General features: G+C 42.6%; 6 protein-coding genes across 19 annotated transcripts; 4 read left to right on the forward strand and 2 right to left on the reverse strand.

Moving 5' to 3' along the window:
- Positions 1-12,412: 12,412 nt before the first annotated feature.
- Positions 12,413-16,790, forward strand: LOC121593498 (pupal cuticle protein Edg-78E-like). Its single transcript, XM_041915871.1, has 2 exons — positions 12,413-12,568; positions 15,738-16,790. Exons 1-2 carry the CDS (start codon positions 12,557-12,559, stop codon positions 16,134-16,136), a joined length of 411 nt encoding a protein of 136 aa, XP_041771805.1. The 5' UTR covers positions 12,413-12,556; the 3' UTR covers positions 16,137-16,790.
- A 6,207-nt stretch (positions 16,791-22,997) lies between these two features.
- LOC121593725 (bifunctional coenzyme A synthase) lies at positions 22,998-24,930 on the forward strand. The gene is made up of 2 exons (XM_041916372.1): positions 22,998-23,855; positions 23,930-24,930. Exons 1-2 carry the CDS (start codon positions 23,133-23,135, stop codon positions 24,770-24,772), a joined length of 1,566 nt encoding a protein of 521 aa, XP_041772306.1. The 5' UTR covers positions 22,998-23,132; the 3' UTR covers positions 24,773-24,930.
- On the reverse strand, positions 24,925-25,973 carry LOC121593726 (non-structural maintenance of chromosomes element 1 homolog). The gene is made up of 3 exons (XM_041916373.1): positions 25,676-25,973; positions 25,118-25,605; positions 24,925-25,038 (listed from the first exon to the last, which is right to left on the reverse strand). Exons 1-3 carry the CDS (start codon positions 25,791-25,793, stop codon positions 24,925-24,927), a joined length of 720 nt encoding a protein of 239 aa, XP_041772307.1. The 5' UTR covers positions 25,794-25,973.
- A 5,608-nt stretch (positions 25,974-31,581) lies between these two features.
- On the forward strand, positions 31,582-33,006 carry LOC121594025 (thioredoxin-like protein 1). The gene is made up of 3 exons (XM_041916886.1): positions 31,582-32,050; positions 32,138-32,248; positions 32,329-33,006. The coding sequence occupies exons 1-3, from the start codon at positions 31,799-31,801 to the stop codon at positions 32,824-32,826; spliced, it is 861 nt and encodes a 286-aa protein (XP_041772820.1). The 5' UTR covers positions 31,582-31,798; the 3' UTR covers positions 32,827-33,006.
- A 478-nt stretch (positions 33,007-33,484) lies between these two features.
- On the reverse strand, positions 33,485-37,552 carry LOC121594370 (potassium/sodium hyperpolarization-activated cyclic nucleotide-gated channel 2-like). Of its 4 annotated transcripts, none has more exons than XR_006004951.1 (11): positions 37,059-37,552; positions 36,778-36,927; positions 36,577-36,710; positions 36,342-36,508; positions 35,922-36,255; positions 35,654-35,847; positions 35,421-35,570; positions 35,048-35,341; positions 34,928-34,976; positions 34,118-34,466; positions 33,485-34,053 (listed from the first exon to the last, which is right to left on the reverse strand). XR_006004951.1 is itself a non-coding variant. In XM_041917546.1 (10 exons), the coding sequence occupies exons 1-10, from the start codon at positions 37,274-37,276 to the stop codon at positions 34,276-34,278; spliced, it is 1,881 nt and encodes a 626-aa protein (XP_041773480.1). In that variant the 5' UTR covers positions 37,277-37,552; the 3' UTR covers positions 33,485-34,275. The 4 variants fall into 4 exon arrangements, 1 of the variants encoding a protein (XP_041773480.1); XR_006004952.1 differs by having other exon boundaries at positions 33,486-33,940; XR_006004953.1 differs by having other exon boundaries at positions 33,487-33,901.
- A 5,696-nt stretch (positions 37,553-43,248) lies between these two features.
- On the forward strand, positions 43,249-73,436 carry LOC121593517 (diuretic hormone receptor-like). 11 transcript variants are annotated; one of them, XM_041915896.1, is made up of 12 exons: positions 43,249-43,708; positions 57,182-58,009; positions 63,791-63,989; positions 64,085-64,196; positions 64,438-64,531; positions 66,361-66,441; positions 67,989-68,071; positions 68,261-68,371; positions 68,570-68,755; positions 69,623-69,750; positions 70,194-70,244; positions 71,710-72,516. In XM_041915896.1, exons 2-12 carry the CDS (start codon positions 57,685-57,687, stop codon positions 71,762-71,764), a joined length of 1,425 nt encoding a protein of 474 aa, XP_041771830.1. In that variant the 5' UTR covers positions 43,249-43,708; positions 57,182-57,684; the 3' UTR covers positions 71,765-72,516. The 11 variants fall into 11 exon arrangements, 9 of the variants coding, with proteins under 9 accessions (XP_041771830.1, XP_041771833.1, XP_041771834.1 ...); XM_041915899.1 differs by having other exon boundaries at positions 57,279-58,009; XM_041915900.1 differs by having other exon boundaries at positions 57,302-58,009.
- The last annotated feature ends 40,375 nt before the right edge of the window (positions 73,437-113,811 follow it).

The following is a 113,811-nucleotide window of genomic DNA, read 5'->3' on the forward strand; positions in this document are numbered from 1 at the left end:
ATATTGGACCAACCACGGAACGTGGATTGTGCTCGCCGGGGTGGCCAAAGATTGATCGGATATCGGAGATCGTTAATGAGCTATGTTTATTGGGATAGGTAAGATGGGCTCGACAAACCAGCGGCCATGACGCATCACACTGTGTGTTTTGAGGAAAAAGGTTTTATGTTTTTTTATAAGTTTTAAAACAGATAAAGCTTCATTTTTTCTGAATTTTCGATTCATCTTTTTATTGGTTTTGTTGTTGTTGTCTAAGTGAAACTTTCAATAATCTTGAAACGAAAAACTTGTTTGTTAGTCTAAGCCTGCACTTCACGATCTTGATCTTTAGGGACTAAAGTGATCAGACAAGCATACTCTTCAACGGCACAACAACCGTTAGCAATCCAAGGTCTAAGGGCTGAGTGGCCTTTTGGATTGGTTGATTCCACTGCAGGATAGTTAGACTATTCGAAATGGTTCTTTCTCCAGCCAGTCAACCAAGAATTATGTCCTATGCCTCTTAAACTTCAACATGTCTTAATAAAGTTTTATTATGACTGAACTTATCCACACGGCTTTCTTATAGTTTTAGAAATGTACTAGCAAAAGAAGCATTATTTTTATTTTAAGACCTCAAAAAAATTGTCTGTTCAATATTAGGGCAAAAATTATGTTTTTAATACTTGTTTTGAAAAAACCCTCATAAAGGTATTCTTAAGTACGTAAAAATCATTTTTTTATAAGACATGCGCATTAAGATCAGCTGTTTTTATTTATTGAAGATCTTATCATACGCAAATTTAAGATTCAATAAGATTTATTGAAGACCTTATCATAGGCATTTCAATACTTGAATGAATGACACTCGGGGAAAAACTGTGCACATTTGTGTGAAATACAATAAATTTTAAAGCATAAGACTATAATGAAACAGACAGAAAGAAGTGTTTCCTTTTAGACTTATTAGGTTACAAATCTGCTATCAAAAGCTATGTGCTGTTTAACACGAATTCAGCCATACAGATTACATGACACAAAGTCTGAAGATAGTTTTGTTATAGCCTTACTAGGCCGTGGCGTATTCGTAACAACAACGTTAAAACATTAATAAAAAAATAGTAATTCGATTTTTCTGTCATCTGATCGTCAGATCGTCCCTTGAGATATTTAATTTAATTGTTACAGGATTTTTACTTAATAGGTAAAACTACAAGCTAGATGAGCGGTAGCACTAGTTGATCAGAACAAATGTGTGTTGGATGATTTATTTTTGAATTAAGCGTTAATAATTGCCACAACAAATCGGCTACTTTAGTCCTACAGACTTGTTTTTTAACCAAACATCACAGTTTATTTCCTTTTTTGCGAGCTCGATGCAGCTACAGCTTATGAAAAAAAGATCAAAGCTATCGTAAAAATTAGTTGCATTTTTGATAGCTTGCCAATGCATCTAACCATATGAAAAAATATTGTAAATTTTATTTGATTTTGATTTTGACAAACCGTGAATAATTGTCCTAAAACAAAACAAAAAAAACATCTCACTCGATCATGCTCACTCTCCTGCTGCCGGTAATAGCTCTTACGCCATCCGTCATGCTTTTTGTCCACAACAATCAAGAAAGTGCATATAAAATGCACATTTTATTCAACAATCCTCCTTCCAAACCAAACCATCACCTCTGCAGACAACTTCCAACGACACGAGCACGGTGGCGCATCGCAAGCGAGACATTTGACGCTCTTAAGCAAACATCAGCCGTAACAGCCGCCAACGCGTTCCAATTTTTTTCTCCCCTTCCCGCCCGTCCGTCATTTGTCGGTTCACTTTACCCAGTACAAGCGGGCGGCAACAACGCGACACATGTTTATTGGTGGCCGTTGATGGAACCCCCAAGACAGCAAACCCTCCGGGGGCTTCTATCTCACAACCCACAGTCTTCACTCTCTCAGTCCCACAGTGCTTGTAATAAAAGCTTCCCCGGGCCAAAGCTTCACCTTCGATGGAAAAAGGGTTTTTATTAATGATTTGCAAAAGACACTTTGCACTTTTAGAACTGCAACGGTGCTGGGATAGAAAAAGACCGCAACAGCTGGTAGATCGACGGTTGGAGTGTGCATGAGGGAATGGAAAGTTCTTTTACTCGCTTACCGTACCCGTGGCTGGTGGTGGGTGTGCAGATAACCGAGTGATCGAGTGCTGAATGCTAGACAGCCACTCGAAGATGGAAACTGGGAGAAGGTGGTAAAACGGAGGTGCTATTTCGTCTGCGAGTTGCTGGCAAGAATCGCAGTACACCGTGAAGCATAATTGGTAAGGTCGTCTGGTAGTTGAGCTCGCGTTGCATTTCCCGCTTGCTGCGACGGAGTTGTGGGACGCCCACGAAGGGTGAAGGTTTTGTTCCGCCCACGACCATTTGTATCGTCGATCTTCATCGGCACGTATTGTTGATGATGATGCTGTTGCTGCTGCTGCGCTTGGTGCTGCTTCAGTTGCCTAAAGTGTCAAAGATGTTATCGTTCAAAGTGATGCGAATCTGGGGGTGGACTGTAAGTAGTCGTTTGAGCCAACTTCCTCATGATTTATGACTACTCTACCGCAAGCTTAGCTTAGAAAACCAATTGTCTTGCTGGCGGTTTCAATTCCTATTAGTACTCTGCCAAAATAAATACAGCACAAAAGTGATCTTGGACAACACCTTTAGCGCTTCCCGTCATTCACAATCGCTCATCATTTTGCTCGCCGCCAGATGGGGTACATGGCGCTAGCATGCGATGTCGAATATAAAATGCAGCAATGGCCATCACCCACCGATGCTGATGGTCAGCTTATGGTGATTGCGAGGAGATTTTCCCTGTTTCGCCCAAGTTGCTCAAGTTTTCGGGCGAGCGAAGAAAACGATCAACAATCCCAGTAAAGTGGCAGGCGAATTGCTAATAGTTGTTACCGCTTTACCAAACGTTGCCTAAGCAGCAGTGTTGCCGGTGCTGTTGGTGGCTTCTTTTGTTGTGCTGCTGCTGTTTTACGTGTTCCGTGCCTTATTTTTGTGGGCGAATGTTTTTGGTGTTGCAACTTTTTCCGTTTTTCCTCTGGGGAGGTTGGCTAAATAATGAAGTGCATATTGTTTTGTTACTGAATGCGAGATGTGTTGAGGTAGCAGTCATGGGTAAAGGGAGTACTTTTTGGATAGCATATTAAGGCCGGGGACATTGTCCGTACTCGCTAGTCTAATTTCGATTTTCACTAGCGCATCAGGCGGCGACCGACCGAAGCATTTTGCCAAACAATTTGAAGTCGTTTCTGAAAATATGTTATTCTTCTATGTTTTTTACTTAGCTGAAAAAGGACTGAAAAAGCTTTTTAATTGATAGATAAATATGTTGTGCAAGTAATTCAGCCATTTTCGCATCAAAAATGGTGGAAAAACTACTTAAATTTGAGATCCAGCACGACCATTCCCTCGATGATCAAAAAAAGCTTCCACCAGCCGCCGCCAAATGCGCTAGTGAAAATCAAAATTACACTAGCGAGTACGGACAATGTACCACGGCCTTTACATGCTTATTTTTTACCTTATTTAAACATCATGCAGTAGTGATGAGAATAGTTCCGATAATTGAGGAACGGAACGAACCTACCTATCTGGAGAAAAAGAACGGAACGCGGAACGGAGGTTCAAGAGGACCTGCCATGGTTACGCTTTTTTCACTTGCTCACTTTATGTATGGATAACTTGAAAGCATTTATTGAACATTGTGTAATACATTTTTTGCGTAATAATCACACAGTTTCAATTAAAACAAAGCTAAATAATAGTTTACTGAATGTGTAAAACTATTCTTCTACTAAAAGAAAAACGCTTAACTTAAGTAACACGCTATACAATTCCTTTTTCATTAAGAGGTTAAGGCATTTTGTTGTTTTTATTTTTACAAAAAATAATCATTATTCCCTTTTTATACTTCTAAATAAAATTATCAAATATGAAATTTTGCAAGTGTCCCGGGGTGCAAGTGTCCGGTAGTGCACTTTAATTGTCCATAAGAATAGCGCTATTTCACGGAGCGATAAACGGCGTTAAAAAAATTGTTTTAGAAGGCTAAACGTGTCATGCACCCTAAATATTTAGTTGCACAAAGAAGATAACAGGTAAAAATTCAAACGAGCTTAGTACCCAACACATAGCAATTCATTGACTACCACAATCCAGTCCAAATAACGCACCTATACTGATAACATCCATATGGCAGAAGAGAAACATTTCATTCATTGCTTTTATCGCTAGTGCAGGATTGTCTCTTTAAATTTTGGCGATTATCTTCCCACCAATCACAAATCTCTATCCTTCTCTGTATCCATACTAGAAAGAAGCAAAATAGAAGAGAACACCGGAACGAAAAGAACGCTGAGAGAGAAAGATTCAAATATTACTTGCTTCCTTTGTACGTACCAAATTGGCTCATCGTATAAAAGAGAGCAGATCATCGAGCGTTCCAGACCGGATCGAAAAGAACACTGAGAGAAACAGGTTTAAATTGAACCTGGATGATTTGTTCACAGCAAACCGGCTCATCAATACAAAGAGAGTATAATGTCGTGCTTTCACTTGCTTTCAATAAGCACTGAGAGCAACCGGCCCAGCACAGATCACAAAGAACGCTGAGAGCAGCCGGTTCAGATCGGACCGATAAGATCGTTGATAACACCCGGTTCAGGTCGGATCGCAAAGAACGGTGGAAGCAACTGGTTCAATTTGAACCTGCTTGGGTTAAAAATAAGGATCGCGGTCCGGATGCTTGCATGCTGGAACGGATCGCACCTGGCAGGTTCGGAATGCGACGCGCATCACTATTATGCAGTGAATGCTGACTATGCAAAATCGTCACTTATCTCACGACGGAAAATAATTAATAAAGTCAAACAAATTGCATTGAAACTGGTGATTATATCAACGATGATACTTCATAGATAATCCAATCGTTTAACTCTTTCTTTTGCTTGCCCAAAACCATAACCATCACTCAAACAACTCATCTTTCTCAGCTCTCTTATCTAAATGACAACAGCTTAACCGATCCATTCCACCCGCTGACACTATCTGTATCTGTAGCAACTAAAGACCGCCAAACTCCGCCGTTTGCACGCCTTTCGCATTAAACAAAACACGAAAATCGCTCGCAGTTAATTCGCCTACATCTGATAGCGTATCATCAGCATCACTCAACTCACATTTTATCTTTCTCAACCGCACGAAAACAAACCATTCCAACAAAACATCCACCATGCCGGTCCATTATTCACACCCTTCTTTGCTGTTTTTTTTAATGCTTCTGCTCCACTCTCAACTTCACGGTCATCGCCGGAGCAGCACCGTTTACATTACATGTGCGATTTGTCAAGTAGCATGCGATTCCACCTAGCAATGTCTCACCGCGAAATGCAAGGGGTGCGCAAAGCCCATTCATTCCGCAGTGGCCACAAGCACTGAAAACCGTTGTCTGTGTGCGAACACACATTAAGCCCAACAAACGGTCACAGTAAACTCAGCCTTTCAGCCGGTGACAATGCGCCCGGCACCGACTGGCCACTTTTCGTCCGCTGCGCTGTGGGAAAATAAAGGTTTTTTGTTTTGTTTAGGGGGTTACCTAAAGTGCATTAATTTCGGGTTTGGCGTTTCCGAAAAGTGTGCTGGAAAATGCTAGAAAATGCGTCATGAAACAATAAAACGATACGATGCATTCTTTCGGTGTGCGCGCATACACAGACACAGAGGGTTTTAATCTGAGCGGGTGTGTTTTTGGTTGGACGTGTGAATGCGTTTCTTAGCTGCGACAGAATGGATCGCATACCAATCAAGGACGTTGCTGGCGACCCAAATGATGGAATGTACATCAAATTCTTTCAAGAAAGAGAATCAGAGCGAAAGAGCAAGATGGAAAGCGAGACAGACCAATGAATGCAATTTGGATGTTCAGCCCTTGTTCAATGCGCCATTTAACAAGCAATCATTTTATAACGACAGCATTCGTTTCTCATTCCCTCCCTCTCTCTCTGTTCTTGTTGCTGGCGCGTGAAATACTGTCACAACCTGGCCGGCTAGATCAGGATGGCGGGACAGTGGGAATTAAAAATGCATCTTATGCAAATATTGATCTTTACGACGTGCGAATGAGTGGCTTGGGCGCGCTTGCAGCCTCGTGCATTGTACGGTTGATGATGACGATCGTACAGCCGGTTTCAAGTAGCCGTACCCCTTTATTTAGCTTCCCTTGCAGTGTCCTCACCATTTCAGCATCTTTCTATCGTACAAACAACTGGTATTTAATCAAACAATATTTTAGTTTTATCACAAACTCAATTTTAACACCTTTTGAGCGTACTCTGTCCCGCTCACACATAGCAAATTTGCAACCAACCGGTTCACCTCAACACCCAACGCTTAGCTTCTACTAATCTGATGACGATAAATTAAATACAAGCGAGATTTGGCGTACTGTGTGCTACGAGCGATGAGGATTGAAGATGAAAAATTGTTGGCTTTACTTTTTGCCTTGGTTATTATGATCATGCTACGGGGCCAAGCGATGAAAGTGAGCTGCTTTCTTGGCGTATTTGCAGACGCGTGTATTTGCGGTTTAAATTGGTCAGCGTATTGGCACATACAAAGACGATTCGATGCGTTACCTTGCGCTTAAAGTGATAGATTAAAAAATGAGGCTCATCGCTTTATGTTTCATTCAAATCTCTTGCACTGCAAAGGCTCAGCAATCGCTCTTACACAACGTTTTAAATGATTTATCACTTTTAGTTATTTAATTTGTTAAACTCCAACACCACGGCATGTCTTATCGAATGTACTAGATCAAACACGATCAATGGGTTTAACATTCCAACCGATCCAACCACCACGAAGCCAAACAAAAAAGGTTGCTCCTCTCTTCAAACCGCCTCGGGCAAGGATGCAAATTTGACACTCGTGGCCCTCCCGGGGGAAAGGGGTGCTAATGGCGAGTTTATGGATACTTTCAAACGGTTTCCAGCCGTGAATCGTGCGCGAAACCGGACCGATTGTGCTGTGAATGAGGATCGCTGCTGCAAGAACGGCCTCCCTGCAGGAGGTTTACAGTTCAATAAAAATCAGATCAAATGCGAGAATTTATAACCCCCGAAAGGAATGAGTGTGTGAGTGTGTTTTGCACAGTAATTAAATTTCAATTTTCAGACACACCAACAGCACCACCAACTGAGTTGACCTAGAAACAGTCAAAGGAATGATTGACAACTGTATTATTGTTGCCGCTTAAAAAGGAACTACTTCACAAGTGGCCAGTCGCTCGTTCTGCTGTTTGGCGTGTGTTAATGTCAATATTATCAACAAAAAAAAATCCAAACACTCGTACGCATTGTTTACCTCTCACCTTAACGGCAAAGTGGCACTTGTTGTTTCCCTTTTTTGTTGCTGGAACTCATATTTGAAGAACAAAAAACCCATAAGCTTGACACCAGAAATGTCAGGTGCCGAAAATCAACACACTCGTTAGCCGTTGCCGTGGCCGGTGTTAATTAGTTAAATTACCCTGCCAAGAAGTCAATATTTGTATTGCAACTGCTCACTGGGAGCTCGTTGGTGCACTTTAATCTCGTGCCGAGTTGCAGCCGATCGTTCGTGCTTGCCTGTAAGCACCTAAAATGGATCATTAATTTATGAAAAACTGCACCGCAGACTCATCTCGCGCACGATTAGCATTCGGTACCAGTTTGGCGAGTTTCCAGCGCCACAGGACCGTCATAGAGACTCATTAGAAGGGGGAGTTAATGTGTGTGTGTGTGTGTGTGTGTGTGTGTGTGTGTGTGTGTGTGTGTGTGTGTGTGTGTGTGTGTGTGTGTGTGTGTGTGTGTGTGTGTGTGTGTGTGTGTGTGTGTGTGTGTGTGTGTGTGTGTGTGTGTGTGTGTGTGTGTGTGTGTGTGTGTGTGTGTGTGTGTGTGTGTGTGTGTGTGTGTGTGTGTGTGTCTATGATTGGAGTAAATTGTTGGGGCCCGATCGAGACGTGTTTAGAATTATTGATGAGACTCCTTACTTTTCAAAGTGCAAATAAGATGGTTATTAGCAACGCATCACCCCTCAAACAGCAAGCATGACAAACACACGTGTAAGCGCCACATTCAGGTTCGTCGCCAGACGCCGGTGGCTATCGAAATTATCTTCCCCGTCGTGATCTACAGACGCAAAGTCCCATTTTTAGCACCAGCAACACCTGTGCGAGTGGTAGCTCGTGGCTGAACTTAATGACGGAAGCTGAACTGCAAGGCAAGTGGCACGCTGTTTGCAATTATTTAGTGGAAATACAATTCTTGACCTTTAATCAATCTGATGCGTTTGAATGGATGTTGTTAAAATAGGCATACATACAAAATAATAGACCACTCACTAGTCGGACGCATGTTAAATATCAAAAATATAAAAACTAATCGTATGAGTGCAGTATTTATAGCAGTTTTTTTTGCTACCAATTTTAAAGGTTATTTTGAACATTACTTCGTTTGGTGGACACACTTTTCGGTCGCTTTGGTTCGCCGGCAGCAGTAGTGTACCGGTTGATAATGCATTATTTACGTTCGCAGCCCATCTTCCGAGCATAACCTTTAGCGCGTTTCATTTTCACGATCACTCTTTTTTTTTGCATCATAAATTGTCGTCAATAGCATAGCGCCGCAGGTACCTTGAATTATCGCGCATAATAAAATGAAATGTGCTAAAGCCGAATGGTGCCGAAAATATTTCGACAATTTACTGCGACCGTGCACCTTGACACGAAGGGTTGAGAAAAAAGGAAAGGAAAAGTTTATCCATGGACATGGGTTGTCCGAAAGTTCATCAACGCTGGAGCTTGGATAAAGAATGCAGCTCAACTTTTCGGCGTTGACGGTTTGCCGCACAGGCGTTTTTATTTAAATTCTTTTTAATAAATAAATCGTAAACAAACACACAAAATGATTTATTTTTGTATTTAATTTGCACTTCAGTAATTCAGTAAAATAAACAATCATTTATACTCCGTATGCTGCAAACATTGTCGACCTGGAAAAACTTTCACGCATAAATATCATACTCGAATTGCCTAAATAAATAACCCTCTTTTTGGCAAATATCAATGCCATTTAGCTGCCCCGAGGACTGCCCTATAACTATGCAATAAAAAGCAAGAATTTGCAACCTCATCCACGTTGATCACCCACTGCCACAAACTTTCATCGTCCGAGGATCGTTTCATCCGGAAGAGAAAGAGAGAGAGACGGAAAGAACGTAACCGAATTGAATAATACCCGTCCGTCCAAAATCCAAAAGGTTACCATTCACCCGGCCATTGTTCGCAACTGGACCAATTGATGAATGAATTATCAGTTCCGCTGGGAAATGACTGCAACAAGCGCAAGCGCAAACAGGAAACCGATCCATGATGGTCGATTTTTTGGTGCGATAGTTATGTTGCACTTGGTTTTCTCCTCCTCTTCTCCTGTTCGTGTGGCATAAATCTGGCTAATAGTTTATAGGTCGAAATGTCCACCAGCACACCAAAGCATCGGAAGAAAACGCGAGCCGAGACCACACCAGGCATTACGCAAGAGGTCAAATGTGGCCGTGGTTGATTTATGATTACGATCGTGCCGGCACACCGTTCGGCAAACCGATTCTGCTTCCGTTTTGGTTGTGCGTTTGGTTGCGCCTTACATGAACGTTTACGTGGACCCGCATGCTCATTGACTTAATAATGTACTTAAGCGGCGAAGCGGGGCGAAGATTTATGTGACATTCCATGCGCCTGCCATGATCCCGCCCCGAGGTGAGACATCTTTTCTACTCACAAAATCATCGACACTCGATGATTAAGTGTTGCAAATCGCTGTCCCCGCTGCCTGTTGCTAGGAACGGTTTGGATGACCCCCCGAAAACCGATGAACCTTCCCGAAGAAGTGCTTTGACATTTGACTGCGTTGTCATCGTCGTCGTGGTCGTCCTTTTGCCAAAAATATGTTTTCCCATTACGCTTCGCTACCTTTCACGCCCCTATACAGGATGACCCGACGATAAAAAAGCACCAGCAACAACCGCCAAAAAAGAAGGCAAAAACCTCAAGGCTAGAGCCCAAAGACGAACCCAAAAGTATACCGTGCGCACACGGCCACACGTGAAGATGAGGAGCTATTTCGAGGACGAAATCAGCCCCAGGACATCGTTAAGAAAGATGCGCTGCCATAATTTTAGCTCACTTTCTCTCTCTCTCTGCTGCTGTCTCCCTTTCGTGCGCTGGGAGTCTGCACAGCTTTTTAGGTCACCTCACCTCGGATGCATGCGCGCATGCCGCTTGCTTGGTGCAGCTGATCTCAGGTTGCGGGGTTTGCAGGTCAAAAATGACCGATGTGTAAATCGGTTTCGGTTACGTTACGAGCAACTAGAGACCGTGACGCCCGGTCCCCAGCCCACTCGGTGCGGTACAACTAGCCCAAGTGCAACTATTATTTTTTTGTCTGTTTTGCAAAAAAAAGAAGACCCAAACCCCACCCAAAAAGCAAGCGCGGGACCTCCCGGGCATCATCAGCGGACGGAGAATTTGTCGGCGGTGTGAATTTCTGCTCCGTAGTAGTTTCTTTTGCAATGATAAACGAAAACCGAAACGAAAATAAAAAAACGGCGACGAAATAAATACACTGAGAAGCGGTCCGAACGCCATTCAAAAGACTTCAATGAGCGGAGTATGTACGAGCGAGCGACGAACCTTTCCGTGCATGTAATTCGACCGGCGGCCGAGTTGTATCGGTTTCATTCATCATTCTCTGCTCCCGACTGTGTTCGTGTGTGTGTGTGTGTTGGGTGTATGCAATTGGTCTTTCTTTTTTCTGCTGTTGGACCAATTGGACCATCATGTCTTCAAATCATTAAAATTCCTCAATTTCGCTCACCACAGAAGAGTTGCACCCCAAACATCACTCTTCGCCTTCCCTTTCTCCCAAACAAGACTTAATCTGACCAACTGAGGTTTTGTTTTGAAACGTACCTAAACAATAAAACACAAGCAGCAACAACATTTAACAACCAAAGCAGCAAAAAAAACACGTCATACTTTGCCGTTCAAACCGTACGGGTAGGAAATCTAATCGTCGCGGGTCTGTCTCGCTCACGCTCGCACTGAGGAGGACTGTTGCGCAGGCCTTCCACATCGGCATGATCTTCGGCATCATCACCACTCGTCCTGGGCCGCAAACCGTGCCAAAAAGGTCGAGATGTTAACGCCTGTAACTAAATGTGTACGTGTGTGTGTGTGTCGGTGCGCCGCGAGCAGCAGCAATGTGCGCGCGCGCGCCCGAACATTTACTCTTATGTTTGCGCCCTTCCCCTTGCAGTACCACCACTATGGATGCACTTTTTTGTATCACCCTCTTCAGGCTACTCCACCCTGTCCTCTTTCATTTGCGCCAGTACAGCACCTCGGGGGAGGCAGCCTCCAACGGCTAATGTTAGTCTCCGCCAAAGATGCTTGCCTCGCGTGTACACCTTCATTTACAACATATACACCTTTATCCCACCTACCCCCCAAACCTCCATGAAAGGTTTGAGTTGCTTCTTTTTCTTTTCTTTCCCCTCCCCTCCATCTCCGTTCGCAAAACTGTCCCAAAGCATCTATCTTTTTTGTTAAGGGTTTCCCGTCGTTTGCATTCGGCCGCGTCGTTTCGGTGGCGGATTCGATTTGCGATCATCGTTACTTCTGCTGCTGCTGCTCCTTCAGCTCCCACTTCTGCGCACAATGCACGCACAGACACACAGTTGCCGTCGTCATCCTCCTCCATGTATTTTTTTTTTTTGCTTAAATCCTTCCCATCATCAATGGGTGTCATGACGAGGATGACGACTCGGCGCGGCTCTGTCCCTGTCGTCGATCGTCTTCCCTCTCGACCAACGATCACGACCGTCGATGAGACACCAAGGCAGCCTTCAAGCCCAACCCCATTCCTCCCCAACCAGGCACCCGCTTACGCTCACCATCCTTCCATTCCTCCCCACACACGCGGCCCAAAACCGATCGGGCCCCGGGTGGTAAGATTCGGTTCCTTCTCCCTCCAAGCGCAGTAGGGTAGTTGCGCGTTCGGTAGTAGCGCGGCAGGCAGGCAGTAGTCGGTACCGTTTACTCGCCATCATCGTCGTCGTCATCGTTGCTGTTGTTGTTACTGTCGTTTTCGTTGCTGTGTTTCTCCTCCCTTTTAAATCCATCTTGTCGAGAGCTTCTTAACCGATCGCGCACGTACTAACACACATCTTTTTCTTTCGTTTTCATTTTTCTTCGCCCCATCCCGCTCATTCTTACCTCACGGCCCAGGGTGGTGGGTTCTTTTGCCGTGACTTTCTTCGCCGCACGCCGGCTTATAAAAACGTGGCCCCTGGGAACCAACGGATCAGTCACAGACGTACCCTCTCTGCCTACGGTGGTTAGTTTAGCGTAAAATCAGTTTTGGTCAGTTTTTCGCGGTTGAAACAACCGAGTTTCGCATACACAACAACAACAACAACAACGCAACAACATGTTCCGAGTGGTGAGTTTTCCGTTCCCGTTGGATCGCTGCTTTTATGGTTGGCTCAGGGGGGAAGAGTCATCATTCTGCGTCGGGATTCTGGTGGCGGTGTGCAAGCAACAAAAGGATATTCGCGCAAAAGGAGCATCTCGCTTTTGTTTCGTTTGGTTCAGTTAGATCTTGCTGTTGTGTGCTTGTTGTGTGCTAGTGGATTTGGACATTGGAGACTTTTGTGTGATTAGGAGCTGAACATAGCCATGAGTGAACTCTTCTTCAAAAGAGCTGTGTTGTGGAATAATTTTCGTTAAGCAATTAGTGATGGAGCTGATGTTTGCTTTATTGCAAATTGTTTATCTCAGTTATTGGATTATTTATACCTGATACATCTTGTGGTCAAGAAATCAATGTTTTAGAGAGTTTTAATTCAGTAACTAACATCGTAGATATTCAAACTGGAAGGACATTTATGCCTCTCAGTACATCAATTGTGCAATGAGCTAGTAAAGTGTTGAACTATTTAGTTTCATTGGGATCCTCTATTAAACAAATTAGAAATAATTCCTCCTATGTACTTTCAAGTCATTAGAATGATATCTTTTTCACCCAACACAAACATTATTTTGATTGCTAAACACAGGAGCAATATGTTTGCTTAACTACCATTGCACGGCTTCAAATCTCATAAAGTGCACGTTTGATGTAAATAAGAGCAATACTATTGAATTAGAAATAATAATCGTTGACCACTTTGATTTAAGTAGAAGTACATTAATACTTTGAAGAGAACATGACTCAATTTATGGTTCTGGTTGTTTGCATCTCCATGCATTTGACTAAAATGAACCGACGGCAAATGTCACATGTGTCCATGATGTTCATATCTTCAACAATATGCAAATAGATCCTTGAGAGTTAATCAAATAGTCTCGAATTTAATTCGGAGATGCAAGTAAAAGTCTGTAGAAACTCTTAAAATATTATTTTGCGAAATTAATGCAAAATAATAGTAATTTTTCAGGGTGTAAAAAAAGTTTGGAAAACATGAATTTCTTCAACATTTTTAGAGAAGCATCACTCATTTTAATACCAAAATTTGAAGTCATTAATTTTTTTTTAAATTTTCCTATGCGTTTGAATTCAAAATTTTTAATACAATGAAATCTGCACATTAATTCAAGCATAATGAAAACAGACGTCTCAGTTACACTAATCAAGATTGTTGATTAGACACGAACGCTAACTCCAAACGCTTCGTTTCTAACGTCTGGCCATAGTACAACGAAAAGCGCTGTACAATTTTCACGATCATAAGCAGCCTGACAATATCTCAGCATGCTATCGTTGTCATCGTTTCTAAGCGCAACTAAACTCAACATACATACAGCAACACAACAGCAACACAAAAAAAACATGCAATCTTTCTCTCCATCTATCGTCCCCATATGCCACACGGTAAACAAATCTTGTTCGGCGTACAGCAACAATGTTGTCGCGGGCAGTTACGGCGCCAACATCACCGTAAGTCATCACCTTGAACCAGACGCTCGCCCATTATCGCTGTCTTGTGCAATGGGTGGCGGTGGTGGGTTGGATGCCCATGTATTGCATCTGGGCACGGAAGCAAAACGATTTCCACGACGACGATTTCCCTCCTTCCTTTGGCTGCTTGTTTGGCAAAGCTTGCTTACATAAAATCAAACAAAACGTACATTAGCCCATGTGTGTGTGTGTGTGTGTGTGTGTGTGTGTGTAGGTGTACCCTTTGCCGCCCAATTAAGTGGCAGCACAACAGAGCACCATCACCAAAAAAAACACACACACCAGCGTGGGAGAAAAACTAGTGCAACTGCATATTTCTCTCAACACAAAAGAATCGAATTTCCTAAACAATGGCGACGATGAGAGTGGTAGCAGCAACCAGAAGTAGTTGCACACCTACCCATGCCACCCACCGGATCAAGCCGGGGAGATCTTGCTGTGAAACTGTGCCACGAATCTTCCCATGGCAGCGCAGTTGGCGTTAGAGCGTCACCGCGTTTGACCGTGCGCCGTGTACTGCCCAAAATGCAATCAAGCGCCATCGCACGATTCATTCGTCCGGGGATTGAAACGACCCTCCCTCTCTTTGCTTTGTTATTTGATAGTCAACGCGCACAGCAACATCGAATGCGCACGAAATTCTAGTCACCGTCCGATGCGAAAAAGCCCAATCTTGCCCAATCACACCAACCAGCCGATGAGGAACGATCAGTCAGATGTTGTTGTTTTTATGACACTTGTTTTTTCGATCGCATGTTCATTCCTTAAATTAACCTCGCGCTTAAAACGACCAGCGACCTTCCAATTCTGAGATGATGCTATTTTTAATGCCTTCTCCTCCTCGAAACTCCTCGAAAGCGCCATACATTCTATACGAGCCGAGGTTGTGTGTTGATGAATGGGCCAAACAAAACATCGATCAGTTGGATTTGTACAAAGGGGGGGGGGAGGCTACTTTACAGCCACTAAAAAAACTACCACTGAGATCGATGATGGTTGACTCATCGATGAGGGCTCATAAACGCACCTGTCTTGCGTTCGCGCCACCACGATAAGCAGTTGTCAATGAAACGTCGACACTAATGATGATCGGTGGATTCTGGAAGGGGAAGGGAAGTAATCGGCTTCAATTACCCGCTATCAAAGCGGATGGCCACCACCGATGTGTGTCGGATGTGTAGATGCAGGGCGATGATGATTGCGATGATGATGCCAGCAATTATGCATACGACCAGGAATAGAAGTCTAGCTAACACACAACATACGTCCACGACTCGATCGGCCCCGGTGGAATGATTGATCATCTTGAATCGGCTGGAAAAATGCATCACTTAAAAATGCATTCAAGTGATTGTTGAGTTTGCCGCGTGGAGATGTCTGTATGTCACGTGTATCGTGACGCCCTTGGCACATCAACAGGAAGGAAGATGTCTCGATCTTGATACGCGCACGATTTGTTTGTTTGTTTGCTGTCCAGCTCGGTCGTCCAAACCGTTGGAATACTCAAGGACAGGGTGTGTTTGGTGTTAGGATGTTGTGTCACGTTGTTTTGTCCAAAAACAGGAGTGTCCGATGAGTGGTACTCGCGTGAAGCAGGTGCAGGCAGACAGGCCCCAATCTAATGTGCCTTCTCTTCAACCCCGTTTTCCAGTTCGTCATTGCTGCCCTGGCCGCCGTTGCCGTCGCCCAGAACCCGGACGCCGATGCGCAGGTGCTGAGCTCCGACAGTGTCGTCAACCCGGACGGCTCGTACCAGTGGAACTACGAGACGAGCAACGGTATCCGCGCCCAGGAGCAGGGCGTCGGTGGCCAGTCGGCGCAGGGTTCCGCCTCGTGGACCGACCGTGACGGTACGCCCATCTCGCTGACGTACGTGGCCGACGAGAACGGCTACCAGCCGCAGGGTGACCATCTGCCGCGCGAGGGCCCCGTCCCGGCCCACGTGCTGAAGACGCTCGAGTTCATCCGCGCCAACCCGCCCAAGGACGACCCGAACTTCAACATCCAGGCGCTGGAGGCCGAAATCGCCAGACTGCAGGCTCTGCAGTAAGCAGCAGAACGGGCGAGCGGAGCAGTTGGGAAGTTGACGCAGCCGTCACTAAATCTGCATCAGTCATTGAGAGCAATAGGGAAGGGAAGAATGGTAGACAGTAAGCAAGCCAGCGTAGAGAAGAGAGCAAGTGCGACACGGTGCGTACACACCAGCGTGTGCGGAGTATGAGATTTTATGGTGAAAAGCCACGTTTTCACTGTGACCTGTGCACATACTCACATGCAGCCAGCCGCTGCACGATGCAACAACACAGCAAGAACACACCATCAAGCCTTCCCGAAGAGCGAGAGTATTGCCGAAAGAAAACGTTATCGACAAAAGGGGAAAAGGAGAGCAAAACGAGGTTAGAAGAAAGATTCTTACAAAAAAAAAACGTACACTTACTACACACACAGAGAAACACACTACACTAGAAAGTAGAGGAAGGGAAAAATGGCAACAGCATCCCCGGAAAAAGAATGATAAGAACAACCCACGTAAACGGAAGGCAAAGCCACTAACTAAGCGAACCATCAGACGTAGGACAGCAGGCAAGGCGTCCACCTCTTTTTTGTTTTCAATTCTCTTACACCACACTACACTTACTGCGAAGCTGTAATACTTTTGTACATAATTTTGACTAGTTCATTTACAAACGTCTGTGAAAAAATACGAACCATTTTGTTGTGTTTCTTTTACTACGGGGTACTGGGTTTATTTTTAAGAGAACGTTCACCTCTAGCGCTGAAGAAAGTAAATTCAAGCAATGTGTTTCCATAAAATAGCGCGCAAACGGTGCGCCGACTATGCTGCAAAATGCCACAACCCTTCACGATCACGATTGGTGTGGTCGTGGTAATGCCGTCTGGCTGCGTTGCTGTTGCTCAACATCTCCAGTTTAAGGCTAGAGGTCACTTTCCTCCTTCTTTTTCTTGGCGGCAACCCGAACAGAAGCAATCGAAACGTCTAACATACGAGAGCGTCAAACGCATCCCACCCAGCAGTGTCGTACGTGCAGTGTGAAGCAAACACGACCAACAGAAACGCAATGATCAAACCTTAACCCCCGTTCCCGTTGGCGGAATCTGCTGCAAACAGATCGAAACGAGTGAAAGAAAACGGAGCAAAAAGATCACATCATAAAATACAGCAACCACAACCACAACGCGACGACAAGGAAAACGGCGGGTCGTTTTGATAGAGAATGTTTTGCATGCCAAACACATCTCCGCCGACGGGCGATCGCGATCGTTTGATTAGCGGGTTTGAGTGGGTACAGAAGAAGGCAAACAAATACACGCGGAGCAGAGCAAAGATCAAATGCCCCGCAATCGTCGAGCGATCGTGGCAGACGATCCAAATGAAAGGGAAATGTAGAAGAAGAGGAAAAGCAATCACAGTGCGCGAAAGATAGCATCGAGATGACATAACTCATCCCCCTTCCTGCCCGTCACTAGGTCGTAGTTGAGAGACGATCATATTTCAGGGCACTGTCGGAATGGGTTGAAGGGAAAAGCTTTCCCGGCATTATGCATTCGTCATCGTCATCGGCCAAATGGGATGCGAGTGGACGCATGGGGCACACCCGGGGGCTGGCGTGGTTGATGAGAACGCCCTTTCGATTACTAATGGTCGCGGGAGGATCTAGTGGATTCATTAGTGGTTGTGCTGTATAAAAGCTTTAGAAAGGAAAAATGCTGTACCATGCGACAACTACATGAGAGATAGCTTTGTTTGCATGACATAATTTTGAATGATTCTGTGAAAGTTCTTATCAACGTTAATGGTAAGCACGTGCTTCATGTCCTAAGCGCTCGCTTAGTTTGCGGAATTATCGATCCTTATCTGAGGTTTGCATTGACTTACTTAAATACTTCATTACTTACTGGCTATAACTACTGTTTGTTTAACATATTGCTGAGTGGGTAATCTAGTTCTAAAAAACTTTGCAGATTTATAACGTCATCTGGATCTCCCTCCAGGACCAGGATCGCCTAGTACTCAGGACATACTATGCCATTGCTAGTTCAATAATAATTTAGTTTATTATTAGGCTTGGCAGGATAAAACCAACATTCTTTTAAGTGGTAGGCACTGGTTATCCGCAGTATCCAATTCCAGTTCCAATTGATATTCTAAAAGCGATTCCAATTTCAAACCAAACCTAGAACCAATACCGGAATTGAAAGTAGAATCGATCCCGACATCGATGTTGGGGCCGATGCCGGAATTGAGCCTGGGGACGATACCCGCATCCACCCTGAAACCGATTTTGGAATCGTATCTGTAGTAACATCTGCATTTGTCGAAATCAACCGAAACGCGCAACATAAGCAATGAAATCGTTACTGCAGCAAAGTAGACAAACAGAGAACGCATAGCAGCTTATCGCTAAAAGTGCAGCATAGGCAAAGATCGAGGAATGCACTCGTTCCTTGGCTAAAACAGTTGAAACGTTCCAGAACTTGCATAAAAACACCAAAAGCGCAGCATAGGCATATAGTGACCTCACTCCAATCAATGTATAAATTGCACCTTTAATTGGGACAAAAACATATTCCATAACATATGTTGGGTATAAATAAAGCCAACTCCGATCATGGAAAGTCAGATTTGTTCAGACTGTCAGCATAGGACTATGCCCTTCCTACATCAATCGACTTCTCATTTGAAAAGTTTAGTAATTTCCCCCTACCCAAGGTAAGGCTTCTAAACTCCAACGTTTCCAGTAATGATCACCTGGACGATCTACTGTCGAAAAGTCCGCTTCGAATATAGTGTTATTCTACCTCGAATTATGTCAGCGAAACACTGACATACCGCGATGTACAGTTGTACGATCATCACATTACATGGCGACCATATCCAAAATAAACGTACTACATGGCGACCGACATGGCTGTAGGCCGGTCTGGTGGTACAGTCATCAACTCGTACGACTTAACAACACGCCCGTCATTGGTTCAAGCCCCGAATAGACCGTGCTTCCATACGTCGCAAGACTGACTATTCTCCTATGGTAACAATAAGACACTGAAAGTCTAGCTCACTTCACTAGTGGTTACAGGCAGGCCTTGACAGCGGTTGTTGTGCCAAAGAAGAAGAAGACGAACCTGGCGACAGTAACTATCATCGAACATACTACAACTTTACAATGAAATGCGTACCACTGCGGTCGTCGCAGTAATAGAATGCAATGTTACTAAGACAATCCATTGGGAAGTTTTACCGTCCGTCCGTCCTTGATACCGAAATTCCATCTAGGGTTTAAACCTCATATGAACCGTCGCCCAAGCAATAACGGGCAAATCGGCTGCGAGGTACATAAAAAAGAACGCAATCCGTTTTAGATCAGCATAATTGCGAAGGATGTTAAGTAAACAAATAGAATCAAAGTATGCATATCACTCATTTGTAAAACGAATAAACAAAAAATCAATTTTCACGTTACATAACAAATGATAAACTCTCCCTCTGCAGCATGCACATGCCCCCAAATATGCTTTACATAATTTATGGATAACACCTAACATGACTATAACTACTATCAGAAGTTTTATTCGCTCCAAATAGATAATAGAGGAAAGATGACGACCGAAGTGTGTATCCTTCCTCTCACTCCTTCCGCTACCTTTGAGGGATGCTGCGACCAATCGAAACGCTACTAGCGTGGACTAAAATTCAAAGTATGGTACCAGGAGCTCATCTAAATCAGGAGGCAGTTCTATCGATCCTTCTAATCGATTCTGCCAATCCATTTGTCACGCTCTCACTAGTGTGAGACGATGTATAGCCCCTCTCTCCTATTAGGCGCTTATCACATGCTCTTATCATACGAGAGTAAAGATGACGACCGAAGTGTGTATCCTTTCTCTCACTCCTTCCGCTGCCTTTGAGGGATGCTGCAACCAATCGAAACGCTACTAGCGTGGACTAAAATTCAAAGTATGGTACCAGGAGCTCATCCAAATCAGGAGGCAGTTCTATCGATCCTTCTAATCGATTCTGCCAATCCATTTGTCACGCTCTCACTAGTGTGAGAAGATATATAGCCCCTCTCTCCTATTAGACGCGTATCACTTGCTCTTATCATACGGGAGGAAAGATGACGATCGAAGTGTGAATCCTTCCTCTCACTCCTTCCACTACCTTTGAGGGATGCTGCGACCGACCGAATCGCTACCATTGTGATTTCTGTCTTCCCATTTGTAGTCTTGGGTCAAACTTGTAAAGCAGATGAGAGATATGCATAGTATGCATTGTATGATAATGTTTACATTACCGTTGAAACCCCTACCAGCATTAAACGGCTTTGAAGGCATTCAGAAGGCATTTAAGGCCTTAGTCGCCTTAGAAGGCGAATTAAGATTTCAACCGAAACTTTCAAGGCTGTAACGGGTTCTTTTCGAAATATTTCAACTTTTTCATTCAACAAGAACAGATAGCTTGCCGCCATCTTCGCTTGTATATATACTGGTTTTGCACCCTTACTAATGTAACTGCCAAATAGAGCAGTGACAACGCTTTTGGTTCCGAACCGAGAAAGCGTGTGTTCAAATCCTGATTTTTTATGATCTTTTTTCTGTGCTTATTTCTTTTTATATTAATATTTTCTTGCTATAATGAATATAAACAAACTTTTTGTGAAGCAAAATGAAAATATTACCTTTTTAAAAAACATAATAATTACTCTATCTTTACCCATCATTATCAGGATGGGAGAAATATGCATCTCATTTCTCATTTTATTAGATTTATCGAAATGAGTTTGATATATTAACACCTTTCAACGGGTTGGTCTTTAACAACCGAATAATGCAGACCATCATTAATAAAGTGAAATAGCTCAGAGCTTAACGCAAGAGAACATAACACGTAAATCCCCAAGCGCCACAGATTAAGCTTAAACGACTGGAAAATTGAATATCCATAGAAAAAAAATGAAAGCTCCACAGCTTCATTGGTTTGATCAATAGATGGCGTATTACAACTCATCATTATATTGCTATCCTTTTCTTGCAATGTATTTCGACAAGTTGCATTTTATTATGACCTATATAGCCTTCTAACTTTCTAAGCAAAAATCTATATAAATGGTCGTGTGGTTAGATACGTGGGTATCAACACCAATGACCATTGCTCAAATCTCACTTGCTTCAGTGCTGGTGGTTTCCGTTGGAGTTTAGTATTTAAACAATCGTATCGCCGTTCTAGTTCTAGCGATGCATAACTTCAATGCGAAACCATACAACAGTACAGAGGAAATGAGAAAGCTCTCCTCCAAGCGATGAAGCTCAACTGGTTGGGGTATCCCACCAACAGATAGCGCCACCAGCTTTTTTGCTATTTTTAGAATGCATGAGTCGTTTGGCGTCTGCTAAACGAAGTCTTTCTATATTCCGTTTAGGTAGAGAACTTGAGTCGTTTAGAAGCCGTTTAGTGGTCGTTTAGTGGATTTGTGGCACTTGGGTCGTGCTATCGAATCTCACGCACATATCTGGAAACACTACAACAGTGCAGTGTTGAAGACACTTGTAAGGTTTTCTTTTGACAGTTGCAATTTCAAATTTCAAATTAAAAGCGAAACTTTTCATTGACATATTTCAAAGGCATTTAATTACTGCTAAATGCACTGCTGATCGCCTTCAATTCGCCGGCGATTACAAGGCGATTAGAAGGCATTTAACGGAAATTTGCGGGTAGGGACACTATGTTTTTCATCAACCTATTCTCTAGAAATGTATCTAGATCCCGAATAGACTCCAGACTAATTCGGAGCCAACCGGCATTACTGATCACTAATTACTTCAGCTGCGTTTGAAAATTAAAGCGTTGTTTGGGGTTTGTAGTGCTAACAAAACTAACGTCTTTAAATTTAGTTAGGTCGTCTTCCTATACCGAAGCACAAGTTAAGGTTTCCAAATGGCGTAGTGATATGCATGGTGGCAAGCCAGGCAAATCGGTAATGTCCCGATTCGTCTAAAATAAGTATTGAGTGACTGGGAGTTGCTGATAGGCGTAGCAATATACCCGCTGACCATTAAACATCCCAAGCGCCACAGATTAAGCTTAAACGACTGGAAAATTGAATATCCATAGAAAAAAATGAAAGCTCCACAGCTTCATTGGTTTGATCAATAGATGGCGTATTACAACTCATCATTATATTGCTATCCTTTTCTTGCAATGTGTTTCGACAAGTTGCATTTTATTATGACCTATATAGCCTTCTAACTTTCTGAGCAAAAATCTATATAAATGGTCGTGTGGTTAGATACGTGGGTATCAACACCAATGACCATTGCTCAAATCTCACTTGCTTCAGTGCTGGTGGTTTCCGTTGGAGTTTAGTATTTAAACAATCGTATCGCCGTTCTAGTTCTAGCGATGCATAACTTCAATGCGAAACCATACAACAGTACAGAGGAAATGAGAAAGCTCTCCTCCAAGCGATGAAGCTCAACTGGTTGGGGTATCCCACCAACAGATAGCGCCACCAGCTTTTTTGCTATTTTTAGAATGCATGAGTCGTTTGGCGTCTGCTAAACGAAGTCTTTCTATATTCCGTTTAGGTAGAGAGCTTGAGTCATTTAGAAGCCGTTTAGTGGTCTTTTAGGGGATTTGTGGCACTTGGGATCGACAAGACGAAAGCGGCTTCTAGTTTGATAAACAGGGGTTGATTTATAATCTTTCACTATGCTTTTGCTTAGGGTGAAAGAACATTGAATCGAGTAGAATTCCACTATCGAATGCACTATATTTCAAAAATGAGGAACCGTTCGTGTGGCGAAAAATAACGTTCAAATTCAAACCGAGTGTCATCCACGCGACCATCATCAGCCACAGGTACATCGCTCTAGTACTCCGCGTGTTGTTGTTTTCTCCGCTCTCTGTCACAACAATGTACCAAATCAGCTAATTTCGTGTCTGTTTGCCAAAAATCCTCTTATCGCATCGAGGATTAATGAGAGAAAAGTCCCCCGGAACGGATAGCACACCAGTGACGTCGGTAAAATGCCCTCCCGAACCGGTATCCTTACGGCGGTCCATCTGGCCAACATAGCGAAAACACTCTCCGCTACCCGGCCCTATGCCCTCAGCACGCTCTACCTGCAGTTCCATCCGCAGGTGGCCGCGAACGTAAGTTGTCCCCGGGCGCTCGGTCGCTTTGTGGCAAGTGTGTACCAATCGTCCGTAACGTGGCTCGGGTCCGAGGTGGACCTACGCATTGTGACCGGATCGCTGCGGCCGACCGGGGCCAGCTTCGAGTCGATTGCTAACCGTGCACGGCCCACGACGGCCGATTATCTCTTTTACGATTACGCACTGAGTTCGCCCGGGGCCGGTGGTGAACGATGTCTTGCCGAACGGTATCCGGGTGTGAAGGTGGTGGAGCTGGATACACTCCCCGTGGATCAGATTAGTCTCCCACCGGAACTGGACAAACAGCTGCAAACGTACCGGAATGTGGTACTCGGCGGTACGTTCGATCGGATTCACGCCGGTCATAAGGTGCTGCTCACGCAGGCGGTTTTGCTTGCGACGGAACGAGTGGTCGTAGGCGTTACGGACGGTGGAATGATTAAGAGTAAAAAGCTGCACGAACTCATACTGCCAGCCGCCCACCGGATAGAGCATGTGAAGGAGTTCCTGGAGGATGTTGATCCGTTTCTGCGGTACGAAGTGGTGCCCATACTTGATCCCTTTGGTCCAACGGCCACCGATCCGGACATGGATGTAAGTTGTTAAAGCAATTGGACTACAACAACCGTAACTGAACTATTTCTTCTCCTTCTTCCCCTCCCTCCCAGCTTATCGTTGTCAGCACTGAAACGGCTCGCGGTGGCGCCAAAGTGAACGAGCTGCGCGCCCAGAACGGACTGAATCAGCTCGAAGTGCACACCATCGAGCTGCTGGACGACGAGAGCACCGTCGAGGATAAGGAGGACAAAATCAGCTCCAGCAACCAGCGGATGGATCTGCTCGGGACGCGACTGCGACCACGGCGACCCGCCCCGGCTCACATTCCCCCGAAACCGTACATTATCGGCATGATCGGCGGCATTGCGGCCGGTAAGAGCAAAATGCTCGAACGGTTCCGTGAGCTTGGCGCCGGTGTGGTGGACTGCGATAAGATCGGCCACCAGCTGTACGAACCGGGCGAGGAGTGTTACGAGCAGGTGGTGGCCACCTTCGGTCGGGAAATTCTTGCCCCGGACGGGAAGATTAATCGCCGAGCGCTCGGTGCCATCGTGTTCGCCGACCGGGCCAAGCTGGACCGGCTGAACGAGATTATGTGGAAAGCGATCGCGAAGCGCGCGAACGAGGAAATTCGCACGCTACACGAACAGCACGGCAAGCAGGTGGTGGTGATGGAGGCCGCAGTAATGCTGCAAGCCGGATGGCACAAAAACTGCCACGAGGTGTGGTCGTGCATTGTGCCGCGGGAAGAAGCGATCCGGCGGTTGATGGAGCGCAATCAGTTCGAAGAGCGCGAAGCGGTACGGCGTGTCGATGCGCAACCATCGTCCAACGAGGAGATGGTGCAGCATTCGGACATCGTCTTCTGCACGTTGTGGAGCTACGAGTACTCGCAACAGCAGGCCGAGAGGGCCTGGTCCATTCTGCAGCAGGAAATGAAACTGAAGCTTTAAACGCGGTTTCAAGCACAAACTGATCGATCGACGTACGTAGCTTTAGTTAACACGTTTGCTTTATAGTATATACAGTTCAGGATTCGAAATTCTTTGTAAATGGGTTTTATGGGATAACAATGCGTTAATAAACTAAATTCCAGTGAGTACAGCTACAACGGGACGCTCCACAGTGTTTTGCATGCGGGACAGTTGGTCAGCCGCCGAAGGTACTTCTTCATGCAGTCCTTGTGCAGAATCTGGGGGCAGGAAGCACATTTGACACCCTTGGGTGGAGAAAAAAGAAAGAATGGAATGTAAAAAATAAAGGAGGATTTGAAAAAACAAGTGAATAATAAAACTTACATAGAATATTGTCACATTGCACAAGCAGCAGCGCGTTACAACGTCGGCATAGTTCCTGGTGATGTACTTTTCAAACTCCACCACCGCCTTCGGTCCCAGATAGCACTTATCGTCCAGCGTGAGAAAGTAGCCAAGCTGCTCCCACTCCTGGAGCAACTGTTCGGCACGCGTCTTTGCCAACGGTTTCATCCCTTCGCTCGCGGTATCGTTCGTCAGATTGAGGCACGCGATCAGGGCCAGCGTGTGATCCTCGCTAAGCGCTAGCTCGCGCAGCAGCACCCGGAAGAAGTGTAGCTCCGGTGCGGTGAACACGTTCTGCTGCAAATCGATCGGCGACTCCTGCAGACTGACGAACACGTAAAAGTCCATATCGGTGGGATCGTAGTGGACGAGCGCAATCTTCTGATCGAAGCGATAGATCCGCTCGTTGATGGCCTCTATCACGCTTGCCAGATCGGCTTCGCTTGGAATGCTGTGGCTGTCGTCGTCTGCAAAGTGAGATTATTGTGATGAAACATCGGTTCCAACGCGATCGAACCGGTACACGCCGGTACTTACGCTGGGCGCAGATGGCCACGTACATATTGAAGGCCTGACTCGTACTCAGCGTGCCATGGTTAGAGCACGCCTGCAGAAACGCTCGATGCACATTCGTGTAGGACATGTTTTCGGACATGGTTTAAATTGTTCTTCAAAAAAACAATTCCACAGGCGGACGCCAGCAACCAGCAGCGGGATTCGTCTTTGCCGCTCTTTCCGAAACTGAACTGCGCACAACCAGTGTGGCCAGATTATTTTGGCGGTTTTCGGTAGGCGCACCAACATTTTATCGGTAGTTTTCGGTACGTTAAAACTCGAAACTTAAAAGAAGTAAAAGCTAAAGAAGTGTTAAGCGGGATGCGGGGGGGGGTGCTAATGCGCAAAATAAAAGTTCCATCTCACGAGAATATGCATCCTTTATCTAGGATATGGATATGGATGATTTGGTTCAGCGGTTACACAAATAAAGATTTGTCTGAAGTGTCGATCTTAAAATTGGAATTCTAAGCCAAAGAAGGACTCAGATGCACATTTTTTTTCTCAGTGGTGATAAGTTCTTTTTCTCGGGGCTCCACGCGACCGCTTAGGGCCGCAGCAGTGCTCCATTGGATACGATTTTATCGTACGTGCTGGCATTAGATTTTCGCTGGATTATTTAGATTGATTTAATTGTTTTGCTGAGTTTCATAGTTCAATGATTAAAAAAATTGATATTTTTCCTTCAAACCCTAGATATATATATACATCGGTATTTCTGGTCACTTTGCCCACCGTCGCAAAACGTCAAAACCGACGTCGCCAGCGAGCGAAACTCGCAACGATTTGGAGGCGCTCGCGACGGTCGTTTTTGACGTTTTGCGACGGTTTTTGACAAGATCTATTAAAGAGAACAGGTCGATGCAAAGCCCGTTGCTAGGTTGCCATTTTCAGCACGCTTTTGACAGTTTCATGAAAAAGTGTTTACAAACAAACGGCTAATAGTTAACGCGCAAAAGTGGACGAATTTACTATTAGGATGGTTATATTGGTTAAATTTCTTGCGGTCAATCACTTCTGGAGCATAAAGGAGAAGTAATTGCAGTCTACTCTGTATTCAGAAACATTGATAACCTTTTTCATTGTTTGCCATTCCGTGACCACAAACCACTACCGTTTGCAACGGTCTTGCTGGAAAAACGAAAAGTTTAACATGTTCCAACTGGGTAAAAGAAGTCCTATTTACCTCCAATTAAACACTGAGAGTAAAATGAAACATCCAATCGACATACACTGGTACAATATGCATACCGTCCTTTACTTATAACCCGGCGACGAATGATAAATGAGATCCTTGGATTGTATCAGTCATGTAATATTCTAATTCGATTCTAGTTATTCAAATATGCTAACAGGAATTGAATGTAAAATGCTGAACAAAACTCTCATTCACTCCATAGCAACGTCCATCGCTAAACATAAACAATGTTAACTTTAACTGTCATAACCCAAGTGCCACAAATCCACTAAACGACCACTAAACGCCTTCTAAACGACTCAAATTCTCTACCTAAACGGAATATAGAAAGACTTCGTTTAGCAGACGGCAAACGACTCATGCATTCTAAAAATAGCAAAAAAGCTGGTGGCGCCATCTGTTTGTGGGATACCCATCCTGTGGAGCTTCCTCGCTTGGAGGAGAGCTTTCTCATTTCCTCTATACTGTTGTATGGTTTCGCATTGAAGTTATGCATCGCTAGAACTAAAACGGCGATACGATTGTTTAAATACTAAACTCCAACGGAAACCACCAGTACTGAAGCAAGTGAGATTTGAGTAATGGTCGTTGGTGTGGATACCCACGTATCTGACCACACGACCATTCATATAGATTTTTGCTCAGAAAGTTAGAAGGCTATATAGGTCATTATAAGATGAAACTTGTCGAAACACCCCTACCCGCAAATTTCCGTTAAATGCCTTCTAATCGCCTTATAATCGCCGGCGAATTGAAGGCGATCAGCAGTGCATTTAGCAGTAATTAAATGCCTTTGAAATATGTCATTGAAAAATTTCGCTTTTAATTTGAAATTTGAAATTGCACCTGTCAAAAGAAAACCTTACAAGCGTCTTCGGCACTGCGCTGTTGTAGTGTTCCCAGATATGTGCGTGAGATTCGATAGCACGATTTACATGTTATGTTCTCTTGCGTTAAGCTCTGAGCTATTTCACTTTATTAAATATGGTCTGCATTATTCGGTTGTTAAAGACCAACCCGTTGAAAGGTATTAATATATCAAACTTATTTCGATAACTCTAGTAAAAGGAGAAATGAGATACATTTTTCTCCCATCCTGATTATGAAGGGTAAACATAGTCATTATTATGTTTTTTAAAAAGGTGTTTTTAAAATTTCGCTTCACATAAATTTGATTTGTTCTAATTATAGCAACAAAATATTAATTTAAAAAGAAATAAACACAGAAAAAAGATAATAAAAATTAGGATTTGAACACACGCTTTCTCGGTTCGGAACTAAAAGCGTTGTCACTACTCTAGTTGGCAGTTACATTAGTGAGGGTGCAAAACCAGTATATAAACAAGCTAAGATGGCGGCAAGTTATCTGTTCTCGTTGAATCAAAAAGTTGAAAGATTTCGAAGAGATCCCGTTTCAGCCGTGAAAGTTTCGGTTGAAATCTTTATTCGCCTTCTAAGGCGACTAAGGCCTTAAATGCCTTCTGAATGCCTTCAAAGCCGTTTAATGCTGGTAGGGACATTGCAAGAAAAGGATAGCAATATAATGATGAGTTGTAATACGCCATCTATTGATCAAACCAATGAAGCTGTGAAGCTTTCATTTTTTTCCTATGGATATTCAATTTTCCAGTCGTTTAAGCTTAATCTGTGGCGCTTGGGAATTTTCCCATGGCTTTCTGTCAATTTACTCTAAGCGCTTCGACCTGTTCTCTTTCATGGACCTTGGGTTTTTGATCTTTCGAGCGAGCTTTTGCCCTGAGGACCAGTGTGGCCAGACTATATTGGCAGATTTCGGCAGGAGCACTGTTGAGAACTCAACCATTTAAATTTAATCAATTCTTTCAACGAACAATTTATTTTTACCCTACTAGCAAAGATAATGAAAAAGTGTGCGACTTTTATGAATAATGTGTGTGGTTTGAAGCAAGATTGTGTGAAGCTATGAATTAAAATGTGCTTTTATTTGCAATAAATGTGATAAAATATTTATAAATCAAGTTTGATGTGTTACCGCAGGACTCCACACAGCATAACAAGGAGCGCAACATAACAACTGACAGCTGCCAAACGCTTCAGAAAACGCTTCTTTGCTGGGAACATATTGTGAATATCCTTAGTAGGCTTGTTGTGAATATCCTAGTAGGCGTGTTTGTTTACTTGCGAATAAACTCTTCCATTTCGCTGGTCAGTGCATAGTTTATAGACTAACCGCAGGACTCCGCGCAGCATAACACGGAGCGCAACATAACAACTGACAGCTGCCAAACGCTTCAAAAAACGTTTGGGAAAGGAGATAAAGCGTTTCATTAACTGTGGGTCATCGCAGTAGGTTGGTAGCATTTCAACGAGAAATGAGTGGCCTACTACCCAAGCGCCACAGATTAAGCTTAAACGACTGGAAAATTGAATATCCATAGAAAAAAAATGAAAGCTCTACAGCTTCATTGGTTTGATCAATAGATGGCGTATTACAACTCATCATTATATTGCTATCCTTTTCTTGCAATGTGTTTCGCTATAATACCTATTATATAGCCTTCTAACTTTCTGAGCAAAAATCTATCTGAATGGTCGTGTGGTCAGATACGTGGGTATCAACACCAACGACCATTACTCAAATCTCACTTACTTCAGTGCTGGTGGTTTCCGTTGGAGTTTAGTATTTAAACAATCGTATCGCCGTTCTAGTTCTAGCGATGCATAACTTCAATGCGAAACCATACAACAGTACAGAGGAAATGAGAAAGCTCTCCTCCAAGCGTGAAGCTCAACTGGTTGGGGTATCCCACCAACAGATAGCGCCACCAGCTTTTTTGCTATTTTTAGAATGCATGAGTCGTTTGGCGTCTGCTAAACGAAGTCTTTCTATATTCCGTTTAGGTAGAGAGCTTGAGTCGTTTAGAAGCCGTTTAGTGGTCTTTTAGTGGATTTGTGGCACTTGGGTAAGGATATTCAAAACATGGTACCGGCAATAAAGCGTTTTCTGAGGCGTTTGGCAGTTGTCACCCAAGTGCCACAAATCCACTAAACGACCACTAAACGGCTTCTAAACAACTCAAGTTCTCTACCTAAACGGAATATAGAAAGACTTCGTTTAGCAGACGGCAAACGACTCATTCATTCTAAAAATAGCGAAAAAGCTGGTGGCGCTCTCTGTTGGTGGGATACCCCAACCAGTTGAGCTTCATCGCTTGGAGGAGAGCTTTCTCATTTCCTCTGTACTGTTGTATGGTTTCGCATTGAAGTTATGCATCGCTAGAACTAGAGAACGGCGATACAATTGTTTAATTACTAAACTCCAACGGAAACCACCAGTACTGAAGCAAGTGAGAATTGAGTTATGGTCGTTGGTGTTGATACCCACGTATCTGACCACACGACCATTCACATAGATTTTTGCTCAGAAAGTTATAAGGCCATATAGGTCATGATAAGATGAAACTTGTCAAAACACATTGCAAGAACAGGATAGCAATATAATGATGAGTTGTAATACGCCATCTATTGATCAAACCAATGAAGCTGTGGAGCTTTCATTTTTTTATATGGATATTAAATTTTCCAGTCGTTTAAGCTTAATCTGTGGCGCTTGGGACTAAACTCCAACGGAAACCACCAGCACTGAAGCAAGTGAGATTTGAGCAATGGTCATTGGTGTTGATACCCACGTATCTAACCACACGACCATTTATATAGATTTTTGCTCAGAAAGTTAGAAGGCTATATAGGTCATAATAAAATGCAACTTGTCGAAACACATTGCAAGAAAAGGATAGCAATATAATGATGAGTTGTAATACGCCATCTATTGATCAAACCAATGAAGCTGTGGAGCTTTCATTTTTTTTTCTATGGATATTCAATTTTCCAGTCGTTTAAGCTTAATCTGTGGCGCTTGGGGAATAGTCAGTCCTACGTATGGCGGCACGGTCCATTTGGGGATTGAACCCATGACAGGCATGTTGTTAAGTCGCACGAGTTGGCGACTGTACTACGAGACCGGCTCAATACACACATAAACACATATACATAAAACATGTTTGTTTTACAACAAACCAACTTAAACACACACGTTTAATTGCTTCCTTTGCACAATTAAATAACATTTTAACACAGGTGAAACATGTTGAGCAAATAAATTGCCCGTGCATAAAAATCTGACTTCAACAACATTGAAGTGGCTGCTTCTGTGGCCGTGTGGCTTAACCCACCAAACTGATAGTTTTTTAGCTTTGTTTGATGGAACTGGATTTTTAGTACAAGAAATTGGTGGCGTTTTCGGTATCTTGGTGATATGGGAATCTCACGTAAATTTTCAATGTGGCTCGTAGATAATGAGGAATTAATGTGAAAATTGAAAAAAATAATGATTTCTTAGTTTCTATCATCAAAAATGTTGAAAACACAATGAATTATAGAATAAATTCACAGAATAACACAAAATAACACACTGTAATCTATGTTCTAAGGTTAAATAAGAACTCGCTAAGTCCAAAATATATTTTAAACCAATATTTAATCGAGCAAAAGGGGTAGATAAATTATATGAACAAATTTAATAAATGTAAACAAAGTTTGAATCCTGAGGACCTTACGTCAAGTGACGAATTGTCAAAATGCACTAGAGTCCACCCCCTAATATTTTTTAATCCACCTTGATACAGATAAATCGGTATTTCTGGTCACTCTGCACACAAGACCGCTGTCAAAGCAGCGAGCAAAATACCGAAAAATCATCGTCATCGTCGTCGCGCTTTGTTGCCGAAGCCCCTAAAAACAGACTAAACAGTTCCGCCGGGGGTGGTGCCGTAATTCTGCCTACAGTTTCGTGAATATTGCATCCATCGTTTGACGGGAAACTCCACGACCCACTGCAGTTGCATCTGTGCCGAATTGTAGCTGCAGAAATGGCGGTAAAAGCCATCAACGACGAGGGACACTTCCAGGCCGAGTTGTCGGCCGCTGGTGGTAAGCTGGTGGTGGTCGATTTCACAGCGACCTGGTGCGGCCCGTGCCGCAACATTGCACCGCTGTTCGAGCAGCTGCCGACCAAGTACCCGAAAGCCGTGTTCCTTAAGGTGGACGTAGACAAATGTGCCGAAACGGCCGCCACCCAGGGTGTTTCCGCGATGCCAACCTTCATCTTCTACCGTGCCCGGGTAAACAATGCGGGAATTCGCCGCTGTCTTACCACCACTGAGGCAAATATGAGGCTGATTCGGTCATGTTTTTCTTTCCTTTTGCAGACAAAGATCGACCGACTACAGGGTGCAGATATTAACGGGCTAGAGGCAAAGATACAGAAACACTACGCGGCCAGCGCAGACGAGTCCGGCGAGGACTATGGGCAGGGAATGGTATGGTCCTTGCGATTCGTGCGAATGGTTCTCCAAGATATAGGACCTACTAAAATACCCATTCTTTTCGCCATTTGCAGCTCGATCTGAACACCTTCATCCAGAAGAACCAGTGCGAGTGCCTAAACGAGGCGGACGACCATCCGTGGACGAATGCGCTAACCGCGTCCGGCGGCCACCTGGCGTCCGACTGTGACGAGCAGCTGATCATCTCGATCACGTTCAATCAGGTGGTGAAGCTGCACTCGCTGAAAATCAAGGCGCCGCCAACGCACGGGCCCAAGCACGTGAAGCTGTTCATCAACCAGCCGCGCACGCTCGACTTCGACATGGCCGACTCGTACGTGTCGGTGCAGGACCTGGAGATCGACCCGAAGGACCTGGAGACGGGCAACCCGACCAAGCTGCGGTTCGTCAAGTTCCAGAACGTGCAGAACATACAGCTGTTCGTGAAGGACAATCAGTCGGGCGGCGAGACGACGATCATTGACCATCTAGCCTTCATCGGGCAGCCGATCGCGACGACGAAGATGGACGATTTCCAGCGCGTAGCCGGCAAGAAGGGCGAAAGTCACTGAGCTCCGGGGGCAGACAGCGAAATGGGTGGCGCTCGCTCGTTCGATCGACGGGCGCAGATGTTGAGCAACGGATGGTGGTATCGATCGTCAGCAAAACGTTGATGACTGACTTGTTTGCAATCCCTTTTTTCTCATGAATCGGAAGTATGATTTAATAATAAAAAAAAACAATAACACAAATCTCCCTTTCTTTTCTTTCTTCAATACGTACACCGTAATAAGTTGCACGGAAGGGATGATTTGAGAGATAATTCATCTGCATTACTGAGAACAGTTTCAATTTTACCCTGTCATGGCCAGCCAAATCCATTACGTAGTTGTACAAAACATCAAAGACACACTAAAAATGACAAACGGGCAGATAACCAGAACTCATTCTACGCAACAATGCAACCTTCCCCCAACGTGACAATGAAAACGACCCCTATTGTCTATCATTTTCAGTATGACGGCCAAGTCTTATCTGATTTTCATCTCTGAAGTGTATTTAGCGTCCGCAAGCGTGTGTCCTTTTGCATCGAGTCCACGAATATAATTATCAAATAATGAAGGATTCTTATCGTTAATGTATCTTCTTCACACACGCGAGTACAATATGCTCCAATTGAATTGCTCGAGATGTTTTTAAGCCAAATCAATCCCTCACTTACATTACGGTGCCCCGCCATCCATTCAAGGGCTCATAATTTCATTTCACATCCACTTAGAAGGCTTTGTGCCAAATGCGCACGAGAAATCAAATCCGCATCACATACGCCATGCTTTCCATTAATAATTACCTCCACTCATATTGCTTGATTCCCACTCAAACTCATCGCTCTTGAGTAATATATTTCACCTCGACCTCAAACCTCTCAACCCGGCTTCCGGCTCAGAGGGCTTCCGGCTCCGTTTGGATGGCGTAAAGAATTGAACAACACGTGGACCCAAAATGTATCTTCAGTCTGCCGCGTGTTAACTGATTTATTGGGCTCCACCCACCCGTTTGGACGACTTCGCTTCGCACATGCCGCTTCAAAGTGAAATATTTAATTAAATTCGTTTGCACCGTTGAAAGGGGGCCTCGGGTGTCATCCTTGGGTGAAGCAGCCGGCGATCGGTAGCGATTGCCACACTTAATATTAATAAATCGGAAAAATGGCAACAAAAAAAGAGAGAGGAAAAATATTGCCACCAAACAACACAATACCGTTTCCCATGGGGAAGGTGGTTAGTGGAAATGTTGCTCTGGGGAGGGGGGGGGGGAATAATGTTACCATCGCTCGCTGCAAACAGAATCAAATCGACCCACCTCTGCACAGTTCCTCCCCAGTTCCGGAAATGATTGATTGTCGCCGGGGCCCGGATTGAGGTGGAAGCCGGAAGCGGCCCAGGTAAGCGGCTCCACGGTGGGATTTATTCATCCGGGCCGGGCAGGAAACGCACTGCGCACTCGGTCGTTCGTTGCTGCTAGCGCTGGTGCAGCTTGGCACTGCTGCCGGTGGTGGGTTGCATTCGCACCGTCTCGATATGTTCCAGCGCTTCCAGCACGCTGCCACGCTGCATTTGTTCCATCTGGTGCAGGTGTTCCGTTGCCAGGTCGATTAGATGCCGGCGCAGCGCTGGGTGCGGTTGCAGAAACCGTTCCAACCAGTCCCGGGCTGCGGTGCAGGGTGATGAGGCGCATGCACATGGGACATGGGAGAGGCACCGTCGTGTGAGCGTGAAATGACACGAAAAGTATTTCAATCGCAATTGCCATTCCAAGTCGTTCTCGGACTCCCCTCCCTTTCCACACCCATCTGTCACAGTTCGTCCCCTCGGAAAAGGCGATGGAGCGATGTTTTATTTCCCAGGTGGTAACGCCGTTAGTGCTGATGGCGTGGAATTGGATTTTGTTTGCGTCCGTACTCGGGCAGGAAATTCGTACTGGTGTGGTGGTCGGTACGTCTTGGTCGGCTGCATGCCGGATTCAAGCAAAAAAAGGTTAATAAACTACTACCAAAGGCGTGGAAAATGCAATCAGACACAAAGATGGATGGGGGAAAAGAATCATGAGGGGCAGCTAGGCATGGTTTACGCGAGACAATCGATAAGGCTCAAAATTGGAAAAAATACTCACACAAGATATATAACTGAGAGTTTTCCACCGCTACCATGTTGGGGAATTTCTGTAAAATGCAAACGAGCAATGTTATGTATCAGTTATCATCGCGCATGCAAATCCCATCCCATCGCTTACCACCGTGTTCGCATCAAAGAGCAGCTGAAATTCTCCGAAATGCTCCCCATCCTCCAGGTGCAGCACCTTCTTCCAGCCGCTCGTGTACAGGGCGACCGTGCCGGACACGATGAATACCATGTGCCAGGCCCGCTCGTCACCGTTCCATCGGGCAATAATATCGTTCCTCATGAATAGCTGGTACTGCATGCCGAGTGCCAACGCCATCAGCTGCTGGTCGGTAAACACGGCCCGAAACAGGGGACAGCCCCGAAGCAGGGGTCCCACCAACTGCATGCGCATCTCTCCGTAAAGCTGTGGACAGAGGGACAGAGGCGAGCGATTCAAAGCGACACCCAAACTGCCAAAGCACTGTCAGTTGTCCCAACATTACCTGCTCCCCCAGCACGGACCGGATCAGCGACCAGCGGCTGTAGATCTTCGGATGGCGGAAGTCGTAGAAGCTCAAGATTTGCTGCTGCAGCGCGGCCGGCAGCTGCTCGTGGCGCATGTAGTTGCTCAGCTCGTACCGATACTCGTGATACTGGGGACGGATAGAGAAACAGTCTCCAATTACCATACTGCCAACAATAACAACCTTAAGACGGAGAGACTGTTGCTGCTTACCTTGCTGGCGCTGGAAAACAGAATGCGTATGAAAATAAGCAACTCCGCTAGCAGGTAAATCTTGAGGATGTAGCCACTGATGGTGTAGGCCAGGGACATCAGCATATCGTCGTAGGTCATGGACTCGCTGAAGTCGTGCGTGATGTGTGCCACGGTGTACAGCGTGCGGTAGGAGCATTCCATGTAGCGAACCACTGAAAGTAATAAGAAAAAAGGTACCTCAGAATTAAACACAAGTCAACGAGCAGCCAACAAGAAGCAGCCTCACAAGACGTTTGATTCCAGAACGATATCTTCATCGTCCAGGAGCGCTGATCGATCTGGGCTGGATCAGTTCCTTGCGCTAATCGGAGCACCAGAAACATTAGACACGTGCTCCAATGGAACACCGTCAGCACGGTGGCCAGGATGGCGATGAACTTGATCACCTTGCGCCGCAGCCCGAACCACTCACAAAGGCCGCGGATGTAGCGCAGGAACGTCCGGAAGCGGAAGATCTTCATCACCGACAGCAGACTCCACAGATCCCACAGGCAGCCGGCATGGAAGTTGAGCCGATGCAGACAGTACACCAGCGAGTTGTCGAACGTAGTGGTGGGAATCTGAGGTAACAACAACAACGAAAAAATTGGTAAAAAGTGATAAGTTATCCCCCTGCCTGATAGAAGCCATAATGTTAATGACATACGAGCCTCGTCAACAGTGGATCCGGTGCCGAGGTGATGACATCGATCCAGAACCAAAAGCGCAGGTAACGCTTCCGGACGCCGCTCATGTTCAGATCGACACGCTGCGTTTGGCGGTCGTACGTGCCGGTGTACATGTTTATCACCACATCAACCAGGCAAATGAAATCTGTAAAGGCAAATGAAACCGCACTGCACTGCAACAGAGCAGGAAATAGAGTCATCGGTACGCCTTACCCGCGGCCAACAGCACCACATGAAACGTGGTGAATGGATAGTAGTCCTCGATCCGGTACAGAAACGTTATATCGTACGGTATCAGCAGGAAGACGCTCGCGAACGTTACTATCATCAGACAGTTCCAGATGAAGCTGTAACGATGGGGCAGTGTGAGTGCCGCTCCCATAGGCCGGCCCGTTCATTAGCCGCCATACCTACCGGAAATAGCTCAGCGGATGTATCGTGCCCGGGTAGTAGGTTAGCTGGCGTGACATTTCGCGCTTGATTGCCGTATCGCTGCGAAAGGCGAGCCTCGCGATGGGGCTGTGATGATCGATCAGGCATAGCCGGCGCCACCAGCGAGCGAGCCTGAAAGTTGAAAGCGACGCCAATTAGACGTGACAAATTAATAACGAACGGTAGTGCCATCCATCTCGCAAAGTGCTGCCGCTGGGACTTTATTTTTTTTACATTGCCGTGTTCCCCATGTTTGTGCTTACCTGCGTGGTACGGTGTTGGCGGATATTAGCAGCTTCACCAGATCCACATCATGGCTGACGGAGCAGTGGTGCGATGGAAAGTTCCGATTGCCTTTTTCACCGCCATTACCGGCAACCATTTCCTCTGGGGGTTGTGCTGACGGTGCGTGGGCTATGGTGGGGTTTGGAAGGCTGCTCTGACGCTGCTTGTGCTGCTGCTGAGTTGGGATTTTGCTCATTTTTAATCCACCGGCAAACGGAACGGTCTCCCCAAGGAAAGGTTATGAAGCTATTAAAAGCCGAACAATCTTGATTTTTTTTGTTTTTTGTCTTTTGCACTCCGCATAGCCTACTCTGATGGTTGACTTTCTAGAGGAAGAGATGGTTGGATCATGAAGCAACAAGCTTAAAGATCGGGCATTTGGTGTATCAGGGAGCCATCATTTGAGTTATTTGAATAGTTTAATCTCTTGATATCATTGTTAAATCGATTGATTAATTACAATAGCTTGAATCATCTGGAAACCCGTCATTAACGCAACGGTAACTGCGATTACAACTGGTATCATTAGCACTGAAACACCAGGAGATTTAGTACCGCAAACCCCCGAAAGCTTTCCATTTCTGTGATCCTAATTCAATTAAAGTGTTGCCGCGAGCACAGCAAAGCGCCCAAGATTCGCGAATCGTTTTCCGGGAAAGGTGGGACCGCCTTGGAGCGTAAGATATTTCCCTCCTCTTCCTTACACCAACAGCGGCCCAACAGTTGGCACAAAAAAAAACCACAGCAAGGAAAACACTCCCAGGAACTCCGGTCGTCCCAGAAAGGTTAATTAGCCTCCACCTTCGCCTCTGGGTTGTGATTTTCATTAGTCAATTTTTACCAGCCTGCTGTCTGTCTGTGAGCCTTTGATCCTTGCCCGGCTGTGGAGTATCGAGCGGAAATGAGCAGGGTAAAGCTCAGCCCTTAAAGTAAAATGCCTTTCGATGGTCCAGAGGGGAAGAGACGCGAGGAAACACCATCTCGTCGGTGCATTATGCTTGCTGGTGAAATTTTAATGAAACTGGTGCGAAACATCTCGTCACCTTGCCTAATGGGGAAGCAAGCGAAAGGGCTGGGAAGTTGGTTGAGTGGTGAGTTGTGTTCTCATACTCCTAAGCCGGCCCGAAGTGTTGTTGAAAAGGCACGTGCGATGATTTTGCTTTTATATTTTCGCAGAATTTTCGCAACATTTCGAAACCGGCGGCGAAAAGGTTCGGTGGACGGTGATGCGATATGGAATCGAACGGTGTGCATTGGGTCGTACTGACTGAATTGAATTTGAATGTGTGGAGTCCTTTAGCTGGAAATGCAAATATGTCAGAGAGCGATTTATTGCGAAATTTATGAGCAGATGCTTTACATATATACTGTGGAAAGTTAAAAAGATATGAACGATCCTGAAAATAAAGAGGGAATAAACAAATAGGAGTGATAAGCTCTTGCATGTGCAAATAATAAAAGCATAAAATAAGACTAATAAATTAAGCGCAAAATTTCTTCTTCTTCTTCTTTGGCACAACAACCGCTGTCGGTCAAGGCCTGCTTGAACCCACTAGTGAAGTGAGCTTGGCTTTCAGTGACTTATTGTTACCATAGCAGGATAGTCAGTCCTACGTATGGGGGCACGGTCTATTCGGGACTTGAACCCATGACGGGCATGTTGTTAAGTCGTACAAGTTGACGACTGTACCACCAGACCGGCCCAAGCGCAAAATTTAATCCATAAAATTAAACGTTTAAAAGCAAAAAATGAACTTCAAACGAGCCTAGAATATTGTTTAAAAATCATCACACAAACTTAAGCTCTTCTCAAATTATTCATCATATCGGGTTTGTATTTTTAAGCTTAAAACAGACAGAAATCACAACACTTCCCCTCTGGCTGAACGAAAGTTCAACAGTTGCAAAAACATTGCCGGATCATTGTGCCAGGATGGCGCCCGGTTCACCAAAGCTCGTTCACCTTACTATCCCATCGGCCATCAACAATCTATTAGCAGAGCGAAAACAATTTTGCCAGCCCTTCTCCTTCCGCCCAAAAGGCACCAACCTTTCCCGGCTGTCCGCTCCCAAGACCTCCCACCGGAGTAGCTATTAACACCGTTCACCATACACAAGCAATAGGGGAGATGGGCGAGGTTCAGTCCTGGTTCATTGTGTCTACTCTATCCGACCGAATCAACCGAATCTCATTTCCGTTCCGATGTAACCCGGTGGGTGCGTATGGAAAGCACATTTTCCCTTCCAACGCACTAGTGGTGGTGATGATGGTGAGCGTACCAGGTATGCACATGGTTGGACGGGGAAAATCTATCCAGTGTACCGAGGCATTGCAACCACAATAGCCTCGCCTGTTGGGTTTTGGGGCTTCGGGTTTGGGTGAGGAAATAGGCACGGGAAGCCTGTGAAGTGGTATGTGCCATCAACTGAAAGCATGCCACAGCAAACCTCAGCGTGTTGGCTTCAGTGTTTAGGTCCCTGGAGCCGAGTGCACGGCAGTTGACACAGGTGGATAAAGGTGAAAACGGGCCAGGAGTTGGAGGGCTTTTAAAAATAAACTTATGTTTTATTATGCCGGGCAATCTATCGGGTAGGCTGGCAACAGGGGCATACGTTCAGTTTAGTTCAGTCGCCAGTCAATGTTGATGGGATGTACTAGAAACAGTGCAGTGTTTCTGCACACATTATGTGGCTCGTTTGATTCTTATTTCTAAATTTAAAGTATATATTTACGATGCAACCTGAATAAAAGGGCAAACTAGATCAACTGTAGCTTTAATGTCGTCAGGAATAGACGCATTTAGCGCAATATTTGCATCGTGACCAGTACTGTTTACCGTTTCACCCGGTTCTTCATTTTTGAGTTTTTCCCGGGTTTCTACCTTTTTCGTTTCTACCCTGGTAAAAATTGTGTTCGTTTGAATGGTTCAACGCCTTTATTCTCCCTGTGATGATGAGCTTCGTCTGTAAACGATTCATTCGATGATTTCGTAAGAACGATTTGCTTATTCATACAATTTCAAAAGGTTCAATCATTAGGAGCAAATACTTTTCCCACAAATTAAGCGATCAATCAAAGCGTTTTACAAGGTACATTTGGCATCCTCCCAATTAGATTTAATAGAAGGAAAGTAAGTCGGATATGATAAAAAATGGGCTCGAAAGAAATTGACAACTGGTGAATGATTTTAGAGCAAGTTTAAGTGGATGCACAACAAAACGCGTCACATATTAATGTACTGGTCTGGCTAGAAAATTTACGTATTTTAATGCGGTTTAAGCAAGGACAGATAATCCTCTAATGTTTGTATAGATGATGATTCAATAAAATTAACAGACTATGAAGTTAAAATACTAAATGCATACTAAAGATACGATTATACTGGTTTCCTTTGCAACGGCCATGCCATATTGCTAATGTGAAAGAAGGATGCCTTTTTCAATACATTTCCATAATTCGAACAACCTTTTCGATATGCGCACATTTGAAAAAAAAAATGTCTCGGCGGGCCATATGAAAGTGATTCTCGACATGATGCAATGATGAACTTTCAACCGATGATTTATACAAACATACTGACGCTATCCACCAATAGTTACCCAAGTGCTAAAACGCTTTCTGTTAGAAGTTGTAGCACAGATGTTCTACATTTGAGATATATTCTACAGAAATCACTTAAACTTCGTGCATCCATGCATGTTAACATTTCCACTATCACTTCACAGATAAAAATTACATCCAATATGCAAAAACTGGCCTTAGCTGTTGCGTCATTGGCAAAATCCAATTAATCCGTTAAAATACCGTTTTAACCGGGTACATGCGCATGGACCTTTTTCCCGAAATTGAAAATACCGAATTTGGTACATCTCTACCTTATAACTACCTTAAATTTATATTAAAAATACACGATGTAATCTATCATGCTAATCCATGAATGAAATGGTTGTATATAGCATGTGGATGATTGCTAAATATGTCAATCGCAGTGTTGCAATCAAAGAATAAATAGGATAATTTATAATAATTTTTACAGCTCTAAGTAACCAATGCGGAGATGTCTTCAAGATTTCATATTTGACATCAAACATTAAATATTGTGTGCGGTAAGGGGCATCGCACTGCGGTATGTGTATAAGATTTCGGAAATCCAAGATTAGAGAGATTCGGAATCCAGAACGGAGGGTAGAGACACCATTTAACGGTAAAATATTCAAGTACTGATTGAAAAAATATGTACAATAAGCGACCTAATACGATGCATATCCTTTATAGTTATAGAGTTATGGAGTGACGATTGACGAAATCTAACAGTTTATCCGCTTGACTGATGATCTTCTGGTAATGAACTACAATAATAACCTTTCTTCTGAAAAATGATATGGAAGTCCCTATGGACCTTCTTTTGCCACCATTTGCTAACAGTCTTTAACAAGCGCTTTTAAGATCGCAAACAAAAGCACATTTGTGTCACGGAGCATCTTTAATTCTTGCTTTGGTAAAGAAACTTAAAATATTGCGTAAGTAGTGCAGCTCATGTATTTTTATAGCACAACAGACTTGATAAAAAAATTACATCTTAACTTCCACCAAATTTTGCAATTACTTACAATAATTTTATGATGCATAAACAATCATTTTCCACAATAAAAAAACTTTTTAACAAAATTATTACCAATCAATCAATCAATTAATTAAAAAAGAACATTACAGAGTAGAGGCAATTCTATAACATTAAGAAATGAAATTGGGTTATCCCATTTAAAAAAAAAATTGTGTGACGCAACAGAAGTCGCTCTAGCACTGCTTAAACCATGAGGATCACATTCAGGAACTATATTTATATTGTAATAAATAATTTTCCTTCAACTTCTTATTCTATTCGGCGTAACGATCTATCATTTCAGGTTTTTGAGAGTGATCATGACCACGGGAGACGGTCCATATGGGGATCAAAACCACGACGAGTACCACGGAAAAGCTCCTTTCCTTGGACTGTTCCTCTAGGCTTAAACAAGAACAATAATTAAAAAGCAAATTAATAAAAATCAAGAAACATTCAAACATATGTTTAGTATTACTTAGTTGTACATTTGAGGAACCAATAAGCAAATAAATAAAACTATTTGAAACATGAAAACCAAATCAAAACATGAAATTGAGATGACTAATATGATCTATTTAGTTCTCCCTTATCCAAAGATCACTGCTTGTATTTGGCTTTATATACAATTTACCTCACACTTTAGCACCACTGCTCGCTGCTCTTTATTACAAGTTGCCACTCATTTTGTGGCCCCCAATGTGGCTTCCCACGACTAACCATTCATGCCCGGTGGTAAGATCGTACTCTCCACCATCATATCCAAACGAAAAGGCAGGTGATAGAGAGAAAGGGAAAGGGCGGCGGCGCTCTCGGTTTCTTATCAGGATCAACAACCGGGCGCCAGTGTCGTTAGCGCAATGATGGAAGCAATAGATACACTTCCACCGCTTCTGGTAAAACTTCTTAAGCAACGATATTGCACCGCATAACGTGTGTGTGAGAGAGAGAGATAAATAGAGAGAGAGAGAGAGAGAGAGAGAGAGAGAGAGAGAGAGAGAGAAAGAGAAAGGGACGGATGGTCAATGATTGAATTCATTTGAAAGTGGGCAATGCGCCAACAACCCACATATACACTTGGAGGGCAAAAATGTTAAATGTTGATCTTTTCCCATTCCCAGCAACGAAACACTCAAGCATACATACACACACAGTCCCGATGGTTATCAGTATGCTGGAATCATCGCCACCGTCACTCATCGTTTGGTAGCGAAGATGTAACATTATGATAGTAAATGCCCATACCTTTGCGCCCTTTGGTGCGTCTCCTCATGCTGCCCCGGTCAATGATGCTGCTTATCTCCTTTACTCTTTTCTCACTGCACGCACACACACACACACACGAAGTGCGTTGCGTGAGAAAGGCTGCACGGTTGTGGGTCCCGAGAAGCCGGTCATCGTGACGGAATCTGTTGTAACCTCACCCTCCCGCGGGAGAGCGTACTAACGGACCTGTCGAGAGCGGCCAGTGTCGGAGAGTGCGTTGTGCCGTTATCAGTGCTGAGAGGCTTTGGGAGGGGGCCGATCCAGTCGGGAGTCTGGCTCGACAGGCCATCCCGTCCGTTCCATTCCATTCGATCGATGTCAGTGACGGTTAAACGGGTGTGCCAGTAAGACGCGCGCAAGTTCGGTCCGTCCCGCGGCCCTTGTCCTTGATCCGCAACCGGGAAAAGTAAACATTCGTCAACACTTTCGCGAGCACATGTGAACGTGCCACAGGAAAGGGAAGAGGCCAGCAGCGGGGTCGCTCTCCGATTCGGCGCTAATTCGGTGTGGGCGTTCTGACGTCGCGGCCGCAATCCCCAGCCCCCCAGCTGATCCGATTGTGTAACGCCTGTGATGGGCTGGGCCGGGCGGAAGAGGTCGATTTCGGTTTGTTTACGTACGCGGGCAGCGGCATGCTGCCAGTTCGTTAAGTGATCGTGTGCTCAGTGTTGTGACTGGTGGCAACCTGTATGCCAAGCGGCCAAGTGCGATACACAGTTTAAGATGCGTTTTAAAACGTCTCGAAAGTGGAAATAGCTGTAAGTGAAAGGGTGAAGTGCACTTCGATTTAGATAAGACCATAAACAAATGGGCAAACACTTGCACATCACGGGTACATCGAACGACACGTTGCTGTGCTCAAAAAAAAAAAAATGAAACTATAAACTGCACGCTGTTCGATTGCCCGACGTTGATATGTAAATCTAGAGCGGGTTTTGATTAGACCAGCACGATGGAGTTGTGTTGTGGGGGTTTAAAAGACAGAAGCGAACTAAATAACAATCGTGTGGCCTGCATGGCGTAAGAGGGGAATGCACAGCACACAATGTGTTGCATCAGTTGCATGGGAACAAACAAAAACGTGTAAGGCAAATTTGTTTGAAGAATGTAATTAATTCTTGCCAAATGTTGTCGATTCTCCGCAACATACCGGCGTTTATTCTTCTTTCGTCAAACAATATCTCTATTTAATCCTGCCACTAAAACACGCACGCAATAGTGCAGCGACCGGAAATTGGACGACACCGTTGCGCCACGCTTCTAACGCGCGCTTAAACACGTTCGCCAAACAGCGCACCGGAGCGTTTGGCGCTATCTCGCTGCATACGCTAGGTCTACAAGCAGATCTGTGTATCAGTGTCAGCATCATCAGGGTTGTTTTTTTTTTTGGAGAAGAGAAGCATTCACTCGTTTCGTGAGGTACGCGACGAACCACCGACTGATAGCGATCTGATATCGTGAAGGCAACAGGGGGTGTCGCTATTTTGATTGGATTTTCGACACAACTCACGTGCATCCTGTCGCGAAACAGGCAACTTGTTTGTAGCTAACAATGTGTGTGCGTGTGCGTGTGCGTGTATTGGGAGATCTCGTTTGACACGCTGTTGATAATAAAGCCAGCAAAGCCTTGACGTGGTGTCGGTTTAAAGAAGCTTTCTCACATACGTGAAATTGGTACGCTTTTCCCTCCCGAAAAAAAAATGCATTAAACATAGCCCAAGTGTGCCAAAACAAAAGTGAGCGATAGAGTCATTAAGGCTAATAAAAATACAATAAACTGTGCGACCATCATTACGCTTACGTGAACAGCTTTATGGGGCCTCTTGTTCGTAACATCATCAACCTCTCCCCAGTGGTTGGCAGAAGAAAAAAACAAACAATCATAAACACCTTAAACGACCCGACCCGATCGTAAATTGATCGCGTTGCGCGAGAACATCTCATCTTCTTGTTTCATTCATCATATGGTGGTCGCGCACGCCGTTACGTTTGTGCGATAAAAGGCTTCCTAATTTCGCAAATTAATCAAAACGTCTCATAAATGTCACGGTAAGCACACACACACACACACATACACAAGTCAGCCACGGCTCATTTCCATTGGCAAGTCGGCCCCAGGATGGTAGTGGTTCGTTTGTTTTTTGTTTTTTACTTGGTCTGTTGCTTCCTTCCAGGAGGTTGGGCCGTCAACCGTTCCCTCACCCACGGTGGCAGCGTGGCGGAAAATGGCACAAGTTTAAGTTCGCCCCACTGCCACAGCTCATTTATCATCGTTCGCTATCGACCTCGATCCGGGGCGGAAGCGAACGTAGCGGGAAAGCCAACCGAGGGCAGCATTAGTCAATAGCGAAAAGGATGAAAAGTCAAGTGCGACACAGACGACAGATGACGCACATTCAAAGGGCGGGAATTTGATGAAACGGAATTTTTGATGGATTTTTGTATGTCGAGTCGTTTATGGCGAACGACCGCATGAGGTCTGCCGTGCCGATCCATCGCTGCTCACGAGGCGTGTACATCAACGTTTCACTCTTTCTCTATCGCTCTGTGCTCGATAACTTTGTGCCATCGTTTCCGCAAATGACGCCATCGGGAAGCGCCGTTCGCCGTTCAAACGGTCCATCGAAACATTGGCAAAAGTATGCTCATCTTCGCTATCGATTTTCACGCTTAGTTTAGCGAGATGATTCTCGACGTTCTTGCACTGGCGCGCATCTCTCTAATGGACCCCAGTTTGTTGGGACGCGTTAAATTATGTCACCGGTTTGGAGAGGGAGACTTCCTGCGTAGTATGTTGTGTACCCTTTGTTACCTTTACATTCCCATAAAGACAGCAGAGAAGCTAACAGAAGGTAACTTCTAGCACAAAAGGGAAGCTCGCTTCAAAAGCCAATGAGGTGCCCTCTTTATTGGATGATAATGGCGGCTAGGGGTAAGAGAAAAGTTATGTGTGTGTGTGTGTGTGTGTGTGTGTGTGTGTGTGTGTGTGTGTGTGTGCGTGCGTGTGTGTGCGTGTGTGTGTGTGTGTGTGTGTGTGTGTGTGTGTGTGTGGTGTGTGTGTGTGTGTGTGTGTGTGTGTTGTGTGTGTGTGTGTGTGTGTGTGTGTGTGTGTGTGTGTGTGTGTGTGTGTGTGTGTGTGTGTGTGTGTGTGTGTGTGTGTGTGTGTGTGTGTGTGTGTGTGTCTGTGTGTGACTTTTGCAACCCATTTCCTTTTTACAGGTGACAAGTTCCATTTGCGGATGGGTTTCACCGCCCTTTCCAGGTGGCAGAAGCTTAACAACTATCGAAGTATAGCTCGAGGTTCTGAAAATGAGATGCAAAATAGTGAAAAACAAAACTATAATCCAACCAAAGAGAAACGAGATGGTCGGGAAAGCTTTGAAGAGAAACTTTTCTTCAAACTTTTTTGTGTAAATATATATATATATGCTGACATGTTTTGAAGGGTTTTGTTTAGAGAAGAAAGTTGATAGAATTGATGTGAGATTGAAAAAGTTGCTTTATGCTCTTAAGAAATATTATAAAAAACATCCAACAGTCCATATTTCAAGTTTTCTTTACAAACCTTTTTCTTGTACGGGAATACCACATAATAAATATTGACCTAATTCAAGTGACGTCACGTAGAAAAAAAAATACGATGACTCTTGAAGTTGTTTGCCTTCGGTAGCTTCAAAGATGCCCAGAATTGGGTGTGTCTACTGCGGTATTTGTTTAGGTCAACAAACTTAACAAAACCCCCGGGCGCATGGCAAAAGTGTACTAAAAATAACCCACCTAAAGTATATTGGTAGGAAAACTGTAAAAGTAAATAAGCTGCATTATTAGTGAAATGATAAATCGATTATGAAATGAGATCATTTTCACTCGTCGCCCCGTCTGCCACGTGGAGGTGTATTTTTAGCGTGCTATTAAAGAAGATTATGTTTTCATATTTGAGCGTTTTTTTTTGCCGAGCGTTCAAACTCATGCTCAAACTGTTGTTCTACAAAGAAAACACGTATAGCATAGCTAACATTTTCACTACTCCAGGGATTGAGACTTGGAAGTAGAATCTTTCGTATAACATTTCACTAAGTACTTTGAATATTGTCGAAAGAGATTATTAATCCTATGCCGCAGGTATGTCAATATTAAATGCGCGCAAGTTAATTCATAGAATATTTTCGGTATTGATCTTGAAGTTTGCAATACCTTGAGTCATGCGTAGAAATTAATGAAGGTTTGGTTCTCTTATTAGCAGCTGATAAGTTACTGATTTTACGACATTATCATTAAAGCAATGACGTTTTTCAACGACTTCATTTATGGCTCACACTTGATTTGCAGCAATGACGCACGGCTTTGTTTAAAGAAGAGAAAAAAACTGTTTTTAATAACCCAGTTCGATTTGATCCTCTTCATCATTGAACTAATTATCGTAAGTACGCTGGCATGGAGACGCCACAGCAACGACGAATAATGACATTTTTTATCCCACCAGGCTAGACATTACTTAATGAAAGCTTTTAATTTTATTTCCTATTGCATATCAAACTGTACAATATCTTTATAGTGCACACCAGTTTTATGAGTGTGTGTGTGTGTGTGCGTAGGTATTAAGCGCTTCATAAAATGCAATCCCTCCGACGCCAGGGCAGTGCATTGGTGTACATTTACTGATGCGTCCCACTCAAACGGGCGCCGATACATTGTAGGTCATGGGAAGTGGGGGTTGTAAAACTATTTCTCTGCGATATGGGTTGTTAGAATGTTTAAATGTGTTATAACGCCAATTAATTTGTTTGGAGATTGCTTTACAGTGAAAATAAATTGAAACAAATAGCCTAAAAGTACTAGGAGCTATTAACAAAAAAAGGGCTCATTGCAATCGAGCAGTAAATGATGAAGACTGATGAGAGTGTTTCAATCAACAGCAGCTCGTGTTCCATCCAATTGCCTGCAATCGACGAGAGCTCGCCAAACATTTGTGTGTGCATCTGTTGTGCAAATAAATGCATCCCACACGCTGCACTAGAGGCAGAGCCTGTGTTGCATTCAAAAAATCAAAAGCAAAAACAACTCATCGACACTATCGATGGCATCGTGATTTCCGACTGCCACTCATCATTTACTCACACACACACACACACACCGCCCGTACGACACTTCCCCACACTGCCAGGATCACTTTTCGGGGAATCAATCGAAATCACACAACACGTAAACAAATATGAACACACACACATGCATACACACAGACTCAGATGCAATCGCGGTGCATCTCGATCACGCTCGATGCAAAAAGCGCCGAGGGTTCCGACCGGGTTGCAATAATTGCAGTACACCGGCACACACTCATCCGTAACACGTAAACAACGTGGCCGCACTCGATTGGCCTTGGCCTCTGCTTTCGCTTCTCTTTCTCTCTCTCTCTCTCTCTCTCTCTCTCTCTCTCTCTTTCTGTCTCGTGTCCTCTCCACCACACTACATTCAATTGCAACCCCCCATGTTGGCATTGGCATTTCGCAATGACTCGGTGTTGATAGATGCTGGAAATCGGATCGGACTTTACACCCGACGGATGGGAAGGAAGGAAAGAGCAAAGAGAAGTTAAAAAAAAGACAACCCGCGTGTCCCAAACGTACATCTCTATGGAAACTATGGTGGTTCAGTGCTCTTCTTCTCTCGCTTTTCTCCTCTCATCTGTGTCTAGCTTGGCAAAATCGTAGCTAAGTGTTGTAAGGATGGTTGTTTGCCATACTGCTTGCAGTAGTTCCCGGAAGGCAGATACGATGTGGAATTACCACTAAGGAATGGGACTGAGATGCAGATTGATACCTAGAACATTTTCACGTTTTAAATTTAACGTTAAAGTTCATGCTTTAAGCTGAGCTGTGCCCCAAGTATCAGGTTCACGCCTGAAATTATGCAATCCTGATGACTGAACATGTTTCATAATCAAATGTTTATCTTTATTTATTCGGTCACAGTCTGAACTGATTCAACGAAAGCTTTTATAAGGATACTGTTACTTAGCGTAATTCGGAACAAGTGTGCCATGTTAAGCATTTCATGTTATAACTCACTAAAACTTGTTTATCCAAAGCTGATTTAAATCTCATTACCATTTTACATCTAGTTCTTCACTTATAAATGAGTTTTGCTTGAAATAAGTGCAAACAAAACTATTTTTGCAGCGTTTTAACAAGGGTCTAAAAAGACGTTTTTTTGGGTTATGGGGCAAAACCTGGTTGAAATAAACGTATTTCTAAGTTAATTGGAGATTTTTACGTGTGTGGCAATAGTGTATGTATGTCTTGGCGTGTCATGGCTTGAGTCACCAATGAACCCTTTTGGATCACAAACAGTATCGCAATATGGTTTGTTACTGGTCTTTTTTGCCGGGGTGGAATCCGCTCGTAATAGCGCACCATAGCGTCTTCGTGACCGACCCCCGCTTCTTATTCCTTCCCGCCAAACTCGTCATGGCCAGAACGACCCTTTCTTGCGCGCTTGTATCTCCTATTCGACTTCAACGTCCCAGTTTCCCGATTCCGCTCCCGTCTTCATGAGTCCTCATCCCATATGTTTCCCTAGATTATAAGAACACATTTGTAAAACCCTAGAGGCAAACAAATTATTAAATAATAATAAATAATAATAATAATAATAATACGTTGCACACTATAACAATGTATACATTTTTGATAACTCATGCCTATAAAATATGATGGCACATTTGCTTAAAAAAGAGGAGACTCTTTTCCACCAAAAGGTGTACCTTTTTTGTAATTGGATTTTTCAGTGTCAAAAAAAAAGTTTTTTTTACCTAACCCACAACAAATTTCATATTTTATCATTTTTCACAACGATGGTATAAATATTTTCTCGGCTGATTGTTCCTAAGTTTTTTGGGAGCTTATTTGGTATTATTAAAAAACTATAATTTTCTGCTTAATTTTGATACTCAACATAAAGCAGTCCATAACAATGAGTAAAATCGATTAATCTATATAAAATGTGGTACAGTATAACTAGACATGAGAACAAAACCATCTGTATACTCAAATGGTCATTTAACTCAAGTTTTAATGGAAAAATTGCCCCAAACTCCGCTACTTCATTATTGTCCTTCAAATATAAATAGTATTAAGCAGTTTATACACATCAAACACTTTAGCTGATGCAAAAGGTGCAAGAATTTAGATTATAGTTTAGATTAGATATAGTTTCAGATAGACGAAAACGATTTATCTGCACACTTTGATGAAAGTTTAGAATTTAAGCAACTTTAAAGCAAAAGATATATTTAGTGAAAAGGTCATTGGATCGAATGATTGTTTGAATTCCATCGGTAAAGGTCGTTGAACAAAGGTGTCCCTTACCCCGAATCGACGAGCGTATGTCGATTTGTCGGAAATGGCACCCGACCCGGATTGCTTAATTAATCGAAATTGAAGCTCCATTCTTCTGGGGTACCCTCAAAAACCCTCCATCGATCGAACATCACCATCAGGACGCGTGTCGTAGAAACATATACACATACATGCACATGCCATACCTTTGGTTGATTTGTCAACTTGCCGTTAATGTGCCGCAAACAAACTCACTTTTTGAGGCGACCTTCCAACAATATCTTGCAATCTCTTTCGTGTGGGTTGAGCAGGGTTTTTGGGCTCAAATTTAGGCTCACCCTTCGTACAAACAATCTGTGTGGCTGGAAAAGCTTCCAACCGAATGTGAGAGATTTTCCATCGAGTCATAAGATGAGAAGCGTGTTTGCATAGGATAACCAAGCCGGGTAGTGTAATTAATTTTTGTCTTCACAGAAATGCGGTCGAATCCGTCGGTTTTGGAACAGGATATTCTTCCAGTTTTAAGCGGTAATGAAGACTTTAAAGTGCATTGTTTTAAAATTACCCCAACACAGATCAATAGATCAAAAGGCCACACCACTGAAATGGGGTTGCGCTTAAATCGCCTTCTCGTCGTTTGCGGGTGGCTCTTAAAAGGAAGCCAATTCACGAATCCAAAACTGTAATTGAAATACTGCCCCCAAAAAGGTACGCAATTCCATGAACTGAATGTTAATAATTTTCACGTTTTAAATCACTTAAGTGTAAGAGCAGTTCCCAGAAGCGGTTCCGCACCATGATGCGTCAAGTTACAAGGTACTGTGTTGAAGTGTACAGCGAAAGAGAGACTGCGAGCAACCGGGGGCGTATTTGTCATTCGGTGGTAACGTAAAAGAATATCGTCTGTAAAATGATTTCCTTCCTTTGCATGCTCTTCCATCTCAACTGTTCGGCAAGCGGCCTGGGATGTGGATGTCCCCCGGCTGCTCGGTTTCTCAGAAAGCACGAACTGTCGGCGTGTTCTACCTGTGTGCGTTCCACCTGTTGCTTTGCGCAAAAAAAAAAAAACACGTGGCGTAAGGTGAAAAATGACGTAACTTTTTCAGGGGCCCAGCTTCTGCCAGCTCAAAGTTGTTGGCCAACATTAAGCCATCAGCTTTTCATGAAGAAAAGTCAAAAACCAAGGAAAGAGTTAGCTGCTACGGCTCAACACAAAACAGTAAAGGAATAAAAAAACACTTTTTGATACGATACAGACTTGCCGGCTTTGGGTGTCAAGTATTACGCATTTTTTCTCCAACAGTTCGTGCTTACTGCGTGTTGGAGAATTATCTAATCTCTTCGCTTAAAATGTTAATTACCTGTGTCGCATTGCTTCCCCAAACCATCCATGGCAATTTTTGTTTTGTTCCTCTTCTGACTGTCCATGTCTATTGCCCCGGGAGTTTGGCAAATACTCGGCACAGAGGAAGCTGGTTGTAGATGTTTGCCCATGCTCCGGGCTTTCGGTGCTTATCGTGACCTCGTCCATGTTTGCCTGCGGGGAGGGGCAGAGTTGAAACATCCCTACACCAGACGTACAAGCACGGTAGGAACATTCTACACCCCAGCCTGCGATTAAATTGAACCGTTCCTGGTTTCTTTTTTCACAGCTTCTTTGCTTTTTGCTTGCTATGGGGAACCGAATCTTCTTGGAAATAAGATCAGGAGGGCTTTTTGTATCTGCTTCTTGTTCATTCTTTATGTACGCACACACACGCACCCATGGGTAGGCAAAGGCAAAAAGCTATCTTCATGCCTGTTCGTGCCCTATTTGGCCGCCTGTTCGTTTCGGTAGTGGCCCGTTATGATAAGGAAAGCGTAGACAAATAGACTCGGCGCAACGGCAATGGAGATGTTTGCAGACGGCATATAGACACCGGCGGTTGTGTATTGTTTTGCCACCCCCCTTTCCTTTCGTTGACTTTCCTTTCCGGCTATGTGTGTATGGGTGGCTTTTGCTTGCATCGATTCGTGCGCGTAAATTCCGCCCGTACCGTCGTGTATTTTTATATTTGCTCCGCCGAACACGGAACGCCACCGTACTAAGCAGCGTATTAATTATGCATTCATGTTGTTACTCCACAAGACAAACAAGTACAGCAGTGGCAGCAGTGTACGGGAAATACATTGGTCGGTATGTTTTGTCCGTGGCGGCAGAGGCTCAAGTTTCTCTCCCAGTAGGAGGAAGACTCTTTAAGAAGCGTTTATTCCTCAAGCTTGCCGCAGCGAGCAGATGGGAGGATGGGATGGGATTTAGTATCCTCGTTAGCTGATTAACCAGCCGTACAGCCGATAGGCATATTTATTAGTGGAGCATTAGCATAACAAGTTTGTGATTACGAGGGACGAAACATTCAACATAAAGCAGGCACTAGGATGCATGGATATGTTTGTGCAAGAAATTGAAAATAAATGCACATGGGTAACGATCGCGCCAAGTTTTGGTACATCATTAACATAATTTGTCAGATTATTTTTATGGTTTTTTCTTTGATTTGATTTTTTGACGTAAAAGGTACGATAGTAGTACAATAATACACAAACTAAAGCTGAGTCGTCTGGTTTTGAATTTTAGTTTAGAAAGACTGAATTTTTATAACTGAAAATTATTTCTTGCCTCTTCGATTGTAAAAATAGATTTGCTTATCATTTTGAAATAAGTTGAATTCAGGAAAAACAATTTTGGTAAGGTCCAATGATTAAACTCAATTGATTATATTGAATTAAGAAAATCATATCATAATTGATTCATCAATTTGTATTAGAGTAGTAGAAATTTCCATTTATATCTAGTTTATCAATCAAAAGCAAGAAAAGGAACCCAATTTTCAATTCCTCCTTCGTTAATTGGTCATTATTGTTTACATTTAACTGTCCTTAACCCCCCAACGAGGGATTGTTTTGTTTCCCTTTTGCCATTATCCACAACAATGTTTTGCCCTTCTGATGCTATTTTTGTGTCCCTTTTGCCAATGCCCTTTCCAAGTCGAGCAAGCAATTCCAGCATCGGCTCGCCCTGTTTCAGCCCGTAGCATTCTTTTGCTTGACGTCGGGTATAATTGGACAGCCAAAGTTGGGAGAAACACGGGAAAATACGCCAAAATGAATACAGGAAAAGGTCCAAAAATGGCACACATCCACGAAGGTCAGCAGGAATTGACATCGAGCAAGGGAAGAATGGAAGGGCAAAATACACAACGAAGCATTACGGCCGACCTGTCTGGGCCGAGACCGCGAGCAGTTCGAAACTTCGCCCACCAACTTTTGCGTATTCTATTCTCTTTCCATCCCTGTGCTTCCCTATTATGTTGCTGACATAATTTTCAACCCTCCCACACACACAGATACACACAGACGCACGAAACCCAACTGGACCCCGGGACGAGCGGCTGCCGCTCAGTTGTTATTGTGTTTGTTCTCGTTCATTAGAGATATTTTTACGAAGCCCTGGGCCCGACAACGATGCTGTGCGACGGTGCAACAATTCTACACCATTTTTCTTCTTCCCCAATTCCCGCCCACCGTTTGGGGAGGGCGAAAAATATATCTGTCATAAGTTTTTGTTTTGTGTGCGTGCGCGTGTGTTTTTACCTTACGCAGTTGTGGCAAACCAAACAAGAAACATACAAAACAAAACAAAAAAATCCCCCATTCGCTCCCAAAGTCCATTGCTATTTGTCCGTTTTGTTCTGCGCGCTGGTTGGGTGCGTTTTTGCTGGTCTTTGCAATAACATTATGTTTGATGCTACCGTACCGTCTACTTTATGGTGTGAGCGGCGTTTCTCCACCGTGCAGAGGATGACGCTCGAGGCTACGAAATAAAACAAACAATTTCTGGGTGGTTCGAAGCGGTAGCGAAAGGAGGTGAGCAAAAGCATGAAGCTGTGTGGGGGATGGGAGTAGTATGTTTTATATTCAACTGATTTAAAGCAAAAGGGGACGCTAGATTTAAAGGCGAGTGTGGCGGTGTGATTGAAAGGGCCAAGCAAAGGGTGAAATATAGCTTACACAGCATTTGAGAGCAAATTTTGTATTGCTTTCAGCGTAAATGTTTTGCTACCACTGGTTGGTTTATTCTCACCACACGCTTTTCCCAAAGCATTCATTTCATATTGCATTTAAATGTTCAAACCATTCTACTATTTCCCTCCGAATAAAGCCAAATTGAGCGAATCCTGCCGGCCTCGAACAAATTTGTCGCTTCATTAAATATCGTTTCTCAGCAGGAGAGTCCTTCATTTTTTTGGATTGAAAAAAAACCACACCCGTTTCTTGGGACATTTGCCTGCCTACCACAAAAGCAGACTAAGCAGACGGAGGAAAAGGTTGGTGGGTAACTTCCCTTCCGAGAAGTGTGGTCAGCTCAATGTTCTGCTTTTGTGGGACTAAATTAGGACGCAAGCATTTCTTGGACTTTGTCCCTCACCAGAGGTCGGTTGGTTCGGTTTTTATCGTGCAGCTTATCAATATCGGCCTCAGTGTTGTATCTCACCGAAGCAAGAGAAACGACACAAAGTCTGTAAAGTGAGGAAAGTTTTACAGAAACATCTGATTGATCTGTCAATCAGTGGGCAGTACGTATCGTAGCAAAACCAGCGAACAAAACGATCATAAGTTAGACACAGATTGAGCAGAAAATTATCTGCTACCAGGGCAGTGAAAGAAGGCCCCATAAATCTTTACGACTTGCAGACAGGCTTGATGGTTTGCTTACGCTTTTCCAACAGCAAAAAAAGGAGACGAAACAACGTCCGTTTCTCATACCGAAGGAAGCACTGTAGCCACGGTTCGTGTGCCGGTAAATCCACAGATACAGCCAAACGAACAGGTAGAATGCCTGGCAACAATACACACTTAATAACCACCACCAACAATCACGTCAGCTCGATAGACGCGCTCGGAAAAGCCGGCGGAAAATGGTGTACATGAATAATTTTACCGCAAAAAGAAACGCATCGCGCATCGTGGCATGTTTATTCTCGCGCCCATTTACCATATCGCTTGCTGTTGCTGCTGCTGCTTCTGCTGTGTGTGCTTGTGTTTTCCCTTTTAGGCGAACATTTCTCGGACGATTTCCCTGCCTTTCGATGATTTGAGTTTGTACAAATTATCACTCCAACACGCACCACACGTGGCGCGCTCTCAAGTATGTTTACGTTAGTCGTGCACCACAATTCGACCCGGTTTGGTGGTAAAGTGGTTTTACTCTTTCGGTGGTAGATGGGAAAAGTTTACACCCACCACCATGGCAAGGGGAAGAAGCTGGCAGGAAATACATATAATCATTAATCTCCCATTACTTGTGCCGGTTAAATTGCTTGCTCAGATGATATGGAGCAGCAGATGCTCGGTGCTGTAGTGAATTAAATCCACCGGGCTCGAATGAGCGCAATTTACCGGTGCGCTTTTTGGAAGAGTTTTCACTTATTTACCTGATTTATATATACATGGTAGAAAAGCGTTGGGGAAATAATTAGGAGTTAACAGAGGTTTGACATTTCAATGAATACATTAGGATAGTTAGCTTCGTACAGTTTACGTACTTTTTTAAATGAGGGTGTTTGTTATAAGAAAACAAATATTGGAATAGCTTGAAAAGTGTTTCATTTACATATTTATAACGTATAGATTGTCTTCAATAAACAATTTAATGGTCAATTATTTTTTACCAGTTCACTAATGTTGAAAATGTTTCATTTTTACTATTATGATTATTTATTTTTTATTATTGGGTTGAAAAAACTAATATTTTTAAAAATATTTTTTTTTACCAAAATTAATACGAAACTTTCAGATGGAAAAAAATAATGTTTCAGTTTTTGTAATAATAGGTGCAAAATTTGAAGAATAAAATGTATTTTTTCTTTCATCCCTACGACATATTTGTTGTTAGCACCAGTAGCTTGATATATATTGGTCTTTTGAAGTCATATGTTAAGGATATATGATGAATATTTTGAAATATCATGTGACAAACCCTGCAATAGAAGGAAAATAAAAATTTAATTCTCTTATTAAATACCTCAAAACATCAAATTAACAATATTTCCAGTGCACCGGCATATCAAGCAAAATACTTTCAACTTTGCAAACCGAAACCGTTGCCAAAAATCATTGCCTTCCGGCTCGAGTACAAGAACAAGCTAAATTCCTTTCCTCATTCCAACCCAGACGGAAGCGATGGAAACGATTTCAACACTCCATCTTCCAGATGGCACAGAGGCGTAGGGTTAGGATTTATCATAGCGAGCGAAACGCACCGAGCGAAAGATGGAAGAATATACTCGCAATCTCAATCCCAATCCCTCTCCCCCCTGGGTACAGACAAACCGATCGGCAAACGTAACGGACGGGCCAATAAAGCAGGAAAAACAAAAACCGGGCGAACGAAAACGATGCTCCATTTCAGTTCGTTTGGGGGTTTGCTTGCTTGGTAGATGTGCTTGCTACCATCGTGTGTGTGTGTGTGTGTGTGTGCGCGCGTGTATACATAAGCTACAACGACACCGACAACTACCACGACGACGACAACGACGACGATGATGATGATGACGACGATGACGACGGCGCGCGTCTTTGGGGACCGGCAGCATCGAGAAGCTTTCCGCCGGCGAAATCAGTTTCCATCTGGACGGTAACGCGTTTGGTTGCGTTTCGGGGTTTTTCCGATTCGAGTGTGTTTCCCGTCGTGCTGTGTGAAGCCGTACCGTGCCTTCAAATGGGGTCTGGGAATGGGTGTTAGGTGGTTCAAACAGGTAGAAACAGTGTTGTGCTGTGAAGTAAACATTTGCCAAAAGTGTGTTTTTGCCAAAATGTATAAAAGTGTTCAAATGTTCTTATTGCTCGAGTTAGAAATAGTATTAAGGTATCCATTGCGAGTGATTTAAAGAAGTGCATGAACTATGAAATTGTTCCCTCAAAGTGATTGTGCATTTAACATATATTAAAGGTTACATCAATGTTTCAAAATAGTTCCTACTGCGTCGTCGAAAAAGAAAAAAAGTGATTTCAATCAATTTCCGCCATTGTGCGTTGTGGGCACTGTGCATTATTTAATAGCCATTTACCACGAAAAGTGATCGCTCGCCCGTTTGTGTGCGTTAAACCCGCGGGGGCAATGTGCAAGTGGTGCCAACATTGTGACGCTTTAAAGCGCGCCGAGTGCCGACGGTTCGATGTACATCGATCGTCAACCCGGGGCCTTGCTGACCCCGGTTCCGTGTAGGTTGTGAAGTGAATTTTTAATGATTCGCCCGATTTTGATGCGAGCCCCCGCCCCCCTAGCAAAAGAGTGAGTGAGAGAAAATTTACGGAAAAATTGAAAACCTACCCTACTGCCTCGCCGGTTGCTGCACATGGCGAACGAAACAATGCCAACTTCACCGACTGCGGCTGCAATTGCAGCGGACGACGGTTCCGGTGGGTCACCGTTCGGCGAGGCAAATGTGACCGGAATTTCGGTGGAAAACCCTTCGCTGGTGGAGGGGCTGCTGGCGCTGGCAATGAATGCGAGCGGCGCGGAACGGTGCCGACTGCAGCAACAGGCGGAGGAGTTGCTGCAGGACGTGGCCTGTCCGTCGTTCTTCGACATGGTGTCCTGCTGGCCGCGAACACCGCCCGGTACGTTGGCGGTGCTGCCGTGCTTTGCCGAGCTGAAGGGCGTGCAGTATGATAGCTCACGTGAGTACGGGGATGGTTTTGCGGTTTTTTTTAACTCGTGGTGCCAAAATGATGTGATTGAAGTGAATGGAATTCTAATGCAGCAGATGTTGGAGTATTTTTAGTTGCGGTTGAAAGTCATGAGTTCAATGAAATGTAGTTTTCATGCAACAAAATGAATATCGAACAAATTATAAAAGGTTATCAAACAGATATTTTTTTACTTCAAAATAAAAATCCCTAGTTTCCATTATATTTCAAACACCTTTTCTCTTTTATTGATAGAAATTTTGTTTACAAAACCAAATTTGTACATTCAAAAATTTAATTGATAATTTTCTGCGCAATTTTATAATGATAACATGAATTATTTGGAGCACAAATTACTTTTAACACATACATTAACCTACACCTTTTTACTCATACTTAAAATAGCATTCACTGAGCTTTAATGCAGTATATGCAATGTTTTATATAACCAATACAAATCTAATTTGAATCTAATTTGCATTTCGTTTTGATTTTTTGTGTCATCCTCGATAAAATTCACGATATAAAAAGGGTTAAAAATTTACGATTGTAATTGTGGTTAGTGTGACTGTCTAGGACTATTTCATCTATCAAAAGAAATAAAGTGTCATCTAATTTTCATTTTATGTTTTTTTTTTTGGTTTGGTTATCGGATCTGTTGAAAGTTGTTCGAATATAATTTAAGAGTTAATTATTTTTGAAAATTTTATCGTTCTCTTCAATTGAGAAATGGTGCTGTTCCATCAGAATTGCACACATTTTCCTACAACTATTGTAAATATTACAATATTCTTAAACAGATATGCTAAAAATACAAAAAATTTACTTCATAATAACGTACAAATCATTTAAAACATAAAATATGCTAAACAAATGCGGATCATGCAGTGAAATTTTGAAACAATTGTGCGCTAAACGATAGAGAAAATTAATTTTCACAAGGCTGAGAAACATCGATTGAATTAAAATAACGCTGATTGTAGGTCGTTAAACAAATCAGTAACAGAACAATAAAATTAAACATACAGTGATATCCTGCATAACGAGTTTAATCTGTTCCAGTGACTCTCTCTTATATGAAAAACGCGATTTACGAAAAGCCTTTACTAGATAACTTGTATGAAAAGAGAAATAATTATTATTTTTTTGTCATTATTATTCAGCCATTTGCTTGAAAAAGTGGTCAATTATGTTAACTTTATCTGATTTTTCCCAAACGGATCGGTCATAGACATTTCCTACTAGATTTTTTTTCGCAAAATTAATCAGAAACAAAATAAAAATTGAAAATTTATTGTGGTAAATATTATTCATCACAAAAAGGTTTCAACAATTCCCGATAATTTCATCGTCATCGCATCTACATCACAGTTGCACATCATATGTGAAGTCATACGAAGCTCTACTATGTGGCAGCAATTATCAGAACTTGCCTGCTTGAGCGAGCAGATCCAGTAGAAAACTATATCAGAAAATGATATTGGTCGTTATGTGAGATGTTGCTCGTTAAGAGAAATATTGTCTATACAACTAATGCCCTGCAATATCAAGAAACCCTTGAAGCCAGAAGGAAAACGCTAAATATTAACAAATGTGTCTCAAACAAATGGCAAACACCCACACAGGTGAAGCCAAGCTAGTGGAAACTCTCCCACCTGTACCCAAAAATACCTCAACCACAAACGAATCGAGCATTTAAATTCGCCCACTCGATTCCGAAAGCAATGGAAAAGCCAATTCCCATCCCTTCAAATGGCAAATTTTCAACATTCAGCTGCACAGTTTTGGCCGTAAACTATTGTTGTTCCCGCCGCTGAAATGCTAAAATGCTGAGCACAATCCCACACAAAACCGGTGGCAAACAGAGTAAGAAAAAAAGCTGTGCAAATTTATAGGTTGCAAAATCCCGGTAAGACACGGTTCTTGGCACCCGGGCGTTATGATACCTTAGCGGGTATACGACCTTGGCGGCAGGCACACCAAATAAAGCCAGCCAGTATCGCTGATAGGCAACGATGTACGCTTTTCGTATCCGATCGCAGGACAAAGATTAGGGACCGGAATTGAAATTTATGTTTACCACCGTTGGGAGCGGTACGGATGGGTTTGTTCTTATTATTGTTACAGCGGCGGTGGTGAATATTTAATGGAAAAATATTCTTCTAGATATGAAGAGTGAGGAGTATGGAGTAGCACATTTCAGGGTCATTGATCTGGGCGTTTCTTAAGATGATGGCTGATGAATTATGATTGCTATTTAGATTCAAATGGTAAGATGGATCGTTATCGTATTTAAGTGTCGATTTCGACCATTTCGATAAAGCTTTTATTTTGCTCTTATATTTGTACTTCATCATACTCTCATACACATCCCTTTATATCATATTGTCATAACCTATATGTTGAGAGGAAAATACTGCATTTTGCGCTATTAAGCGGCAGTAAAGCTTCAACAATAGCTTCCTTTCTTCGTATCAACAGATATGGCAATCAAAATGGCACATTTCAAAAACAATATTGTCCTCAAACTCCCCCTTCGCAGTGTGTTTAATAATGGTAAAAGCTGCTCCAGAAGAGCTCACTGCATTTATCGACTATAAAAAACCACACCACAAGATTCTTCAGCCTCCGAAATTGAGATGAAAACCGTTGCCTCGGAAACATCAAACGCATATGCTCAAGTGTTTCACACAGATACGAAATATCTGCCAGTCCGTTCGTTTGCTTTTTGTTTCTTCACTTGGCCTTCGTTACCTTGACACTTCCCCATGAAGGAGAAGGGGGGGGGGGATGCCACTGACACAAACACCGGTTAGTGGATGAGCAGTATTTAACATTCCAGCACCAGCAGCCGCCTGACGGAATGGCTGCCCGAGATAGCTCAACGTGTGACAGAAGCTGAGCTATTAGCTTCCAGATACCTCTCTGCTTTTGCCACACCATGACTTCCTTATTCTTAAACCAAACCAAGACCAAGTGAGAAAGAGAGAGACACAGAGAGAGACAGAGAGAGAGAGAGAGAGAGAGAGAGAGAGAGAGAGAGAGAGAGAGAGAGAGAAACACAAGAAGCGCTAGCGTTGAAGATCAACTCACCACACCTCCAGCAGTTCGGAGACGCACATAAATCACTCCCAACGCTGCTGTCATGGTCGGACGTCGTCGCATTGTTAGCCTTCACGTTATCGCCGGTCGTATCCATCCCTTTCGTGCCTGACCCGAGTCTTATGCTAACCACTGCCACACCACTTTACTCATCCACATACACTTAACAGTACGGCAGCGGAGCAGATTTAGTTCCAACCATTTGCCCCGGTCTCGCCACTCCCAAGAGGGATGTGCACCTCGTAAGATTCCTCGTTTCCCAGAGGGCATACACACAGCCACTTCCTTGTACATCCAGCACATCAAGTTAATAAGGTTAACTTTACCGTCGGCTCGAAAATCTCTGGTCTCCATTTCAACGGGGCACAGGCCCTGCCCGCGACAGACTCCAGGGTCCGCTAAAAGATAATCGGACAACTGGCTCGACCTTTTGTGCCGTGTGTTTCGGGCCGATTGTTGCCGTTTGGCTTAAGGCGTACATGAACCAGTGAAATAGAAATTTTCTCTTGGTGCGTTGAGGATACGAGCCCGAATGACTTGCAGGGGTAACCCTTTTCAGAACAATGAGCATGAAAAACGTATCTTTTTCCAAGGTTTATTTTAAAGAAACAAAAACGGGAAAGTCTTTTCGTATTTTCTCGTATGACGAATCACTAAACACTGGTGTGCTTCTTTGCAGTAGTAAAGCTTAACGAAGGTTTTAAAGGAAACTTTGTCTGCACTAGTTGAGCTGCTTTGGCTGAGGTTATTTGTTCAAAGGAAACCCTGACACCGAGCCGCAGTAAATGCCACCTTCTCCTTAGCTCGTACCTTACGCTTGGTGTTTTCTTTTCATCACTCCAATGTGCCACACGTTGTTTCGCTGAACGGCTTATGTTTTGGTGCGGCGAGCAGCAAGCACAAAAGAACCGGAGAAGAAAATGTGTATACTTCTCCAAGCGCAACACGCAGAAAGACAGAGGCGATTCCAGCCGTGCCAAAGGAATTACATTACGCTCGTTGTTTGCGTTGTTCTTTCCATAAGCGCACAGCGCGATATGCAAGGGCTACAACAGTGCTCGAGCGTAGTTGAGATGATAAGCTTTTCTTTCCGTGCGTCTTTCCGTTGCGTTGGTTTTTGTTTCTTTCTTTTTTGCCTTTCAAGCAGCCATTTTGTTCTTACATCTGTGAGGGCGGTTTTGCCATGAAGAGGCCGAATGTTAAACCGTACACCGGCTGCAGAGTGCTCCCGACTGGGGCAAAGCTTTCAAAGTCAACGAACAAACCCACCCAAGGACGCCCAGGGCCAGGGCAATGCGTGGCAGGGAAGAGCATGTATTTCTAGGAAAAAAACTCATCCGTTTTTACTTCCACCTTTCTTTGATCGAAAACACAATGCGAACACAAAGCTTCTAGATAATGCAAGAAACCGGGCCAAGACTCCGCTTCCTTTCTGTTCGGATTGCGTTTCCCATTTCCAACCGGCCGCAACCTGTTGAGCGTGTTCGCCCACCTTCAGTGGAGACGGCAGGGCGTATGCACAGCACCTCCCACGGAAATAGCTTTCTAGCGCTGGCTTCTTGCGGGCGTGTGCGGCTGCACTGGCGAAGGCGTTCGGCTGATAATTACAGAGGCCGTCCTTAAAGTGGCCGACCCCTGGGCAGGGAACAATGGATAATGGACTTCTCGGTGCAATGCTAATTAACTTCCGCGTTGAGCCGAAATGGCCGGGCGCCAGTGCCGCGTGTCATTAGCATTCAGCGGGTTCCGACTGTCCGACAACCCCCTTGGTGGACAGTTTAAGTGAAATTCTGTTTGTTCGTGGATGATTAATTATTCAGCGCATCGGGATGGGGACGCCCAGTGCTTTGTACGATCCGGTATCCTTCCCATGGGACGTTCCTTCTGTTTACAGAGCGATGGAGCTGTTTGGCTAGTTTGCAAGATTCAATCGAACGTTTGATTTCACTATGCCATTTGAAGTCCTTCGGTGAAGCACAGAATTGAACGGAATTGAACTAAACGAGCAACGAGCGTAGGCAAATTAACATAATGATTTTCGTACAAAAATTGCACACCCACTGGAAATGTAATCACTGATCAATTAGGTGAAAAATGGAGGGAAAAAAATAAACCGTCCTTATACGTATACGTGTGTAAATTAGATTGGTGTGCTTCGTGGAATGTGCTAGCACACACGGTTGAAAACACTTCAAAGGGTAATTGGAAGTGATAGGTTTTTGACGTGCGGCAGAACTTCAAACGCATCTGGATGAATGTTGGCTTGCGAGTTTATTTTTGTTTAGCTAGAAAAAGGGAGGTAAAAAAATCAAACGATATAATGAGGTTCTTGGTTGATTTTTTGAAGCTGTATTGCCCTGCTTTCGAAAAACTGACATCGACATGAATGATTTGAAAATTATGCTTTAAATAACTTTTTGCGATTAAACTTTTAGTTTTACCTTTTGGAGCAATTTCGGTAACAAAACATGTAGCTGAAGCATTTTTACATCGAATTACTTTTTTTATATCTTTAGGCTGATTAGCCTTTCAGATAAGAATAAAAGAGAAAGATAATTTTTTGCCGCTTGTCAAAATACTTAAAATCCAAATTATTTAAAAAAAACTTACAAATAAGAAAGCAGTTTATAGATTAGAAAAAATTTCGAATAACAATTCTCCCAATTCCAGAAAACGCCACCCGTTTCTGCAACATCGACGGTACCTGGGACAACTACACCGACTACGATCGCTGCGAGCATCTCGAACAGCCGCCACCGCTGCCCAGCTTCGAGCCGGAAATTGAGCTACCGACGCTGATCTACTTCGTCGGCTACTCGATCAGTCTGGCCGCGCTGGTGCTGGCCGTCGCCGTGCTGGTGTATTTCAAGTGAGTAGCCCAACGGCCATGCCGGGTGGCTGGGAGGTCCCACCACGCGCCCCATTACCGGTGCCGGAAGCGTTACCGTTGTGATTAAAAATTAGTAACTACTCTGCCCGCAGGGATCTGCGCTGCTTGCGGAACACGATACACGTCAACCTGTTCCTTACCTACATCATGTCGTCGAGCCTGTGGATACTGATCCTTTCGCTGCAGGTACGTGTAATTATACGGAGTGCAGAAAATGATTCTCAAAAACATTTAAAGCAAAACAGAGGATGGATCTTTAGAGGAAAACAAAGCAACAAGCACTTCAATATATGCACACTTCCAAGTTTCCTTTTGTAGCGCTATATTTTCATCCTTTTTCTTTCGATTTAACTCGTTTCCCTTCGATTTCTGCTTGTTGGGGTTTATCGAACTGACGCTTGGTTTGTTTTTTTTTCTGATTTTATAGATTACCGTAAAGCTGGAAGTGGCGGGATGCATATTTCTCGTAACGCTTTTTCACTACTTCAGCACAACCAACTTTTTCTGGATGCTGGTGGAAGGTGAGTAAAGTATAGAAGCTTCAGACGGGCTTTCGATAGTTGCTCGCATCAATTTATTCCTGCCATAGTCGATTAAGGTACACCTCATTTCCTATTCCTTCACTTCGATCAAACACTTTGGGTAAACAACTTAATTTTTCTACTAGTTAACAGTAAGGAAGAGCGGTAGCGTAGTTAAAGGCACAGTTTTGGAATGATGCATTGAAAATGGAAATTTATCATCGCTCTGCAGACTTGAACTAAGTACAGTGACATCGAGTTGGAGAGATCGTTCGCGAGGAAGCGTCAAACTGTATCGAGTACGGAGATAAATAGCAGCAACCATCTGCGTTCGACGCTATCCATTACCATGAGCCAAGAGCCTATCCCGTTTTTATGAAAAGGTTAAAGATGAGATCATGCGATACGACCACCACAGCCCCGAGTAGGAAAAACTTTACCCATCACAACCGATACCGCTACAACGATCCATAAAACAAGTATCAACAGCTGCTGCTGGTAACGGTGGCGCGGAAAAAGGAAACAAAAAAACGGCCACCATAAAATCTTTATCCCATCATGTAATCATGGTGCAAGTTCGAGTAACTTTTGCGCGAGAGTGAAGTAGTTATTGCTGTTCCTTTTCCACCCCATTCTTAACCCATTCCGTAGCGCGTATCTGGAATGGTTTTGAAAAATGAGTTTCCATCAGCCCGGGAATACGTTGGCTCGCGGGAACTACTTTCCGTGGCTCCCCTTCCCCGTGACGTGTACACGTACCGGGTAGTTTGCCATCATAATTGACTTTAATTGCTTTTCGATGTTGCCCGGCTGGTGAAATCGGCGGCAGAGAAGAAAGATGGGTGAATTTATTGCACGGATAATTATAATCCGTTTAATTACCGAAAATGGTTACGCCGATGGTTAGCAGTGAGGGAATTTTTTTTGTCTGTTTGCTATCATTTGCTTCGTTGAAATGATGGTAAACTGAAGAAATATTAATTGCATTTGTAATTTAAAATAGCACTCCATGTTGGATGGACAACACTGGATTTTTTAGATAAATTTAATCAATTTAAACTACTTTCATACTTAATGAATCGCTGCTAAACGCATTGCAAACAGTGTAAAATTACTACGTAACTAAAGGTTTTTCTTCCACTTTGCACTTACATTACCATAAATTAGCAACAAATCCCTGGAATTAAGTGTGAAAAATCGATTCAAACAACATCCATACTGTTCACGGCTTTAAAAGCTACTTCACCTGCTAAAGCATACAGTACGGATCGTGTGCATAAATCTTCCACTTTCTAGCTTCGAGTTTGCTACCGTTCTTGCACGACGTCAGCTCACCATGGAAGCTGACTGTTTGCCATTCTAAGCTCAACTCATCGCACAGTTGCACGGGAAGCTGCTGCACCTGGCTCCGTGGGTTGGCTTGCGAGATGCACTTAATTACACTCTCCCACCTCGGCTCACAGTGTCTTATGAATAGTTTAAACATCAATTACCGTATTACCTTCACCCCCTGGGAGTGCATTCCGGCAGGCTTGTCTTTTTGAAAGGGTGTGCTGAGGGTCGGCTAATCTACGTATCATATCATGGGGAAAGGGAGCGAGCGAGAGACAGACGAAAATAACCGTGTAATTAGTTTAAAGCATCTGATTAATATATGCTCCATCAATTAGCTTGCGTTTGTGCACCCGGGAAAGGTAGGAGAGAATAGAGGAAGGCTGGATGAAATTATTCGTACCGGAGCTAGTTTGAGCACACACGAAGGTTGTTAGCTAAATCTTCTCTACGGTAACTAACCTTTCCATTTTCTTTGCTTTGGTTTTTTTCTTCAGGGCTCTACCTTTATATGCTGGTTGTGCAGACGTTTTCCGGTGACACGTTACGCTTTCGGAAGTACGCCATCATTGGGTGGGGTAAGTATTGGGTTTTGGGGGATAATATGGCTGTCATTTTGTATGGTGCTACAGGATGAGGTGAACAGTATTTTATTTTTATCGCAGATATAGTTAAGCAAATTTATAAACTCAACATATTGAAACAATTTATCTATTAAAAATTTATAATTTTTAATTCAACTCCTTTTTGGGAATATTACAAAGTACCATGCGTCTCCATGTAAATAAGCGTCCTAGAAGTTCAAGCCGTTATATGATTATTGTGCTTTTTAATTTATGTATTGTTTTCTTCAAGAAAATTTCATTTACCTTTAATTCCTTCAATAAAATAATTAAAAAAATTAAAAAATAAATTGTTATAATAATTTATTGTAATACTATTAAACATAAAAATTATTGCTTATCACAAAGTACCATGCGTCTCCATACTGAATAAGGTCCTGCAAAGCAAGTAGTTGTTCATACAATATTATTATTAAACACTTTATATTGTGACTTGACCTTTGCAAAATAGCAAATGATGTGCAGAAATAATTGCTAAACATTCAACCTTACTTACCTTGCAATCGGATACCTTTATACCAGTTCGTAGTATGCTCCTTGCACTTGCCTTCATGTGGCTCTAGCGCTTCGAAAAGTATTTGCGTACAAAAGTGAACAAAAACAGTAGCCCTGATTGTTGCTAATTAAAAGCCTATCCCAAAGCAGAGATGGCTCCGGAGCACCAAGCCGAAGACTTCAAACGGATGCCGTACCTGAACCCACGCAACCGGGCTGAAATCCTTTCGCTTGCAGACCAGTACACGGCAAATCGCTATGCTCACCCTTTTACGTACGAAATAATCCATTCAGGGAGGCAAACTGAAACGCCACTCGGGTTTCCATTCCGTTCGTTGTACTGTCTCGAGTGCAACAATTTCACTCGTGACCCACGGGGAGGTATGAAGCGGACCGGGGAAAGAAATGAGATAAATGAAAAGTTTCGTAACGTAATACACACACAGAACGTCTATTTCTACCAACCATGCTGTAACGAATTCTACATACAACTGCTCTACCGCCCCTTGTACCTGGTATAAGTGAGCTGGGAATTTTAATTGCGGACACACGCATTGTTAAACCATTGCTTACCGGTTCCAGCTCGAGAGCTATGGGGTGGGTACACTGATTGGGATGAGTAAACAGATTGAATCAATTGGTAAAAGCGAGCCAGTGTCTGGTTTAGTCAACGTAAATCAGCTCAGTTTAAATTACACAAAATTTAATTGAAACTCAATAGTGCACAGGTCCCTTACAGGTCTAAGTTGTAAAGGAAGCTGGCAAAGTGTTGCTAAGAAATCGATTTAATGATTTTTAACTAAACGAACAGCCCTTCGATGTACCCTTTGATGCGGCTTTTAACCAAATAAGAAGAGACACAAGAAACTCTTCATTACTAAAAAGAAAGAAAATGCAATACTGTTATTTAAGCTCAGTGAAACATATTTATTCAAGACAGATTTTCGTCAAACACAAAACATTCTGCCAGCTAATAGATCTGTTACTTTCCGTTTCCCTCTCACCAGGAGGCCCCCTGATCTTCGTTGGAGCTTGGGCCATCGCAAAGCCTTTCTTTGGCAGTGTCTCGAATTTGGAACATCCTAGTAAAGTAAGCAGCCGTCCGGATATTAGCATCAACTTCATTTCTGACCCTCCCATAATCATATCAATCGTATCTCGCATATCACACTTCCTCCCTTTTTTGCTTTGTAATCCCATTTCCCGCTATGGCCCCACCCCTTTTGTCCGCGCACTCTATGCTCTATTAATAAAAGCACCTTTCGGCCCGAAATTCCAGCTCGAAATAGAATGCTCCTGGATGCGTGAATCTCACATCGATTGGATCATCCAGGGCCCGTCCTGTGCCGTGCTGGTTATCAATCTCATCTTCCTGCTGCGCATCATGTGGGTAAGTGATGCGGAAAGGCATTTCCGGGCAGACGCCCGATGATGATTGATTCTAGTTTTCAATTGCCCGTTCCAAAGTTCAGCAACAACATCACATCAACAACAAAAAACGAATGAAATGTCTTTTTTGAGACGAATCTTTTAACGCTTTCGGTGTGTGTGCTTTTTTCTTTTTTCCATGTTCCCCCATTCGGGGTAGGTGCTGATCACGAAGCTGCGCTCGGCAAACACGGTCGAAACGCGCCAGTACCGGAAAGCCTCGAAAGCGCTGCTCGTGCTGATACCGCTGCTGGGCATAACCTACCTCATCGTCATCTACGGCCCGGTCGAGGGTGTCGGCAGCCACATATTTGCCATCACGCGGGCCATTCTTCTTAGCACGCAGGTGAGAAATTGGGCAGCGATAATCCGAAAGCCGGTGCAAAGGGAGGAATGTTTGAAGGGTATTGGGCCAATTCGGTATCAGGTAAAGGGATCTACTAGCACATTCACTCTGTGAACTGGCGCATTATGTGCACAATTCGAGGGGTAGAGAAACACGTTGCGGATACGGCTTGTTTGGGAAAGGTGAATTTGATTTAATTTTGGAGACAAGGTGTCGAAAAGAATGTACTGAAGGGAATGAAGGGATCGCCGTTTTTTTTAGTTTTCGATTTTTCAGGCACATGTTTCACACTCAGATATTTCAACAAAAATTGAATTTGAGTGGGTTGAACGCAATCTATGATATGAAAAAAGGTGTATAAGGACAATAAGTTTCTTCGCTAGACGAATGCTAAAATGTTTTACTTTGGCATTGTGTTTGCTAATTGATGTTTTAGTTTTTGAAATTGCTATGCAGAAGAAATGCAGTACACTTCCTTTATAATTTGTATTGTTGAAAGTGGAAGTAGTCAGAGCAAAGCATAACGAGCGATAGTTATTTCGATTATCATTCTAATGGCACGGGTCTGACCGCAACAAGCCATCACGAAAGCGTGGCGAATGTGCCGTGCAGCAATGAAGCCAATCATGCAATCGTCTTGTCGTTAGAATAATGGTTCTCTCGACAAGACAAGTAATCGTGAGAAAAAAAAATGGAATAAATTGTATTGATTTTTTACCTTTACAATTTCTAAAAGAGGTGTATTCACCAGCAACTGAGATTATTTAAAGTTGAATGCAATTTTGGTGTAGTGGTTTGAAGTAAAAAAAAATCAATGATACGATTGAATGATATTTTATTTTAACATTCTCTTCCTTCACTTACCAGGGGTTCGTCGTGTCCCTTCTCTACTGCTTCCTAAACTCCGAGGTGCGTCAAACACTGCGCCATCACTTCTATCGCTGGCGGGACGAACGGAACATCCTTTCCGGCAAGGTGAACAATCATCACCGCAGGTAAGGAACAGTCTAAAGTGATAAGCATTAATTTTCTCCCCATGCTCAATGTGTATGTATTTGGGTTTCGTTGTGTGTATGTTTGAACGGAATGCTACACCCTGTTCACAATTATGCATCCTTTTTGATATTCTTTTCTATGTGAGGATTTAATTATTATTATTTTATATTTTACGGGTTTGTACCATTTTGTATCATTGAGTTTAGTTTTTATGTTTGTTTATACGTGTGTGCGTGTGTTTTTGTTTTCTATTTTCTTCATGATTTTCACTCTTCATAACAAATATTATTGTTACACGGAATGCTTCCACGAACCGTAACAAAAAAAAACCCCATAAAACAAACAAACTCCACTGATGCCACTTGAACCCATTTCGCCTCCCTCCTTCGTTCGCCAACCTCGGGCTAACAACATTTGGACTATCGAATGGACCCACCGGCAGACCAACATTCAGCAAGGACAACTCACCCCGCTCGCGGACCGAAAGCACACGGTTGGTATTGGTAAAAGAACGCGCGTCGAGCGTTCCAGCGCAGCACGTTTTTTATTGCCGTTTGCAAGTAGTTGTTGCTTTCATCCATGTTTGTTTGTTTGTTTTTGTTTTCTGGTGTGTGTGTCATTGTTTGGATTTGGTTTTTACACCTTTTTTGCACCTTGCTGTCATTCTTCACTCATCAGATGTCACTCAACATGGCATACAGGATCACTACAACGCTTTTTGCTTTTATTTTTAAATTATAGTATGGTTTACTAACAATAGAATAAAATTTTCTTGAAATAATGTTTGAACTACTTGCTTTTTATATTCATTTTTGTCATGCACCTTAACATATGCTTCATACACAACGCAATCCATATTATTTGTTTGGATTAATTTATTTTGCACAATTGTGCTGCATTTCCACGTTTATACCGATTCAATCCTTACACAAATGCATCTGCTCTATTGCTCGGTCAAGTATCATCAGCAATCAGTGATTTAATTTAAAATGTGTTTGCATCGCTTTATCCCTCCCTCTCTCTCTCTCTCTCTCTCTCTCTCTCTCTCTCTCTCTCTCTCTCTCTCTCTCTGTGTCTGTGTTTTTCATTCCTCATTCAATAACATCCATTTTAACGAAACGCTTCAACCAGGGGCGAATGTTTACCGAACCAACGGTGGTAGCCGTAGGTGAACACACACCTGTTTGAATGTGCGATCGTGTTTTCGTTTCACTGGAAAACATCACTTTGCAACAACATCCTTTTCACTGCACGTGTTTTACCGTTTACTTCTGTTTCGATGGCCAATCATCGTTTTTGAGTTGAGGTTTTGGTTCTTTTTTTCCTCGGTTTATTTACTTATTTTTGCGTACTTTTATTCCACGAATTTCAGTTTAACGACGACCACTTCGGCACCCTTAATTTGATCCCCTCCTCGTGTTCAATTCCTGGTGGAGTATCTGTTTTCTGTTTTAATTAGTCCATTTCCCAGAACAAAGGTACGGTTTTCGTTTTCCTATTTATTGAATTATATGTATTTATTTTAATTAAGTATGTATCGGTTTAGTTTTTGTTCTGTATTCATTCATCTAGGGTTACATTTTCATTTTATAAACAATTATCATTCGCACAACATCAATTTCTAAGCCATACTCACACAAAACCTGTTTCTATAAACCATGATGCGGCCGATCTGATTTTTCACGACATAGCTATCATTTTCACCATCGAAAACACACACGCTCGCCAATCATTAACACTTACAAAGCAATTATACCCTGCGCAAACGTTCGCTGCTGCTTCGGCTGCTGCCAAAGTGTTTGCTAGCGACCTGCACGCGTGCTGAATTTAATTTTGCTTTTCATTGTTGTCGTTAATGCTGTGCCGCCTTCCCACTCAATATCAATCGTCTGTGTGCCGTTTTGCAATACCGGGCCGTAAAATGAAACGCCACGCGCAAATCGCTTCCCCCGTACCAGAACTGTCGAGTACAGCATCGTCACCATGAAGCATTCGTGCGTGCTGAGAGATTAAACGTTGATTGCAAGTCGCGTCGTCTGGACACACATGAGATTCTCTTGTGTGTGTATGTGTGTGTAGGGCTATCAGTTAACTATGGAGAAATGGATGCATTTCAAGCTGCGAAGAGAAAGCAAAACAATTTATCAACGAAGTTAAACACGAGAAAGAGAAAAACCCGTCTCATTTTTTTTATTAGCTGCCACTGAAATTATAATGTATAATTAGTATATTTAGCAGGTTCAGAAACGCATGTCCAGTTAAAAGGAAAAATATACATTTTAAGCAGTGATTAAATCTTTATAAAATAGAGAGAAACATATAAACGAATCTTAAATATGAAATACGAAATAAAACGAAAAATTCAAGCGACCTTATTGTTGAAACCATTACCACCTTTTATATTTACATTGAACGAGCTATAAGCTAGAAGAAATCAGTAAATGGAAGTTTGACATCTTAATAATAGTTAAATACATCTAGTATGTGAAGGTTTTGCTTCTATTCTAACCATATTCCGCATGGCTTAGACGCTTCCACAATTCGCAGTCCCTTGCGTTTTCATTTTCTCTCATTTATCCAACCTCCGTCCCGTATCACCACCTCCATCTCACAGCAAACTGGACACCTCTCGTTATATCATGATAATTAAAGCTGCATTAAATAATTACTACCAGCACACCAAAAAATCACTAATGACCAATTTCTTCCTTTTCCCTTCTTTCTCTCTGTTCCATTCTTCCAAACTTTTTTTTCTTTTCACCCCCATCCAGGTTTTCCCAGTTTTCCCGACCAGAGTCGATGAATTTTCCACCCGTCCCATGAGCGTAAAGCCGTTACGGTATTGATGAAATGTTTCCTGCACTGTTTGCACTAATCGAAAAACAGCAACAGAGCATGCTGTGAGCGACCTGCTGAGATGGGATGAGGAATTGAATGAACGAAAACGATACGCGGTCACTACAGATAATAAAGAAAGAGAGAGAGATATAAAGAGAGAGAAATATATATAGAGAGAGAAAAGTAGAAGAGAAAGAGCTTGGCTAGAAAGAGAAGGGAAAGGTAAACTAATTAAATCAAGGGAAATAAATAATACCGATGAACAGAAAAAAATACACACAGACTCAGTTTCGATGTAAACAATTTGCCATTTCTCTAGATGTAAACAAAGTGTGTATGTGAGTGTGGGTTTGTGAGAATGAGCAAAGGGGGAGAAAGAGCTTGAGGAAAGGAGGTTGGGAGTAAACCACATCAACCTTCGTCTATCGAGGTGATAAAGTTTTTTTTTTTATTTTCACTAGCAAGCAGTTAGCGTTTATCGATGTTGAAAGGGGAAAAACAGCTTTGCTCGAATCCGAGAATCAGCCAGACGGACGTGAAATATGCATTTAAAACAGAGATTAAACTATGTATGAAAGAGAGGCACGTACATATATTAAACTATTTAGTACGACTAGGTATAAAATTGCAAGAGCAGAGCAGAACAATGCCAACAACAACTCTATGTGTCAAACAGCTCTGTGTGTATGTGTGTGTGTCAGGAAATGCACTGGTAACAAACAAACAAACAGGCGTTATATTGTAAGAGATGTCTCTATCTGAAACTGGTTATTCTCGAGGTCATGCCATGAACAGTTTTTGAATGTATTTTTGCTGTAAATAGAAAACCAAATAAATGAAATCTCGATGTACCAAAATAAGGCTTTTTTTTAATCAACTTATATCACAGACGTGTATTAATGAATTGAATTGAATTGGTTGCAAAACGAAGTAAATAATTGTTAAGATAAATAAAAGGATTGTTATTTTTTATCTTATCACCAAAAACTCATAAAATTATCACTTTGTTGGGTGAAGTTGGTATTCATTACGCTACGGTGAGTTTGTAGAAATTTGGTTTTGAACACATTCAATCAAATATTTAATTTGATATTAAGTCCTTAACGATTAACTACAATAAAAATTGTTTAATATTTGTGTTGTTATTTCATTTTGTTTTTTAAAATATGTGGTACAGTTTACGCTCGGTAATCTGCACTTGATTGAGTGTGACTTGATTGCACGTGTGCGGTAATCTGCACTTGATTGAATGACGTTTTGATGTTTTTTTTTAATTTCTTATTTTTGTCTCAACCAATGAGGTAATTATAATATTATAATACATTTTTGTGTTTCACAAAGAAAGCTTATAATAAAAATAAAAAAGAAAGGTATTTTTCTTATGTTCTTCAACTCGAACGACTCAATAACATGCCCGTCATGGGTTTAAGCCTTCAATGCTGCGTGGTAATGCATTATGTCTCGAAAGCCTGTATAGGCCGGCAGGTCTGCGTAGGATGTTACGCCAAAATAAAAGAAGAAGAAGAAGAAGAAGAAGAAGAACTATTTTAGTCCGAATATTGTTGTTTAGGAATGTCGAAAAATTATTTTCTTAAGATAAACTTTGATTGGTCGGATGAACTATTAGATTAAAAATATCTATAGATCATTTTCATTTAACAAACAATACTTGTCTTATTCAGAAAGACCGGTTAAAAAACTCCGTATTGCCATAAACAATACTCTATTAACATAAAAAATTTTATTTTTCGAACTGAAATCCACTTTTAATTAAAAAAAAAAGATATATGTTTGCAGTACCAATGTAGTAAAACCAATCGGTTACTGGAAGTTTGTCCAACGGTAACAATGTAACACAGTTTCTAAAGTCTCCCTCGACAAGACACGGACCAGATGGTTGCACATTTTGTGATCTTTTGCTTCGTGGTTTGCATCGTCAAATCCTTCTTTCACCCTTCAGTATCGGGGAATACATTGCCCCTGCTACCTACTCACCATTTGGAACGACTCCAAAAGTCAACCGTGAATCCCAACCGACCGAAGTACCAACCTGCGAAGTATTCCTATTTCATTCTACCTCCGTGCGTATGTGTGTGTGTGTGTGTGTGTGTGCTTTCCGTGTGCCACGAAAGCTAACATTGCAGACAACACTGGAGATCCAATTTCCACATATTCGCTCCTGCGGGAACCCGGTAAATGCAGCTCGAGAAAGTCCACCGGCAAACATTGTTGCACATCCAGGACGGTTCCACGCTTGCACGGCTCGCAGCGTCTGCTCGGTCGTAAGTCCCAATCTGCTCGGGCGGAAGCGGATGTAAATATTTATGAGAAGATTATAGCGGTGGAAACCGTCAGTCGATGGGGCAGGTCGGTACCAAGTACTTCCCACTGCACCACTGTCCCAAAGTTGAGGGTGCCGGTCAAACGAGCAGCGACCGGAAGCACTGCTCAGTCCACTGCTTCACCACTGCAGGTGCCGTACCCCGGAACAGGGAGCTTTTCTTGCGGTTTGCTTTATGGCGATGCGCTTCCAGCTTCCTGTTCGGTTTCGGTTGATCGTCAATCGGGTGGTTTATGTTTGGCTGTACGATGAAGCGCGCTGCGATGCGCTTTGCTTTGTGGGTAGCGGGTAGCGGTAGGTGCATTTGATAAGCCAGAGAAGCTAGAGCAGCTGTGGCAAGTGAAACGGTTTAATTAAAATTTTGTGACCTCGTCACTCCAACACAGTAAGCTTTTCGGAAGAGAAGGATGCTCTCTATTCTTTCTTGGGGTGGGGTTTCGATACGTAAAGAGGATTATTCAGGTTGAAACAGTGTGTCAAGATTGTGTTAAAATTCGGTGAGCCGTATTGCCGTACGGAGCAACAGATGACGCATTCAATTGAAAGCAAAGGATTTAGTTTACTGAATAAAATATTTAAAATGATTCATTTAAGAAAACGAAGGAAACAATTTTGTTTAAAAAATTTGTGTTTAAGGTAATTCAAGCTTGGTATGTCGTTTGAAACGTCTTAACGCTTTAATGCAGCATTTAAAATCATTTTAATTCCTTCTGTTAGCATGTTGATTGAAACCAATAACAATCAAAGAAAAGGTCAACCATAGAATGATTGTTAAATGTTGCATGGACTACAGTAAATCACTCGACTGTTTTCCATACAGTTCCTTTTTGGATTAAACAGATTCAACGATGGTGCGTTTAGTTGCTTGCCGTATTGTGTTTCTCTGATCTGTCGCTCTCCCTCTCTCGTTCTTGACGGTTCTCATGCACAACACGTGCAGCTGCTTGCAACATAAACAACCATGCACCTCCATCCAGACGCGAAATTTCGAAATTCGAACAGTGCAGTTACGACCAAACGTAAACAAACATTTATTCCCGCCAAACAACACACTTCGAAAATGAGAGCAAGAGAGAGATCTGAAATGTTTATGCTCTCTCTCTATCTCTCTCTCTCTCTCTCTCTCTCTCTCTCTCTCTCTCTTTCGAGAAAAGCAAAATCTACAGGTACAGGGTTTTACAGGACAAAGAAAACTGGCAACGTGTGTAAGTTTGAAAGAAGCAGCAATTGTCATAATAATCATTTTCTCGCATGTCAACTAGTTCCATATTGCAACATTTGCGAAGGCTTTCATTTTCATTATCTGTTTCAAACATCGATTTAGTTGTTCTGTTATCCTGTCTAACCCTGCAAAAACTGAATTTCTCTCTTATTTGCTCTCTAAGTGCTTCATAGTGCAATCTCTCAACACTGCTGTGGCTCTCGCGCCTGCTACGATTCGACGCTCTCCCCTATTTCGAACGCTTCGTGTTTCGTTAGGTTGGCGTTCGTAAGCTTTCGTCAAGTTGCAGATGATCGCGTACCGAAGGGGCAAGGGCCAAATCATGCCGCATGTTACCACATCCAGCTAGTACAACGTCACCCGTGGTTTAATTCGGACGGCAAGTCGGTGCTTCGCTCTCGGAACCGGGCTACAAGTGAATCGTTTGCTTGGAAGCGTTCAATCCCTGTGCCCAACAAGTGTTGCAAGGCGGGCTAGTTGTGTGTGGCAGTGAGTGTGCTATTTTTATTTGTGTTTAATATTAAATTCATGCAACAAAAGCCATCGAATGAGGAAGCAATCTTTTAATTAGCTTGTTGTAAAAGGTAAATCATTGTGCTTTAAATCTGTCTTGTGTCTAATTTTTCGCTAACCAAGTGTTAAGAATAACGTTACCATTCGCGGTGCCGTAGCTCATTTGAGCCTGATTACAAAACAAAGCTGTCGACCCTTCTTAATCCGATTTTCCGTTGCCCAAGTCGTGTGTATGTGTGTGTTTGCGTTCGTCGATGTATTGTCATCCAGTTCTTCGGTGTGAAGAGACGCGAGGGAAATATGTGTGTATCATTGTTATTATTATCGCCAATCCCCGGACCGATCCGTGTCTGTGCGTGTCTGTGTGTACGCGGATGGATAAGGCGTGCCTGATCCAACCACAAGCCGGACGTCGGTTCCGTTTCGGTTCTTCATTTCCGAAATTGAAACAAAAAAAAAGTATACCCCCAAAGCTGGTAAGCGCTTTGTGTGTCGGTCGAATGTGTATCTTTCGTGTGAAGCAAGGAGACGTAGAGTGAGCTATGTGTGCTTTTAGTGCATTGTCACAGTGGCTACATAAATCAGCATAACAGCAGTAGATCATAGCACAAAATGGATAACCACTGTGTGCGAGAGCTGGGTACAGAAATTTGCGAGGAAAATTCGTTAAACGGTCGGATTAACTTAAGTCCCATCTTTTTATCCTCGTTTTTTTGTGTGTGTGCAAAGTGTGATGCGGCACTGTGAGCTTACTACCGTTTGAAGTGAAAAGTGGAAAATACAAACAACAAAAAGTGTGACACGTGCGTTGGTGAAGTGAAATTATGGCTCCATCTCCTCCCTCTCACCGCCACCCTTTTATCGCTGAGTGCATTAAGCAAAACACATACAAACACGTGTCAAAAAAAAAAGCCATTCGTGAAAAAAGTAACCACTCGTCAAATTAGCAACTGGGAAGCTTTTTCGTTTTATCTTCACCGAGAGGCAAACATGCCTTTCTCCCCCTTTCACTGTGCTTTTGATTGGGAGAGCCACAGTTAGTGGGATGCGCTGGTGTTGGTACTGGTATCTGTCGCCCCGGTAGATTTTGTCGACGAAAGTGAATTAAAATTGGATTTGCGAAGGTAATTGAATTTGTGTCGGGTGGTGCCGGTCCGCTGGTTCTCCCACATGGTCCGCACGCTCCGCACAAATCATCGTCGGCGTGATTGCGAATGTGCAGCTGGTATGGCTGTGAAACAGATTTGCAGCAACAAGGGGAAAAATAACGAAATGCACGTCTATACAAACGCACACATACACACACACACACACGGACAGGTGTGGTTGGTTGGTGCATTTTAATTCAGTGGCTGCTTTTAAGTGCACATGAATCAGTTGATAGCTCGTTGTTTGTTTGTGTGCGTTTTTTCCGTTAATGCTTTAATCACAAGTGAAAGTAGTGGCGAATGTGGTAAGAGCAATTAAACGGTTCTTGTCTGTGGGAAAATTGCAATTAAATGTTGCACACATGAATATTGAAACAGAGTAAACTGCATTAAGTGGTACTACTGAGCTGGCAAAATGTAAGAACGTTCAAGATTTAAGGAACGGAAAACAAATAAACGAAACATCATCATGACTTCGTTTTTCAGGAAACGGTTTCATTTTTTTCAATCTCTCACACTCGAATGAAAAACGGTTCCTATTGTATTCGCTCCAAAAGTGACCAGTTTCTCGAAGGCTAGCAGCAACTGTTTGTTTTAGCTGGCAAAGAAACCCGATTTCATTAACGGCTGAACGTCCTGCGGCAATTGTGTCGGTTGACCTTTTGTTGGCGTCATCCGGGGGACGGCGTTTCTGTGTCAGAAGGGCAGGCCATAGAAAACGCTCACCCCTTCGTGGATGGAGCGTAGGTAGTAGGTTCTGTAGGTTTCTTTATTGTTTTATTTCATTCTCTCACTCTTTCAGTAAAATATCTTCCAGCGATTATACTCGTGCGGTGTTCTCAGCAAAAAAAGCTCATTGTTTTTGTTTACCTTTTTTTGAGAAAATTAAAACTTAAAACAAATAAAAATATCCAAATAGTTCATCTTTCTCTTTATAACTACTTGGTACAACTTAAAAGGATATTTTTAGTTTTTCTATAAAAACTTTTATTGTTATTTAACTTTGAAATTTGGAAAAAGATAACTGTAGAAATACTAATTTGCAGAAGAAAAAAACTTCATATAACTACCTTTTTCAGTATTTAAACTCCAATGCTAGATAAAGGAAGCTAAGTAAAATATTTTTATTTAAACTGCACATAATTAGAAAAAAAATCAAGCTAAGAAAAATTCAAAACTGATCTTTTTTTTTTATTTTGAAGGGAGCGGTTCAAACATATTGTTTGATAATAAACTAAAAATAAAAACATTTATTTGTTGTGTTTTCATCACAAAGTTTTAAAAATTTACGTTTAATTTCAAGTAAAATCGCACATTAAAGTTCTTGAACACCTGAACTAAATACATTCAAAGAAAGGACGTTGATTTCAACAGTCGAACAACAGTAGTAATCAACGTGAACACACGATCGAGCTAATTAATGAAAGCTATGTTTTTTGTTTGTTCCAAAATCATCCCCAAACAGTTCTACAAAGCCGTTACGATTGTTTGTTTGCAAAAGCATTGTGCTGTAAGCTCCCGTGACTCATCATTATTATTGGCTTTCGAATTTGGAAGCTTGCATTTTCAATCTTCAAAGCAACAAAACATCGTTCCATTAGATTGCGCGTGTAATTTCATCCTGGCGTGTATCCGGTTGGCATCAAATATTCCAACCTCATCCGAATGAAACAACCTTCAAACATTTGCCAAGCAAACGCTTGTTTGAAGAGGTTGTTCTCCGTTTGGTACGGTTTCGGCCCATTCCGTCCCACAAGACAATATAAACGTCAAGTGCTCCCGGGGAAACCGACCGGAAAACAAAGCTTTATTTTTAATATCCTGCAAACCGGTGGGGAGTGGTAGTTGTACTGCTGGTGTTGTGAAGAATGCGTACGAGTGTTTTACCGGTGCTCATTAAAAATAGGTCACCGGTAAAGACGGCGTGAGTGGACAGAAGAGAGAGAGAGAGAGAGAGAGAGAGAGAGAGAGAGAGAGAGAGAGAGAGAGAGAGAGAGAGAGAGAGAGAGAGAAAAAACGGCACACCCCGACAGGTTTTCCTCCAGTCTCTTCTATCCCCACAATTTCCCACCTGTTCAGGCAGCAAAGGTCGCGCTCGTGTTTCTTTGCGCTCTGGTTTAGCCGGATTTGAGTTAGAGGAAATATATATTAAATGCACCTTTGCTACCGGACCCTCAACACCCACCCACTCGCCCGTTGTGCTCTTGTGACCCCACCGGGAACCCGCGTCATTGTCGTGACGCTTTCGTATGATTAAATTTCAACACCGAACAGCAGAGAGAAGCAAAACCGTGCGGCAAACATTTCACCCAATTTGCCACAACAGACACCGGGCGTTTGGGGCCGAGGGAACGGGGGCAGAAAATCTCATTAATGTCCAAAAAATAAATCGCCCACTCGTTCGAGTGCTTCCGTTGGGCAAGTGAGCGCGGCGACGTCGCTCTTGTCCGGCCACTTGGTGCGTTTCTTTATTCTCTTGCGTTGTGGCCTTCAAGAAGGAATGTTGGCTGGCCTAGTTTGAATATTGCTTTGGCACTTCAGCACACACACGTACACATAGCACTTCCGAAGACAGGGAATTTGTTTTTCTGCTGGCACTGGTTTGGTCTCTCTTTCTCTCGGTGGACCAGTTGGTCTGATCGGGGACGTTTATGCAAAAAACGAACGGCAGCAAAAGCTATCTCAAACCATCATCGGCATCATCATCAGCATCATCGTTGCCATTATGCTGCAAGAAATTGTTGCAATTTGTTGGCCATTATAACTTTTGCCACCGGGTTTGGACTATCTTCAAATAAATCGACAACCACCAGCATTTGCGCTGTGCTTTACTCCAACGCTGATGCTTTTGTTTTCACTTCCACGGTTGCGTTTTTTTTTTGTTTGCGCGTTTTCTGTTGTTCGCCGAGGAAACGTAATAATTCTCGTTTGATGCGAAAAATCAAACGAAATTGTACATGAATGACTAGACGCAACGGAAAATGAAACGGCATTTGCAATAGTTGCACATTCTTATTTTCTTTTTTCCCGCCGTTTAGCTTTCATCTCGGCTCCACTGTCATAGCTACTCCGAGCATCCGTTTTCGCTACAACAATGCTGCTTCTCTCGTTATCGGAGTGCATTTTCACATTCGTTTTTTTTTGCAATTTCCAGCAAAACGTTCACCTAGTTTCGCTGCGTTATCATAGCGAGCCAAACCTTGCGGGGTTTCTTTTGATGAAATACTAAGTTAAAAGAATTTCTCTATCATGAATGCAAAATTGCACTACACTTGCGACGGTTTGTGTGCCTGTTGTGTCTGTGTGTAAGTGTGCGCTCACGAGCTGGGAGTCAATTTCTGTCCAAGCACAAAGGAGCAATGAGATCAGCAGTGCAGTAAATGATGCCACAGAATGGTGCAGTGGAAGATTCACGCGAAGAATGCAACATTGGATCGTTCGGTACGTTGAATGAACGACAAAAAAAGTGAAAGGTTTCAGGTTGCATGCACCATGGGGGGAAAAAGATAATAAGTTGTTAAAAATAAGGTGGAATCCTTGTGAAATCGAGCTGACTTCTGAGGTTTATATTACCTGCCTTTGATCTATTTGAAAATGTCTATCAACCATATTTGTGTTATGAAGATACTTCTATGTCTATTATTGTCTTTACAAATAGTTTTTTAAATGATTAAAATTGTTTTGTTTTTTTTTGTATTTATTGTAATCAATTTGTTGAAACATTCTGAATACATTTGTATCTATTTTTTTACACATCAGGTTTCCTAAACCACGATTGACCTACTCACGCAACACGGAAATGGAATCCCATGCTAATTGAATAAGCGATACCTCTCCCCGATTAAATGTCCCGAAATATTAATATTCCGACCACAAAGCTCACAACGTGACAGCGGCACTCAACTTTCTTTGCATACAAAACATTCATGATTTATGTTTATGCTACTTCCCTGTTTCCCATACTTTCCCTCGCCGAATCAGTCTCCCCCTTCTATTCCAGTACATCACACTGAATGTAGGTTGTTGCGTTACTTCGAGCAAAAGAATACCTTAATTGAGCGCTTAAATGTACACGATTATCTCCACCCGCTCCGTACGATAATCCATTCGAGCAGGTCGACCATTTCAAACACATCATGTTCAAGTTGTCGGTCGCTCCCTTTATTCTTCTTCTCGGGAGCTCAATGGGGAGAAAAGGGGGGAAGGGCATTTTACCACACCATTTACGTGAGTGAGTAACCCCATCAAGAATTTCCATTTAGTGCGGTTCGATGGTCTTGGTGATGATGATGATGATGATGCATGTTTCCTTTCGGGACAAAAGAAAGCGAACGATGAGTAAGAGCGAACAGCAAAATGGTGATTATTATCGTGTCAGTAAATAAACATTGCGCCGTGTCGTTGTACATGGCAATGCGAAGGTGTGAGTAGCTCCGTGTTAACAAGTGAACGTGTTTCGTGTGGTTTAATTTGCCTTGCCTTCTAAGTGAGCTTGTTCATATCGCTTCAATCCGTTGTTTGATGCACGACACACATTTAAAGACAGGAAGGCACTTGTTTCGACACTTTCGGAGGTAAGCACTTCTGTAACGTGCACTTACCCGTAACATGAACAATAGCTCATCAATCTCACCAAAGCATGAGGCTATAAAGCGTTGATGCTCATGATGCAGCTATCAAATGCAAGCTTATCATAACGAAAATTAGAACACAATAAATGGGTCACGGTGTCCATGTAAGCCACGTTCCAAATTGCCATGAATAATTATACTCATATAATACTCAAATTCAAGCTCACTATCACACCATTCGGAAGCTTCTGTGAAATGGATAGTGACTTTATTGCTGAAGCCGCTTGTACCGTATGGGCATATCACTTGCGTACCGATGGTATAGACGGGAAAGTAGGCGTTGATTTACGGGGAAAACTGATTTTTGTGTGAATCATTAATTAATGCTGTGTGCTTCCGCGGATTCATTTCAACAAACTTGAACCCAACAGGCATATTCCGCAAGGAGATAGTTGAATAATTTGTGCTCCGTTACGTGGCGTAACGAAGGAGAGTAAATGTGTGGTATCAGATAGTTTTGGGAGTGCCAAAAAGGTCCTAATAATGTAAAGTCTAATCTGTTACTTCATCTGGTACCACTAATTCTTTGAAGATTATTCTTTGGGGCATCATAAAAGCCGTATTTTTTATTTACAAAGCGATCAACCCTCCAGGACGCTAATCAATATGTGTATGTCTTCCAGATAGGACCTTTCCCTGTTGTTGCTATTTTCAATCCACATTTTTCCTAAATCATCCAAACATCGCGATGATGATGTTCTCTAGCTACTCCAAACCATTCCTAGAAGCCTGGACATGATGTTTTGACAGAACCAGTTTCAATAATCCACCAGAATCCACAACACTGTAGATAAAAGCGTCACGTACAATCGAAAGCATACATCAAAATCCGAAATGTGTTGTGTTTTGCCCCGGTCAGTTGCAATACAAGATACACAACAATTCACAAACACGTGATTTGAAGTGGATTCGAAATCCACACGCCGGTCTCAACTGTCACAATGCTGCGCACAGAAAACGACCCATCAATGTCAGGCTGACGGAGAAGTTGATGAAATGCTGTAGTAGTTGTAGTAGTGGTTATTGTTATGGATTGCTAAGTACTGTCAGCCTGTTTCCCCTCTCTCTCCCTTTGTCGGGCGACGACGCAAAAGACAAGACCACTCTGGGAAGCATCAATCATGTCGTGGAGGATTCTCCAAAATGTCAGAATGTCTTGCCATGAGGTCTGCTTCGTCAGGATGCTGATTTGTGGTTAAATTATGACAAGCCTGACAAGACAAGAGCTATACCGCCATATGATAGAAGTTTTCCAAGTAACCAAAAGCTCATAGTTCAAGTTTTCCGATGGTTTTGGGGAAGAAAAAAACACGACATTAAAATACCCCAGATCAAATTACAACCAGTGCCGATCCCGCCAATTCAATTTTGACCATGAAACTTATGCAAAATTATTCCATCAAGGGCGGTGATCGAAATCAATCTGTGCGCCCTGTCTACTGAAAGCCCACACATACACACTCACATACCCCCTGGTAAAGCCTGGCTACTCAGTCAACCCACCGAGAAGGGAGGAGGGGTCGTGTGCTCCTTGCTAATGCATAAATAAGAGGCGCATCTCTAATGAAACCGCTGTCAATCAAAACCGTTCCATACTGTTACCGTTGTCATGCTACGGCCAGCTCTTCATCACTCTCGATCACTGGGTCGATTGGGTCTGGTAGGAAAAGTTGAAAGAGAAGGGAAAATAGAGCAACGAGCTAAAAGTGGGGAAAAACAAACCGCCTGTTCATATATACACACTTGGAATCATGATCCGTGGCGCTTCTCACATTTTTGCACTATATTTTGCTACAGCAGATGACACACGGCATGGGGCAGCCCTTTCGGTGCGAGTGCAAATCTTCAACCCAACTTTACGCTGCAAACCACAAATCTTACCACACACACATACACATACGCATTTACGCTTCTCCACACTAAAGTTGCAGCCATTCGGCACCGTTTCATTCCTCGACTCACGCCATATAGGTGGATTGCTACAGGCGGAAAGTGTGTGTGTGGAGAAGCCGTTTGCCGTGACTTGCCCGTTCTGCCCTCGATTTGCATCATCATTCAGTCATCATCACGAACATCATCGTCATCGTCGTCGTTTAAGAAACGTACAGCTTGATGCATGTCGCTACCGTTAAATGGCCCTTTGCAGCAAACGAGGGATAAGCAAGGGATGGTCAGGGAGAGAGCGTGCGCCCCTGTGTGGGCGAGTTATGTATGCATATGTTAGCAGTTGAACTATGAGCAGTGGTGGTGGTGATAGCTGCGCTGTCCGGATGACAGGGGGCGCAAGGCAAGGAGTGTTGATCCATATTATTCCATTATGATGCTAATACAATTTATTCGCCGGACACTCACGTAATGCAAACAAATGCCGGAAGAGCGCCACGGCACACGGGGGGCGAAAGCGGCAAACCCAGACCACCCAATCAGCTACCGGGGTACCGGGGTTTCGGTCGGTTTCTGTGTGTCTGGTTTGCTTCTTTTTCCTTCCACTTGCACGTATCAAATACCCTTAAATGGATGGAAAGAGACAGAATGGAAGCCCAAATGAAAACGAAACGCAACCGAAATAATCTTACAATCTGTTACATAAAAATGGACTTGCTTCATTTACGATTAGAGAGCTCTTTTTTGTTTTGTTCAACTATTACCGGAAGCCCTTCAAGTTATTTTCTGATGTGAAAAGGAACAAACTTCATCCACAAGCTAGGGCTGCGGCACGAAGGTGTGTTTTGTTGATTTTTTTTAAATGTTTTGCCCTTGTCCGTTTGTCCACAAACAACCTGTCACCCTGTCTACAATTGTTTCCGTCGACGAATGTCCTTTGTGTGCGGAACCAGTGTTGCTGAAAAGCTGAAAAGGACCTTCCTCAACATAAATAGCACCGGCAGCATGGTGTGAGAAAGCAAACAGGAACGGACTGCCGGCGACTAATGATGTAATCTGATTACCGCGACAACTTATGTTCCGTACGTTAATGGTTCGCTCCAACACAACCTAACCCTTGGCCTTCGAGAACGATTACGGTTGACGAGCGAGAATGTGTGTGTGTGTAGATGTGTTTGTGGTTTGAACGCCACTTCCGAAAATACAATTGAAGATGACATGTAGTCGCGTGTCCGGTTGGTTCGTGCTTCGTCTAATGATAAATAACACATGCGATTTTAGATATGTTATTTCGTTTCTAGTGAGTTGTCTGTTTAGTAATTGGTCTAAAATTGAGATTCTTTTAATTTTCGTTGTACGTATATTATAAATCATGATAAAGATGCGTATGATAAAGACCGCAGACGTGCATGTTAAATAAATTAAATTTCATAATTCAACGAACATTTCTTAAACATTCTATTCAAACAATTTTAATTCGAGTTTTTAGCTTATTAGCTTGAAGGCCATCAACACGACTTTAAATAAATTCAAAAATATCTGTATATCACAAAACATTCTTGGTAAATTCTCTACTGATTATATCTGATTGCTCTGAATTTAACATGAATTTGCACTTCTCGCGCTACAGGTAACACACGAATCACAATCCTGACATATCGTCTAGCACGGTCTTATATGACCGGGCCATTGCGACCAAAAAAGAAGGAAGCGTTCGATCAATTGTGTGCCCTGTGCAATTAGTGTGTTCACTAGCACACACTAAGAACGACCCAATCAATCCATGCACGAAAGAGATTGATGACCGCGGCTTCTACATGTCGCTCCATTGACGAATCGGGTCCGTGTTGTGGTTTTCTCTTCGGCGACAGTATGCTTTGGAGTATGCTGCTTAACAACATTCCTAAAAGAACCACACACAAAAAACGCCAATATGTAGGCACAGTTGTACGACACGATTTCTACATACCGTCTCACACATGCAATCTACGTTTCGCGACGCTTTCAACGCTTCTCTGGCGGCGGTAACAGATGCAAAGAAGAGACCATCAAAACCCAATACTCACCCACACATACATCTCAATCGATAATTGGAAAAGTGCAAAATGGAGCAGAAAACCACACCGGCAGACAACCGGCAGTGTGATAATTCAATCAAGCAGACCCGCCTCGGGAGGATTGACAGCCGGCAGCTGTCAGTTTGCATTCACCAAGGGCGGCTGACGACAGCTTGGGCTCCGAGGGCCGGAAGAAAATTAAACCGAAACACATCCCAGCAAGGAAACGCGACCACACAAGTGGAGCAAATAAAATGGAGATGATTTTTTTTCCCAAAAGTGTGATCTCTGCTACTCCCTTTCCATTTTTCGCACGCTTTGCTTGTTTACTCACTGGGCGTCTTCTCGAGCTTCAACGATTCCCTCAGTTGCAGCTGTACAAATAGCAGCGTCTTTTGAACAGCAAATAATGCTGCAAAGTTCCGAACACACACACATTCCATACCGGCACCGTTGTGCTAGCGTCACCCGGAACTAATGAGTTTCGCATGCATTAAACATAATGCCCCGGAGGATGTGTTGCTTTCCCGATGTCGGATAGAACGGAATGCTCTCGAGATCACACACATGCACCCACACACACACACATGTACACTCACAGGGAAACAGAATTGACACTGGCGGAGATTCAGCGTGCTGCGCACGAGGTTGACCCACATACATACGTCCTAACATGGCACTATTTACCGTGTCTGCGAACGTTATTCCACTTGCAAGCATAATTAATTCGGCACCGAACTGATGGAACTTTCTTCACTCGTGTGACGCGGGTAAACTGCTGTATGGTAGTGAGATTTTCGCTCCATTTTGGGAAGAGATGGTTTGGGCGTGGACCAGAGTGGTGTGGAAGTTTCAGCTGATTCGATAATACCCAGAGAGATGAATCATTTTCGTGCCCGCTGCGCTTAAGCTAGACCACTAGCGGTGGTGGCTCGTTAATATATCATTCGATAATCTGTGTGTCCAATTAATGCAATTTCCCTGGAGTGACCGGCGGTTGAACTTTCGCTCGTGTGTGCTTAGAAGCGTAATTCATTTATGCCGCGGAGTAATGATCGCTTTCTCGAGTTAGAATAATGAATGTTTTAATTAATGCATTGACTGTATTCAGGGGCATGGTTTTACAGAGATTGGGCATACAGCAGGAGTTTTTTTTCTATACTTGACTCCGTTTTCATCATAGTAACCTTTGTTTACTAAGCCAATGTTATTTGATTAATGAATCTACGGTAATGTTTGTGTTTAAAATATGAAAAAAAAGAAACTAAGAGAGATAATTGCCAGAAAATATGGATGGAACGCAGCTGAGGGTTTGTTGGACCGGTTCGTGTACTACTCGTGTGCCATATCGAAATACAGTTCAAATTTGCTTGAAATGGTCAAATTGAGTTTTGGCGTCATTGCTTGCCGTTGCGAAGCCTGTGGGCCCGAATTCTACTTTTTGATATGTTTGTTTATGTTTCCCTGGTACTATTTCACTGTTTTTACGATTCCATTAGAACCTGAAGTCGCTCAGGGTCGTCGGCCATTCGGAACCGGGCGTTTTTTAATGCTCGTAATGTTGTCTAATAATGCCAAAATGTTCGAGATGCCAAAACATGCTTAAACGATGTCCACAAACTATTGCACGTAGTCCGTTTTAGACGCTACGGGGTGCAGTTCTTTAGTGGCGCACGCTTCTACATAAAGTTGTTTCACTTTTTTGGCCATCACGGTTAGAGTTCAACTGATAGAGGTGTCTAATTTAATCCTGGAACTCAGAAACTAAGATTGATAATGGAGAAGAATGTTATTCACTATTTTTTGTTTTGTATTGCAGCATCAATCCAAACTTTTTGTTTCGAATTTTGAAGGTTTTTATCTATGAATTTTTTTATCTCTGGCGCAATAACTATTGTAAGTCATCATTAACTATCTGTGTCACTAATGGACTTTACTATCAGTGACTTATTGTATATTTATAATACGAAAGTTTGTCCTATTTTTGCATACATACATACATTTTTCTTGCAAAGAAACACACATATTTTGCCAGGAATGGTCAAAATAGTTGGGAACGATATTTTAAAATTTATTAAAAGTATAATTACTGATTTCGTGTGAAAAAAGGGAAATACAATTATTTACAGGAATATCATTGTTTGTAGAAAGATGGCGAAATCTAATATAGCAGAACGGAAGTTTCAAGAACGCGAGTTCATGCCGGTCTCGTGGTACTACCGTCAACTCGTACGACTTAACAACTTGCCCGTCATGGTTTCAAGACCCAAATAGACCTGAAAAAACTGAAAGCTGAAAGCCAAGCCCACAGACAGACCTTGACCGACAACGGTTGTTGAGCCAAAAGAAGAAGAAGAAGAACGCAAGATTCAATTGCGTATATAAAATACAACCCGCAAGATGAACATTGTTGTACTGACAGGCTGAATTTGACGAACAATTATCTGATAGGCTAATAGTTATTTAGATTTTTTAAGCTAAACATCTGATAATTGCTTGAGGTTTTAAATGTTTTGTTTAAAAAATATAGGCCACAAACTGCCAAACTTCGTATAAAAAGACTAGTTGATATCGTAAGCCGGTCTTGCCAGAATACATTCACATTCTCCGGTCTGGTGATACATTCACAACTCAAACGACTTAACATCATGCCTGTCACGAGTTCAAGCCCCGAATAGACCGTGCCCCCATACGTAGGACGGACTATCCTGCTACGGTAACAAAAAGTCAATGAAAGTCAAGCCCACTTCACTAGTGGCTGCAGAAAGGCCTTGACCGGCAGCGGTTGATCTTTTGTGCCAAAAGAAGAAGTTGATATCGTAGATTCCCTCTTCATACTATTATTTTTTCGACGGTTCTGCATTGCAAAACTTTGAAATAAAGTGTACGTCGTCTCCATGAATAATATTTCATATTATTTGTATACGATTTTCAAATTTCACTGTCAATTGAAAATAAAATTTGAAACTAAAGTCTTGGTTCTCACTATCCTTAAATTCATTTCTCCCAACAACCTTTCAAAATAAATATCCTTTAAAAGGCACAACAAGTGGCTTTGCTTATACTCTTCACTATTTAGTTATTCACACTTCTTGAGACTTCTCCATAAGACGAAAACAATAATCTAAATATAGTGTTTGCCCAGCAATCGAACTACACACACCAATCAACACTCAACCATATCAACACGCCGTAAACAATTTATAATTTAACCTACCGTGCTGATCCGATTTAGCCTAGCATAATCACATTTTACCACCCCGCCTCAACTGACACTCTCCGGCCAGAAGCTCAATTTGCTCCATTCTATCCTTCTGCATCAAACATCGTCAACCCCACTCGAGCGATCCCGCCCACACAAACCACCCGTCGATTTGATGTTTGTTGTTTAAGCACGGTCTATTTACTACGCCACAATACAACTATTCCGTGTCTGTTGTCAATCTGCGCCCATTCCTTGAATGCAAACACACACGCACACACGCATCACAAACATTCCATCATACATCATATGAATTACTCTTACGTGCTTGGTCCTGCTGCGAGATGAATTATTCACACCGCACGAACCCGGGGAGACAAAAATAAACTCTCGCCCTATCCCCTTTCACTTGTAAGTTGAAACGCTCCATACCTCCAATGGCACATTATCACAACCGGCAGCCTTATTGCTATTTACGAACACATCCGTTGCCATATCAGCTAGCAAATCTCGCCATCCTTTCTAGGCCAAAAAAAAAAAACTCACTCCTCCTAGCGCCACTCCTTTTACGCCGAGTTGTTGGGACGATGGAATGTACGAAAGTGCGTGCGAGGGATAAACGATTGAGGCGACAGAATGGAACGTGCCGGAAATATCGATGCCGTGGGTGTCTTCCCCATACCCATGTGCCTCCTGCTCCCAAAACTAACTCTATTTTTCGGGTTGCTGAATACAATATCTCCTTTTCTATCGTAGCAACAACAGCGGCAGCTTGCTCCCACGGGGCAAACAACACGCGTACGCTGTTACCGCAAATCCTTACACGCTTTGGTGGAATTTCTTCTGCTTGAATGCCATCCAATCGTTGGAAATCCGAGGAAAGGCGAGGGGACGAGAAATCGAGCGTCTCTAACAATGCGTGACAATGTTGAGCGTTCAAGATGAGGTGTTTCCTCCTTCCTTTCACTTGTGTTTATGGATTGCTTGTTTATTCTTTCTCGTATGACATGATGTACGCCACAGTAATAATTCGTCAACGTGTTTCAATCCGAAGTGTGTCCCACAGAGTGGTGAAAATATTTTTATTCAAAAATAATACAAAAAAAAACGAAGATCTACCACCAACGTCCATCATACAATATTCAAAAGGTTGAGCAAAAGTTTGGCCAAGTTCTTAGAAAGCTAGCAAAAATAGGCAATGCTTAATAGGCCCAACGGACTCCCACAAAAGGGAAAGCAAAGAAGAAAAAAAAATATAAACCATCCAAGATAAAGTATCCAATCATTCCTGCCTTTCTGGAGTGAGTTGAAAAGATTTCCTTTCCCGAAGCGCTTGCTCGTAAACTTTCGCATTCGCACCGGGCTGAGCAGGGGAGTGTACACACAGCGCAAGAAGGACCTAATCCTGACCGAAGTTTACCACCGGGAGGCAACCGGGGCAAATTTCTTCTCACATCACATCAAATACGAGAGCTAAGACCGAAAACTTTGTGCCACATTTGCCACCCAGTGGTTGAAGGCGGTAACGAGAAAACAGACATGAAAGCACGTCCCAAACATTATATTAACACGTTTGTTTCCCGCCCCCCCCCCCCCCCCCCTCCCGCCTAAAGGTTCCCGGGGACTGGTGCCTTAGGGGAGGACTCGTAAAACCTTGGCGGGATATAAAACCACAAAGCTCGAAAATTGAGCCATCTGCTTAAGATAACTCCTGCAGGTGGACCGAGCACCGAGCCCTTTAAATGAACGCCCAACGTTGAAGGAAACGTGAGCCACTAGGCGTCTCCATTCGGAGTTGATGGAGACGCCCGGTTGTTCACGAACGTTCACAAATTACTGCCGCTGCCACGGCCTATACGGGCAGTATATCTCTCGCTGCTATTCATTTACTTTGTTTGGTGAAATCTGGACCGGGTGCGTAATCTATGACACCCACCCTCACGGTGTTTGGTGGAACGGAAACCGGCGAGGATAGACGATGGCAAAAGGGACGCTTTGCTTTGCTATTTCATTTAATAGGTTTCCGGGAGCGTTGGGCATTTTTTACAACAGCTATAACACGGGTCAATCTCATCGCTCACCCAGCTGCCGACCGAGGCCAAGGAAATTTGAGCATTGTATAAAATGAAACCGACTTTCACTGGTTACGCGCGAATCACAATACTGGGGTAAGTGAATGGAATTGAAGCAATGACGGGCACCTTGTTGTGTTTCGAGGTACTCTTGGCGGAAATGTTTAGTTCACAACCAATTACGCTCCCCATGCTCTGTGCTAACGAGTGCTCGCGCGGATGCGAGTGTAAGGGAACAGACGGGAAAGTATCCTATTTTGTGGTGAACCAAAAGATGACACCAAGCAACACTGTTATAGACCATTGACATCTGAACTGCCGTAGTAGATTAGAAATGGCGTGTTTCGGATGTTTTCTTTAATGTCTGCAGTTTTATGTAGTCTACAAAGGAAGTTTTAATTTGGATTGAGCCATTCCATACTATTTAAATTAAATGAAAATGGAGGACGCAGTAAAATGATAGGATGTCGTAGTGCAAACTGATGGTCAGAAGAATGCTACTAATATACACAGGATACCTCACAGTTTTTTTATCTATCTGTGAATATATTGAAAGCTTCTTTGTAAGAAGAAAATCTCTAGCGAGATGAATACAGAAAATTGTATAGAATGGCTCCAAGAAAAACATATTTCCGTTGAAATAGATCACCAAGGTCCATACTAGTACGGTTCGGTTTCAATATTTATATATAAATTGAAATACGCGGCCCAATGCAATAAACATCACATTCTTACAGTAAGGTGAAAAAAGACTGACAACAGTATCATACCATATCTATACTTTTTATGTCGTCGAACTCAACGACATGGCAACGAATAGAATATGTTGCGAGTAAAGTACGGAATATGGAACACTTATACAACGCAGATGGATTTAGACATTGGTGTGATGTCTGACAATATGGAAAACTTCAAAATAAAATAAATTATATTTATAATGATATATTGATAAAAAGCAGTAAACAAGATAATCTTAATATTTAAAGCCGGAAATTTAAAACTTATTAAAAGCTCAAAAAACTAAAGCCAAAACAACATTCAGTTCACCAATTCTGATAAAACATGTACACTAGCCAACATGGGTTTTAGAATCAATATTATAATAATTAAATTATATCAAATTACGTAACTCACATACAATTACTTATATTCTACTTCTCCTTTTAGTCATGTCACGATGTCTTGCCAATGTAGTTTTCTCTCTTGCTTCATCGTATAACCTTCTGGCACTAAATCTGTCTGATATGAAACATACTAGCTGTATTATTTCAGTCACGTAGCTGGACTGTCTGTTTTTACAACACCTTTAGTTTTCTAGACTGGATTCGATATCACAATCTACTCTCTATAAAAGAAAAATAATTGACTTTGTAGAGCCGAAAAGAAGCATACACCATCCTAAGGAAGCATCTTTTAAAATGTAATTATCAAGCACGTTCTAACAGGAGTTATTTTTCTAGCACTTCCTACCTGAGTGCTACGTTGAGTTATAAAGCTTTATTAAAAGGCTCTATCCGTAAAACTCCTGATGGACTCACCTATCTCGTTCGAAAAGTCACTGCGCGTATTAAAACTTTCCAGTGGTATGGACAAAGCTACAAAAGGTAACTCATAAAAACCGGACCACACGAAATTGACAGTGCTGGCAAGTTCGCGCTGGTGTGGAAAATGAACAATTATACTCCATCTTCACTTCAAATTGAGGACCGATACTTGCCAGTATCAATTTACTTTCCCTCGCGATCTCACACAAACATACTCGCTCTCTGTTTAACGCTACTTTTTCCACTATCCAGCTGATTGAGTGGTTGTTGCGGTGTTCAACTGATCCCGTTTCGTAGGAACGGGACTCATTTCACCACTTCCATGCACAGACATGCACACGAATCGAAACGAAAAGCAAATGCAATTGGTCCAATCGCAATTGAAACGGGCGAAAAGAACCCTTTTTCAAACAAACTTCCACTAACTGAAGCTCGTCCTATTTACTCGTCCTGTCCTTTTTTCTTCTTCTTCATCGCACTGCTATCGGAAAACCCTTTTCGAAAATACGACAGACGTGGAGAAGAGTTTTCATTGAGGACATTTTCACACCTAGTTTAAGTGGTTATCCTGTTGCTTTGGCAATCCGTTTCGTTTCGAGCTTCTTTTTCTTTTCAACTACACCAGCGTCAGATATCATCTTCAAGTACCCTGGGTACGGGTGGATGAAATTGCTAACACTATCTGCTTGCAGCTGCCACGAGCTCCCAGCGCAAAACGGATCGGGTTCACAAAGCGCTCTCGTTCGCTCTCGAGGCAACACGATCGAGCGCTTCTTGCACGCGACGACAACGAGCGAACGACTTCAACAACACTCGTTTACAAAAGTTTGCTCATTCAACGATGAAATCTTTGAAATCGATTCCGAACATAAGGAAAAAGGAATAAAAATTTGATGAAAAAAAATCTTGCTGCATGAGGCTCAGTTTGCAAAAAATTCCAACCCTTCGTCGGTTCGGTTCCGGTTTGCTGGTGAATCTGTTCTGATTGGGTTTGTAAATATTGTTAGTTGATTGGTTTGTTGACAATATAATTTAAACGTATCGTACCAAAAGGTAGCTACGAGAACAAAGAAGTAGAAACAAATGATTGGTCATCAAAATATGTTTTGAGATTAGTTTGAACGAAACTTGATTCAAGCAACGAATAGCATACCTGTATCAACATCTGTTAACCACAAAACATGCCTTCCTTTCCTTGTGGTTTTTAGCAGGCAGCAGTTCCATCAACACAAATAGCTAACTCTATCCTCCCAACAAAAGTACTTTCATTATCTACTGCCATTGTCCATTAACGGCAGGCATAAATAAAATGAATCTCCTTTGCGGCCTATAATTTATGAACGCGATCGCCCACTCGCCCCTACGTTAGCCAAACGGAACAAAATGCGCAAGATACAATTAAGATTAACCTTAAACAGGAAGTGAAAAAAAGAAATATATCTTTGCCCGAAGAAAAGGCTTCCAACACAGAAAGTGCGCCTATATACACACACACACACTCACAAATCAGAATCTATTATAGCGCCTGATTTCCCCCCTGGCCGGTCAAAAATGTGCCGGACTTTGGAGCGTTCCTAATTTCCCTTGTGTGCTTCCTGCGTTTCAAAGCAGCATTTTCTCCACGGTCAAATAACACAACAACGGGACTATCCCCGGCCACGATTAGAAGTTTGCTGTGGCCCGGTTTGTGAATCACTCCGGCTAGTCTTGGGTCGCTTCTAGCAACGGAGCCTTATTCCACTCACTTCCGATGGCCGGAAATGCCTGTCTAATGGGAGTACAACAGCACACATACACAAAAGAGGACCGCATCCTTTGCACTCTTTTGCTCTCTCATTCTCACTCTCTCTTATTCTCTATCTCTTTTACCACCTTTTGCTACCGTATTCCGTGAGTGGAGTGAATTTATTATATTTTTCTCACCTCATTTCCACGCGCGTCTGAATTTCACCGTGCACCGTGCGACCCCTCGGAATGGGTGGTACCGGTACCGGAAGGAAGCGATAAGTTTTGCACTGCCTCGGACATTTTCGGTTCGAGTTTTTGGGCCCGTTTGGCGCAGGGAGCGCTGATGGTACAGTACACGCTTCTCCGCCGGCAGTCGGGCTGGTTAGTAATTATTCAATTAGGATCCTATCGCTGGAGAAATCTGTTCCCGGAGCTCAAACACCCACCCAGCGAGGCAACGTTAACCTTTACGCCGGCAAGAAGGCTGATGCCTTCGAGGAAAGCGTTACCGTGGGGACTGGAAAGTTCGTTTTTTGGCAGGCAAATGCTTCATACTGCATGAGGGATTTATTTATTTTTTGTAATTTAAGAAGTAATAACGACCTGTGGTGTAATTAAGCAAAATCTCGCTAGCTTTAAATTAAAATAATTGCGCTTCCATTTGCACGTGTACGAATTTGCTGCCGTCTGATCTAAAGCTTCCAATTGTAATTACTTTAACAAACGTTACTCCAGTCATCATTTGGTGTCTCAAAATATCTGCTCCATTGTTTTGCCGGCGCTCGCGGTTCTATTCCATTTCAGTACCGATCGAAACACCAACGCACTGCTAGCAACAGGGGGACGAATCCTCGGAGTCTTTCAGCCGGTAAATTCGATTAATTACTTAATGTACACTTAAACCAACTCACCGTCAGCATTCTGACGTGCTCAGTGCTCTTCACCCTCACTGTGAAAGAGGTTCCAAGAACAAATCACTATCGCCTCCACACACATACACACGAACAGTGTAGTTTCAGTTCGCCTTAGTTATGCCTTGACTGCCGGCTGCCGTTGCTCATATTTGAACATTCAAAAACCAACACACCCAAATTCAACCGCACGGGAAGGTAAATGTTGAGGTACCACGTGCAGGTTGTTTAATTTAATTTTGCAATCATAGCTGGGCTAAAGAGCGAGCGAGTAGTGGCTGAAAGCGAAACTATTTTGCTGCAGATGGAAATGGTTTTGTGAAAGCTGCTGTATTGTACCGTGAATCTATTTACTTTGGAATAGTATGGAACGGGTATGAAAACTTTAAACAAACATAACCTAGAACATTCGTTGTATAGATAGAGTGAAAAAGGGTGGTTAACTTTTTGAAACGGCACATTTAGATGGATTTATAAGTTTGGAAGGTGTGTTAAATATTTTTCTTAAAAACGAACTTTTTAACATTAGTAATCGGTTGCCCGGTGTGTTATTAAGTATGTGTTCCTATCGCACTATCGTTATTAATAATTTTTGGTCAGTTAAAAAAAAATACTCATCTTCTTCTAAAAGACATACCCTGGTGTGATGCTCCATATAACACTCGGTGTTTAATGTAAGGAATTTTGACCTTAAACTAACATCGTTGTCCAATATATATTTGTGATAACAAATATTCAATGTTTTTGACTACTTAAAGTTGTGTAGATTTAATTACAATCAATATAAATTATAAAATTTACAATACTTATACGTCAGTTCAGATTAATCAGGACACTGACATACAAGGAATTTTGAATTATGTCCGTTGGGAAGCCACAGAATAGCGATAATATTGTTGTCCATGTCGTGAAGCTTGAACCAGTTCTGTGTTTATTTGGATTTTAACTGTTCCACTGACTTATAATGATCTAGTTAAACGCATTGTAGTTCATGATTTATAAATTATAATAGTATTGAAGGCATTGCCTTTTATTGGCCTTCAAGAATCTTTTGACGGTAACTGTTTTATGTTTAGTATTACAAATATCATGACCTATCTTAATATCACCAGACGAAAGATCATATTAAATTAAGCCACATTTATTGAAACAAACGAGGTAATCTTGAGTTTGAATTAATCTGCCTATAGCAAGCAATCATAAGAAGGAAGATCATTAACACAAACGTTGACATATAGTAGGAAAAGTCACTCGGAATGTGGTGACAAAAGACTCGGAAAACTATTTCTGACTCTGACTTCATGTAATTTACCATAACGGTAGAACTTAAGCCAAGACAAAAGAGGGTCGCCATAATAGATTATCTCAAGTATTGAGACTAAGGAGGCTAAAAAGGTTGAGTCAATAGTTGAAAATAGTTCTTAATGTGGTAGGATCAGAATAGAACATGTAGAATGATCTTGCCATGCATGTAGAATTGTATGCCTTGTTCACACCTATAGTTTACCTACTTCCATTTGGTCCAATAAGAACAGTCAGTGAATGTAATTAAAAAGCTCAGAAAAATGGATTGCTTAATTTAAAATATGAACTTTGGAATGTGAATTTTGCAATATAAAAACGTATTTTATATTTTCTTATTTATTGATATTTTTATTAATTAATTAATGTATTTATGTATTAATTTTACTTATTTATTATTTTTTCATTTTATGTATTTATTTATCTATTGTTCATTGATTAATTCATCAAATAAATAATTAATCTTTTTTTTATTCGTCTCTTTATTTATTTATTGCTCCTATTACTTTTAGTGTCTAGCAATTGATGATTTTTAAATGTTTCAAGCTAGATGTATAAATATGTGACAGAAATATGAGGATACGCACCTAAGTGAATTAAACATAAAACTTACTATACCAAATGATTAAAATAATTGTATAAATACTGTAAAATAATTGTATAACCTATAATGAAATTGATGTGTTTTAAAGTAATTTGTACGTTGCTATTGTTGAGTTATTTTTATTAATCCATACATTTTCAAGGGGTGAAAATGATACTCTTTTAAATACAAAGGGTGCTGACCGGAAAACTAGTCCGAAAAATGTTTTATAGATGTGTAATCTATTTTGTAATGCCGTTAATAAACGAGTATTATCATCACTTTTTTTTGTAAAATTCTAATTTTGTACGTCAAACAGATCGATGAAGCAACTTATTACAAAATTCTTTCGATTTCATTACACCAGCGACTCCAATTGTTAGATCACCATCATACTAATCCTTGTACAGCTATTTCATCGAATTTACTCAAACAAAAGTTTCACTCACTCCACCCAAAAGGGAATAGATTATCCTTATCCATCCCGTGCACAGGACAGCGAGATCGCCCAGTTCACCCTCGGGGACAGGATTATTTGTGAAACTGTCCAAGGATCCCCATTCCGACCCTTGACGTCTTGGGGGATCAATTGCACACACTCACCGATGCTACGAATAATGTAATTTGATTTATTTTATTTATCCTTCGAGCCTCGGTGTGCAAGACCAATAAGAAGCCACCGTTTCATATCCCATACATCGTCTCGTCCACGTGTGCAGCCAATCCATTGGCCCTAACGTTTGGTGACGTTTTGCTGACAATTTGGTTTCGCCAGGACGACGAGCACCGTAGCAAGCTGAACAATAATTGAATTTTATCTTTGGCACAGCTTTTTGCTGTGCAGCATAGGTAGGGCAAGAGAAACGTTTCGTCGCTGTTTGTTTGGTGTCGCTTATGTTTGCGTTCTAGTTTGTAAAAGTTGTCAGAAAAATATACAAACACACGCTCGCCGCTTCTGCCGCGGCGTGACTCGCTTCAGCATTACGCTTCTACCCACACAATAAGAATGCAGCGAAAGAAAAAAAAAAGTTTTGCCCCGAAAGTCTCCTCCCTCCTCACATTCCGCAACGGTAAACGGCAACTCCGTTGAAACTTTTTAAACCATAGCAACAAAAAGTTTGCAGCCTCCCATATTTACCCACGGTGATTCCTACGCAAAATGTCAGCCGTTCACTTTGCTCGAGGCGGCAGGGCAGAGGCACTGCTGCTTGCACAAAACTCGAAAGATAATTCGGAACTCCATCCCCCCCCCCTCCCTACCCCCATCCATACATCACGGGTTGACTTTTGTCTCCCCCATCCCGCTTCTTTACGGCCGCTACTGCCAACTAGAGAACAATTTTCGACAGTAGACTTGGAGCGTGCCGCGGGCAATTTAACGGAAGCAGGTCAACACCCACCGCACAAAGCATCGGCCAATGAGGGTGTGTGGAAACAACTTTTCTCGGGTTTGGTTTCGGGTTTCGTTTGCTTTTTAATTTTTCAGCACAAACTTTGCATCGACGGTCCAAACCAGGAGGAGAATATGAAAACTTCAAAATGTCACAAATCATTCGGGCGTGAAGTTGGTTCGTGTTGGTGCTTCTGGCAAAGGACAACAATCAGCATCGCGGCCATCGCGGATAGAGAGAGAGGAGGTTTTGTGGTTCTTTATATAGTGGCTAGTGATTCAAAGTGTCTTAGTTTCCGGTGGCGGTGCTGGTGGTGGTTCGAGGGAACAAAGTCACAAGCTATCAATTTGCTTGACTCAGTAGTATCCGTACATCAGTATGCGTTGTGATTTATAGAGGGTGGTTTTGCTCTCTATGATGATGAACGATTGTTTGGAAGGGATCGGTGGCGTTTCTTTTCAAAGCTCGATAAACTAATTTTTCATGCTGCACAGGTTTGAGGACAGTGGTTTTATAACTGTCATATATTCTTATTAAATAAGTAAAATCCCTTTTTGATAACTTGATTACATCCATCAAATATATTATATAATATTTATTCAAAGTCTATATCATGCAAAACTTAATGCTATTGTTTCAAATTTTTTATCATCAATACGCGAGAATTTACAATCGTTTGACCACTACGAAAACCATAGTTTCAAAAAGGGAAAGCGCTTGCATCAAAGCGTGAAACACATTTACAAACACACTGCCACCATTACCAACATCGATGCAAGCCAATTCGTACACGCAAAATTTCGTTTCTTGCGGATAGACAACAGGAAAAACCCGGAACGAGCGAGTCTCCATCAACCGAAATGCACTCCGTCGAGCTGAGTCAAGATTTTTTGAGTTATTTATGAGACCACAACTATTGTTGACGGCGGGGCGGACATAAACTTCTTGGTCGTCGTTGAACTTTCCCGGAGTCGGTGCAAAAAGTCACCCCGGTAGAAAATGCTTTCACACCATCGCCGCTATCGGTGCCAGTGTTACCTTCCATCGTACGGTTAAACCGTAAACGGAAGCTGAAAACAGAACCTCTACCCAGCTGTCTTCGGTGACAGTGCCACAGTGCCGAAAAATGGTTTCCATTCTTTGGAAATGAAAATAATTTAAAACCACTTCTTCACATTCTGCTGGATGGAGTTGGGTGAAAAACTGGTGGCAAAAAAGGGTGAGAAAGGTATGGTGGAGTGGTGGCAGGTTCGCAAACAAAACTTTTCAATAAACTTGGCACGCGATAAAACCCGAATGCATGTGACCGTGTGATCGCTGTGGTTAAGGTAAAATTTTAGCGTAGCTATTTTTTATTTTAAGTTTTGTCTTTTTTTCTCACATCTCCGCTATTGTTTAATTTTTCCACATCATATTCCTCGTGAGAGAAATTGGTGAGTTTTAAGTGATGTTTTTTTAATGCATATCGTCTGCTTAGTTAATATTTATTTAGAATTGTTGTTTTCAGAAACTCCTCCAATTTGTTTCAAAATTTAACACTTTAAGCACCGCGACATATGAATTCGTACGACGGCTTTGCTCACCGCTCAGCTTTGTATCTGAGAGATTCAGTGATTCTTTTGGGGAACGAAAGAGGTAGGAAAGAGAGAACGAGAACGACATGTGCTACGCCGTAATGAAACAAAAGAGTTATAACAGTTGCACGAGAATTTGTCTAATCGGTCTCTTGCCGTGCGCTACGTCCTCACTCGAAAAACTGTGACGTCAGGCCAGCTGTCAAAGTGTTAAAACATCATCAAATAAATTCAAAGCATTGTAAAGAAATGTTTGTTAGAGTTTTACCGTTTCAAATCTCCTTGAATGTTCAACGCCCACAAGGTATCTATTGATTTTTTCATTTTTTTTATCTATTTATTGACATAATTTTGCTAGTTTATGTATTTATTTATTTATTTACTTACTTTTTTATTTATTTATTTTAAATTATTCATTTATTGAACCAAGTTTATTTGTAATATCTTCCTTGTAACTTGTAAGGTCCATGCCAGTTTAGTCTGAAATTAGTTAAAATATAAGAAAAGCTCTTGTCAGTGATGTTGTCCTTTCTAGATTAGACAAGTTTATATTTGTAAAATTATTTATAAACATGTATTAAGTATTAACTGGTTTTCTTCCGCTTAATCCTTTATCAAGATATTATACAGCTCGAAAGTAAAATGTACATCTTTCCGATAAGAGAAATTATCCTAAGCATTATCATACGGCACCCTTGACCCGCACGAACTCGGATTTCTCGAACGTACTTTCTAAACGCTTAAAAGTCGTAGCCAAAAAAACAAAAAAACTTTTTTAACACCTCTCCTTCTTCTCTGGAGCCAGAATGTCAAACGACAAATCCTTGCCAAATTAAGCCCTTTTCATCTCGCCCCCTGTGCATCAAGCCGCGTCCACTAATGGGTTTCCGTTCCAATGGCGTGTTAATGGGTTGAGAATGTTTTACGTTTTTTTTGCATCTTGCTTAACATTTTTCGAGTTCCTCTAACTTTCGCCTTCCTCTAGAGCCGGAAAGGAAAATTAGGTCGAATGTTTCCACCCACTCACTTGTAAGCTTTAATTTGTGCTTTAAAGTGCTCGGAAGAGGTAACGCGGGCTCAAAATTATGGCTTCACCAGGACAAATACAAAAGCTGGTGGATAAAAACCCAAAAATCCGGACGCGTTTTTCTTTTTGTGCACTTTTGTGGACGGCTTTCACGGAAACGTTCTTTGCGAACAAGTTACACCGAATGGGTAAAGTTTTCGACACGTTTTATCATTATCATCAAAATGTGTCGGCAGCGACACGACCGGTTCAGGTTGGGCCCCTCCTCCTCTTCAGCGGCGATATTTGTGAGCGTGGCGTGAAAATTATACCGGAAATATTTGGCTTCAAGGGAGAAAAAGGATCACCTTTCTTTAAATGTTATTGCCCCTTGGATCTTTTGTTATGCTTGTTCCGCTGGCCTGTTCCGTTAATCTTTCTTTTTGCTTGCAGTTGCCAGGTAGAAGCTTAATTATTGCATGGATATACAAAACGGCATTATCCTTTCGGTGTTTTATGATGATATTCATGACATTACAGACGCTTTGCAGATACATTTTATGATTTTTTGTTTAATTGTTTCATCATTAGGATCAAAAGTATACAAAAATGAAGCAAAATAAATGATTAAGCCTTATAGTAAGCATTTTAATTGTAAAAAAATTAACCATTTTGTTCAATTTAAATGATACAAATATATTAAAATTCGGTTTAAAATAAGAGTATCAAAATAATCGTATGCACTCCATTCATTTTTCACAGAAATGCTTAACACCCCTTCGCACCTAGTGTAAACATAAATTATGCTATAATCTTTCATCGCAAAACATCGCTCACGACACTTATCGAGCGCAGGCAATGTGTCAAACAATTTGTACACATCATCCTATAAATTAATCGATCACTCGACTTGCACGTGCATGAAATCGATTTTTTTCACTTCCTTTCCCAACCGGTATTTTTATAGAGAACCGTGCAGAAGCCCAAACAACGCGCGACTCGCGACCAGTCAAAGCCCCATTAGTTGCTCAATCCCAACGGTCCCATCAATCTTCCGTCGAGCTCGGAACACCATGACCTAGTTCGGTGGAGCTTGCACCATCTACAAGTAACCTTTCTTTCGCCGTCTTCAGCCGTGTTTGGCCATTAAAGTCTCATTAAACTGTACGCATACACGAAAGCGGCATCGCTCGAGCTCTATGAAGTCATCAATTTCGATTGAATGACCCCAAGCGACGGACAAAAAAACAGCTCATCTTAGGTATCATTTTTTTCGATGATGGCTGAAGAAAGCTCATAGTCGTAGGACACACATATACATTGCAACAAAAAAATAACATTTTTTGACGCACCATATTTATCTTCAAGCCCGTGGCAAACTATCAAGACTCTCTCACAGTAGGATATTATGATTTGATTTAGCCTCACCCGTGTGCTGAATAGCCTGTTCCTGGCATTGGATATGGATCGTCCACTTCCGGGATGGATACGCATCGGAGCTATCGAAAAACAAAATCGTTCGTTACGTCCGAAAAAAAACCATCAAATTACTCTCAATTTCCTAGTCACATTCTAGTCCAAGCATTGAATGTGCATATCCTTCATCAGGAAGAAAACAAACCCAATGCTTAAGGCACAGTCCCGCTGTTTGTCTTCATGACTACGCGTATGTGTGTGTGATTTTGTTGTTGACCGTAACTACAATCCTGAACCATCAAACTGTTGGACCCCAGTTGAGGACCGCATGTTGTTTTTTTGGAATTGTGGGATATCGTAAAATGAAATCGGAATATTTATTTGCACAATGAAGGGTGATATTTTGGCAGAAGATGAACCTTTCTGAAGAAATATGTATTTTTAACCTTTAAAAAATTGTCCATGCTTTTCTTTTCAAATTTGTTTTCTGTGAATGAAAATCATCATTCATTTATTTAAGATAAGTACCTCAAAGAGAAAAGTATTTTTGTGTTTTCATGCATTTTCATAAGATGTCCTCAAAGTATGCAATCTACATGACAAAACGTACATAACAGTATGTGGGAATTCTGAAGAGAAAGCTCCCCTGTACGAACTTTTAACTTGTTCCCCAAAGATGTACTCAAATTGATTTTGAAACGATATCGCAGCAAATGCTTCGGTTAAAAATTGTACTAAACACAATAATTGTAGAGCACTGCTTTTTTGCCAATAGTAAACGATGAGTAGGAAAAGGAATCATTTGCTTTTTTATACATCACCACACGTCAAAACGTTCGTGTATCGTCTGTTTCAGTACAGTTCTTTGAAAAGGTCTTTATTTGTATCGTTAGGAAAAATCCTACAAAACCAGTTTACAAAAAGCCATTTACGCACATTTCTATCATACTATCATGCAGTTGATATTTTCAACGGCATTTCACGTACCACGCATAAGAGCGGCGGCCCCTGGGCCTAAGAGAACATCCCACCGGTACGTACGTGTTCAATATTAATGTTGTCGATTCTTGAAAACAGTGCTACAACAACAACAACAACAACAAAAAACCTTACACAACACACACTGTACTTTACGGAGTTTTGTGCGAAAGACTGGGGGCGTGGGTCTGTGTCAGTGATGCCACTCGAAACCGCAACGCAAAACGAACGAGAGATGATTGCTTTTTCATCCCTCGGAATGAATGCACGAGCGAACGCAAGCTAAGTATAGCCAAGGTGAGCCGATCATCGGCGGAGGGTTTTCCTCTCCAGGGTAGTAGCGGTTAGAATTAATCAGTGATTATGTTTTAATGTGCTTGTAACGATGTTTTGATTGCGGCAGCTTGGAGAAGTTGCAGGGAAGGGAATCGAAGCTCGACATAAAATTTATGAAAAACATCGATCGATACGTTGCGACGGTGGTTTCGCATCGAGCTAAAGATAATTTCTATATCTTATTTGAGATGATGGAAGTGCTTGTGTAAGGTTGAACGCACATTTCAAGCTGTATTTGTGCTAGCTTTATTACAATTAATGCTTAAAGTACGTATTGTAGGCACTCATTCAATGGTATAAAGGATCCTCATCACTTGTATACATTCAGGCTTTTAACAAACGCTTAATAATGGGCTCATCAAAGCAATCGCGCCCTCTCATTACAACGAATCGCCAACATACCAAGGAGCTTTGCTCAATTTATGGTGCATAATCGCATCTATTTTAAATGAGCCAGTAGACCAACGGGCATTACCACAGCACCACAGAAGAGCCCGATTGCACTTGTAAATCTGCCATTCTGCCAAGCTGTTGCATGGCTTTGACTCCCACGGTGCGTGCACTGACCTCACTAACCACGCATAGGGGGAAAAAAGGCACCCACTCGGGACACCACTCGAGCCAAACCAGGGTGCTAAATGCCTTCAATATGTCTCCTCCGGCTAACACGAGCGAGCGGTCGCAACCAAACCGCCAGCATCCAACCAACACAGTACCAACACCAAGCAGAGTTAGGATTTTCCCCCTCCATTCGCATTTGGTGAAATGGTGATAAATTTCTACACTTCTGTCATCGCTGTTGTCACGGGTTGGTTCTGCCATCGCTTCTCGCCCTCCCACCCACAGAGTGGTGCTCCCGATTTCCCGCGATGATGGCACTTGATGGCAATGCACTTTCTCAAATGCACAGAATAAGCAATTTTCGGTTTTACGACTGTGCACCGGCTGCGCTGCGGACCGTGTATTGTGTCAGCGCTTGTAACCGCCGGTTGACCTCGAGCGAGCCATGGCACATCGCGGCAACAGTGCACTCGTGCACAACAGTCCACCAGCACCGACCGATAACTGTCTCGAGCAATCTGGTTTGACCGGAACCGAGCGGGGCAACTCTCCACCCTAACCTTGTTAACTGAAATCGTACCACGCTCCAGAGACTTTCCCGCCATGAAAGCGAGAGGGACGCAGAGCATGCCCAGATGCTGGATGCTCTGGTATATATATACATACACACGGTACATCCGGTACAACAAACTGCCAACGTAACAGTTTCACCAGCCAGCAGTTACTGACAGTCGCATTTCCCTTCGAATAGGCCTGGGCGTACTTTCATTTCTGTACATGGGAACTGGGTCACCGTCTCCCAGTTGTGGGATGCAACTGTGGCACAGAGTATATGTGTATACCCTTTTCCTGACCGCACAAGCCAAGCTTTCACCCTTTTTGGGGGCGAATAAATCGCGCGGTGCGCCATGCTGAAACTTAAATGTACCATAAATGCGAACCACCATCATCGACATGTGCTGAGAACGTTTCCGTTTTTGATGAATATTGGCTGCATTTTAAAGCTTGCAGTGGATGTGTCGCTGTACAGCTGGGGAAATGGATGAACGCACACTTCTGGCTGATGTGCAATGGGTCGCTTAAATTATTCTCAGCAGACAAAGTTTTCTGTTTTTGAAGATGGGACAAAAGTTATGCATTTGAGGTATAAATATATTATTTCGTGCGTAAACAATCAATATTTTCAATCTTCAAGCTTTAGCTAAGAGCTAAAGACAGCAAAATGTTAGAAATAATTTAAAAACATATTTTTGTCATACTGATTGCATAAATGTAGGCGCTTCACGCATCAAAAGCTTCTCGAAAGTTTCGGACTTATGTCACAATCGCACATTCACAATTGTTCCCTTGCAAAACGATCACCTTTCCTTATACAAGCAAAACCAACCCACAAAGCTTGCCGTTTCGTTTGCGTTAATCATGCCGTCCGTCCCTATTTGGCCATCGAACCTTTTGCACACCAGAGCCGGCCAAATGAACGGCCAAACGTGCAAGCAATATTCTACACAATCACTTAAGACAATACGGTGGTTGCTTGGGGAAGTAGTTTTTGGGCATGGTGCCAACTTAAACAAATGAACCGAATGATTACCCCGCCCTCCTGCCCGACTGCGACACACACACCTATAAACGTACTGCAAGCGAACTGCAGCAAACTGCACAACTTTGAGCAGCCTGAATGCCTGAAATAAATGACTGCAAAGTTAGAATTGCAATACCAAGTGCAAGATCACCGGCGGCTAAGGCAGACAAGCGAGGGTGGTGGGGAAGGTTAGTCAAATAGTTTGAGTGCACATTTGCATAGGATCGATAAATTGTGCTTAAAGTCTCTCTAGCCGTTCTTGGTGTGTTGTGCTTTTAAGCCAGCGTTTGGTGTATAAGTTATGGATTCTGGGAGGTAAAAACTGGCTGCTGATGTGTTGAGTGAGAATGTGTTGTCGGGAACGAACGAAGGCGAGAATTTTAGTAATAAATGGGAAGTACTTAAAACTTTTGAATGCTTTACCTTTCGTGCTGAGGATACTGTGAAGATGAACAATTGCAGAATGCATAACTTTAGGCGCTTTTTTAAGTGGGGTAGATATTTCAAGTGCGTTTTTGTTTTTTTTAATTTGAATTAATTTATTATTAATTGTTGTTTTATGACCCAAACAAAAATATCATCTCATGAGTGTTTGTCATTATTTCCTGTATTGTTGTCTTCCTTTCTAACAAAGAAAGAGTGATCCATTCATCAGGTTTAGTCCGCCGTACAATCAACAGCATCATCTAAATTCCGCATACCGGAAACCGGTCTCGTAAAGTGTATCATATTAATCTACCCAGTGTCAACAGCACATCCCATGTCATCTTCATATCAACTATCTCGCCTGCCGTAGCATCGAATTCCTGTAGCTCGAAGCGTTTATTTCGGGCATCTTTTGACTATTTTGCTCTCGCAATATTATCCTTTGAGCTAGCAGCATCAAAACAGTATATAAAAAGGATATACACAGAATATACTTAGCAACTGATACTACAAAAAAACAACAAACAGTGGACGAAAGGACTTGTTCTTCACACTTTCAGTCGCACAGCGTCTGACCGTCCTGTCGAGAAAAAACCCGATGACCATAAGTGTCCCGTATTTTATCCTCACATTGAAAGCATAAGAGCTGCTTAAGCTTGATACATTTATCACACCGTAGCTTGGTAGCCGTCCGGGCAGTCTTTCACCTCGAGAGGACCCAAAAAACTTCCGTAAGATACTTTTTCCCAGCTTATTTGGACGTATGTTTCATCCCTTTGAAGTGATGAGAGAAGAGATTTTTTCGAGTGTGAGGTTGTGTGTGATGTGTCGAAACATAATATGATCAATTGCTGCCCTGTTAGCTCAAAGGGAAAGCAAAATACCGTAAAACATACTTAAAAAGGGTTTGCAAAAATTCCTTCCCCCCAGCAACCACCACAAAAGCAAAAACTCTTTCCCATTTTTTGACATTCTCGTTTCTCCCGTTCCTTCCCTGGTGCAGGCAATAAAATTTCGATACGACCTAATTTCGCACCATTTGTATGTTAGACCGGACTGGACGGGCGGTCTGGTCAACAGCTGCCCTGATGACCTGCCCTGTCCATGGCAGGAAAACGAAGCCGAAGGAAGGGAAATAGCAAGAGACAGCTCTTAAGCTCCTGCCGGGCGAATGCTTTGGACACATTTTCTCTGGTCAGCATACCGATGTGAAGCATTTCGCCGCTGTCCCATCGGCAGACCCACGGGTATGCAAACTATGCGCCGGACCCTGACTTAACGAACCGGACATGTGACATGTGATGAGCGTGTGCTGTGTGCGGACGATGTGAGCTTTTCAAGCGAAACGACAATGTAAGCAATTTGCAGTATTTTGCATTATGAATATTTTGTCCTTCACATTCTGTGCATCGACGCAGCAGAATCGCTCTTCTGGGGCGAAGAAACGCCAGTCGTTGCTTAATCTAGAAGTTAATCATGCTAAAGTGGAGCATAGCGCTAAACTGCTCAGCACCATCAGGAAAAGGGACGTTTAATTTAATCATTGGAGAAAGTAGACAGATAACAGAAAGGGCAAGGCACACATGCTTTTCTATTTAAATTAAATGTAAATTTAAATGTTAACAACGATTTCGTATAGTTTATTTTATTTAGCAAATTGACAAAAAAATTATTTAAAATGAGAATAATGTGAAATTGTGGTACAAATGAATTTAAATATAATAAAAAATATGTTCACCTCACTTTCAACTACTAATCTTACTTTTAATGTTTACTGCTATTAGTTGTTGTGTTATGGGCTTTAAAAACACATTTCATCAAGCTTCATACAACTTTTATATGATTATGGCTCGGATTACCACCCTTTCAGGGAACAAATCACAGTGCAGCATCGAATATATTTTCAAAATTATCATTGCTTATGATACATTCTTCGCAAAGACACACGAAAAAAAAATCGCCCATCCCAATAATCCCACGCGCAACATTCGTGCTCGCACATCATCAACCAATTTCCCAGGGCAGCCCAATCTTTCACAATATTCTCCAAATGGTACCGAGAATGATTTATGCAGTTCCATTTAAAATATGCATACAAACAGCTAGCTTTACGGGCGTGGAGTATCAACCCCCCGCCGCTAACAACTCTTCACAAGAGACACAAAAACCATTCAAACTCTCTCACACACACATACACACACATACATAAACACATAAAGCTGCAGGCAACGTTGCTGTTTGCTGATGAACATTTCACCCAAATTCACTTTCGTTTTTTTTTTTGTTTTGATTTTGCTTCTTTTTTTTACAAACCGTTTGCACTGGCATTTCCCAGTGTAGCGGTAGAGAGGTTGGGATGAATTTATTTGCACAAGAACACAAACCACCCCGGAGCAGTGATGCTGGCTTTGCAAATACTTCACCCGCTCCGACTATTCATTATTGATGAGTTTATCGACAGCCCCGGACCATTCCGCGCGCCGGGTTCACTGGTATTGGAAAAGGTTGCAGTTTTTGTCACGAGCAAAGATAGATGAAGGTTTGCCGCAGAAACAAAAGAGTCGCTTCGTTGTCTCAGCTTTCAGGAAATAAATCTCTCTGATTAAGATTCGGCAAAGAAAAAGGTTTTCTTACTATTGTAAAAATCATATTCCTTGTAAACCACACAATATCGCCATTTTGTCGCTTTCTTTTCCAAAAACCACTAGATGGAGACGCCTGGTGGTTTGAAGGAATGCAATTTCAATCGAAATTCTATTAAATACTTCACAATTAATTACATTACGCAGAGCAAATTGTATTATGCCCCTTCACGCTATGAGCAAATTATGAAACCATCATCATCAGTGCACTCCTAAAATCATCCACACTTTCAATGCCTTTTGCATCCCCGAAACCCGAGCGCGAAACTCAAACCACAGAGCAACAAACCAGTTCCAGTGGTGGTGGAGTATATATTGGATGGAATCGTTTCACTCGAGTGCAACCGATCGAAAGGTTTACGACCAAGCCCCGTTGCACAATTAAACCGATTTATCACGCGTTCAAGATTACCGGTGCGCGACGCTACGTCCGGTACGGGATACTGTCATCCCTCAGTAAAGCTTGTCCTCCTTTACTATACCACACCGAGCCCCACGCAAGCACCTCTAACGCAGGAAGCATTTTAGTGCAGCCGTTACAGATTTTCCATTCCGTTCCATTTTAAACGGGCAGCAAGGGAACCAGCTGTGGGTACTTGAAATAGGGGATCTTTTTCATCGCTGCAAGGATGATAAGTGTTGCTGGTAGCGTCACCTTCGAACTGTGTGCAGCGATGGTGCACATGGATCAATTTACCAATCCCCGGCCGTGCCGTTGCGATCGTTCCGCTGCCGGTACTTATGCTGGACCGCTGAGCATGCAAGCTTTGTCCGGCGTGTAATAAACGTGAAGCTTTGATTGTACCCACCGTCCCGTCTGCACTCGAAGGCAGAGGCGCTATTCTCGCCCTCCATTTGACTGGGAACAAACGGGGAGCGCTCGCTCATTCTACTCACGAGAATTTGTGCCATAAATTTCGTCCACAAATTGCAAAAACGCTCACAAAAGAAGGGTAAAATTAAAACAAGGGCTCATCCCCACCGGTCAGTGGGGCCGAAAACTAGCCGGCGCGGTCGCCTGAAACTAGACGGTGTTTTCGAGGTGGGTTCAGAGCTCGTAAGTTTCGCTCGTAAAGCTACAGGGAAGAATCATTGCTTTGTTTTTGTGTGTGTTTCTCACTTGAACCAACACTAATTCTTGGAACGCCAAACCAAATGGTAGGAGGTAATTTTACGCCTTGCTACAGTAAACGTACCTCCTGCTGCTGTCAGCTGGACGTGTAACGAGCGGAGCTAAGGATAAGGATTTAACCTGCGGCAGCCGTGCTTCAGGATAATGAAATCGGATCAGAAATTAGTGATCCTTTCATCCCCAGCGTGCTGTAGCACGGAGGAGTAAGACAGAGCCAGCTGCTGTGTAATCGTGAATTTACCGAGACGGAAAGAATTGTGCTCAGCACCTTGACGAAAGGACTGATTGCGTTTGTTTTGTTATTTAAATCGTCTGAAACATAAATGAGCATTGTTCCATCAGGAGAACTTCTACGTAACGTAACGAAGCGTTACAGCTTGTCTGGGTATTTTGAGTTTTTTAATCTTTAATTTAAACGTTTAAAAAATATAATTAAGGTCTTTTTCAAATATTAAAAAATTAATACATCCAAAGACTTATTTGTTTTGCTGTACAATCAGCGAACAATTTTTGTAAAAAAAAACACTTTTAAACATAAACGCCATAACTTCTTTCGTTTTACAGTAAACAGATGACATCCTCAAAAGTTCCCCATGAAAACCATCTGCTGCTATTCCTAAAAAACAATAAAAACTAGAATAAACTGCATAACTCCTACAGCTCCAAGCGCCCAGAACAAACTATTATCAAGCCCTCGTAACACTGTCGCCTATGAAATATGTGCCATAAATTTGTTTTCCTCAGTCAACACACCCGGGTGTGCTAACAAAACAGCAAACCTGCATGCTTCCTCACCCAACCACTGACCAAACGCTGACCATTAACACCATTGCCGAACCCAAGCGAGCATTATCTCCAATGCGCAGTGCATACGATTTGAAGAGCGACAAATAAAACAACGCCCAACGTATTCGGCAAAAGTCTCGGGCGCCCAAACTTTTGCATTCAAACTGATCCTTGAGCGCGGGTGGAAGCAACACAAAAACCACCCTCCTGCCTGCCAGCCTGCCTGCCTGCAAATAAATAACTGACCAAAAGAAAACACAACCCGTCCGAGCAAACACACGCAAACAAAGACATTTCAGGGACACGAAACTGCTGCTGCTACTACATAAATTAGAACCTAACTGACATTTTGTTGGGCGCGTGGGCAGCCTGGTCCATAAAATCTAATTAAATTAATCGTCCCAGCAGGACGGCACGGGTCTGGCAAACGTTAAGCCACAAAAACTCGCTTCAAATACCATTTTGGTCCAAACCGTTCGCGGAAGTTTGCCTATTGTTTCCGCCTTTGCAAATTGACGACAACTGAGTGAAGAGCAATGGAACAAGCAAAAAACAAACAGTTCAATTCATTTGCTAGGATAGGAAATTAAAGTGAACGAACACAAATGAAGTGGTTAAGTGAGTAAGTGAGGGATTCGTTTGGACACTATTCATTGGTACGGGCGAGTTGATTCGTCCGTTGTTTTTTTTCCTCCTGAAGGGTAAAGATGTCTTCCTGTCATGAAAAGGAAACTTTTTGTAACAAACTTCCTCAAGCCTAACCAATTGTGGTTGGAAATTGCATTACCGTGTTGCTTTATGTCAACCTACAGTGGAAAGAAAATTGCTGTTTTATTTAAAGGGAAAAGGGCTAACCATGGCATGGTAGGTCGAAGAAATAAAATAAAGCTTTTTACAAAAAAAGGAACAAAGCTAGTTAATGCTATCTCAACAGATAATTTAAGAAACAATATAATAATCATTGTAGACAGATAGTTAAATGTCTCTGGCTTTAAACAGTTACCAATGTCACATCAAAACTATGCAATTACTTGCCAAAAGTAACTCAAACATAAAGCAAAGAAAAAACTGCCTCCCAATCATTTATTTTCATTTCCACAATCATTCGTCTTCCGTGGAATGAACAAAAAAACACACAAAAAGATAACCAACCCGTCCTGATGGAGCAAATGAAGCAATGTACAGCATAGACACACAAAAACAGCACAAAAAAGAAATATCCAATTTCACCGCGAACCCAAGCATGATGGAAAACTTTTGTCCTTGCGGCGGAAGGTTTAATTAAGTTTTCCCCGCAATTTCTAATGGTTACGGTGGTGCGATGGTCACCACCCCAATGGCGGTGAAAATTAAGTCGACATTTGGACTTAATCACGACGGAAGGGAACGTCCGACCAGGAGCTACAAGCAACAACAAAAAAACTTTTTACCAGAAAAGTGATCTTCCTTTGTGCACTCTCGCCTTTCCCGATGGCTGGTTGAAGCAGAAAAAGATGCGTCAAAAACAATTGCTGTTTTATGTCCCCGGGTGCTGATAACATGGAAATCAGGTTCGAAACTGATTAAAGTCACACCAGCTGCTGCTCAGTGCCGGGCTGCTGGTTTGCAACGCGTTTTCACAAACACACCAGCCACACAATGAAAAAATGCAATTGCTTGTCTGTGTGTATGTGTGTGGGTGTGTGGTATAGAAAGTATCCCGCAGAAGTTTCGCGTTTGCATTCGATATCGATGGCACATTAACTGATCCCATCGGTCCGATCCAACCATCACCACGGGCGAGAAATGCGATACCATTCTTGGCGTGCTTTTAACAGCTTCGCCAGCTGGCGGGAGATCATTGGCTTTGTCATTTGCCACTCGATGAGAGCGCAGATAAAGGTTCGATTATTCCCACATGGCACAGTGCCCGAATTGAATGGGGACAGATAAAACATACACACGCTTCGAAACCACTGCACCGCAGCAGATCTACTGCTTAACGTAATTTTGGAGCGGGAAGTTGAAAATACTGATGTTGTAATTATCGCCAAGCGTCGGTTTTTAATGAGACAATTGTTTTACGTGCAATGATTATCACACAAAGACGCGCAAGAGATTAATTATCGATCCTTTCAGGAGGTTCTGTGGAATATTGAAGCTTATTGTTTGTGGGTTTATTGTTAAGTGATCAATATTTATAACAATATTCTACCAACACATCAAGACTGCCGATGAAATGCTGCTCTGTATCGCCAATAATGCCAGCTGAGCA

This window comes from Anopheles merus, chromosome 2L, assembly GCF_017562075.2.
Source record: "Anopheles merus strain MAF chromosome 2L, AmerM5.1, whole genome shotgun sequence".
Lineage (NCBI taxonomy): Eukaryota > Metazoa > Arthropoda > Insecta > Diptera > Culicidae > Anopheles > Anopheles merus.

Bases quoted from the DNA above. Each gene is read 5' to 3' on its own strand.
- LOC121593725 (XM_041916372.1), top strand. From the start codon at position 23,133: ATGCCCTCCCGAACCGGTATCCTTACGGCGGTCCATCTGGCCAACATA. The intron at 23,856-23,929 runs GTAAGTTGTTAA...CCTCCCTCCCAG, and splicing joins CCACCGATCCGGACATGGAT to CTTATCGTTGTCAGCACTGA.
- LOC121593726 (XM_041916373.1), bottom strand. From the start codon at position 25,793: ATGTCCGAAAACATGTCCTACACGAATGTGCATCGAGCGTTTCTGCAG. The intron at 25,606-25,675 runs GTAAGTACCGGC...CTCACTTTGCAG, and splicing joins CGTGGCCATCTGCGCCCAGC to ACGACGACAGCCACAGCATT. The intron at 25,039-25,117 runs GTAAGTTTTATT...TCTCCACCCAAG, and splicing joins GCAATGTGACAATATTCTAT to GGTGTCAAATGTGCTTCCTG.
- LOC121594025 (XM_041916886.1), top strand. From the start codon at position 31,799: ATGGCGGTAAAAGCCATCAACGACGAGGGACACTTCCAGGCCGAGTTG. The intron at 32,051-32,137 runs GTAAACAATGCG...TTCCTTTTGCAG, and splicing joins TCATCTTCTACCGTGCCCGG to ACAAAGATCGACCGACTACA. The intron at 32,249-32,328 runs GTATGGTCCTTG...CGCCATTTGCAG, and splicing joins AGGACTATGGGCAGGGAATG to CTCGATCTGAACACCTTCAT.
- LOC121594370 (XM_041917546.1), bottom strand. From the start codon at position 37,276: ATGAGCAAAATCCCAACTCAGCAGCAGCACAAGCAGCGTCAGAGCAGC. The intron at 36,256-36,341 runs GTATGTCATTAA...TTGTTACCTCAG, and splicing joins ATCCACTGTTGACGAGGCTC to ATTCCCACCACTACGTTCGA. The intron at 34,467-34,927 runs GTGAGTATTTTT...CCTGCACCGCAG, and splicing joins CTCTCAGTTATATATCTTGT to CCCGGGACTGGTTGGAACGG.
- LOC121593517 (XM_041915896.1), top strand. From the start codon at position 57,685: ATGGCGAACGAAACAATGCCAACTTCACCGACTGCGGCTGCAATTGCA. The intron at 64,197-64,437 runs GTACGTGTAATT...CTGATTTTATAG, and splicing joins TACTGATCCTTTCGCTGCAG to ATTACCGTAAAGCTGGAAGT. The intron at 68,756-69,622 runs GTGAGAAATTGG...TTCACTTACCAG, and splicing joins CCATTCTTCTTAGCACGCAG to GGGTTCGTCGTGTCCCTTCT.